The sequence below is a fragment of the Nelumbo lutea genome, chromosome 1, assembly GCF_056320005.1.
Source record: "Nelumbo lutea isolate HS-2025 chromosome 1, American lotus-T2T, whole genome shotgun sequence".
NCBI lineage: Eukaryota > Viridiplantae > Streptophyta > Magnoliopsida > Proteales > Nelumbonaceae > Nelumbo > Nelumbo lutea.
Genome location: NC_142684.1, coordinates 66,487,409 through 66,616,012, shown reverse-complemented (window position 1 = coordinate 66,616,012; position 128,604 = coordinate 66,487,409). Strand labels below are relative to the sequence as shown.

The window sequence follows — 128,604 nt, the reverse complement described above, 5'->3', positions numbered from 1 at the left end:
TATGCAAAAATTTACATATATACATGTGTATGTATGATTGTATATAGTTGGGTCAGGTTCAGGCTACCTAAGGTCTAGGCCAGGGCCTTGCTCGAAAAATAAAAAGCCTGAATTCTTGGGCCCGAGCCCAACACAAGGACCAAAAATCCAAGCCCAACCCGTGTAAAATTTCAGGCTGGGTCGATTTAGGCTCGGAACAGGGCCGCCCAAGTTGCACCCCTATTGATTAGAGACTAGTGAATCGTATATTCAAAAAACAACTCAGTCAAAACGCTAAAGCCATAGGGGTATGAGGGTTGAAGCCAACCCTAAAAAGATCCATGCCATCCTATATAACAGACACACAAATAAGTGCAACACCTCATAGGACGGATTGTTGCACTCAACATGTTTATGTCGAAGTTTGCGGACCTCTACCTCCTATTCTTCAAAGAACTGAAGAAAGTGAAAAACTTCCAATGGTCCAAAGAATGTGAACATGTCGTCTAGGAGCTAAAATTGTACTTGAGTTCACCACCTATGAGGTTGACAATGCCAAACGCAAGAGACTAGTTACTTTTATACCTTCTACTAGCAATGAGGTGGTCAGCTCAATTCTGGTGAAAGAAGAGGATGGAGTTTATAAATTGACCTACTATGCCAGCAAAGTACTTGTTGACGCGAGACCAAATAGCCAAACCTAATGAAGGTCACCCTGGCTCTTGTGACTTCAACCACAAAATCTAACCTTACTTCTAGGCCCACAACATCCATGTCCTCACATATCAGCTCCTTAAACAAGTGTTATAGAAACCGAAAGACCTCAGGCCTCCTGATGAGTTCAATCATAGAGCTCAGCAAATTCGGCCTCGACTATGCTCATCGACCTATCATCAAAGCTCAAGCTGTAGCATACTTCATCGTTGAATGCACCTTTTCAGCCTCCGTTCTAGCCAAAGATCTTTCAACATGGACTCTCTAAATTGATGGTTCCTCCAACTAGAAAGGGAGCAATGTCGGTCTCTTCCTTCTCAAACTAGATGACATCGCCCTTCGAATACACCCTAAGGTTCAACTTCAAGGATTCCAACAATGAATTTGAATATAAAGCCCTCATAGCTAGACTATGCCTCGCTCATTGAAGTCTTCAATGACTCCTATCTCATGGTAAATCAAATTAGTGATAGATTTAAAGCTCGAGAGCCCAGCATGGCCAACTACATTGACAAGGTTCAAGAGCTTGTTGCTCCGTTTGAGTACTTCTCCATACAACAAATACCATGAGCTGAGAAATGTCTGAGCCAACACCTTGTCCACGCTATCCATCTCGTGACAAGTCAACCTTGGCCTCAGGGGAACAACTCGAGTTAACACCTTGGCTCGCTCAAGCATGGCTAATGTGACTCTGGCGGTCTTCCTAGTGCAGTTGCAACCATACTAGATAGATCACATCTTCCAGTATCAACAAGACAATGCTCTTCCGCAAGATCGAGTCGAAGCTAAGAAGCTGATACATAGAGCAACCCGATATTGCATCATTAGAGGAAACCTCTATTGAAAATTGCACACCTTGTCATATTTGATATGTCTCCCCTTATATGAAGTTGAATATATGCTTAAGGAAATCCACGAAGGAATCTAAGATGACCACTTTGACGCCCCAACTATCATGTACAAAGCTCTCTAACAAGGGTATTTTTAGCCAAGCATGAAGCATAATGTTGCACAACTCATACAAAACTGTGATTGCAATCGAAGACACTCCAATATACTCCACCAACTAGTAGTCTCCTTAATGTTGGTCAATAGTCCTTGGCCAATATGGACATCATCGATGCTTTCCCTCCCACATCCAGTTAAAAGAAGTTTCTCCTTGTAGCCATTGACTATGTCGAGCTCATAATCAATCACCACACCACAGTGGTTCATCGTCCACAAAGCAATGAACAGACCAAAGTCATCAACCACACCCTACTACATGGTTTGAAAACATGGTTAAATAGAGCTAATGGCAGGTGGGTATAAGAACTTCCTAGCATCCTTTGGTCTTACTAGACTACACCAAGGACAATGACCGAGGATACCTCATTTAGCCTAACATTCAGAGTGGAAGTGGTGATCCCAACAGAGATTGGGTCCCCTATGCTTCAAATTGAGCTCTATGATGAAATGATTAACAAGGACGATCTCCGAGCTGAACTTGGCCTTCTAGAAGAAGATAGAGACCAAGCCCAAGTTAGAATGGCTAAGTACTATGATGCTCAAATTCACCATAGATAGGTCAAGGCAGGAGACCTCGTGTTTTGCAAAGCTATCATACCAAAGCTTGGTGTGTGTAAGCTCAGACCCAATTGGGAAGGACTATACAAAATGACAAACTATTAGGGACAAGCTCCTACAACCTAGAAGACCTCGATGGAAACCTCATACCACATAGTTGGAACTTCAATAACTTGAGGATGTACTACCAATCGAGGATTTTGAACTGAATGGTGGCCAAATTCTCTTACAATTTCTTGAGTAATGAAGTTATTTTTGTGCAAAGGCCCAATACTTGGATCTGTCTAGGACCAAACCTGTGGTGTCTGAATGACTCTACAGAGCCGATGACTCACAAGGAAACCCTTGGCTTGGGGCCAAAGGGGTAGAGCTAACCAAGTACCTCTATCAATCCCTAAAGAAGCTACCATGGCCAACCCATCGAGGAGCTATGAGTCAGCTCCAAAGTGACCATGCACCACCAAGCTCCCCGGCCATCATGAGAGCTTAGAAATACCTTGGCCAACCTGACTTGGGAAGGGCCCGAACCACTGAACTTTCATTGCGAAGACAAACACCTCGATCACTTGAAGACCAAGGTTGTGGTTTGGACAAACCACTCAATGTAAATTAGGGGTAGAAAGCAAATAACCAAACCAAAATTACAAAAAGTGTTTCACTTCATTATTAAAACAATTTGTATAAGTTTAAAGTCTTAACATCCTCAATCATACAAGATAGAGCAAAAAGAAAGTAAAGAAGTAGTATCATGAAATAGACAAAAGGATGATGAAGAAACCACTCGAGGACTTTGGTAGGTGTTATTGCTCAATTGAAAGACTGTCGGTACATTCCTGGGTGTCCACTTGGTCGGTCACCTCAGTTCCTCGCCTTCCATCCTTCACTCACTTGGTGGGCACCTCCCAGTCCCAAAATCCAAACTCCACCACATGATTGATCTTCAGGAATAGGCATGCAACCCGCCTCTTGCAATGAATAAAGCCCATCTGGTAGGAGTTGGTAGCGAAGTCATACAACTCATCCTTATATTTATCAGATGCCTTGAACTCAGCCATGGCCTCTCACTTTGCATGGCCCACCCTACCTTTGGCTTCTTCCGTGAACTTCTTCATTGTCCCTTTCATCTCATGGAAGTGGCTCTTCAATTTCTTAAAATTGTCCTCATTGACCTCTATTGCTTTCTTTGCCTAAGCTAGCTTAGCCTTTAGCACCACATGGATGGCCAAACTCTCAAACACCCCATTGTATAGATGGAAGTCTCCTTTTGAATCTCAGGAAGTAGTATGACCTAGGTGAGTTGCTTGACTACACCCTTAGTGTGTAGCGTGTCCCAAGGACAAACAATCTAGTTCGGCAAATAGATTTCAGTTTCCTCTTCCTTGGCGGTTCCTTCAAGACTCTTTTAGGGAGTCATTTGCGAGCAGGCGTAGGGGCGGGGGAAGGGGAGTACCTGCTTAGCATCCAGCATGACCACCTTGTCCCTAGTGGTCCTCGCCCTCTTGGATGGTCAAGGGTGGTTTCATTTTCTTAATGTTGAGAAGGAGGCACATCTAGCGTCGAAGCAACAACCCTCTTCTTAACCATTGCAGCCTAAAAGTAGCATATGAGCCTCTTCGTCGGCATCCATTTGTATGTCTACACAACACAGAAAGACAATCAGTACTTGGGAAAAATCAAGATAAAAACGACAACAAACTCTTATGGACTAAGGACTGATCTGTTAGGGGCAACATCAACCTAGCTTGGATCAACATAGCATATGAGGCGTATTGCTTAACGTGCACCTTTGTTATTCGCTTCAAGGCCACCCTCTCCTCCTTCAATTCAGCCTCCTTCGGAGCCTTCACCATGGTCTTCGAGATGACTAGCTCAGGCTCAAATGGCCATCCATCCTTATGCCTCACAAAGAAAAACCCCTCATTCCATGCTTAACCGAAGAGGGGGCTCTAATGAGCACTTTGAAGTTCGGCCAAGTTGAGAAATAATAATAACCCTAATAGTGCTTATTCAGATGGAGAAAATACTTGAACACATACAAAGTGACCAAGATATCATGGATGGTATAGAAATAGGGGAGGCCGACTAGATACTTAAAAGAGTCTAACATTAGTTGGATGGGTAGGACATGGTGCCACCTCAACACGGTCACCAGGCCACTATCTAGGGAAACCTCAGGCCCACTATCAAACTCTCTTCATATATGCAAAGCTCGCCTAGTTGAGGTGAATCCGCCCTCTAGCCTATCCCCATATACCTCAACCAAAACTCGGTTGGGACGAGGACGAAGACCAACTGAACTTCCAAGGGTGTTCTCACTCAAATGGCTGACTTAAATGACTCACCCCTTGCCTTATATAGAGGCAACCAACAGTCAAGATCAAAACCATCCAATGTCCCAGATCTATCCCCATGTTCCGCATGCACGTAAGCTTAGGAATACAAAATGACATGACTTTTGGACCATATAATTAACACTTGAATTTCAGATTTTTCGTTTACTAACTAACGCTATGATCATTGACTTGGTTCGACCACACCTCGGTCGACCCAACTAAAGAGTTCTAAGTTCCTTATTTGAGCACAATAGGAGCTCGTCCATTTCACCTCGACCAAACACCTATCTCGACTTCAGAACTAGGGGACTAGTGTTAGGGTCGTACCTTGGTCGGTTAAGTTGCTATATGGTTGTTGATGTGTCCTGATGTCAATCGCTGTCTTCAACCATGTCAACCAAATAGCTTGTCATGCGCCACAATGGCTCTACGCTAATGATAAGCGTCCACACCAAAGATTGTGGGATTGCCTGAAGTCCTCAATGGCTAGTCTCCTCATTTGAGCATTGGACATCCCTACAAGGAACGTAACCGAGTACACCATGACACTTGACTATTTAAAGGCACTCCCATCAAGGTATCACTCTTCCTTGAATCCTTGGACTCTCTAGCTTCCTTTCTACTTACCTACTCTTCTCAACCTTGCTCGGCTTGACCGATCTCTTCACCCCTTATTGACTTGAGCGTTGGAGTGCTTCCCTAGGGGCCTCCTCCTCAAGACCTCTAATTGTTTGGTTGGAGGTTCTACTTAATGCACCACCTCATCCTTCCACCTCAACTCATCCTAGTTGGTAGCACCTTATATGCTGCTCGTCCACATCAGTTCGGACAACATCAACATGCGTAATATGTTTACATGTTTGATTATACAATGTAAAGCAAGTTTAGTCTACTTTACACCTCCACCTAAGTCTAAATTGAGTTATAGGTTAAGGTGGTGTTTGATAAATCTAAAAAAAGTTAAAAAGATATTAAATGTGTTTGAAATCTGAAAAGAGGCATAGTTGTTTTTCTACTTTTTAGAGGATTAGAATCCATAAGTTTGTTTGTATTGGATCAACCCTTTACCATATGAAATTTATTGATTTTACTATTTTACCCCTAAAACATACAACTTGGAAATGTTGAATTCAATTTACATTATCTAAAAAACAATAATTTTCAACCTCAAAATAATATTGAAACAATACAAATAAAAAATAAAAAAATTAATAATTACTAATTAATAAATGAAATGATTAAAATTAAAAAAAATAATTAATGATTATAAAAATATTAAAATAATTAATAATTTACATAAAAATTAAAATAATTTTTAAAAATTAATGAAATAATTACAAATTTTGAGTTAATAAAAATAATTAATGTTTAATAAAAAATATTAAAATAATTAATAAATGCATTATTATTATTCACCGAAATATCGAACCACCACTACTACTTGTTGTAGTGGCAGCAGTGGTGGTGGGAAGACAAGGGAGGGAGAGAGAGAAGACATCGACGGTGGTGGGAAGACAGGGAGAGAGAGAGAGAGAGCCGTCGCTACAAGTTGGAGTGGTAGTGGTGGGAAGATAGGGCAGAGAGAGAGAGAGAGAGAGAGAGAGCGAGAGCGAGAGCGAGAGAAGACAGGGGGAGAGAGAGAACCGACTCTACAACTTGTAACGACGGTGGTGGGAAGACAGGGCATAGAGAGAGAGAGAGAGAGAGAAGACAAGGGGAGATAGAGACTACAGCAGCGGTGGCAGAAAGATAGGGCGAAGAGAGAGCGAGAGAGAACAACAAAGAGAGAAGATAGGGGAGAGAGAGAACCACAGCGGCGGTGGCAGGAAGATAGGGTGGAGAGAGAGAGCTAGAGAGAAAGAGAGGTCGAATGTTTTCTGGGTATCAGGGGTAACTTAGGTCATTTACGAAAAATTGTAAGGATATCTTGGACATTGGGCGGCTCTGAAACGCATTAAGAGCTGGCCCAAGGTCTATGATTTTCAGATCTAAAAATCAGTTTCAGACCTAATTTAAGAGGTACAACCAAACAAGGAGTGAGGTCTGAAAAATAGCATTTTTAGATTCAGACCTCTAAAAAGTGCAATCAAACGACACCTAAGCCTTTGTTTTCTAATCCAGACATAATGTACAAAAACCCAAATTAGGCTCGCCCAAATAAGAATGGAAATGGGGTGGGTTTGGAGTGGGGGATCATACTCCCCATTCCTACCCTTGACTTTAAGTAAGTCCCCATCTCCGACCCCTGATCCCCATTGGGAGAAAAGTTAACCTCTATTTGTTATCTTCCATTGGAGACATGAATCCCGAGTGTTTTCAATTTTTTTTTTTTTTGAAAAAAATTAATTCAAATAAAAAATTTTAAATTATATTTTAATATATATATATATACATATAATATTAAATATAAATAACATTTAATAATATAATCAGAATTGAGGCCGGGCCGACACTTCACTCACCATTCCGGCCAAGGCACTCTCCACCTCTGACCAGCGGGGATGGGGAGAATCGCCATCCCTACGTCCAAATAACAGCCGTAGGTCTGGTACGCCCTAATTTTCTCTTGCTACTCCCCCTCTTCCTTTCGACCAGAATCCTCACGCACGTTTACACGTGTCCAGCCTATTCCGGTCTTGATCATCTGGCCAAAACAAACAGAACAAAACACATATTAGAACCGACTTTCTACATCCTTGGCCGAAGTAATGTTGTTCTCGCGTCCAAACAACTTAACGACACTAGGCAACCCCACTAATCCACCATTTTCCGGAACGAACTTTCAGTAAATTCCGTTGCCTTACAAGGGTATTATAGAATCTACGAAATTAATTTGGATTTTCCATTCCATACTTTTTTTTTTCTTATTAAAATATTCTCTCTCTTCCCCGGCTCCGTGCTTTTCTTCCTTTATAAACACGATACTCTCAAGCTTCTCTCTCCTATGTAGGATTTCTCACTCCCCGATCGGATCAGCAAATAGAACTGTTCTCCGAAAACCCTAACTTTTTTTTTACTGAAAATTCCTCTGTTTCTCGTTCATCTCAACCTTTCCTCGTGTCTTTCAGTCACTCGCACAAGGATCGTATATTTTTTCCCCGCTGGGAAAGACCTACTTTATTTTGACATCTCGTTACCTCTTTGATCGGAGTTACAATTATTGTTGGTTCACCGTGAGGAATTGACCACCCTTTCATCGCGTCTCCTATTTCGGCAATGATCTCCGCCGGTTAATTCAAGATGAAGCTGAAGAGGAGGAGGGTTTTGGAAGTGGTATGTAGTATTGCCAATACTAGTTATTCTCTCTCTCTCTCTCTCTCTCTCTCTCTCTCTCTCTTTCAAGGTTTTCATTAAAGCAGTATTTAATTGGAACGAAATATTTTGTTAGGGCTTTAGTTGTTGGTATTAATTGCTTGCCTTGTTTTTGTTCCTAGCATCCACATTTTATGGCTTTGCTTGATTACGAAGCGAATTGATTGCCCTTTTTATCTATTTTTTTATAAATTCGGTCTGCTTTTGTAAATAAAAAATTGTTTCGCGTTACTTGGTGTTTTCCTAATGCATGCAATCGTATTTTTTTATACTTTTATTTTTGAGTTGTTGATTGAAAACGGGAATTTATATGCTGCAAAAACTGTTTTGTTACTAATGTCGGGTCTGTTCATGATTGATTTTTTTGAACTTAAATTTTAGATTTGTTTTTTTCTTAAAAAGCGGCAACTTCCAATGTTGATATCTAAGTAGTATTGGTTGCAGTAATTATAAAGATAAATATTTTTGATTGCATGACAATAATGAGAAGGGTTCAATCATTGAATTGTTGAAATTGGAATCGTCTGAAAACTTTGTGTTTACTTATTCTTCCCCAATCACCAATAAAAGGGAAATAAAAAGAAAAAAAAAAAAAGAAAACTGCACTGAATCATTTCTATCTCCTCAGTCGTATATATTGACTACTTGGGACATTTCTAAGGCATACTTCGAACTTTTGAATTCTTGTGAGCACATACCAGGCTTGGTGGGACGCAGGCCTTTTATTTGGAACGGCACATAATGAATTTTATCCTTCATTTTGCAATAACTAAGTCAATTAACGAACATGGTATTGCCCATCATCAATATAAAAAATGAACAGCATGATAACTAATAAAAAGCACGATAAAGATAAAAGGTTCAGTTGCAAACTACAAACTACCATGGATTCCATCTATGTATGTATGTATAAAACACTTATTGGCCGTGGAATTAGTTTATTCTGGTCTAAGCATGGCACTCCTTCCATATTGAATGAATTTTTTTCTTTAAGTAGAAGGTATGTGAATGCCTTAGGCCATTTTATAGCCAAACTATGTTACTTAGTGGGAACTTTTTATTCTTGTTTTGATTGGTAACTGGTAAGTGATCTTTTATCAATTGAAAAGAAATGTGTAGACCGAAATGAACTTCCACTCAAGGGAGAAAGGTTGAGCCAGAAGGTCCATCAAATTATAAAATCATATCAGTACCCATACTCTACGCCAGAGGGGCTTGACTGCTACAAAGAATCCTTATGTACCCCTTCTTATTCTAGATAGGAAACTAGACCATTTGCTGATCTTCTTTCCCATCTGAACAATGTGTTCATCTTAGGGGCAACAGATCTCCCCTCCATAATCAAGTGTTTTTTTTTCCATGGGCTTTCCTTTCTTCTCAACATCCACCTTATCATAATATCATCATTTGATAGTCCTCTTTCATCTAAAGGTTCAGGTATCCCAAGGGAAGCCCAATACTTGGTATTTAGTATACATGTATTTGTGATTTTTTGGCTAAAAAATATATTATGTCCAGTTATTCAAATATACTGAAAAGCTTATGATTGTATTTTTATATGCTTTTATAGTATAAAAATATAATTATATTTGTATATATTGATGTTTTAATAGTTTATAATATATTTACACGTAAAATATGCTGGATTTTTCATTCTGTATATTTCAAAAGATGGTGCATTAAACATGTATTGATTTTTAAACTATTTTTATAACATACTACATATGGTTGACTGTTTTTTTTTTATAATATTTTCATTTTGAAATTGAGTTATATGTGGACTTTTTCATATTGTATTTTTATTGTATATGCATTTTATTATGGCTTAATCTGATTTGTCACAGTGATAATATTCATGCTTGTACTGAACTCCCATATCCCTATAGTGTTGCATGGACTCTTTTAAATGGATGGAATGCCCATGTTGGACATGCATTGAATTTTGACACCATAAATTCTTGAGTGACAGTTCTATGTAACATTTTCCTTTCTCTCCTTGCTTATATGACACAAGTTAACAGCTAGTGTACAGAATGAATGCCATTTTTTCTTATAAAACATTATTAAATAACGAAGGTGAACTTTTAGATATTTATCTTATAAAGCGTTTAAGTAGCAAAGAGAAACTTTTAGACCTATTCTTATAGGTAGGTATTTAATGTTAGAATTGAGAAAAATTTGGGCTGCATTACAATATTTATGTCTCCTTTAATTTGAAATTTGGTATTCTATGATGCCCTTTTACACTCTCTTACTTTATTTATACAATATGATACTACACCTTTTTTTTTTGAAGAGTAAAAATAAAATTTTATTAAAGAAAAAGAAACAACAGTACAGGCTAAGCAAGGTGTTAAGATAACATCCAACCATTAGAAAGAAATGACCAACATTCAACAGCCAGACTCGAAGCAGAAAAAGAAAAACACAGCCTACAAGATTATAGCTTTCTTAATCATCTCCTTCAAACAGTTCTTCATTCCCATCACCTTCGTCGCTCCACGCCTCACTTCCTTCCCCTGCTACAGAATTCTTCGGCCTCTCTTCCCTTTTACTTCCTTTGGGTTCTTCAAAGGCCCTTCTAGCACACCTCTCCACCCCAAAAGAACAATCCCAAGTTCCTGCTGACTTTAACACTCCTGTCCACCAAATCCTCAATCCTCGCTTTGCCTTCCTTCTCCTCGCAAGCTGACTGAGGCTTCTCAAAGTTCTTCTCTAGGTCTTGACTTGAGTACCCTCCTCCTGCTTATCTTCTGATCCAGGCCACCTTTCCAAATTATGAGATTCTTCTCCTTGCTTCTCTAGCACCTTTTTACTTTTATCAATAACAGTAAAACTTTATTAATGATGTGAAAATTTAAGAAGATTTAGATACAACAGGGGAGGTAAAAAGACTTAACTCCCCTACAACAGAATACAAAGACAGAAGTTCAAAAATTAGCCCAGAAAATAGCCTCCCTATTCACCCCCTGCTTGGCCAGCCCATCTGCAAGTGAGTTAGCAGACCTCTTCACCCAGCTATAGTGTATCTCAATGTCTTGCTCCTCTAGCACCTTCTTCTTCAAGACTTTGGTTTTTAATCCCTTTTCTTATAAACTCTCTTGTATTTATTAGTTGGACCAGCCCCTATCAAACCATCCTTTAACCTTAAAAAACTTTTTAAACATGAGCAATATGGGATGAGTCTCTTGCTATCTTAACTGTCTCTGTAACAGCTGCACCTTCCTTACTCGCTACTTTTCTTTTTTGGCCTGGCAGTCTAGATCAACTCCAAGCCGGCCAACTGTGACTTCAAAATTTGAGTATTCCTTGCCTCCTTCAAAGAGATATCCTCCCCTTCTTTTCCAACTTCCTTACACCTAAAATTATTACACCTTACATGTGGAAGCACCACTCCTTATAACCTTGGCGTCATCTACACCCGCCTATGCATTGTCTTGACAACTATGGTTAAGTATCAAGTGGCACAAGTGGTTCCAATTGTATTTCCTATTCTTCCTTTTTCATTCTACTAAATGGTTTAGTTGAAGGTCACTTTTGAGGTGGCAAAGACCTCCATCAAGAGGATCCATTTCTTCTTTCATCTTCATTATTGTTGTGGAAGCTTTGAGTCAGCTAGTTACGAAAGCAGAGGAGGTTGAACTGATTGATGGATTTGATGCTAGTTCTGGAACCCCTGAGATATCTTAATTGCAGTTTGCTGATAACTCCATTTTCTTGTTGGTGCCAAACATGAAAGACTAAGGTTCCTTGGATGCAATTTTCTCTGCTTTGAGGTTTGAAGCAGTTTTTTGGGTTGTGTATCACTATCAACCTATTGAAAAGTAACGTATATGCAATAGGAGGTATGGAGAATTCAGAATAGCTGGCTAGTGCCCTTGGATGTGCTTAACATATATGCAATAGGAGGTATGGAGAATTCAGAATAGCTGGCTAGTGCCCTTGGATGTGCTTTTGGCAACATCATGTGAGAAGCAAGATGTTGAACAATCACTTTGTTCTTTACTCTTCTTTCCTAGAGTCAGTAAACCACTTCCTCATTCATTGTAATTTCTCCTTTCTTTTGTGGTGTCTGTTCATCATTATTTTTGATGACAATAGGTCCTCCTCATGACCTTTTCAAGCTTGGCCAGCTAATGGATATAACAAAGAGGGCTAATGTTATGGAATTTCATTCCTTTTGCTTTATGCTGGTATATTTGGAAAGAAGGGAGCAAAATGACTTCTGTTGGGAATCCTTGTCAAGTTCAGACAATAATTGGGCTCACTGGCTGTCAAATTTGGGGATTTTGAAGGGCCCTCTTTCTCTCATTTTTGTAATAGATGGAATGCCATTATCTCTGACTAGGGGAAGGTGATGCACAGAGTATTATTTCTCCCTTTTTCTATAGTCTATCCTGTGGCTTTCTTTTCCTATTTTAATAAAACCTTTCTTTAATTATTAAAAAAGCGGTAAAAACATACATGCCTAGTATTGCCAACAACTTGCTGTCAGTCCTTTTACAACAACTTGGAACTCCACAGGAAAGTTTTCTTCTCAGTCCTTTTACAACAACTTGCTGTTGTGTGAGGGTACTGACTTCCTTGGGCCCTGATCTGGAATTTTCATGCCCCTTCCAAGGTTTATTTCTTGGTTTGGACTGCAGTTTTGGGTAAATGTCTAACCATTGATTGGCTTATCAGAAGGGGGATGCTTCTTTCAAACATCCTATGCCCCCTGTGCAACGGACCTGAATCCTCCAATCATCTTTTCATCCATTGCAGTTTCTCTTCCCAGTTGTGGGAAATGGCTTTTTCCTGCTTTGGAGTTCAGTCTTGCTTACCTGAATCAGCTCTTCATCTTTTGCAAGGATGGTCTCTTAAGGGTTTGAATACTAGAGGCAAATTGCTTTGGAGGGTCTACCATCCTAAGAGCCCTTTGGAAGGAAAGGAACAGTTGAATCTTTGACAACATTTTTTCCTGATGTAATTTCAGTAAAAAACAAGGTTATAGGCTTTTTGTGTTCTTGGTTAAGTGTATGCAGGGCATTCAGGGTGTCTAGCTTTTCTCCTTTTTGCAAGCTGGACCTTTCTTTTGTTGACACATTTTTGTATATTCCCATTGTACATGGGGTGTTATTTATGTTCTTCCTCGTACTTTAATACAATTCACTACTTTACCTGTTTCAAAAAAAAAGTATTGCCAACAATGGACCATGTGGTGATAATAATTATTGTACTTCAAACAGAGAGAATCCTAGGATATGCTCAACAGTTCTTTTTTGTACTTCAAACAAAACTTACGATGTTTTGTTTAATAAGAACTGAGAGAATATAATATTAGAAGAGAGGGAGATCAAGAAATATAGATCGGTTAGGCTATGATACCATGTTAAAATGCAAAACTTACGATGGGAGACGAAGAAGAGAGAATTATAGAATCAATTCAGCCACACTGCTGGTGGATCTTCCTCTATCTTTTTTGTTAGCAGGTCATAGTACAGGTTTGCCTCTCATTTGTTGTCCCACTAGGTTATAGGTACCTAATAAAATATACAATTAACTGATCTTTCTAGTCTCTTGTTCTCACCCCCCCCTTGACTCCACATGCCTTCTTTTCTTTTTAGTTTGCCTTGTTGAATTGATGACTCCAGTGTCAGCTTAATCTTTAATTATCTTTTTTTTTGGGTAATAATGTTTTACAATATGCCTATTATAAGTGGAATTTGATAAGAGGTCATTTTTTTGAAAGGTAAGGTAAGTGATTGTATTGCAAAAAGAATGAGGAAGCCCTTATGTTTACAAAGATGGCCCCAATGAGAACAGAGGGGGACCTCCAGTGGTTAAATCTTGGGCTGCAATCATGAGAGTGGATTCAAGTTGGAGGGCATCCACTTCATGCAAAAAAGTTGGAGGTTATGAAGTACAACTTTGATAGTTGTCCTTTGGGGTATTCAGGGATAGGTGGTGTTTTCTGAAGTAATGAAGGGTCTGTTCTTTGAATAAGCTTGTTCAAGTGGGTTATCAGATAAGCTAATACCTTGGCTTAGCTAATTCTCTTGCAAGGGGAGGGCTTGGAAGGTCTGATTTGGTATGGCTTCATCATGTCCACTTGTCCAGGGTTGCACCAATAAGTAACTTTCTGTGATATGATTTTTATTTTTGATTCTATGCTCAACTATATTTTGTTTGTACTTGTTATTGTTCCCTTCTGTTAACTTTTAATAGCATTATATTTATGTGAATTGGTGCAATTAGAAGGCTCTGAAAGAGGAAGGAAGACCAAAGAAGACGTAGTCTAAAGTGGTGAAAAATGGTTTAAGGACTTGTAAGTTGTATTGGACCAAAATCATGGTTCTTGATAGAGCAAAATGGCTGGACAAGCTTTGTTAGCCAGTTTGGGCTGAGTATGCATGTATGTGAGGGGATATTGCTTGGTGCAACATTAAAATCCAGGCTTAGAGTTCAAGTTTCTAAGTGGTCACTATGTGCAAAAAATCCTAAGGATGGGTCCATGTCCAGTCCTCCTCCACAAGTAGGGGTGTCAATTGACCAGTTTTGGATTGGATCCAATCTGATCCAAACCTTATCAAATTGGATTTGGATGGACGGTCCATTATATTTATTGGATTGGGCCAATCCAAAATAAATTGGTCCATGTTCTTATTGGTCTGAATTGGACCTAAACCAAAATTTCAATAATCCGATCACGAGGCCAAGCCCTTGTCCAATATGAAATCAACCAAAACTGAAGCTGGCATAAAATCACTTTTATGAAAGTACTTTTAGAAAAACGCTTTTATAAAAGTGTTTTTATGAAAAGTACTTTTATGAAACCACTTTTGTAAAAGTACTTTTACACGAAAGCACTTCTATGAAATCACTTTTACAAAAGAACTTTTACGGAAGTACTTTTATAAAAGCACTTTTACAGAAGTACTTTTATAAAACACTTTTACGAAAGCACTTTTATGGAAGTACTTCTATATAAGCACTTTACTGAAAGCACTTTTATGAAAGAACTTTTACGAAAACACTTTTATGGAAATACTTCTATATAAGCACTCTTATGAAGGAACTTGTACGAAAGCACTTTTACAAAGGCACTTTTATGAAAGTACTTTTATAAAAGCACTTCTATGAAAGTACTTTTATGAAAGTACTTTTAAAAGTATTCTTACGAAAGCACTTTTACAAAAGTGTTCTTTCAATGCCAAAATGGTATATTTTTTTAATTTTCAGATTTTTCTTCATTTTAACATATTTTTTGTATTTTTTTATATGTTCTGTTTTTTTATATAATTTTTGATATTTTCATTTGGTTTGGATTGGATCCAATCCAGTCCATTTACATTTTAAAGGATTGGATTGGCTTTGGACTGGATTGGGTCCAATCCGTTTTAAGTGGACTCACATTGGACTGGATCGGGTTGGACCAATTCCAGTCCAATTGACACCTCTACCCACAAGACCCTGGATAATCAGGACCAACAATGGGTGATGGGCCCACATATATTCCAGTGTACACTGTTATGGACAAGTTTGGATGCACATGCACATGCTGTGTTAAAATGTGCTTCTTTTCCAGTTAGTGTTGCAAGAGCTATTAAATTCATTTGTTTTTTTATGACTGTTTTGTAATTTATGATAAGGTTAGTGTCATTATATAATTTCTAGCGTTGGCTTAATCTTGTGAGCAATTGTATCATGCATGCTAGCAAGCTTGTGAGTTCTTTTTCTTAATACTTAACTAATTGCTATTCAGGGATTTGCAATCATTAGGAGTACAATAACTTTTTTGCTTTTTCTTTGTTGTCAGCCTCCAAAAATTAGATCCTTCATCAACAGTGTTACTGCTGTTCCGCTTGAGAATATAGAAGAAGCTTTAAAGGGTTTTGTTTGGGAGTTTGATAAGGTGTGTTTTGATTGATCTTCACTCAGTGCAATTTTGTGGCTACTGACACACGGTTTGTATGACAATATTTTTTCCTTGATACAGGGAGATTTTCATCACTGGGTTGATCTCTTTAATCATTTTGATTCATTCTTTGAGAAGCACATAAAATCAAGGAAGGATTTGCAATTGGATGATAACTTTTTAGCTTCTGATCCACCTTTCCCAAGAGAGGCTGTTCTTCAGGTTCTTCGTGTCATAAGGATCATCTTGGAGAATTGCACAAACAAGCACTTCTATAGTTCTTATGAGGTATGTCTCATTAGCTAAGGAATTTGTATTCATTTTCTTGCTTAAACGTGTCAATTGCTTCTTTAGATAACCAGATATTTTCTGGATCTTTATAAATTGTACAATTTGCTTAATTTTACAAACCCAGTTGATACGTTTCATTTATTCTCCAATTTGGTCATATTTCTCTATTCTTACTTTTTATTCTTCTGCTAATGCAGCAGCACCTTTCAACCCTTCTTGCTTCCACTGATGCAGACGTGGTTGAGGCCAGCTTACAGACTCTGGCTGCATTCTTGAAGAAAACAATCGGGAAATGCTCGATACGAGATGCTTCTTTGAGCTCAAAGTTATTTGCTTTTTCACAGGGTTGGGGGGGCAAGGAGGAAGGCCTTGGGTTAATTGCATGTTCTGTACAGGATGGGTGTGACCCTGTTGCTTTTCAGTTGGGTTCCACCCTTCATTTTGAGTTTTATGCAGTCAATAATTCACTAAACGAGCCAACAAGTGCAGACCCACAGGGTTTGCAAGTCATTCATTTGTCAAATATTAATGAAGCAAAGAATGATCTTGAGCTTCTTAATGAATTGGTGACAGAGTACAAAGTACCATCTAGTTTAAGATTTTCCCTTCTGACGAGATTGCGATTTGCAAGGGCTTTGAGCTCCTTGACTTCTCGCCAGCAGTATACATGTATTCGTCTGTATGCCTTTGTTGTTCTTGTTCAGGCCAGCAATGATGCTGATGATTTGACTGCTTTTTTTAACAATGAGCCAGAGTTTGTCAATGAACTAGTTTCGTTGTTAAGTTATGAAGATGCTGTACCAGAAAAGATACGTATTCTGGGTATTCTATCATTGGTTGCTTTATGTCAGGATCGATCCCGTCAGCCAACTGTCCTGACTGCTGTGACATCTGGTGGAAACCGTGGAATCCTACCCAGTCTGATGCAGAAGGCCATTGATTCTATTTCCAATGATTCATCAAAGTGGTCTGTTGTTTTTGCGGAGTCTCTCTTGTCTCTTGTTACTGTTTTAGTCTCATCCTCTTCTGGTTGCTCAGCTCTAAGGGAAGCGGGTTTTATACCCACCCTTCTTCCTCTTCTTAAAGATACAGATCCCCAACATCTACACTTGGTCAGCACTGCGGTTCATGTTTTGGAAGCTTTTATGGACTACAGTAATCCGGCTGCTGCACTATTCAGAGATTTGGGAGGTTTAGATGATACTATTGCACGCTTGAAGGTAGAAGTTTCCTATGTAGAGAAGGGTTCAAAAAAGCATGATGAAGATTCTCAATGTGGTAAGAAAGGAAAACAAGTGGTCCTTGATACTTCTAGTGATTTAGATAGCATGCAGCCTCTTTATTCTGAAGCATTGGTTGCTTATCACCGTCGATTGCTTATGAAAGCTTTATTACGTGCTATCTCACTTGGAACATATGCCCCTGGAACCACTGCTCGTGTTTATGGCTCGGAGGAGAGTTTGTTGCCACATTGCTTGTGTATTATTTTCAGAAGAGCAAAAGATTTTGGTGGTGGAGTGTTTTCACTTGCAGCAACCGTTATGAGTGATCTCATTCACAAAGATCCCACTTGTTTTCCTGTTTTAGATGCAGCTGAGCTGCCTTCTGCCTTCCTTGATGCTATAATGGGTGGTGTTCTTTGCTCTGCTGAAGCAGTGACTTGTATTCCACAGTGTTTAGATGCCTTGTGCCTGAACAACAATGGCCTCCAGGCTGTTAAGGATCGTAATGCTTTGAGGTGCTTTGTGAAAATATTTACTTCCCGAACATATCTACGTGCCCTTACTGGTGATACTCCAGGGTCTTTGTCTACTGGATTGGATGAACTAATGCGCCATGCTTCCTCATTGCGTGGACCTGGAGTGGAGATGTTGATTGAGATATTGAATGTAATTTCCAAGATTGGATCTGGGGTGGAAACATCTTGCTCATCCAATGATTCATTGTTCTCTTCTGCTGCTGTTCCCATGGAGACTGATACGGAAGAAAGGATAGTACCATCAGATGATGGTGAACCATCCAAGATGGAAAGTTCTGAACAGATGGCGGAACTGTCTTCTGAGGGTTCACTTGTCAATATCGAATTATTTCTTCCTGAATGTGTTAGCAATGTTGCCCGTCTTCTAGAAACAATACTTCAGAATGCTGACACATGTCGTATATTTATTGAGAAGAAAGGAGTTGAGGCCGTCTTACAGTTGTTCACTCTTCCCCTAATGCCTCTTTCTGTATCAGTTGGTCAGAATATATCTATTGCTTTTAAAAACTTCTCACCTCAGCATTCTGCTGCTCTGGCTCGGGCAGTATGTTCATTCTTGAGAGAACATCTGAAACTAACAAATGAATTATTAACTACAGTTGGAGGGAGTCAGCTCGCTGAGCTGGAAGCTGCAACACAAACAAAGGTCTTGAGATGTCTTTCTAGTCTTGAAGGAATTCTCTTGCTTTCCAATTTTTTATTGAAGTCGACCACTACCATGGTATCTGAATTAGGCTCTGCCGATGCTGATGTATTAAAGGATCTTGGGAGAGTGTACAAGGAAATAGTTTGGCATATATCTTTGTGTAGTGATGTCAAGGTGGATGAGAAGCGGGATGGTGTTCAGGAAATTGGAACCGCAGATGCAGCAATATCTAATGCTGCAGGTAGGGAGAGTGATGATGATGCAAACCTTGTTCCAGCAGTAAGATACATGAATCCCGTCTCAGTAAGGAATGCTTCTCAATCCCACTGGAGTGGAGAGCAGGAGTTCCTGTCAGTGGTCCGCTCTAGTGAGGGTTTACATCGTCATGGTCGACATGGATCGACACGGTTGCGGGGTGGACGGATGGGTCGGCAGCTGGAGGCTTCACAAACTGATTCAGAAGGTTCTGCAAGTTTACAGAATACTTCTGCTACCCAAGATGTTAAAAAGAAAAGTCCTGATGTTCTTGTTTTGGAAAATCTTAATAAGCTTGCTTTTGCTGTGCGTTCTTTCTGTGCAACTCTTGTAAAGGGATTTACATCTCCAAGTCGTCGTAGAGCTGAATCGGGGTTAATGAATTCAGCTTCTAAGAACCTTGCAACTGCCCTGTCCAAAGTCTTTCATGAGGCTCTCAGTTTCCCAGGGCATTCTACATCTGTTGGGCTTGAAATGTCATTGTCTGTGAAATGTCGGTATTTAGGAAAGGTTGTGGATGACATGGTAGCACTTACTTTTGATAGCAGACGTCGTGCATGCAATACGGCATTGGTAAACAATTTCTATGTCCATGGTACTTTCAGAGAACTTCTAACCACGTTTGAGGCTACAAGTCAGTTGCTTTGGACACTCCCATACTCCGCTCCTGCATCTGGTGTTGATCCAGAAAATGCCCTTGAGGGGGGCAAGTTATCTCACAGCTTGTGGTTGCTTGATACATTGCAGAGCTATTGTCGCATGCTTGAATATTTTGTTAATTCTGCATTGCTCTTGTCTCCCAACTCTGCATCCCAAGCACAGCTTCTTGTTCAACCTGTTGCAGCTGGGTTATCTATTGGGCTGTTCCCTGTTCCAAGGGAGCCGGAAGTTTTTGTTCGTATGCTGCAATCTCAGGTTCTGGATGTGATACTTCCTGTATGGAACCATCCCATGTTTCCTAATTGCAGCCCAGCTTTCATCATTTCTATGGTTTCACTTGTCACTCATATATATTCTGGTGTTGGAGATGTGAAGAGGGGTCGCAATGGTATTGCAGTAAGCACAACCCAACGGTTCATCGGCCCTCCTCCTGATGAAGCTACCATTGCTACAATAGTTGAGATGGGTTTTACCAGAGCAAGAGCAGAGGAAGCACTGAGACGGGTGGAAACAAATAGTGTTGAGATGGCCATGGAGTGGTTGTTCAGTCATGTTGAAGATCCTGTCCAGGAAGATGATGAGCTAGCTCGAGCACTTGCATTGTCATTGGGCAATTCATCGGAAACCTCCAAAGAAGACAGCACTGATAAATCTAGAGATCTGTTGACAGAAGAAATGGTGACAGAGACACCTCCTGTTGATGATATCCTTGCTGCATCTATGAAGCTGTTTCAAAGCAGTGATTCAATGACCTTCCCTTTGACAGATTTGCTTGTTGCTCTTTGCAATAGGAATAAAGGAGAAGATCGTCCAAAGGTGGCCTCTTATCTTATTCAACAACTAAAGCTTTATGCATCAGATTATTTGAAGGATACTAGTGCATTGTGTACCATATCACATATTTTGGCATTGCTTCTTTGTGAAGATAGCAGTACAAGGGAAATTGCTGCGGAGAATGGTATTGTATCTGCTGCCTTGGGTATCTTGACAAATTTCACCTTGAGAAATGAGTTGGAAGGGGTTTTTATCCCAAAATGTGTAAGTGCCCTACTGCTTATCCTAGATAACATGTTGCTGTCTAAACCCAGAGTTCCCCCTGAAGGTACTGATGGAATTCTTGCGGGATCTTCAATGGATTCTTCTGGAGAGCATGCTTCCTTCTCAATTCCAGCATCAGCTACAGAGAAGAAATCTGCTAGAGATGCCCAAGAGATAGCATCTGGAAATGCATTTGAGAAGATTTTAGGCAAATCGACTGGTTACCTGAGTCTTGAGGAGTGCCATAGAGCACTGGCAGTTGCTTGCAAGTTTATAAAACAGCAGGTTCCAGCTGTGGTCATGCAAGCTGTTCTACAGTTGTGTGCCCGCTTGACCAAGGCTCATCCTATAGCTATGCAGTTCCTTGAAAGTGGAGGCTTGACTGCACTTTTTAGTCTTCCACGAAGTTGTTTCTTCCCCGGATATGACAGTGTGGCATCTGCTATTATTAGGCATCTTCTTGAAGATCCACAAACCCTACAAACAGCTATGGAGTTGGAGATACGTCAAACCCTAAGTGGCATCCTCAGCAGGCATCCTGGCCGGCTTTCACCTAGGACATTTTTGACATCCATGGCACCCGTTATAACTAGAGATCCTGTAATCTTCATGAGAGCTGCAGCTGCAGTTTGTCAATTGGATTCTTCAAGTGGAAGGACTAATGTTGTGTTATTAAAGGAAAAAGACAAGGAAAAGGAAAAGTCAAAAGCATCTGGTGCTGAAATTGGAATATCCTCTAATGAGTGTGTCCGAATGTCTGAAAATAAGCTACATGATGGATCGGGGAAATATTCCAAAGGCCACAAAAGGATACCTGCAAACCTTACTCAAGTAATTGACCAGCTTCTTGAAATCATAATGAGCTACCCATCCCCCAAAAAACAGGAAGAGTTTACTAGCACTTCTGTGCCTATGGAGGTGGACGAGCCTGTTATGAAGGAAAAGGGTAAGTCAAAGGTTGATGAGATGAAGAAAGTGGACTCTGACTGCCTCTCCGAAAGATCTGCTGTGCTAGCCAAGGTGACCTTTGTACTCAAATTGATGAGTGATATTCTTCTCATGTATGTTCATGCAGTTGGAGTTATTTTGAAACGAGATCTGGAAACTAGTCAACCACGGGTGTCCAGTCAACTAGATGGATGTGGACATGGTGGGATACTAAACCATATTTTGCACCGCCTTCTTCCACTATCTTCAGATAAAACTACTGAAGCAACTGATGAATGGAGAGATAAATTATCTGAAAAGGCTTCATGGTTTCTTATAGTGCTTTGTGGTCGTTCTGCTGAAGGCCGAAGACGAGTGATTGCAGAAATTGTGAGAGCCTTGTCTTCTTTCTCAAACTTGGAGAGTGGTTGTTCTAAGAATATTTTATTGCCAAATAAAGAGGTTGTAGCTTTTGCTGATTTGGTCAATTCCATTTTGTCAAAAAATTCATCTTCCAGTAACTTACCTGGTCCTGGTTGCTCACCAGACATAGCAAAGACCATGATAGATGTGGGGATGGTTCAGTCTCTCACTAGCATTCTTCAGGTGATTGATTTGGATCATCCTGATTCTCCAAAAGTTGTGAATCTTATACTAAAGGCATTGGAGAGCTTAACTAGGGTGGCTAATGCTAGTGAGCAAGTATTCAAGTCGGATGGGACAAACAAGAAAAAATCTACAGGTGCAAATGGTCGAATTGAAGATCAGACAACCACATTTTTGTCTAGCGAAGCTGTGGAGCATGGTAGGAATGGGGACATTGAACAAGAAACTAGAGATGTGGCGGGAACTGAACAGCAGCAGCCCCAGGCTACGTCTAATGAAGGGCATAATGACACAAATCCTAATCAATCTATGGAGCAAGATATGAGGACAGAAGCTGGGGAGACTATGACAAATAACCCATCCATGGAACACAGAGTTGAGTTCACTCATGAAGAAATGGAAGAAGGAAGAGTTTTACGGAACACAGATGGAGTGGAGATGACTTTTCAGGTTGAGCATAGGAATGATGATGATATGGGTGATGAAGATGATGAGGACATGGGGGATGATGGTGAGGATGATGATGAAGATGATGATGAAGACGAGGAGGAAGATGAGGACATAGCAGAAGAGGGTGCTGCTTTGATGTCACTAGCTGATACTGATGTGGAGGACCATGATGATAATGGTCTGGGAGATGAATATAATGATGATATGATTGATGAAGATGATGACGATTTCCATGAGAACCGTGTTATAGAAGTGAGGTGGAGGGAAGGTTTGGATGGTTTGGATCACTTGCAGGTTCTTGGGAGACCTGGAACTGCTAGTGGTCTTATACATGTTGCTGCAGAGCCTTTTCAGGGAGTAAATGTGGATGATATATTTGGACTTCGCAGGCCTTTAGGTGTTGAGCGCCGCCGTCAAACTGGCAATAGGTCTTTCCTTGAGCGACCTGGTTTAGATGGAAGTGGTTTTCAACACCCACTTCTCCTGAGGCCATCTCAGTCAGGGGATCCAGTTTCTTTATGGTCTTCTGCAGGGAACTCATCCAGAGATTTAGAAGCTTTATCGGCTGGAAGTTTTGATGTTGCTCACTTTTATATGTTTGATACTCCTGTTCTTCCATCTGAACATGCACCAACTACTCTGTTTGGTGACCGTTTTGTTGGTGCTGCGCCCCCTCCTTTAATTGATTTTTCACTAGGAATGGACCCTCTGCATTTAGTAGGACGAAGAGGGCCTGGTGATGGTCGGTGGACAGATGATGGCCAGCCCCAACCAGGTGGTCAAGCTGCTGCAATTGCACAGGCAGTAGAAGAATTGTTCATCTCTCAATTTCGTAACGTTGCTCATGCAAGCAGTCCTCCAGCTCAGAGGTCATCAGATAACTCAGGGCTGCAGGAGAAGCAGCAATCAGATGTTCCACCATCAAATTGTGATAGTCAACCAATGATAGCCAGTGACATTGTTGGCAGTCAACAAAATGAAGCTCATCATCAAGAAATTGTGACTGAACCAGATACGGAGGATAATCCAACAAATGAAAGTAATTCTCATCCTTCTGTATCACATGGACAACCCAGGGGAGCACCAGTTGGTATAGAAGCAGGGGAAGGTGTTAGGGAGCAGGAATCCATGTCACAAAATCCAGATAGATCAAATGATATAACAAATAATAATGAAAGCATGGAAATTGGGGATAGCAATGGTTCTTCCTATGAGCAATTAGAAGCAAACCATGAGCTTGTTGTCACACCTGCTGAGTTACATAATGATCCTCAGTGTCAAGGTGGAGTCACAGTGCTAGAAAATTCCCATGATGCAGAACTCCAAAATGCATATTGTGATGGGCCTTCAAGTTCAAATAGCCACTCCAGTAATCATGAACTGGTTGATTCTGCTTCAGACATGCCTGATGCAGGACGGGGTCATACTTCCATTTGTACAAGTGCCGATATTGAGATGAATGGTACATACTGTGAGGGCAGTCAAACCGAGCATGGGCACCCTATGCCTGTTCCTGATGATGGTGCAGGTAGTCCATCAGCTGTTCAAAACACTATAGCTGTGCAAGATGCTAGCCAAGTCAATCAAATCAGCACCAATAATGAGTCTAATAGTGCAAACACTATTGATCCCACATTCTTGGAGGCACTACCTGAAGATCTGCGGGCAGAAGTTCTAGCTTCCCAACAAGCCCAGTCAGTGCAAGCTCCAACTTATGTACCACCTTCTGCAGATGATATTGACCCTGAGTTTTTAGCTGCACTTCCTCCAGATATCCAAGCAGAAGTTTTAGCACAACAGCGTGCACAAAGGACTGTACAGTCTCAGCAAGCAGAAGGACAACCGGTTGACATGGATAATGCTTCAATTATAGCTACATTCCCTGCAGACTTGCGTGAGGAGGTTCATATTTTCTACTTTATCCTTCATTCTGTTCTCATTATTTCACTGATACCATACTGAATTGTAATTACTTTATCGTTGCTTTTTTTGCAGGTACTTTTGACTTCATCAGAAGCAGTTTTGTCAGCATTACCTTCACCATTACTTGCTGAAGCCCAAATGCTTAGGGATAGAGCAATGAGCCATTATCAGGCTCGCAGCCTTTTTGGAAGCAGCCACAGACTTAGTGGTAGGAGGAACAGCTTGGGGTTTGATAGACAGACAGTAATGGACAGGGGAGTTGGAGTTACAATAGGTCGAAGGGCAGTTTCTGCCATTGCAGACAGCTTGAAGGTTAAGGAAGTTGAAGGTGCACCTCTTTTGGATGCCAATGCTTTAAAAGCATTGATTCGTCTTCTAAGGCTAGCACAGGTAATATTCTACTCTATCTAACTACATGGATGTTACTTGTGATTTTTGGAATTTCTTTTTAATTTATTTGGGTGGGTTAGAATATATTGCTGTGGGGTAAGCCCGATTTAAGTGAGTCAATGGTCCACTTAAGTGGCACATCGAAGGTTCTTCATATTGGATATATTTTCTAAAACGTACATTTTCTTTGGACAATTAGAGTAAAACATTGTAGCCTTAAAAATGTATTCACATATAGGTTGTATTTGGTTGCATGTAACATAAAGGATTTACTCTGAAATTGATATTCCATTAGAAAGTGAAATAATTTCCTAGTTCTTCTGGTTTTAGTTGTAACTTGGAAAACAGTTCTGGGTGGTTGAGCAGTTTGAATCAAGAGACCTGACACCCTCTTTTAAAAAAGCTACAAGGAATAACTTACAGAACAGTAGAAGGAATATCAATTGTCCTACAATTACAGAATTACTGCTCGTTTTCTGGAAATCATTTGTTTTCTATGGCTGGTTACATGCAAACAAACACCATTAAAAAGCCTTTTCTGTGAATATCTTTTTTTCCCCTCCATTTTTTTGTGCAATGAATGGAACCATAGCAGAAACTCTATAAATATGGGAATATGAATTGAAAATTGGAGCACTTGATGAAGGTGATACAGAAGGAGAACCTTGTAATAAGATTATGAATTAAAAATGATAATAAGTTAGACAAAAGAAACAAAGCTTTTACAAACTTGTGCTAAGAGAAGATTTGGCTAGGGATGAATTAATGGCTGTACTACATTGGCTAAGATTTAGAAAATCTGTAAACTACAATAACCTAGTGATGGAAGAAAGGTCCAGGATAGTAATGTGGTGGTTCAAGCAAAATAATGCAGGTCCATTGGTGCTTAGACCTGCAATAAAAGGGAGGTGAAAAGAATTGTAGGGAAATTGGGAGTGACCTTTGTATGGGCACAAGGATCAGCCAAGAACATGGCTAACACTGATAAGACAAAAGGCGACCAGGAATCAACTTTATTGGTTGGGGGGATCCTAAGGGGGAACTTGTAAATAAAAAAACAGAATATCGAAACAGCAGTTAGGGTGTACTCTAAGTATCTCCCTAACATGCCTTGATCTGGTGGCTTACATTTTATGTTTGTCTTTTACTTTGGACAGATGATGTCATGATCTGGAATGAGATTAAAATACTTGATTGGAATCTTTCTCTAACTTGGTTACTTTTTTCTTTGTATGGGTAGCCCCTTGGGAAAGGCCTCCTTCAAAGACTCTTGTTAAACCTATGTGCACATAGTGTTACACGAGCGGTTTTACTTCGGCTCCTGCTTGATATGATTAGGCCCGAGGCTGAAGGTTCTGTTAGTGGATCTGCCACCTTTATGTCTCAGAGACTCTATGGTTGTCAATGGAATGTTGTCTATGGCCGGTCACAAATATTGGATGGTACTACTTTTACTTGATGTGATCACTTGTTTCTTTTTCAAATTTCTTAATGTTATATGTTTTGTTTTAAGATGTCCTGTTATTAGGAATTCTATTATTTTTATGCAGGACTTCCACCTCTGGTGTCACGTCGAATTCTTGAGATTTTGACATATTTGGCCACTAATCATTCTGCTGTTGCAAATATCCTGTTTTACTTTGATCCGTCACTGATCCCTGAGTCTCCAACAACAACATATTCAGAAATTAAGAAGGACAAAGGAAAGGAGAAAGTTATGGAAGAGCCAGATTTGTTAAATCCATTGGGAGCCTCTCAAAATGATATACCTGTAATATTATTCCTGAAACTCTTGAATCAACCACTATTTTTACGCAGTAGTGCTCATCTTGAACAGGTATGTATTCATCAGTTGTAAAAGAACAATGTTTCCCTATCCTTATAGCTTGTGGCATATTACAATTCAAATTCTTGTGTTCAGGTAATGGGTCTCCTTCATGTAGTTGTATATACTGCAGCATCAAAGGTGGAGTGTCAACCACAGTCTGGGCAAGTTATGGCCAATTCTCAAAGTTCACCTCCCAGTGAAGCTCCAGTTAATGTTCAGATAGATCCTCCCGTGTCTGAATCTGATCCCAATCAAAAATTGGGTAAAAGTAGGAGTTCTGAGGTAACCACTTCTGATGAGAAAGGGAGGATTAGTCCATATGATGTCTTTTTGCAGCTCCCAGAATCTGACTTGCATAATCTCTGCAGCCTTCTTGCTCATGAGGGGTAATTTTTCTTTTTGGAGTGGTCTCTAATTTTTCGTTAGTGCTGATAATTTGGTTTCTCAACTTCGTTATTGCTCTAGAATTTCATGTTGGCTTTTACCTCCCAGTTGATCATCTACAAGTAAATTATATACATAACTTGTCCTTGTAGTCTTGTTCCCTCATTATCCCTTTCTGCTGCAATATCAGAATTGCTAATTTGAATTATTGATTATTAGGCTGTCAGACAAGGTCTATTTGCTTGCAGCTGAGGTTCTGAAGAAGTTGGCGTTTGTTGCTGCTCCTCATCGGAAATTTTTTACTTCAGAATTAGCTGGTCTAGCACATGGCTTGAGTTGTTCAGCAGTGGGTGAACTTGTTACACTGAGGAACACACATATGCTGGGTTTGAGTGCTGGGTCCATGGCTGGGGCTGCAATCTTACGTGTATTGCAGGCACTTAGTACACTCACCCAACCTATAGATGATGCTCATAAAAGTCAAGAGAATGACGAGGAACAGGAGGAACATACCATCATGTGGAATCTAAATGTTGCATTAGAGCCATTGTGGCAAGAACTGAGTGACTGTATAAGCACAACTGAGACAAAGCTGGGGCAAAGTTCCCACTTCTCTTCTCCCATGCCAAATCTAAATGCTGGGGACCATGTAGCAGGTGCCTCTTCTCTTTCTCCACCACTTCCTCCTGGAACCCAAAGGCTATTGCCATTTATTGAGGCTTTCTTTGTTTTATGTGAGAAATTACAAGCAAACAATTCGATAATGCAACAAGACCATGTTAATGTTACTGCAAGAGAAGTCAAAGAGTTTGCAGGGACTTCAGTGACAATGTCTGCGAAAGGTAGTGGATGTGCCCAGAAGCGGCCTGATGGAGGCCTCACATTTGCGAAGTTTTCTGAGAAGCATCGTCGCCTTTTGAATGCATTCATCAGACAAAATCCAGGATTACTGGAGAAATCTCTTTCCATAATGCTGAAGGCACCAAGGCTTATTGATTTTGACAATAAAAGAGCATATTTCCGCTCAAGGATCAGGCAACAGCATGAACAACACCCTTCTGCTCCGCTGCGCATAAGTGTTCGTCGGGCATATGTCTTGGAGGATTCCTATAATCAGTTGCGAATGCGTCCCAGCCAGGATCTGAAAGGGCGCTTAACTGTGCAGTTTCAAGGTGAAGAGGGGATTGATGCTGGTGGTCTGACAAGAGAATGGTACCAGTTACTTTCTAGGGTCATCTTTGACAAAGGAGCTCTGCTTTTCACTACTGTTGGAAGCAATGCGACATTTCAGCCTAATCCAAATTCGGTTTACCAAACTGAGCATCTATCCTATTTCAAGTTTGTGGGCCGTGTGGTAATTTTACATAGAAACCTAAACCTTCTTTAACTTGGATTTTTTTTTTAATTTTTAATTGCTATCTTTTGATGTTTGACCTCTTTTCAGGTTGCTAAGGCACTGTTTGATGGTCAACTTTTGGATGTCTACTTCACTCGCTCCTTCTACAAGCACATTCTTGGTGTGAAGGTGACTTACCATGATATAGAGGCTGTTGATCCTGATTACTACAAGAATTTGAAATGGATGTTGGAGGTTAGTAGCTTCAATAACTATAAGTAAATTTTGTTATTCTACTTGTCACAATTACATTTGTGCTTAGATGCAATACTGACCATAATTTATATATTTATTTAAATTAGAATGATGTGAGTGACATACCTGATCTGACATTTAGCATGGATGCGGATGAAGAGAAGCACATACTTTATGAAAAGACTGAGGTAAGGAGATTTCTAAAATATTTGTTGCCCAAGAAACCTATGTCCTCATGGTTTGTTTCTTATAATCTTGTATGAATTAGTCGCTTTGTGATACATCTGATAATATCTTAAGCTTCGTTATTACTAAGACTTCATTTTTAAGTTCTCAACTGATTTTGTAACCTTTTCTACTTGTGCTTTTTTTATTTTCTTACATTCTGCAAGGTTACTGATTATGAGCTTATACCTGGAGGAAGAAATATTAGAGTCACAGAAGAAACAAAGCATGAGTATGTAGACCTTGTTGCTGAACACATCTTGACAAATGCCATCCGTCCTCAAATTAACTCATTTCTGGAAGGTTTCAATGAATTAATTCCACGGGAGCTTATTTCGATATTTAATGATAAAGAACTTGAGCTACTAATAAGTGGTCTTCCAGAAATTGATTGTGAGTTGGTTTACCCTTTAACATATTTCATTCTTTTATCAATAATTAACATATTTTATGGACACTTATTTTTTTTTGATCAATAATATTTTATGGACACTTATATGTCATTATATTCTGGCAAATTTTTGATTTCATGCTTTTGTTTTTGCAGTGGATGATCTGAAAGCCAACACTGAATATACTGGTTACACAGCTGCATCTAGTGTTGTTCAATGGTTCTGGGAGATCGCCAAAGCCTTCAACAAGGAGGACATGGCAAGGTTGCTGCAGTTTGTCACTGGAACATCAAAGGTAATTAGAACAGATTGCAAGGAGTTGTATGATTAATTTGTTATACATTTTTCAAAATTTGATGCTTCAGGAGTTTACCAATAAATTATGATTTTTTTTATCTTGCAAAAAATTACAGATCAAAGTTTAAGAGGTCTAATAAAAGTTCGATAGCCCTTAGACAACCTTTAAGTATGTAAATACCTAGTTTATGGGCCAATTGGTAGAAACTGATTTCGAACTGTACTCTAGAAATAGTAGCATTTAAGAGGTCTAATAGAGAAAAAAACCATCTTGATTTGATGCCTCTAACCCTCAAATAAATAGGGGTAGAATCCTTTTTTTTTTACTGTAAAAAATTATCCATCTTGTTTGTCATCCCATATCAAATTTTGTGTGTGTGTGTGCCACACGCGCACACAGCCAGGTAATGTAGGGCCCAAATGCAAGTCCACCCAATTTACTCTTCTTGCAAGTTGATTTGCAAATTCATTGTCTGATCTTCTGACCCAGCTGAATGAGAATTACTCTAGCACATTTCCATGGATTATCAATACCTCCAGTAACATGTAAAATATAATGATATAAAATAATGAGGAGTTATGTTAAAAAGGGACTAATCGGTCTGGGGTTGAAGGAAATAATGCCCAAAACAAACCATTATGATCTCCTTTCCATGGCTATGAACTCCTGTCCTTGACCTCCCTAATGATGTAATCAATGAAGCCCTCGAATTCGTTCCTGGATTGAGCTTTCAAATTGAATGCTTTATTCATAGATTTTAACATCATTCATCTTACTATCAGAAGTATAATGGTAAATGTGAATTTATTGATATTTAGAAAAAATAATGAATATCAGAATATGTACAGAATGCCAAGCATTCCAAAGGCATTTCCTCACCCTACAGTTAGTTCCTTACAACAAGTTGCTCCAGAAAATTTGTGCCCCATTCACCCCTTTCTCTGGCCATTGCATTGACTAGCACATTAGCTGATGTATATGTCCAACTGAAGCTTTCATTATCTTCAGCAGCCAAGGTTCTTAGCTCCTTCAATTGGTACCAGTATTGTCACGTGCCTTGTTTGCTTTGTTGCAGCCATTGCACCACCACCTTTGAGTCCCCCTCTACTGACTACTATAACACTCGTCCAGAGTCCTTGCCATTCTTAATCTTGTGAAAATGTCTTTTCCCTTAAAACTCCCTAGTTCTGCATCTGTGTCTTCTGAGATTAATTTTTCTTTTGTTTCTATTGGACATTCTTATGAGTGACCAATTTTCTTTTCCTTGTTATGAATTTACTCCTACTTGCACATCCAAGGTTCCCCCAGTATGCCACTAAATTCAAGGGAACGGATTTTCTGTTGCTTACATTGGATATACCTGAAAGTGCCCATTTTTCTTTCGTTGTTCTGACATTCTTGGATTTGCTCTTTGAGTATTATGTGGCTGGTGTGTACCTATCGTTCTATTACTTTTTTGATTGTTGCAAATGGATGATTTAATTCTTTTATACCCGTATTTCTTTGTCATAAATATGGTGTTACACATGTTCAAAGTTCAAGAATTAGATGCTATATTTGCAAGCCACTAAATGAATTCTTTCTTTGAATGGGGTTTTTAGGTTCCTTTGGAAGGTTTTAAAGCACTTCAAGGTATATCTGGCCCTCAACGGTTTCAGATCCACAAGGCTTATGGTGCTCCAGAGAGGTTGCCATCAGCTCATACCTGGTCAGTGTTCAAAATAACTTGGAGTACCATATATATAATCTTACTCTTGGTTTTGTGACAACTAATGGTGTTAGCAATGTTGTGTTGCTTGGTCATGCATTTAAACTAAGTTGCAACATCAGTGAGCAAAAGTTATTTTTTGTTTCCCATTTATGCAAAATCCAAATGGAACACAATGCCTTAATTTCTGTGCAGGAAGGTTATTATAAGAAAACCACTGACATTTCTATAATTTCGGCACGTCTATTGTATGTGCTCTTGAAAAATGAAAAAGCAGGACACATTTTTGAGTTGTCACATCCAAATTACAGGAAAATTTTTAATAAAAAAAGTAGGAACAGGTTAAATGCCGTGTTTTGTCTGCACAGTTCCTCGGGTGTGTTGCTGATTTTGGTTAAATGGAACTTTCAAAATAATTTTTTTTTTTTGGTATAATAATGGAACTTCTAAGATAATTCACCAATGTCACACACCATCTAAATTGTTGTTAACGGATGGGGTATTTATATCCTTTTTGTTTTGTTTTGTTTTTGTTTTTTTTTTTTTTCAGCTTCAACCAGCTAGACCTTCCTGAGTATTCCACCAAGGAACAACTTCAAGAGCGCTTATTACTTGCTATTCATGAAGCCAGTGAGGGTTTTGGATTTGGTTGATACAAGCTTCTAAATTGAGTTGTTACCACCAACACCAGCTACGTCTCCTCGAGTTGCCATGTACAGGTTAGGTGCTCATATATTTCCTTGAACTGGGATACCTTTTTTTTAGTTATCTTTATTTCTTGCTTATTTTTTCTCAAAAAGTTTTCCCGTTTGAACTTTTAGCCTGATGTGAAGTTGCACGGCCTGCTATAAATGAGGCTTGGATTGCCGCAATTGCCTGAATGGACCAGAGGCTGTAATGAGCCGATTGTAAGATTGTTTAGCCTTGACACAAAGGGGGTCTTTGACAGCATGGTTGGTTTTGTTTTTGAAAACAAAAACTGCCACATCAGTAAAACCATGATGAGACACCTAAATTAGTTGGCATTGTGTTTCGACATTTTTAATATCCTTGAGCTTGGCCCTACCGAAATTTCCTGGTGCAAATGTTTAGCCCTGGGCGCTCTACTGGACTTGGGATTTGCTCCTTACTGAGTGCTCCTCACACCGACCTTACAGCCACATCCCACCATGTATTGGAAATGTTTCCAATGTACGGCTGGGACATGATGTGAGGAGCGCTCTGTTAAGAGCAGATCTGGACTCGCTCTACTTAGTCTTCCTGGGCTCTTGGCTGGTTGGGCTTGTTGGGTCAATGGTTGTGCTTGGGTGTTGGCTTAAGCTTTGGGCCACAAATTTGTTTTTGTTGCACAAAATTTAGCGATACATGGTTTGTTGAAGGTTGTGACTTGTGAGGAGTCTCAAGTTTTGGTTGGTTTCTAACCAAAAGTCGGTTTCTGCAGATATTGAGCAACTGGTCGAGGCCAATGGAATTGATTGTAGTAATACTGGAATTCAAAGACGATACTGTGAGATGGAGTAAAAAAAGTCTTTGGTCTGGAAGCTTCTTTATGCCATAAATATTAAAATGGGCAGCTTCTACGCTTTCTAAAGACGGATCAATTGCAGCGTCAACGTCAACCACCCTTTTTTTTAGCTTTTTTTTTTCCCATTTCCATAGATTGGGGAAGCACATATTAGTGAGACCCCTGTCAATATTTGTTTATACGCAACTAGTTCTTTTTTCCTTTTATTCATTTAGCAAATTGGCATCCTGATCTGTCCCTGGGTTCTTGTCAGTTACCATTGGTTTTTGAGGTTGGTTACTAAGACTGAATGTTGGCGGCTGGTAAAATCAATAATTGGCGGATTTATATGGTTTTCTCTGTTTTTTTTTTCTTTCTTTTTGGGAAATTATAATATATGTATTTTTTAAAAGAGTCCCATGATCTTATCTTGTGCTCTCTGCTGTTTTAACGTTGGAGATGGGTGGCCTTATTCGAGTGGTGCTTGCCGCCTCGCCCACTGTAATCAAAGTTCAAAATATACGTCCGATATGCCAGTAGGGGTGTAACGGGCAAATTGATACCTTTGCTTTTTTTTTTTTTTTTAAGTTGGTTTTACAACTGGTTCAGGGGACTTGTTTAGGGCTCCACCCCCTGAACCAGTCAGACCCCCCATACACCACACTGTAGGGCGTATCGGAGGGGTTTCGGAATGATTCGATACTTTGAACCTTAGACTGTAACTAATGAGCAATTAACTGACGTAATTGGAATGCCTTTGCGTCAGTGAAATGCCCAGAAAGATCGGATATATGATCATCTCTCTTTACATGGAAAAGCTGAGCATGTGAATCAAACTGATTGCGGATTGTGAGAACCGATGCAAACATCGGCAAGGCTTCCACTTCCCGTATATTGTTACTGAAAATGATTTGGTGCACAAACATGAAACATGGCATTGGTTCTTTGGGCGGATGATCAGTTCCTATTTGCATCTCAAATGTTATGAGAGACTAAGACTGCGAATTGTGTTCAGCAATTGATCCTAATATCGTATTTCTCATCTATTTGATACCCTACTTTGGTATTTTAATGTATTCGGTATTCGAAGTTGATTCTAATGGTTATAGACAAAGCGCTAGGAGATGACCTATTACGGAACCCACCGACTCATGTACAGACGAGTCACGACACATTGGATGATTGGAATTTGGATCCAATAGGCCAAAACCCTGAATGGAGATGTCATATTCACCTATGAATGTGAATCAAACCAAAAACTTGGCAATGCCATTCACTCTGTTTTATGTAGGAAGCAAACCATAAGGCCTTGAGATCACGTAGTGCTTTAACAAACAAGGAAGACCAACACTATTAGAATTTTAGAAGTTCCATATCCACTTGTACTCCATGGCTTGAAGTTCCACCACTAGAGGTCAAGCTCGGGCTGGAATGAGCTCTCGTGCGGCAAGATAAGAACCTCAATCAATCACATCTTGCAATAATATCAAGTGAACCAAATTCATTAACTCATCCCATGGTCTATGGTCTAATCTATGGGCTAAGGCTGTGGGAGGTTTTTGGCATCTTGCCCGGTTTTGGACCTGAAAACAAATCTAAATTTGGGAATTAGTTTGCAATCGCTTTGATGAAGATTATTCATGAGGTAATAAAGACAAGCAGAAATATCCCGAAAACGGAAAAGCTGAGCTTGAATTCGGCTTCCGTCAGGGCAACACCTGTTCGAACAGCCTTTATCGCCTTGTGAAGGGAGTATCAATGGTTGCAGCAGATTTTTGGGACGGTGTGAGAATGGGTTTTCCTAAATGAAGCCAATATCACCCAGAAGTCAGAAATGAATCAAACCATGTGGTTCTAACCAAAGGACAAAATCAAGGTTCAATATCGGCCTGTATAAGTATTTTTTTTTTTTATGTTTTACTTATTTTTTTCAAAATTAACTCAGAGGGTTAGTTTAAGCTGCGAACCATGGTTTGACTCGATACGACTCCTGTAAGGGTGTATCCAAAAGTTACCGGCATGATACATATCGACTGATACAGGCCGATAAGTATTGATAATTTGAACTTAGACAATATAGATCCAAACGGTGAATAGATTTTTAGCCTCAGTTAATGACCCTTTTGGGGAAACCTCGTCCCATCTAGTTCATTTCAATCCAACGGTGCCTCCAAAAACCTCGTCCCATCTCCTTCTTAAAGTTAAAATGCCTCTATGAACATTGAATTTTTAACAGTTAAAATGCCAAATGCAGTCTAAACTCGCAAATGCTGCTGCTAGAGAATTCGAAGGCTTGTCAAATGTCTTGAGCTTATATTTTGTTTGACAAACATAGAAAGTTGAAGAAAAGTTTTGTTTCTCTTTCATGTTCTATCAAAGGGAACATGGCCTTTGGGTCTAAGAAACGGGAGATGTTTGTTTTCTATCTTTCCAAAAGACATTATTTCGTAGAAAACAAAATGCCAAGACAAAAGTTTATTCAGCAACAAGCGTTGTAAGGTGATCAATTTGATATATGATTCAATAATTAGGATATGGATTTGAATCCGGAACTTGAACTGATACAACTACAAATGGATCAACTGAATGAGCAACTGGGTAAACCAGGGTCTTTGGTGCTTTTGTTGGGTAGAACCCCAACCGGTCGAAGACTCTTTAGCAGTCTCCTCCACCCAGGTCACTCGTGGCCATACCAAAAAAGGGAATCCCTTCTGTGGCGTGAGAGGTAGTCGAAAAAGTAGTAGTAGGAGATCGGGACTCGAACTTGCCTGCTCTTTTCCTTTTTGATATACTGCATCTGACACGGGTGAGGGAGAGGTGGGGATACTCGACCAAGGGCTGGCTGCTCTAAACCGCCCTCTTCTCGCTAGAAGAAAAAAAGGTTTTCAGTAGCAGTTGTCTTCTTGGCCTTGGGCTTAGATCCGGAATTAAGGAAGAAAAACCTCTCCTATTGAAGTGTATTTAATATAAGATATGTTGATCCATCGTTCCTTCATCCAGATTGTTTGGTAAACGGATTAGACGCATCGCTCGCCAAAAATAGGAGCATAAGATAGCCTTTCGTAACCTTCGAGATCTTCACTAGTTGGAACTTGGAAGGGAAAAAAAAAACGCTTTCTTCGGGTCATGACTTCCAGAAGGAGTCATATCATTCGATTGATTGTCTCCATTTAATAGAAAAGATCAGATATCGCTCTCAACGCTTTACTCTCTTCTGAGAGCAATCCAGATAAGTTAATAGGAACATCTTGCCCTCCCCTCACCTAGGCTGAGAAGATAGGAACGAATCCGGGCTACCGTGGGTTCTTATAGGAAAGTAGGAAGCTCTGGCTCCCCTATAGATGCACCGGTTAGCAGGAATTACAAGAGAAGAGAAGAGTTAGAGTTGTATAGTAGGGTCATTGTTCGTAGCAGCACTCTCACCAATTGATATCGACCCACCTGGCCGCTTTCCTTTCAAAAATTTCTTAGTATCAACTGGCTCTCTACGGGTCAGAAGAGAAGCATTCATCCCATCCTTCCTCCTTGTGTTCCTCTTTACCTCTTGTTAGCCGCTTCCCTTGATGGGATATCAAGGTCGACTAGATAATATTTAACAGATCACTGAGAGGAAAGAAAGATAGCAGCGATAGGAATGAGTGTTCGATATAGGGGATAGGATCCATATGCTCTTCCTCTCTATTTTTTTAGAGAGAGCAGATATAACGATATAGCAAGAAAATTGGGAGATGATAAAGGTATCTAAAGGGATGTCTATTCTATTCCTATTATTTTTAGAGAGAAAAAAAAAAAGATATCCCGCTCATCTATCTCTTGTCTATCTATCCATTGATTCTATCTATGAATCAAGTCAAAAGAGTTCATTTCTGGGTTCCCTGAAGCCCTAAATAGATGGGATTGTTTCTGATAACGAAATGAATAAGATGGCTCCCTTTGTCTTTTCCCACTTTTCTAATCTTCCCCTCGTGGGCCGGGCAGGCGGGCAGCGGCGGGCATGGAGGAAGAAACCTAGGAGAAGACGCTCTTATCTTAGGTCCTTTTTTTAGTGCAACACAAGAAATCACCCTCTTTTTGGAGGCTTTTTTGGTATTGAACGCATGGCGCCCTTCAAATCATGTTTGAACCTATGTGAAAATACCCATAACCAAAGAATGCCCGCCAAGTGAACTATTATGCTTTTTTCAGAGGATGGATGCTTCCAAGCCCACCACCTGGTTGTCATCACTCGATCACTTCCTTTTTCCATTAAGTGATTGCTTAGGGGCCTTAGCGTATGATCTGTGTTGTTCCCCTCTTGATTTTGGATCTAATCAGTACAACTGATCTGGGCTTGTATTCGGAGTTTCCCTAAGGTTGGTAAAGCGAAATGGGGGCCACCCTAGCCCATTGAGTGCTCTACCCTGGGCCATCGATTTCATGGGCTCTACTCAAATAGATTTCATGGAAAACCAGTTATATCCATTCTTGGTTGGCCTTTCACCCCTAGCCACAAGTCATCCTGGTATTTTGCCACATACGTGGATTCAATCCTCCAAGGCTTGTTAGAGCTCTCCTCAACCTGCCCATGGCTAGATCGATTGGTTTGTGGTCAAATAGGAATAACTAGTTTCTTTTTGAAAAGCACCTAATGTTGCCCTAAGCCTCTCAAGCGGTGCAGATAGATCTTTCGTCCCATCTTCAAGGATAAGATGCAGAACAGCCATACACCAATCATGAGCAGGTCTGAGCAGATCCTGTTTCAACGCCAAGGGTATCACAAAGACTCTCAACAAAACATTCCTTCCTCCTTGAAACCCAAGTGTCCTACATGATACAACTAAAATACAATAGAAAAAAAAGTCTTCTAACCCAATTCAACGGCTAGAAAGAAATTCAATTCAAATACTGTAGATGATGCATTAATGAAGTGGATTGTTTTAGAGTAGTAACATCATCATCATCCCTTTGCATGGCTAGAAGAAAAATAGATAGATTAACTAAATCATGGGTCTTTAAATGTCACACGGCCATTGGATATTCTAAGATCAAAGGAAGGCCTATGGCCATTCTATCATCATTCTTCTTGGAAAGTGATCTAAATTCCAATTAACGCTTTTTCATTTGAATTGGCATCTACACCCAACAGGCACCTCATAGTACATCCCTACTAACATTTCCCAAATGACGATCACACAGGAGATATTCCTAATACATGCTGAAATATGCATGTGGGGCGCCAATCTAAACTCTTCTCATTTGTTTAGCAATGAATTCAGATTTCCTCCTCACAGAATCTTTTCTCACACCCATAAACCCTTCTGGCTAGAGTGATAAGATTTTGTGGGTCGTGATTTAGAGTGATAAAACACTCCCTAAATGTATAATTTTTTGGGAAAATGATGGTTCAGCCCAAGGTCAAAATTCAAAGGTACAAAATGCAGTAACGGGTATGCGCCAGCTCGAAATTAATGCCAATTCACCATTGATGCATACGGTGGGAATAATTGACCTTTTGAATAGATCTACAGAATTTTGCAATGGACCTATCCATACTTCTCCCTAGTTTTTTTGCATTCTTTAACACAACCCATGATACGAATTCTGGACCGTCGGATTCCTGCGTTTGAATCAAATCAATATATTGTATTTATCGAAAAATATCAAATCACTAGATTGTATCAATCCAAAAAACATTTCACAGAAGGTACGAATGTGCCCAGCAATAAAAATGGAAGATTCGTAATCGTAGGCACACAGTCTACCGTCGGATTGGCATCTTCCTCTCTATGATTGGTCGATACAATCATTATCATTCAAGTTTCAGTTGGCCCGCACCGCAGAGGTCAACAATCGTTTTTTCCGTTGGCGCAGCCAACCGGTAACCATGCGTCCATGCGTCTTTGTTCCAAGTTCCCAACATCCATATCAAACCACTTTTGCTAGGGCCAGTGTCATATACATAGAGGTTCATAGCCATTCATGTATTGAAATGGGCCCCACTTTAAATCAGATGAAGTGACTCCATAGCAATCAATCTAAGGTCTTGATTCTTCGTTTTAACTTTTAACCCTGCACTACGAGACTATCGTAGTCAATGATAAGGGATGGACGGTCTAAAATTCAATAGCCTGGGCTGTCAAGAATCAAAGAATTATCCGCATCTTCTTTTCATATAGGGCGCTTCACACCGACTTTTTTCGCACATCCCATCATATGTTGGAAACATTTCTCGTATTTATAAATTATTATTCACAGAAGAAATTTTTAATACACGGTGGATTTGCCTGTGAGGCGCCTATGTGTGAGGAGTAAATCCTATTCCTTTCCATTCCGTCCGCGCCACGTTTGCGTTGGTTCTTGTATTAATTTCATTCTATATAATGTCTTGTGAGATATTATCATTAACGAGACTGGATCTGCTCCACACGCAGGACGTCTCACACCGACTTCACACGCACATGTTAACTGCATTGATAACATTTTCCGTATTTATAAATTATAATTCACGGAAGATGTTCCCAACGCATGTTGGATGTACATGTGAGGCGCCCATGTGTGATAAACAGATCCCGCCTCATTATTAATTGTATTAGCGATCGTCTCATTATTAACTGTATTAACGATCTAACGTGTCACGCAGGGACAGTTGTTTTGACAGTCCAGGCTGACGAATTTCAGACAGCCAAAGTTTTCTGAATCATACCCAGCACACACTGCTGGGCCCAATTCATATAAGCGGCCCACAGCCCCACCTCTCGACTCTCGAGTCTCGGCCTATGTAAAATATAAATACATCTCCTTCTCTGTTCTCACTTTATATTTCTTCTCCTATTTCCAGGCGAAGCGATTTTTGAGGGATCAATATCGGAATTCATGTCGGTAAGGATTGGAATTTCTCCTGAAAACCCTAGGAATCTCTTGACTCTTAGATGGTTTTCCTTTCCTTTTCCATTTTTTCGATTCGATTCGAGATTCGATGGATTGGGAACTATTAATTTCGATTACGGTGCTGTTTTAGGTTTTCTGTGAATGATTGATGGCTTCTATCGAAATTGCTTAGTTTTTGTAGGTCATTTAAATTTGATTTGGTTCTCATCAAGACTTTCATCTGTTTTTGATTGCTACGGTTTTCTTTGTAAATTGATCCATTTGAGGCAGAGTATGATTTTCCTAGTGTCTATTTTGTATTATTTTGGGGGAAATCTGCGTTTCTATGTCACTTTAGTAAGTTAAGTGAAAATTAAAATAGTTAGTTGGAGTTTAGTTCGCGTTTGTTTTTTGTCTTTTTTTCTTGCTCGTGTTTAATTTTATGTCTATAATTTGTTTTTAATGTAGCTTCTTGCTTATGTTCTTCTCTTTCATTTCCTTCCCTTTTATTTCTCATGTTCTCTTTGAAGCTCGAATCCTTTTCCTTTAGTCCTTTGTACCTTTCTTTTTGTTTTCTGGTCGACAAGCCTGCTTCGTTTTTTGCCCGTCTACATATGAAACTCAGGACCCCCCCAGCCCCCAAGAAAGGGAAGGATGGTTCCTTTACCATTCTATGGATTTCAATGTTTGTAACGTGTTTTATTTTGTGGAATTTGAAGGAAACAACATGAGATGTGTGTGTACTTCAGTTTAAGCATGTGTAATGTCCCGTAGGTTCAGTTTGTTTGCAGCGCGAATTTCATTTGCACTGGCATAAATGCATGGGAGTGCAAATAGGCTGAAGTGTAAATTCTTGTTTACTTGTGCTTCATTTTTGACTTATTTGTTTGTGAGAAGTAAAATGAAGTGGTTCCCACTTTATATGAAAAAAACCAAGATAGGAGGAGGGTTATTTGTTTGGGAGTGAGGTAGGAAGCAAGATGATATGGTCCCCACTTTATATGAGAGAGAATTGAGGTATAAGGAAGTTGGTGTGAATTTTGCGTCGGTTTTTTGTTTCAAAATTTGCATGGTCCATGAGACAAAAAAGTGGAAACTTTGTATAAGGTAGGAGCATAAATCATAGTTAGAAACAAATGGATGCAAAATTTGTATCAGCTTATGATTTTCACTGCAAACAAATAGTCTTATTTTATGATCTCAATGAAATTTTTAGGGGCTTTGAGTATTGGAAAAATGGGTGTTCTCCCGATCGCTTGGCACGAAAATGTTTTGAAGGGCTTATGTATTCGACAGTGGTTTGAAAATGCAAAATTTTGGTTAGCACTTAGAGAGTGTGCAAGAGTGTGGACTGTGGAGAGATGTGTGCATGGTATATACATAACTCCCTCAAACTTGATGAACTCTTTATGAGGATACCAGGCAAGAAAGGTCCTGATGGAGAAGTGCATGTTAATGCTCCTTAAGAGAAAAGAATAATCATTACCAAGGATGGTAAGATAAGGTCAAGCTGTAAATGGATGATATAACAACTTCTAGATTTACATGGAAAATTATTGGAACATACAAACATTAATCCACTTCTCTGAATTGGACTTTAGTAAGATGATCATTCTTTGCATTTGTCTTGCTTATCATGGTTCTGTTTGAGTGGTTAACACAGAAGTAAAAAACGGTATAAATAATTTTATATTAAACTTGTTGGTTTGTATGATGATTTTATCCTTCTGGTTGGTTGGATAGGTGGGTATTTGGTAAAGGTTTCTCGATGCAGGAGCTAGTATAATTGATGTCTGAGACCTTACATACCTTTTTTATTGGGTTAGGGGGCACAAAAAAAGAGGATTGCAAATGACTTGGAAGCAAGATTTCTATTTACACATCGTAAAGGGCATAGGTGGAGCTGAGAACATAAATGCAGTAGGATTGCAACTAAGTTTATACACTTCTGCAATTGCTTGATATTTCTCATTGGTGGCCTGGATAGCATAATTTTCCCCAGGCTGTTTCTTGAAGGAGTAGAATTTAGATCCAGTTATATAAGGTGGCAAATTGATAATCAAGATGGAAATGGTGGACGAGGATGTAATTAGTCCTTATTTGTATAATTACATACTGCAATCAAGCAGCAAACTGAGAATGTGAAGAGCATGGAATTGGTGGGAGAAAGACTGCAACTTGCCCTTACTTATGATTAATTACATATTTGTGATTATAAGATATTAAGAATATGTGAAGCAGTGGCTCTTTAGGGTCCGTTCATTCGTCAAGAAAATTGGTTTTATAAAGGATGGGATGGGAAAAGAAAATTTATTTTCTCATTTTGGCATCCCGTGTTTGGGTGTTTGGTTACTCAGAACTTATATATGAGAAACTTTATATTCCAATGTTTGTTTGCTGAGAAAATTAGATTGATAATATAACTTGGTCCATCTTTTACATATTAATTGGTATAATAAATAATTTACACATGGAAATTGCACCCTTTCTAAATTATTAAAAAAAAAAAAATGCACCCTTTCTAGCATCTGGCATTGGAAGAACTGAGGAGACATGTGGTATTTGTTGTGATCACATGCATTGTTTTAAAAACCAACCAAATAACTTAATTGGTTTTCTCTCCGGGTGAATGGATCACTGGTTCAAACATTTGGGGTCAAATAAGGCAATCCATGATGTCAAGGCCAATGTTTTTAATCCATCATTGGCTGGCCGATTCAACTGCTAATCTGTTTAGCTTGGTCAACAGGTCATAAGTTAGAAATTAAATCTCTTTTTCTGTGATTTTTAGATTTTTAGCCAATTCCATTATTATTGACAACACTTTTCATTTATCAACACTCAATTTTGTTTAATATCGATGAATATATAATATTAGAGACATGCCTGTTTTTGCAAATTTTTTACCTTTTATGACTAAAGTGCCAAGTAATATAATAATAAGTCATTAAACAGAACAGTATGGTGAAACAGGATTTGTCTAGCCAACCCCATAGAGTTGGAATAAGGCTTGGATGCTGATGATAAAATACATTTTCTACCTTTTTAATTTTGATTTGATTTATGGCATCACTGGTTGACCCATTTGAATCGGACAGTCAAACCAAATTTGGAGCCATGATCGTCATCAGGTCACCAGTCTGACTGGCTGAGTGAATGAAGGGTTAAAGACATTGGTCATGCAGGCATGTGAGTGAGAAAAGTTCTCAGTTACTGCTCATTTTTAATTTTGATTGGGGTCGCACTGTTTTAGTGAGACCCCATGTCGTTCATTTTGGGATTTGAAATCCCAGAGTTTCCCTTCCCGTTTACAAAACAAACACCAAAAAAATAAATCTAATGGGAATATACCCTTTTCCTCTGCCATTTCTTGATAACCAAATGGATCCTTGGAGACTTTAAATGAAGTGCAAATATGGAAACAAATATCAAGAAAGAGAAAATTTGAAAAGGATCCAATTTTCTCTCTCTTCTTTCTCATACATAAGAGGTGTCAATTGTACTGAACATCTTCTGGATGAAATACCATATGATACATATTTACTACTTGTTCTTCTGTTTCTGTTTGGAGATTTATGTTGGTAGGTCCCAATACTCCGTGACACAATCCAGGGTTGCACTAGTACTATTCTTGTTCAGTTTGAACTTTTATTTGAATGAGTATTAGCAGCATTAGTTGCCTATGATGGTGATCCTGATGTTACAAAAGAAATATTTACTTTTTTATGTGGACATTGGTTTTCTCATTTGCCATGTTATTTTTAGTACTAGGAGAATGTTGCATCATGTATTCTTTTTAAGCTTTGATAACTACAAAGGTAAACTATGTTTGGAATGGTAATTTTTATAACTGTTCAACCGTGGTTCCAGCTACATGCTTTACCTGCTTCCAAGCTCTCTGCTGATTACAAGAAGCTGTACTTGTTGCCATTTAATGCTAGCAATAGACCTTTTCTTTTGATCGGTAGCATGAGTTTTATTTAAATTCCAGATTGGGAATAGTTTATACAATTTGGTGCTGGGATTGATGATCCCATTTAATCACTCTTTTCTGTCCCTCATTACAAAGCAGCCCAAAATGGTTGTTGTCTCAATGCCCCTTGTTTTGCTAGATAACCAGTAAACACTAGACCTATTTTGTGGACATGTAATATATGCCGACTTGTACTGAGTTTTTTTTTTTCTTTATTTATGATAAATTGGGGAGTCACTTTTATTGTGCTCTAGCGTCCATGTTGTGTGTGGGCGACAACTGCATAGTTGATTTCATATCCAAGATCAGATATCCCTTTCCTTGAATGAACATCATAGTTGTCATTCATAAAAAAAAAATGAACACCATAGTTGTCAAGGTGATGCCTAGGCGACAAGGTGCCCTTGGAGGCTTGCCTCACCCAGTCACCAAGCAATTTTCTATACTGTCTTATAAAATACTTTTATATTGTTATTTTTTTGAGATTATAATTATAAAATAGACATTATTAAACAAAAATATTCATTTTTTGTGTTTATGAACTCATTTCTTTTATTATTTTCTTATTTGTTAGGGTTTAATCAACACAAACATTGCTAACTGCTGTATTGAACCCTCAAAGACTTCAAAATCTGAACCAATAAGGGAAGAACTTAAAATTTTGTCTAATCAACATATTCCACCTTTTCTTTTCTTATTTTCCTATAAAAAAAATAGGGGTTCAGCCCCTATATATTTTTTTGAATTTTCTTTTCTTTCTTCTTTTTCTTCTCATAAATATGTTGGTTTTCTAGACTTAAACATGAAGTTTATAATTTTCTTATGAAAATTATGGATAGTTATTAAGGAAAAATGGTTGTGGAACCTAGGGAACTACCCTAGGATATGTGGTTTTTACTTAAAAAAATCCATTGCCTAGGCATTGCGGCTAGGTGACAAGGCATGCCCCTGTCGCCTAGCCTTGCCCTGACACCTTGAAAACTATGATGAACATGATTTGATGATTCTAACCATGGCATCATTTTTTGTTTTTGATTTTCACCATTCTTTGTTCATTCTGAGATAATGCAATTGATCAAGTTGAAGTCTTGAAGATATCATTTGTTTCTTTGTCTACTTGACATTCAGTTGTCTTTTAGATTAGGTTCTGAGTGTTTCTTAGTGAAGTTAAAGGGCCTTATTATTGTTTCTGGATTTTGAACAGGAGAAGGGTCGGCCGTTGCCAAAGTTTGGTGAATGGGATGTCAATGATCCTGCTTCAGCTGAGGGATTCACTGTGATATTCAACAAGGCAAGGGATGAGAAGAAGACAGGTGGCAAGCCTGACTCACCAGCAAAGGATGATTCCACCTTTAAACATGGAACAGATCCTGTCAAGCCTCAGGGTGTAAGTTGCTCTTTTCCTTTCCTCTGCAGTTGCCACTTTGAATTGATTGAAGTGATATTTTACTATTGAGGGAGCATTTAAATTATGCCTTGTCAATATTTTACTTCCACATGATGTATCCTCAGGATAGATAGGCCTCTTTTCCAAAAAAAAAAAAAAAGAAAATAAAACACTGATTGAATGATTTTAAATATCCAGATTATCCTAATAATTGGATTGATGTGGAAATGGCAACATTAGTTGGAAAAGAATCAGTATATCTGGTTCTAAGCATCAGTGTTCAGATATCATAAAAAACAAATCCAGTTGGGTGACCAAGCCATCAAATCCATTGGAGAACTAGGATGATTTGAAACATTTGTTCAGTGACATTAGAAACTTTACTTTGATTACAATATCATCTAATTTGAGTCAATTGTTGTTTTATCTGACATGGAATGCTGTTTCTTGAATCTCTCCTGATTCCAATACTGGTCGGGCTTGCATGCAGTTAAGTATGGATTTGGGTTTCTTCTAGACCATGATACCTGGCTATAGTCCAATAGATGCCTAATATACCAGTGTTAGACATGTATGTACCTTTTATTTTTTGGTAGGAAGACATGTATGCACATATTATTTTTTGGTAGGAAATACATGTATGTACCTTGATAAGGCAACAAATGCTGCATAGACACATCAAGATATAATCTATATACTATATGGCATTAACACTTAAAAATATGTAAAATGATATCTTTTTGACATATTATATACTATAAAAAATCTGTATATATTAAGATTAGTTAGAGGTGGCACATCCAAGTCTTTAGACATGACACTCAGCCACAAAACACCCATACCCTTGCCTGTTTCAATATCTTATGAATTGGAGAGTTGTATCTATATTTCCTCTCCAGGGCTTTGTCACATGGACACCAACACTTCAAAATGGGTACTGTATGCATGCCAGACACACCTGGATGCTGACACTGACATGACACTTGAGGAGATTCTTCTTTTGGAAAATTTGTAATATGTATCTAAAGGACAAAACCTCAAACTGTTAGGGTAAAATTTGGACGTGAATGGTAGATTAGTGTTGTTTGCACTGATTTATGCATCTATATTTATTAATTTTTTTCTTTTCAATAATTATCCCATTGTTGGAAGAAATGTGTATGCTGAGATGGATGAGTGGAAAAACTAGAAAGGATAGGGTCAGAAATGAAGTCATTTGAAGGAACCTAGGAGTAGCTCCATTAGGTGAGGGTGAGAGACAACCCTTACAAAGTGATCTGTGGTAAGTTGAAGCGGAGGCTAGGGGCCAGACCAAAAAGAACATGAGTTTAAGTGGTAAGAAATTATTTATGTGCTCATAATCTAACATGAGTCTGACACCTCATAACCATGTCAGATTCTAACACACTTACCAGTATCCATATTTGGGAACCATATCTACTTTTTTGGGAGGTATATTGTATCTGCTCTATATTTTGTTATTTCATGTCTATCCTTGCACCTTTAATCTGTGCTTGCATCCTCCCTCCCTCCTCCCCCCCCCCCCAAAAAAAAAAAAAAAAAAAAAAAACTAAAAAATAGTTATGAAAGGCAAATTTCTAAAATGGCCTTTACGTAGTCTTTATTGGAGCATCTCATTTATCAGGTATATGCAATTTTTTTAAGGCTGCCATCTTTTGGGTAGCCATAGAATAATATCAAGCTAATCTATTGACCTGAACCACCACCCAGCCTGTTCATTCTTAAGATGGGAGATGTCAAAATGGCTCAGTAATTTTGAAAAGGAATGTTACTTGCTAGATGATTCAAGTCGACCAAAATGCTCCTAAATGCATAGGAAGATAAAATTTGTCTAGTGGCTAATATTTAGCTTTCTTAATTACCCGAACTGTGGACAAAGAAAAATGGACAATGGAAAATTGACCTGCAGCGTGTTTTTATGCTTTTGTGTTTGATGTGGAGAATGCACTATGGTTTTTTTTTTTTGCAGAAAAAATGGTTTTGCTGTGTCCAACCCGCATATGCAGAGTCTTGACAGTTATCTGGTAAGAGCAAAGTAGAAGAACAAGTTCATCTATCTCCGGCTTTTCCCTATATTTTCCAAAATGCTGGAATTGTAGTTAGAACAAAAAAGCTGCAAGGGATCCTGCCGGAAAGTGTTTGGTGTGCTATAGAACTGGGTTGATGAAAGTGATGGACTGGGGAAGGGAAAATGGGAAGTGGACAAAAGCTTTGTTGTATTTTATATATACTGGTTTGCTGGGCATTATTAGAAGTTGAGTTATGTGTCCTTTCTCCTATATTATTTCTCTTTTGTTATTGGAGCTGTTGCTTTTCTTATGTGACATTTCATCTTTATTTGCTGTATTATTGAAGTAGCTTTGTTCCTCCTATATTGTATCGGTTCTGGGCATGCCCTTTTGCTGGTTTAAATTCCTTTCCTTCCCAAAGATATATATGTCCTATATGCTCGGGCCCATCTGGGATTTGGAGGGGTTAAAAAAATCAGAGTAATCCTGGACCATTGCTGGTTCTAAGAGCCAAAGTATGTGGTTTGCGGAATTGTTATAACAGGTACAGAATTTCACCTTTGAACAATGATGAATGTCCTTTCAGTTCAACAAAATCCAAGCCGCAATTTATCCCAGAAATACCGGTTCCTTTCATCCCTAATAATGCCTTTGTTACGGTACCCAGTATAGGGGTTTGCGCCTACGCCTGACTATAACGGTATTACCTGAAATCCACAAGGTCTGAAAGAATGAGATTATCCCAAACGGGGGTTCCGTCGACTTGGCGCTAAAGCTGCAACTGCCAAGCTTGCATTGAAGAGGAGGCATTTCCAAGGTCCAACCCGCACATAGTAACTCGGTTTTTAGTTTTAAAGGTGACTCTAGAAAATACGTATTATATGAAAAAAAAAATGGTACAAGCCAGTGGGTATATCCATTTCTAAATCTCCACTGATCCTTATCAAAATCATCTTAATTCTGATAATATAGGTAGAACCAAATCAGTATACGCCGAGTTTGGACATGACAAAGGGTGGACAACAGTGTAATAGACTTGTTACGCGTCGAATTCAATTTGGATTCTACATGTAAAGATTGGATTTTTTTTAACCTATTTTTTTGGTGAAACAAAGGCCAAGGGCCAAGGGGGCCCGGGGCTCCATGGTGTTTTAATGTTTTAAAGTGGAAGTTGTCAGGATTTGTCTTGCAAGTATAAGTGTTCACAGATAAGAAATAATGCGTAAATGAGGTGGATACAAATCATCAAATTGTAATGTTTAGGCCATATGCATCTACTGGTGGCTCCTATATTTAAAACATTTGGCAAATTCTAACTTCTAATTTTATCTTATGTACTTGCCCCGGATCTAATAGTTTGCTTGGTTTAGTCAAAATTAATCAAAATCTCTTGGAATTGGTCTATTAATTTGCGTTCCCAAAGAAAGGGGAGGGATTGGTAATTGATATGACATTCTACCGAATTTTAATTCCACTTAACCGAACAGTTGGAATTTATTTTCGATTCCAAACCCCTATTTCTGCAAATCAAATGGAACCTGAAATTAAGGGTAAGGATCTACTACCAACAAAACACTCTCAATACTATCACAACAGTCCACTGCAGCCACACATTGAGAACATCTCCCTTGGCATTCATGGAGAAATTTCCCGATGCATGGTAGGAATGGTTGATTGCTATGTTGTAAGCACCATGTGTTGGTAGCTGATCTGACCTCTTAATATCAAAGATACAAGCCACACGATCAGCAACTCACTTCTCGGTGTGGGAATGGGTCCAGGAGCTCTCTCTCTCTCACACACACGCACGCACGCACACACACACAAATCGTACGTGGAGCTTTGGAGGAAATACCGAAGGGAATAAATACAGCATTATGAGAGAGTAGAACATATTTTGTCATTTTGAAAGTAAGGGGAAGGCGTTATTGTGCAGTTTCTTCTAAAACAAAATAACTTTTTTTAAAGCCTTGAAAGAGAATAACTAACAAACCTTGGAAGCAAAATGATGGCCCTACCTAAAAGGGTAGATGTTTGACAACCGTGCCCTATTATATGTATGAATATAATGATGTTTGGCAGAATTAATGTTTTAATAAGGATTCAATGAGATTGTGGTACCACTTCTTGCAACATGACATCTCTGGCAAGTTATTAAAGGCCAAGATCTGGCTACGATCCTGTGTCCCAGATCCAAGGTTCTTGGTCTGCATCTTTATTCCCAGTTTTATTTACTTCAAAAGCATATAGAATGAAGAATAACTCCAAGAACAGAGATCCACAACATCAGAAATTCAAAGGTACAAGCTTTTTATGATTAAATCATTCCAACCAAGTAAAGCCCCATGAGAAATTAGCCATTGTACATGTCTCTTCCTGATGGGAAACTCCATTAAGGAATAAGCTACACAACTTTTTTATATCCATTTTTTCTAGAAAGAGAATAAAATTACCTGAGTGTAGGAAAAACCTTTAAATTTTATAACCAATAAATGGCCTACTTCTGAATCTAAACTCTAGATGTGCCAAGCTTCCGTTCAAATAAGCGACGGAGGAGGTAGACTTGGAGAACGCTGGCTCCTATGAGTGCTGCAGATTCAAACACGGCCTTATGTATTGCCCTCCGACTCATTCCTTCATTTACTGTAGTGCAATTTTTGAACCATAATTACAGTTAAAAAGACTGATGGATGGTAATATCTATTTTGGCAGAGAATATACAAGAAGATTTTCCAGCCTTTTCCTTTTTGAAGTAATAATGAAGATTTTGCTAACTTCCCAAATGTCAAAATCATGCAAGACAATTTCTGAAAGCTGAAGTTCAACCTGATACATCAGTGACTTTTTTTGCTAATTCTTTAGCAGGACATGATTTGTGAACATAGGTTTCCCGTAGTAAATAGCATATATATGTCACCGTACGTGCATTTAACACAAAAATGGAAATAACATGTAAACTCATACACTTAAACCAAACTTAGTAAGCATTCACTAAACTAATATCCATCATAAATATTTAAATTAAAAGGTTTAAGCACAGTAGTTGCAAACCAAATAATTTTTAGAATAATATAAGTAAAATTGACTAGTGGATCCAGAGACTTTTATATGGTTAGCATGCTTTGTGCTTGGTTTGCAAAGTTTTCTTAGCAGGCTCACGACCTCTCGTATTTCAACCACATGGAGGGATAATGCAGCCATTCCAGAGTGTTTATTATACAAAGTATGCTCTGGATTAGACGTATTCAGTGTCCAGTACTTGTCATTTTTTTTGAGAAGGTATGTAAAATTTTATTGATGAGAGAGTAAAAATTACAACAGCAACCTAGTGGAAAATCACCAGGAAGACCACCATCTTACAAAGCCTAAATTGAGTGAGATTCAAGAAGCTGAAAAACATTCTGGTTTTTAAATTCTGAAACAATAGATAACCAGGAAGCAAGTCTGTTGACAGCAGTCTTAAGCAGGTCATCAGGAACTCTAGCTTTGTTGCATAAAACTCGACTATTCCTTTCAGACCACAAAGAGACGAGGATAACTGCAGGAATTGATTTCCTAACCAGCTTCCTTTCTTACTCAGACCAGAAATCTTCCAACTACACAGCACCTCCTTGACATTGAGACATAACCCAGCTAGTGCCAGCCGACTTGATGAAGTGCTCCCACAGCTTAGCAGACACAGGGCAATGAATGCAGAGATGACCACCAGATTCATGAACCAAGCCACAGTTCATATCAGGAATCTGAACTGCACGCCTAATCAGATTAGTTTTTGACAGGCACTTGTCTAAAGCCAGCATCCAGACAGGAACCCAAACCTGCTTAATGGGGAAACCCATAATAGAACCTTGACTTGGCTTATCAGCAACAGATTTAACTGAAAAACGACCATCTCCACTCATCTTCCACTGTTCCACATTTGCAGAAATAGGCTGATTCTTCAACAAATGTAATAACTCCAGCAGCTGCTCCAATTCCCAGTCTTGGAGGTTCCGTCTAAAGAGGGGACACCAAACAGCTGAACCATCCACCCACTCAAAGGAGTCAGAAACTGAGGTATCAGGGAATGAGGCACACTGAGAGACGTTAGGAAAAACCTTGGCCAGATGGGTATTCAAGCACCAAGGGTCCTTCCAGAATTTCAGCCTCTTACCATCTCCATCTTTATACTCCAGACCTTCTGAAAAAGAGGGGAAACCTTTCATGATACCCTTCCACAGGGAACAGCCCCAAGCCTGAAGAGAATCCAAGGATTTCCAGTTACCCCAGTCCACACCAAATTTAGCAACTAAAAGAGACCTCCACCAAGCATCTCTTTCAGAGCCAAACCTCCAAGTCCACTTACTTAAGAGAGAAATAAATGTCTTTAGTTTTCTCACTCCCAGCCCTACTTCTTTTACAGGCAAACAGTCCTGATCCCAGTTAACCAGGTGAATTTTCTTATCCTCTTCCCAACCCCTCCACACACACACACACACAAAAAAAAAAAAAAAAAAACCTTTGAAGATATTCTAACTTCTTGGAAACCTTGGAGGGGATGGGAAAGAGGGAAAAACATATAGGTAGGGAGGTTGGATAGGGTACTTTTTAATAGAGTCAATCTACCCCCTGCAGAGAGGGATTTAGCTTCTAGGAAGCCAGCTTCTTCTCCATTCTCTCAATAACAGGATCCCAGATAGAAGAGGAGGTACATTTAGCCCCAAGAGGGAGGCCCAAAAATCTCGTTGGGAGATGGTTTACCTGACAAGCCAGAATCTCAACTAACTCCCCAGATTCACCACTTGACCAATAGGGAAAATCACACATTTTCCTAGGTTAACTTTAAGCCCAGACAACCTCAAACCAACAAAGGATGTCCAGCATAGATTCAAGGTGCTCTGTTGAAGCATCAATGAAACATAAAGTGTCATCAGCAAACTGGAAAAGATGAACCTTCTCCCCACCTGAGGAGATTTCAAAACCATCCCACATGCCTTTGAACCGAGTAAAACCAACCTTTCATGAGACAGAAAAGCAAAGAGGGAGAGAGGATCCCCTTGCCTAATCCCTCTAGAACTTTCAAAGAAGTCCGACACTTTCCCATTGATTAAAATTGAAAATTTAGGGGAAGATACACACACTTTCATCCAGTTCCTTTATTTGTGGCCAAAATTCATTCTCCCAAGGATAAAATCCAGGCATCTTCAGTTTACATGGTCATAAGCTTTCTCAGTATCCAACTTGCATACCAAGCCAAGCTTGCCATCCCTCTTCCTAGAGTCAATTAGCTCATTTGCAATCAGGACACTGTCTTTTTGCCAAAACTTTTAACAGCCCCGGCTACTTTAGGGATGGAGGCAATAAAGGTGGAGGCTTCTTTGCAACGAAGCGCTACTATGAAAAGTCTGAAACACATTCATAATGTCCTCCTTAATAAAGTCCCAACATTTTATGTAAAACAGAATTGTCCACCCATCTGGACTAGGAGATTTCTCATTTTCCATTTTACTAATCACCTCCTTAACTTCATCCTCAGTGAAAGGCCTTTCAAGATGAGCTTTCTAATCTTAAGTGACTGTGAGTCTTTCGAAGGGGGTATGGAGAGGAAGTGGTCTATTGGCCCAAGGTTCCTCATAAAGCTGCTTGTAGAACGAGTAAGCGATAAATTTGATTTCAGCAACTGACTCTTCCACTCCCCTCCCACTCCAAATTGCTGATTTCTTTAACTCTGTTTTGAGCATTAGCCATCTTATGAAAGAAACTAGTGTTTTTATCCCCTATCTTCAGCCAGGTTGTTTTGGCTCTTTGTCTCCATCTAATTTCATCTCTCACTGCTAATGTATGAAATTATGATTTGGCTTGGCACCTTTTTGATCCTTGTTCTTGAGTTAGGGGACCAATTTCTTCAGCCCTATCAATTTCTTCAATCCCACTCAAACAGGTCCTTTTTTCCGTCTCCATAGACATGTTACTCTCCAACCTCTAGATTTTAGATTTTTCTTTAATTGTCTTCAACTTGTTTGCTAAGATAAAGGAGCTGGAAACAGTCATGACAATCCGGCCACACCTTGGCTATCATAGAGAGAAAACTTTCTTCCTCAAACCAAGCATTCTCACATTTAAAAGGTGTTCTGCTTCTTTCTTAAGAGCCACATAATAACTGAATGGGACAATGATTAGAAACGGGTCTTGGAAAAGCAGTTTGTTTAAAAGAAGGAAAAAACTCGTCCCAGCCTGAGGAAACCAGGAATCTACCTAGTCTTACCAATGTAGGAGAGTCCTGGTCATTTGTCCAGGTAAATTTGGCACCCTACAGTGACAAGTCCAACAACTCATACATGTTAATGAAATCAGCAGAGACTCATTGCTCTAGATCTTCTCCCACCAGTTTTTTTCCTCAGTTGACAAGGTAACATTAAACTTGGATAAAAGAAACCAGAAACTGTTTGTTTCTTTGATATAAGTTCAGTAGAAAAGAAGATCACGGACAGAAGAAGAAAAGAGAGAAGAGAAGAAGAGGAAGAAAAGAGAAGGATGCGGTTGGCTGAAGTGCCGCCCCATCAGATTAGTATTTATATGCTCGTAACTTAACATCAGTGGAGTTACACAAATACCCCTACTGAAACAGAAATAAATATAAAACAAATATGTCTAGCCTAGCTACCATAACTACCATGAAATAAATATAAAGATATTAGTGGGACCACACACATTAACAACTAACAACTATCTCTACATTCCCAACTAGAATAAATGCGTTACCAACTTGGTCTTTGTAACCAGCTTAGTGAAAAGATCAAATAGCTGCATATCTGAGGCAATATAGGGAAGATACACTTCTTGAGATGCAACTCTCTCGGATAAAGTGTTGGTCCACTTAAATGTGTTTAGTTCTGTCATGTTGTATCGAATTGTGAGCAATGTTAATTGTAGCTTGATTATTGCAATACAACATCAAAGGCTTCTCATATTCAACACCTAGCTCATCAAGTAAAGATCACAACCATAACACTTTTGCCACTCCATTAGCCATAGATTTGTATTCAACTTCAGCATTGGAGTGAGCAATAACATTTTGTTTCTTATTCCTCTAGGAAACAAGATTTTCCCCTACAAAAGAACAATACCTGGAGTTAGATCTCTTGTCATCAACACAACCATCCCAATCAACATCTGCGTATTCTTCTATTTTCATGTGACCATTATTCTTGAAGAGTATACCTCCACGGGCATCTCTTCAGATAGGCAAGTATCATTTCCACTACGAGAAGGTGGGTGGTTTTGGGAGAATGCATGTACTAACTAACAACATCAACAACATAAGAAATGTCTGATCGTGTTAGGCAAAGAGAAGTATCCCAACCAATCGCTGCTACATAACTTTGTCTTCAAGAGGCTCTCCACTTTCTACACTTATCTTATGGTTTAGCTCAATGGGTGTGTCGGTTGGTTTAACTCCTAACTTCCTAGTTTCTTCCAACAAATCAAGAACAAACTTTCTTTGGGAGACAAAGATGCCATGCTTAGGTCTAGCTACCTCAATTCCCAAGAAGTAGCGTGGTTCCCCCAAATCTTTTACTTCAAGCCCTTGGTGAAGAAGTTGCTTAAGGGAGTCAATCTCACCAATGTCACTTCTTGTTACTACAATATCATCAATATAGACAGCAAGCAAAGTCAAAGATGAGTTTGTTTTCTTAAAGAAGAGAGTGTGATCTAATTGAGCTTGAACATAGCCAATTTTTTTCTAAAGACGGTCTAAATCTATCAAACCAGGCTCTTGGGGATTGCTTCAGCACATATAAAGCCTTCTTCAGTCGGCAAACCTTCTTTCCAACCTTTGCACTATAAAAACCAAGGGGCAACTCCATGTACACCTCTTGAAGATCTCCATTGAAGAATACATTCTTAACATCCATCTAAACCAGTGGCCATGAGAAATTTACAGCAATAAGACTTCGATGGTATTTATCTTAGCTACTAGTGTAAACGTCTCCAAATAATTTATGCCATAAGTTTGTGTGAATTCCTTTGCAACCAATCTGTCCTTATATCTTTCTACGGAACCATCAACATTATATTTCACTATAAACACCCATTTACATCCAACAGATTTCTTCCCCTCAGGCTGGTCAATCAACTCCCATGTATTGTTTTTAACAAGAGCATTCATTTCTACTTTCATTGCATCTTTCCACTCAGGTACCAATAAAGCTTCCCGCATTGTTCTGGCAATAGGAATAAGAGCAATAAAGGCTAGGAATGATCTATACGATTGTGAAAGTCCATCATAAGAGAGAAATTGAGAGATACAATGAGTAGTGGATAGTACAACGACGCTTCCCTTTACTAACTGCATAGGGGCTGAGGCTCAATAGTGTTAGGTATATCATTTGCAATAGTGGGCTCAATGGGCTTAGTAGTGCAGGTAGTACCTGAATTTGGAGCTGTAAAAGAAACCAGGATTTGCTTGGACTGCTGAGAACCAAAATCAACTTGCCTCCACTGTCTGTGAAACACCCTCAATTCCATACACTTCCGACAACCCTCTTCACCACTCTCCCCTTTAGTGATTGGAATAGGTAACTGAACTTCTGGGGCTGAATTGCCCACCTCACTACTCTCCCCCTGAGGAGAAACCTTATGATAGTAGGGCTCAAAGAATGCCACATCCATAGATACAAACCGTCTATCCCCTAAGTTCAGACTTGGATTGGTTGGCCTCGAGTTTTGTTCCCTACCGATGGAGCTCTCTTCTCCCCTTCGATTTTCTAGTTCAGCTACATATTTTGAAGGAATAGACGTGAGGTTCAATGTTGTAGCATCTTCTTCCTCTAAAAACAGTTGTTTTGTATTAAAGCTCTCTTCATCTTGTTGTAAAGGATATTTCCCCAAAGAAACACTGTTGATACTTGAAGTTTCTATATTGCCAGAATCACATTCCTGCTCACTCGAGAGTGCTTCATTTTCCGACTAATCTTCCACTCTTTCTGGCGCCATTCTTTGGATTCTAGGGTTCCGATGTCTGGAGACAAGTAGTTGGCCCCAGACGTCTTCCACTGCAAGCTGTTCAAACTTCTGTTCTGCCCCTAGTTCTTGGAACAAGAAGGAGCTCTCGATGGGGACGACGATGGATCTAATTTTCCATCTATCACCACCCCTTTTAGAACCCCCACGTGACTTTTAGACAAGTCACCTGATTTTGTCCTCTCTTCTAAAACAGCCAGCCCATTTTTCCGGCCCACTCCACTCTTGTCTACTACTCCAATTCTTGACTTTGATAAAAAAAGACCCACCCTTCTCTAACTTCTTGGACCCTTTTCCTTTTTTCAACCGGCCCAATCAAACCCATCAGCCCAGCCAGGTTCATCCTCTCGTCAAGAAACTCCACTTGGCCATTTAATTGTGCCCCTTCCTCATTGGTGCCCACATGTCCTATCAATTCAAATTTTGAAACTTCATATTCCACCTGTCCTGGCCTGTCAACAATAGGTCTGACTTCCTCCTTTTCCTTATCAATTTTCCTATTTAAGGTAACTGACTGCAACCTCTATCCTGTTCCTTATTTCCATCTCTCAGTGCCTCAGCATAGGACCTACCACCAACCTGTGTATAGCCAGTACCTATTTGCTTAATTTTCAAGGTTTCCTTCTCAAAGATTTCCTTATGCATGTAAGTTTCTGAGGAATCAGAGCTAGCCCCTCTCAGTTTGCCACATAGCCAATCTCTTTCAACCCCTTCCTCTTCTCTCCTTCAGGCTCCAGCCCAGAGGTCTGCTTCAATGGTTGTCATTAGCCAAACTGAGAAGAACACACCACCATTGGCTACACTAATCTTCCTTGGAATTTCTTCAGGGAAAACACAGCTGAGGCTAATAGCTGCAGAACGCAGATCCTTAACAAAGAATCCATCTAAACGTGCCTTGCACAGAACTGCAATTGCTTCAAAAACTTCGGCCTTCCAAAGATGAAAAGGCAGGCCCAACAGCCAGACTATAACTGAATCTTCTACTGACAAATCCTTTGCATTAGCCGAAGGAGACCATCTTGACACTGTAACTGCACCACACTCCATCTGATAGCAGACTGCATCAATCTCTAGCTTAACATCTGACGCCTCCACCTGTGCTTTACAACTCTCAAATGGAGTTAAGATAGTTGTGCTTTTCACTCTCAAGTTTTTTCACCATCTCCTTCGCTACCATTTTCCAGTCCCTTGGTGGGCTACTTGTTTCTACACTAGCCACTTTTCCCATTCCTCCTTCGAAGCATTGACCACCATCCTCCTTTCACATGAAGCTTCACCTACTGCCAGGGCCGCCTCCTTTGAATTCTATATGCCTCTCTTCTGAGTTCAACGGTTCTGGAGCTTGTGAATCAGTTGCCAATGTTAGAAAATCTTTTAAAGTATTGAGATCTCCTTCCATCCCTCACCTTTCCTACCTTCTGGGAAGCACACCAGCTGTTTTCTCCTCAACCCGAAAAACGTAACCAACATCAGGAATCTTCCTTTGGCATTTCTTCTCCTTTCTGCCACATACATCCTGCCTCCATCTTTTATAAAATCTATTTTTTGGATCAATAACAATCAACTCTATTAAAATAGAAGGGAGCAATTACAAAATATAGGGGAGGTAAAATGACTTAACTCCCCATCGACAAATTACACAAAGAGATAAATTAGAAATTAGCCCAAAACAAAGACACCCTATTCACCCCTTGCTTAGCTAACCCATCAGCAAAAGAGTTGGCATTTCTTTTCACCCAGCTATACTTCACCTCAATGTCCCTAGCAAACCATTTGAACTTTTTCCTTTCATTACTGTAAGTCCACATGGTACTGTTGTCTTCCTTTAGCCATCTAACCACCGCCTCCGAATCACCTTCAAGGGGCAAGACCTACAAAGAAACATCAGGTTTACCCAATAAGAGTAAGAATGGCTTTCAACAACTCAAATCTGCATTTATCTCAACTATTTGGCATCAGCCACACAAATCCTATCCCACCATTTTGCTATATCGAGAGATTTTTTTGTCAAATTATAACCTTTTAAATCATTTTTTTACCACATCAGACCATATATTCTTTGATCTTCCCCTTCTCTTTTAGAGGCGTCCATTTGTACCAATTCACTCCTCACTGGTTTGGTCATTGGTCATCTATACACATGAAAAAACCATCTTAGTAGACTTTCCCTCATCTTGTCACTAATTGGAGCTACTCCCAAGTCCTCTTAATGTGCTCATTATGTCATTTCTAGTCTTGCCATTCATCTATCTCAATATCCTTATCTCAGCTATACTTGTTTAATGAACATGTGGTGTTTCTTGTTTGCTCAACGCTCTGTTCCATATAGCAATGCTGGTTTTAATGTCTTATGAATTTTCCTTTGAGTTGCATTGGTTTATACTGGTAACATAGTACACAAGATGCATCACTTTATTTCAATCACCTTGCTCTAATGCCATGGGCAACATTCTCCTTGTTTTCTCAAAACCTTCAGTTCCCTTTAAGAGTCCAAAGATTCATGAAATGGGTTAATCCACTATACTCAATTCATTTTTTCCACCTTTTATTAAGGTAGAAAATATTACTATGACAAGAACGCTATGAAGCATAGAAACGTCGCCAAACCCCTTTGGTGGTGTGAACTTCATTCTAACTGCTTTTCCTACTTGTTTTCCCCTAATCATTACCTTTTCTAAAAAGAAAATCAAATTTTCATTTTTTTCCAGTAAAGAATCAAATCAATCTTCATAAGTTTGAACTTTTAAGGCAATTTATCCCAGATAAGAACTGTAACTGTCAACTGAAATACAAAACCAGCCTCCGTCAGCTGCATGGATGTCTTAAAAATATTTCAGAGATAATGGAATATAGAGTGGTTGGTTAAACAATAAAACCTATATGATTTCAGATAGATAAGATTCCTAATCATAAATCAGTCTTATGGAATAACCAAACAAGGGGTGAACAGATGCAGGATGCCAAATGCGGGTTTCAATCCCCAAGGGGGGTCATTACAAAAGAACATTGATTATGGTGGTTAGCCGAGATAAAAGCTCTTATATTTTACTGATAAAATATCCTAACCATAAAAAGAAAAGAGAAATATAGTTTCTGATTATACCTAGTGCTTGGCGGTCAGTCTGAGCCTCCAGCCAATGCTGCTCGAACTGGATGTTATAAAGAGATTCCTCTAATTTCGCAATCTGTTCCAGTAAGGGGTTGAAGTGCTCTACAGACAAGGACATAGACATCAGAAGTATATTCTTCCAAACTTAAGATGCACAAACATTAAATGACGGAACCTAGAGACACAATGCTCTTACCATCTTTAGCATGCTGATCGAAGTAAGTAAAATGGCCAACATGTATATCAAAGTCTATGGTTTCATGATAAGGAGACTTGTTAGTGAAGCAGAAACTGTGAAGCCCTTTCTTGTGAGCTGTAAACTCAAACTTCTCACTTGTCTGGTCACGAGAGTCACGAATTTGATCACCAGAAGGCCCCTTCACCTGATTATCTCAATATATTCATCTGATCAGGAAGTGAATGTTTGTGGCTACTAAAGAAGCAATGGAATACATAGCAAAAGAAACTTACAAAGAAAACCTAGAGTGAGTTAACTGTCCTAGCATATTGATTTAACAGTTTATACCCAAGGCCTACCTTTTTTCGATGGATGATTCCTGAGACCTACCTTCCCAAATTATAAAGATTTCTACATACAGGATTTTGCACTCTTGAAACTCCACATATTTGAATACTACCATTGTCACACCTTATTTCTTCTTAATAAAAATATAAACTGGCTATGCACCAAAATGGGACAGAGCTGAGAGCTCTAATTCAAACCTTGGGTTGAACTAAGTACACCCGATGGCAATGAGTGTTAATTTCTGATTTTGCTTCCTTGAAATGAGTGTCGTAGATTTCATCTCATTCCCTTTTAAACTGTGAGCTTCAATTAATATCCTGCTTAGATCCCCATTATCATTTTCCCTAAAGCTATTTCTGCAATGACATAATTTTTATGTTCTTTTTCTTTTATGCATTCTGATTTGCAAATAACCTTATTATATGTGCCTGAGGTTATTCACTCTAAAACATCTTTGTTGAGGGTTTCATTAAACCATCTTTTAAATTACATATTTTCCTCTTTCTATCAATCGATTATTTAAACTAACAAGAATTCATGAGAGAGAGATAGAGAGATAGAACCAAGTTTAATGGCATAAAATACATGTCCATTCCTCCCAAGTTTCAAAAAATCTCAAAAAAATGAAAAATCATGAGACATCAGCATAGAATTCTATCCCAGTGACCAAAGGCACCTAGTTTCCAGCCTCCAAATGATCAACCAAGGTACCTGATTAATGTTTTGTGTCTTAAAAAGATATAAGGTGATTTAAGCTTTCCCTCTAATGGGCAACTCTTCTGAGCAAGCTAGAAAATCCAATACCATTTACACCAGCAAATCAATAGAGCACTTTCTAGGTGACTCACTCCCCCAATCTTTCCATAGTGTTCAAAACTAAATCCATAGAATGCCATATTGAAAGAAGAATCACCACACCTTTCATCATCTAGCATCCCATAAAATTATCTTAATTAATGGGTTGCTTTGTTAAAGCTTCATCAGACCTTCAATATTTCATCTGCTTCAGGAATTTTTCTCTGCCATTCCACTCTATTCAGTGCCATATCTGTCATTATGAGACCTTAAACCATTTCTCACTACTTCAGTTGATGTCCTTTCAGTTTGCCCCTAGCTCTTGAGCTTGTAGACCCTTAAACTTGTAACAAACCACTTCTACTCATTGGTGCAATGGTGCTGTAGATGATCTTCTCTGAACGTGACTGTGACCAGACCATCTACCCCTCATTGGTGCAGTGGTCCTTTCAGTTCATTTCTGATCCTGTCATTGCTAGTTTCTCACCTATCCATCTCAACATTCATAATTATGCTATACTCATCTTCTAGACATGTCTCTTAACCCACAAAGCTCTGCCTCTGTACAACGTTTTTCTTTCTGATCCTATCATTTCTGATGACCTATTGTAGGTACATACAGCTTAGTTAGACCCTCAAAGAATACTCAGACACCAAGAACACCACCATAGAAATACTTGCGAAGAATCAACAACCAACCCCGTGCTGCAATTAACTTACATTCTAACCGCAATCACTGTGATAAACCCGTAGCATGCTAAATGGACCTCAGAAAGATCCACCCACAAAGACACGAGCACGCTTGACTATGCAATGAGGTCACACCCACAACAGATCGGGAGGACAACGAACCAAACCCGCGGCGAGACCCGAGCGTGTACCCGAACACACGGAACCGTTACAAAGAAATGCCTCATGAATCGTCACGTGACGCCAATGAACATCGACTTTTAGACGGTGACGTCAGTATCCCCACGTAGGATTAGTGATGGTGCGCGGAAAAGGTAGTAGCCCTCGTGAGTAATGAAGATCTTGGGGATAAGGAAAGCTAATCCCCGAGGATATCTTCATGAAACACGTGGCTACGCCCAATAGCGTATCCAATAATTGCCAGCAAGCAGTATATTTCCTTTCCCGATATAGAGTGAATGTCCTCGTCTCCTACCTTTTGGGGTCCCAGCGCTTCCTCCATAAATACGAGAGTCCTCTTCGTGGTTAGGAGACAGAGAAATCTTAAGCAGCTCACTACAGGCATCTTCAAACATACACACAACTCTCTCATTCCCCTTCGAACCCATTGCTCCCTCATAGACCTTCCTTCGTCCTTCGAAGAGAGAGACCGCTCTCCCCTGTAATGTTTCTATTTTACATTACACCTATCATTTCTTGAGTGAAAAATCCCCTTAAGGAAAAGTAGATAAACAATATCAACTATTTCAGTAGAATAGCTATAATAGCTTTTATGAAAATATATCCCCTTGTACAGTATACCTAATTTATATTTTGTACTTCAAAATCATTTTCATTGATAATCTACAGCCATTGACTGTCCATATGGCCATGCCTGAAGCTGTAAAAACTCCTTTAAAATATAAATCATGACTCTTTCCACTTTTCTAGTCACTTCCTTCTTGCTAATAATTTCCACTCAACATAATGCAAAGTACACTAGATTCCTCTTAGCCTATTTATAAAAAAGAAAAAAAAAATCCTCTTATTATAAGTGGTGTTCAATCACATGGATCACCAGATGCACCCCTCCATTTTGTTCGTCCTTCTCTGATTCTATGTGTAACATCCTCCTCAATCACTCCCTTGTTATAGATTTCCAAACCAAGGAAACAAAAGAGGTCACATTTTGACGTGTCTTGGTCTCCAATCCTAAATGTACAATTTCTGGATCTCTCCCATAAAATAATCCCAACTTTCCAGGCTGGTATGATACTTTATGTCAACAACTTTAGTTTTATATCAACCGAGATCTGTCTTATTTGAGTCCTAAATCAAGTCAAAGTCATAATCCTAGAGTTAATTAGGATTTATCATGTTCCTAGTAAGTGTCTCGGTATATTTCTTAGTTGGTTTTGAGGTAGGAAAACGCTAAAGGTATTGCCTTATTTAACACACAGTCTTTCAATTCCTAACAGTTCATTTCCTTTTCTTGAAAAATTATAATATTCCTTTCTTCCCAAAGAGTCAAAATCAAGGCAGCACGAGCACATCTCTACATAATTCTCCCTATTGTTGTAGGCCAATAAAAGGTAGAATGGTTGAAGAGCATGTGAACTTCTGCTAGTAGACTCCAACTACTCCCAAACAACAAAAGTAGCCAAGCCCAAAGATCTGCAAAAAAGGGACAAGATATTAATAGGTGATTACAATCCTAACCGTGAGCTCTACAGAGGATGCACCAATTAAGAGAATTACAGAGGAAATGTCTTCTCTTTTGTAGGTTATCTAGAGTGTTTACTTTCCCATGGAATACTTCCCAACAAAACGCCATAATTTTTTAGGGAACTGGCTTGTACAAAATTTCTTTTGACTGAAAGGGTTGGTGAGTAGAAAGTTGAGAGATGAACTTGAAGAAAGAAGCACAAGTGAAGGTTCCATTGGGTCTAAGAGTCCCTACCCTCTTATCTGGCTTGGAGGGATCTAAACAAACTTGATTAAGACAACCAAGCAAAACAAAAAGAGATTCAATTTCATCATCCCCAAGTCCTCTACGAAACCCAAAATCCCAAGTAGGATCTAAGGGTGTTCCCAAAGGTGAGACAAATTTTGAGACCACCTCTTTTTTGTACAAAGAAACAGAAAATAGCGAAGGGAAGATCCTTTAAAGGTGTGTCTCCTATCCAAATATCCTCCCAAAAATGAACAATGTTGCCAGAACAAACTTCATACCTGATAAAATTGAGGAATTGAGGAAGGGTGTTGTTAATGGCCTTAAAAGGTGCTGCTAGGTTAGCTTGCCTTGATACACCAACATCCCATCCATTCTCTGACCTCCCATGAATGCTTCCCACCACCTCATGCCACAATCTCTCTCTTTCCAATGGCCATCGCTACAACCATTTCCCTAAGAGAGCTTGATTTTTTCTAGTTACCCTCCCAAGTCCCAAACCCCCCCTCTTCTTTACTTCTGCACACAATTTCCTAATTAACCAAGTGATCATTTTTTTCTTGTTCCGGCTCCCATAAAAAATCTCTCATCAACTTCTCCAGTTTCCTAGCTTCCCTAACTGGTATCCTAAAAACAAACAAAAAATAGGTGGGTAAGTTAGCCAAAGTAGCTCTTATTAGGGTAATTCTCCCTCCTAAAGAGACATAATTCCTCTTCCATGAGGCTAATCTCTTCTCAAACTTTTCTATCACTAGAGTCCAAAATCTACTCTCCCTAGGATTTGCCCCTAAAGGAAGCCCTAAATATGACATTGCCAAGCAGAGGTGGAACACTCAAGACACTCCGCAATAGCCTCGACCTCCCCTACCTCCAAATTTATACCCGCTATGCAGTTCTTTTCCAAATTTATTCTCAAACTAGAAATACTTTCAAATCCTTTGATTAGCTCCTTTAGGTTTGCTACCTTTTCGCTGAAACCTCCTTCACAAAAGATCATTAGGTCATCTGCAAACTGAAGGTGGGTCACGGAGACTTGGTGTCTCCCTATTCTCCAACCCCTAATGGCATCTTCACTATCAGCCTTAGTAATGATCCGACTAATCACATCAGCTACTAAGGTAAAAAGGAAGGGTGAGAGTGGATCCCCTTGCCTGACACTCCTACAAGCTGGAAAAAAGTCCCTCACCATACCATTTACCAGAATAGAGTGGTAATAAGTACTGATACACCCATAAATCCAACTACACCACTTGTCCCCAAATCCACAGTTTCGCATAACCTCTAATTGAAACTTCCAGTCCACCAAATCATAGGCCTTTTCAAGATCCAATTTACAAATGAAACCTCTCTTACTAGACTTTTTCATTTCCTCCACACACTCATTTGCAATTAAGATCTGATCTGTTATTTGCCGCCCTTGAATGAAAGCCCCCTGGGTTTCACTAATGATAGAAGGGAGGACTGTTTTGATCCTCAACGAGAGCACTTTAGCCAGAATTTTATAGATGTTTGTCACTAGACTAATAAGCCTATAATCTTTTGGGTGGTTGGCATCATTCTTTTTAGGTATCAAGACCAAAAAGGTGGCATTAATTCCAGGGCTTATAATGTGATTGTCTGCAGATTCCTTAAAAACTTCAACTAAATCCTCTTTCAACACCTCCCAACAGTCTTGATAAAAAAGCCCATTGTAAAGCCATCTAGACCTAGAGCCTTGGATCTATCCATTAGAAAGGCAGCTTTCTTAATCTTTTCTTCCTCGAAATCCCTTTCCAGCCACCTTGCCACTCCATCATCAATTCTTGGCCATTCCACCCCTTCCACAACTGCTCTCTCACTCAAAGGTCTTCTATAAATCAATTTGAAGTGGTCCACAAATTTTCTAGCTATATCATCCTGGTTGGTAATCACCTCCTCTCCTATCTCTAGCTTGGTCACAAGATTCTTTCTTCGTCTCCCATTTGCCAAATCATGAAAAAATCTAGTGTTCCCATCGCCTTCCTTAATCCACTTGTGTCTAGATTTTTGTCTCCAACTGATTTCTTCCCTCAGTAACACCTCTTTCAAATCCTTTTTCAATTGTCTCCTTAACATTCTGTCATCCTCGGTCAACCCATTTTGAGATTCCTTTACATCCAAGTTTTCTATTCGAGAGATTAGGCACAATTTTTGCTCCTCAATTCTACCAAAAATGATCTCTATTCCACTCTTTTATTTTGGCTCTCAACTTTTTTAATTTCTTATGAAACTTGATCCCCTTCCATCTTACCGCCCTCTCCTCCTCACCCCACCATTCCTTCACTTTTTTCACAAAATCAAGATGGGTAAGCCACATATTTTCGAATCTAAAAGGTTTGGGTCCTATAGAAAAAAAACTCAGTACCTATCTGGATAGGCCAGTGATCGGAGGTGACCCTGGGTAATGCTCTAGCAACCAAGTTTTCCAAACTATTCTCTCAGGCAAGGTTAAATACGAACCTGTCCAACTTCAGTTCACATTCTTGAAGGTTGGACCGAGTGTAACTGGCTTGTAGTAGAGGTATTTTCTTCAGTTCACATTCTTCAATAAAACCATTAAATTTCCTCATGCTTGTTGTAATTACCTGTTGGGGATTACTGGTTTCATCAGAGAATCTAATGACATTTAAATCCCCGCCCAGGCACCAAGGGTCATCCCATAGCCCCTTGATTGCATATAGTGCCATGCTTGTTGTAATTACCTGATTTCTCTTTTCCAACAAAGATATGAAACAATACAACTTTTTTTTTTTTATTTCTTCTACTTCTTTTAAATATAAACCTTGAAATATTAGCAAACACAAATACAATTAAGTAATGGTCAAGTGAACTGAAACAGTATTTAAACTAAATTGGCAAATATGTTTTCAGAAAGATGCAAGGTGGCAAATGACAACAAAATAGAAGCTTGGAAAAATTGATCCCACTTCCTTCAAAATAAGTAAAACTTACCACAAGATCTACTCCATCATCACTATAGTGCCACGGTCCGTCAGCTTTAATCACAACAAAGGAAAAGTGAATCGTATCTCCTTCATATTCAACATTATGAGAAAAGCACTCTTCCCTGTCGATCACAAATCTAAGTCCAACTGCTACTTTCAGGATTGATAAAAGTATCACTAAAACAATGAACATGGATCTTGACGGGCAAACTTCCATCTGTAAAATTTGTCAAGTAACAACAATTCCATATTTAGGCGGTATCTCGTCATACCAACATAAAGCGTTGCACAAAAATAAAAAGGGCTCCCAAGACACAGTGGACATTAAAAAAAAAACGCCTACCCCGGCCAAAGCAATATAACAGAGGTCGTGTTTAAATCGATGAGAAATTTTCAACATTATATTATCAACCAGTGCTTATCAATTAAAATAAAGGTGTTTATATACGAACCTTCACTTTTCTTCCCCCGCACTATCTAGAGGCAGAGAGAGAGAGAGAGAGAGAGGGAGAGGGAGGAATGGAGAGAGATCATGGTAATACGGGTTTTGATGTTAGGGTTTCTTCTCCTTGAAAATTTAAACGAAAGTTCTGAAACACTCAGATTTCAATAATCAGGATGAATTCCAAATTAAAATTTCCCCACCCTCCCAGGAAGAGGGGAATGAACGCAAAATACAAAGAGGTTTTTCGTTGTAAAACTTTAAAATCCAGAGAGAGAGAGAGAGAGAGAGCAGAATAGTATCAGACCTAGGGTTCCCATGAAGAAATGCTCGTCATGTGTCTAACAAAATTCAGCCCGTGAAGTTATAAAATCGTTTTGCTGTTCTTGTAAAAGAAAATAAAAAAATAAAATCGAAATTTACCTTATGATTTGAAGAATATGATAGAATGATACAACAGAAAGAAGACGCGGAAAGAAGAAAACCTTCGTCCTCAAAGTCGCGATGACTGATTAATCCACATAAAATTACAGAGGTTTTAAGTATTTTCGTTGTTTACTCCTGAGAGTCGAGGAGTCTTGAGTCTTTGACTTGTGAAAGGGAGGGACGAGCGTCTCATCAGTCCTTTAATCTTAGCCGTCAATTACTGAAGTACAGGTTCAGGGTGGAAGTCCAAGTCACTTCAGCTCAAACGAGTTCAGATCTGCGTGGGGCGCCCCACACCGTCCCACAGCACATGATCGGGAGATGCTCCCAATAAACGGAGGGGATTTTCTGTGGGACGGTGTGGGGCGCCCCTTTGTGAAGCGCACTAGAACTTCATATCACCGAGACCTCTGACCAACGATCCAGATCGTCTTGCTTGCAGGGTGTCAGACACCCTTGACCCTTCATTAAATCGGATAGACTGCCCACAGGACAGATGGATCGGTTCGGATCCGATCCTAGTTTTTTGAGTTTTGATAAACCGGGCAGGGGTGCAAACGGATCGAACCGGATCTAATCTGATTCATTTCTTGATAATTGGATGACATATAGGGCCGTAGTTCACATCTCCACCCACACCACATCCCTCCCGTGTGTTGAAAACATTTCCCGATGATGACATCATCAATACTATCATTAGGAGATCTTCCTAATACACGGTGGATATATGGTGTGGGGTGTTGTGGGACGACTCTTTGTGAGGCGGAGATGTGAATTTCAATCGGGCTCGGTCGGATTGCCACATTAATGTTATTGTGGCCTAAATTGCTCGATCAAACATGGTTGGCAATGCACGACATCATGTGTCGTGGCCAGCAATTGCACCATCCAGCAAGAACCCCAAATGAAGATGGGGCACATGGTGGCTTACATGCTACCAATAAGGACCCATGTTGAGGAGTGTGGAGTGGCCCAAGGACTTTAGTCATTAGACTCCTTAGTGAAGCACCATGCACCTAGAAAAAAGTTAGGAACGTGATTGTGAGTTTTATGAAGATTATGGTCGGTTCAAAGAAATGGAATCACCAACATTTTTTTAGAAAATTGATTTTATTGCTTCGATATTGACTCCATCCTTCACTAAGAAAGGCACTAAATCAAAAGATTTTAGATCACAGTGATTGGGAGAGGGATGGTGTTAGGCACTCCTCTCTCCAAGTTGTTGTAGCAGCCCCATATGGGAATAATTCAAGTTCAAATTCTAACAAAACACCAATGAACAGGATTGCTCAGAGCTCTTAAAATTTGGTGAAAACATTTCGAACTTCACATAGAATTGATTTGAGATGATGTTAGTGTCTTAGGTACTGATTTCCCTAAAATCTTCGCCTCTCTACCTTTTTTTCTCAATCTGAATGAAACTGGGAATGCAAATTTCCCATGGTTTTAGGACTTTAAGCAACCTAGAACTAAACTGAAAAACAAAGATTACAAATTCAAGCTAAAAAAAAAAAAAACGATAGAATGAGGAGACTTACCTATCATGTGCAACATTGAGAAGAGTTTTCCAATAGCTAGAAAAAGTTCAAATGAAATTTGGATGAACTATTGAGTTGGGGTGAGTGTTTATGGTTTCAAATCTTTAATATAAAAACAAGGGAGACAGATTTGAGGCTTAAGCTTCAAAAGTTTTATGATTTTAGGTAAAATAGAAACATTACAGAGGCTAGGAAAATGTTCTTTCTCCTCTCCCCCTCAAGCTCAAATTGGGCCTCTATTTATAGAGAAAAAGGGAGGGAAATGGGTCTAAAACTCGTTTAGCTATAGTATCTATGATTCAATAAGTTCTTTCACTAAAATAGGCAAAGTTTTTTAGAAGAAAGGGCCTTTAGTTGAACCTTCCTTCTTTGTTTAGCATTTTTGCTGGAGTTTGGATAGTTTTCTATGAACTTTGTATGTCCAATGAGAATTTGGGGGCATGCTAGACGTTGCAGTCCCATATTTGGGTCTGATGGTGGCAAAAAACATAATTTAATTAATATATAAATGTGATTTTATCTTTTCTTAGTTTTAAGTGGATGCACTTTTGGTATTTTAAGCTTTTTAAGCCTATTAGGCTCAATTTTCATTGGTCCAATTGTTCTAATGGGTCAAGTAAGGAACTGACACTAGTCCTTATCCTCTTGAGGTCCTAGGTTGGGACAGTTGATGTGGTGATTCAATTTGGTGCATTATAATGGCACCTTCCTACTTTAACGACCAAATAGGTGAATTAGGACATAAAATTTGACGTGTTGGGTTTTTTGGGTCTTTGAACATGCTGGTGGGGTCCAATCGGTCAAATAAGGCCTTTATGGTACAGATCTACCACTAGTACATTCTTAACCAATAAGATTGTTGAAACGGAATCATGGCTTAATAATAAGTCAAATTGAGGAATTTTGGAATGAAATATGGTGGGTAGGAATTTTAGGATGTCTTTGATTTGGTGGACTTGATGGATCATTGACTAGTGGTGTAGATTGATAGATTTGGTTTAGATCATGGTCTTAGCTTATGATTTATCATTTAATTAGAGGACCTGAAATGGGGTCTTACTTATTTAATGGTTAAATGAAGGAGTTTAAGTCACAAAATTTTACGTGTGGGGGATGTTTGGGTCTTTGAGTGTGATGGTGAGGCCTTATTAGTTGAATGAAGCTTCGATGATGGAGATCTATGGATGGTACACCCTTAATTAATGAAATTTGCTAAAACCGAATCTTGGCCTAATGTGAGGTCAAACAGGGGGAGGGGGTTGATTTGAAATTTGGTATAATGACATGGATTGAGATTACGAGGATGTTCGGAGGGTTTGATTATGTCAATAAGGTATGGATTGCTAGTTTTAGGCTCAAGAAGTGTTTTAATGTCAAACACATTGAAATAGAATCTCTAATGGACGAATGGTTAAACCAAGGAATTTAAGGCTTAAATTTGGTGTGATTGGTTGTTCAAAGATTTTGATTCTTGGGATGGAGTTTGTTTGGGGATCAGGTTTGGTGATGAGGCACAGTTGTGACCATCGGAAGGAAATCATATAGATTTAATGGTGGATTTAAGGGTATTTGGGCTAAGATTTGGTTTCTTAGGGTTTTGATACGTTCAAAAGAGATTTGTGTGGTATAATCAGGCATCTGAAATGCATGAGATGGGCTAAAGAAGGATCAAGCAAAAATCAAGTGTTGATGGTGATCGTATGTCTCACGACACTCAAGTGTTTTAGGGTGGCCCTTTCGAGGTATATCTCTTTCTTTTTTGCCCCCACTCTTGACACTTTAGCCCACTCGCCCTCGTTTTCTTGCTCCCTAGACTTGCTTGACCCGGACCAATTCATCCTTAGTAGCTCGACTTAGCTAACATCTTCACTCTTTATTGACTTGAGTGTTAGAGTTTGGTAAAACATCATCCGTTGCTCGTCCACCTCATTTTGAACAACATCGTCATGATAGAATGGATGGAAATCAAACTAATTGGTTTGATTCATCAAGATTAATGTACATACATATTACTTTAACTTGTTTATATAAACCTAGCTTTATCTATCAAAATGAAAAAAAAAAAAGGCATACTCTTCTTTATGGATTCATGCTAGTTTTGTACAAATTTATGGAGTTCGTTGTACTCAATCAAATTCAAATTGGATGACCAAATATATAAATGAATCGAATTCAAATTTCTATCTCACCATTTATGAGATATCAAATTATATTCAAATATCTCAAAATTTTATCAAATAGAATTTAGATCTATAGAGTTTAATTTGTAGGTACATGTGTTTAAGTAAAGGGTAAAAATATAAAGGGAAAATTGCATATTAGTACCATGCACTTTGGGCCTAGTCTCACTTTAATCCTCGAACTAGAAAACGTTATGGGTGCAAATGGATCGGATCATATGATCTAATCCGATAAAAGATCCAATCCTATTTGGTTGAATTTAGATCACCACTGTTCGGATCGGATCATAGGATCCAATTAGAAATTGGATCAGATTTGGATCACCCCTATCCGATCCGATATATATATTATATATTTATAAATATAAATATATATATATATATATATATATATATATATAATACATATATGTGCTATTTATTTATTTATAAATATGCTTTTATATTATATTTTTATAAATTTGTTATATTATTTATTTTTTTTATAAAAAACATGTATATATATGATGAAAATAGTTAAAAAGTATTTGTATTTTTTGTTTTTACTTTATTTTAATTAGTATATTTTATTTTTCTTTTAATAATTTATTAATTTTTAAAGAAAATAGGTTGGATCGGAAGATCCGACTTACCGATATGATTCGAATTCAAATCGAGTCCTATAAGATCCGATCGGATCGGATCCAACATGAACAGTGTCGGATCAGACTCGAATATACCCTAATTTCGAATCCGATTCGATCCCTTTGCATCGTTACAAAATGTGTCAATCCAATACATAAACTTCCAAAGCATGCCAACTTAGTACCTACCATTAGAAGTTCGACAATTATGTGTATCATGTGACATAATGTGTGACTTAAAATTTTCAAAATGGCAAAACTGCCCTTTGTAACATTTTAAGACCATTTTACCCTTTTCTTTTAAATGTTAGAACAAAGAGCTCTTCCTTGTTCAACGGACAGAACAAGGATGAACAATGAAAAAGGGTTCTTCCCTACTAAGCGAATGAAGAAGAAGGGTTCTCCTTAAACAAACAATATGTGTTTATCATCCAAAAGCTAGAAAACCAAAATTAGTTGGAAGCTCAAAGGAAACTAGAATTTGAAAAAAGAAAGAATTTCAGGTCAACGACTACGAGTAGAGAAATTTAACGGCAAACAACCACACTACGACAGGGGCACAGGAGAGAGAGAGAGAATCAAACAAAAACACGTACAAAGAAGGGATTAGGGGTTTGGAGAAAACAAATACCTTTCATGGATAAATTCGAGAAGATTGAAAAGGTGGGAGAAGGAATGTATGGTGTTATGTACCCTTCTCAAGGAGAGGAAGAAATACGCAACTGCCTTGAGCAATAGTGTAGAGCACCGCTCAAAGAGAGGTAAAAACAAATAGTAAGGGAGTTCATTATGCAAGTGATGCAAATATATAGAGGGTCGCCTTGGACCCTTACAACGGTAAGCAAATAACAGAAAGAAAAGTGAATAACAAAATATAAATGATTTTGAATGATTACATCTAGCAAATATCCAACAACTTTGTAACGACCTTAGATGCTTGCCGATGTGTTCCACCCTTGAATAAGCATTGTAGCTAAAAGGCTAGAGCCTACTCCCTTGATGCTCATCACCCTTGTGAATCTCCCATTATGGTTGTTTACTTGATCTTCTGCCACGTGTCCCTTACCCCCCAATGGTTCGTAACATTATTCCCTCCCCCTTAAAAGCTGCCTTGTCCTCAAGGGTTATTCCAAAAAATATGTAAACGGACTCATCCCACTTCTTCACAGTTCCATCAATGGCAGCCAAACAACATTGTACCCTTGTTTCATAACTAAGGAGTGCCACTCCACTCTCGACCTCGACCAGAACATGCCCCTCCATTTCTACGTCACTGGTGCTAAACCCTAATACCGTGTTACGTATCCTTCCTCCTCTCTTCGAAGCAGCCTTGTATAGCTTCACAACTCTTGTGTAAGAACTATGCTCAAAAGGGGTTGGTGAAACCATTTTCAAACAATCTATGGCACCTTTGTCAAACTTCTTTGCATTGAATTCCATGTCGTCTAAGCAGTTGTCAAGTAACTATTGGCATAGCAATTTTACATGTGCCTCTGCACCACTTCCATCACCTTGTGATTCCACAATTGTTACTTCAGGCTCTACCATTTGGAATTCTGCTTGGTGATATGAATTGTGCAAATGTTCAGCACTAAAAGTTGGTCCAAATGGGTGAACTTTACTGAGAGTAAGTGCACGAGCTAAGAAAATTTTGAGAGTAGTCAAATTTCCATCCTATTGGGAAAGATTAAATTTAAGTTTATGCCTCTCTTCTGGCTTTATAAGACTTCCCTGGGCTTGTGTAAGTTCAAAAACCGTGAAAATAGACATCTACTTCTTGTTTCAGCAAATTTTAGTCATGAGATATTCTCTCCCTTTTTGTCAGGGAGCTTTGTGTAGAAGTTGTCATTTTGATAAATGAGACACCAATCCTTTTGACAAATGAGACACCAACATACCTATTATGTTGCCACTTGCCAACCTTGTCAAATGCATGAGCTTGAGTGATTTTACAAATAATAGTAGTGATGAGAGTAATTCTATGCTCGGTATCTGGAACAATATGAGTGGCAGAAGCATTAACAACGAGAAACCCGAGCTTAGTGGTAACTAACAACTCGATGTTGTTGATGCCAATACCAACATGGCTGATTACCTTGAGACGGTCATAGGTCAATTCAAATACTTCCTCTGTAACTATGATGTTGGTCCTAGGATCAACTAAAAAGTGTTTAACCGCCAAATAGGCTGTGTTTTGTACACTAAATTCCACTCATGTAAAACCCCTTTGAACCTCCTCTTTTCCTTCTTTGCATTGTCATCCAACTTTAACCCCACATCAGTTGCAGGCACTAGCGTCTTCATTTCAAACTTCTTCAATTGACCAACCATCAACAATTCAAAGGTTCTACTACCTGCCCAAACCAGCCTCAACCATCCTTTGTTCCTGACACGGATTTTAATGATATTATTCTCTTGAACAAGGTTAGTGACTGTACCAACAAGATTTGACTTCTACTGGTTGTTCTCATGGACACCCACCTTCTAGCCTTTGAGTAACACCTCCTTGAACTTAGCATAGTCGTCTTTGCTCCCATCAATTTCAGTGAAATATTCAATGCACTTTCTCACCGGTTCTTCTCTGGTTGTTTTTTAAAGAACCCATAAAATAAAGTCCACCTTCACAGTATTGAGAGAATAACCTTACTGTTGCAAGAGTTGAAGGTCTTCCAAGGTTTGTTTAACAATGGAGAAAAAGGAATCTCCAAGTGTTGGCCTATAGAGTTACCGGAGGCAAGAGGAATCTCCAAGACCCTTTCAGTTTTATGGCCATGGATAGCTAAAAAGAAGGGTACTACAATTAATCTGCCACCGCTCATGTTGTTAGATGCACCAAGGTCAACACTATGAATGCCTTCATCTAGGACATGAGTAGTACAAGACACCCCTACAACAACTAATAGTTGAAGGAAACAATAGAGAAAAAGAGTATATGAAAGAGAGAAGATTGAATAATTCTTGTTTCTCTCATTCCTTAACATTATGGCCCAACGTGACCATAGGAACCCATTTCTCTTCTTCATTACGACGACCACTTTGCTTTCCCATCACACTAAACCAGTACTCATAATCGCTGCTAGGTAACCATGGCACTATCTTCGATGGTAGTTTCTCATCAACATTTGAAATCGAGAACAAGGCATTAGGATGCCTTCCCCAACAAAAGCTAGGCCAAGGAGGTGGCTCATTAAGGAAAGTCGATGGAGGCCCATCCCAAGAAGGCCCATCTCACCCCTAGGGGCGGCAGCTCTAGGATAAGGATAATGCAAGAAGTCAAGATAGAGAAGGAGCCAAGAATCCAAGATTATCAAGATTAGTCCAAGAAAGATAAGCAAGAACAACTCAAGACTTCCAAGACTATCAAGATTAGCAAGACTCCAAGCATCATCAAGATTTCCAAAGACTTCCTAGATTCAAGCATAGAGGACTATCAAGGAGATCGGACGGTGGAGGATCAAGTTCAAGGAGGTTCGACCTTATCAAGACAGCCCAAGAGAATCAAGATCAAGATCAAGATTCACGTTCTTTCCTTGTTCTTTTACAATTTCTCAATGTATTATAAATACTATTATTTTCCCAGGATTATTCATCAATTCATACTTCAGATTTTTAGAATTTCTTCAAGTTCTCTTCTTTTAGCTTTCGCCACCTTTTCTCTCTCCTAGAGAATTCGGTGTTCTTCGCTAGAAGCTAGCAATCACCCTGTGCTTGCATAGCCAGGTCCGGATTCCATTGCTTCCACATTGCGTCAGGTGGTATCAGAGCAGGGAGTTCACCCAGTCAGATGGCCAACCAAGACGGTAGTAGTCGCAACCCACCCCGCGATGGAGATCAGGGGTTCCCAGCTGTTTGGAGAGCGATTAAAAAATATCGTACGACTACATGTAACATCGAACGACAATTGGCAGAGGTGACTGAGCAACTGCAAACCTTGTTACGGGATGTTGTCCCACAGAACTAGGAAAATCCACAGCAGATCGAAGGAGACAATCACGATAGACCACCCGTCACTACTGCATCCCGACGTCCTGTTCTTGACGATGACAGTGATGATGATTTCGAATTTGGTGGTGCTCCAGTTCTTCCCAACAATGACAGAAACTGCAAAAACTGGCACAATCAAGGTAATTTCAATCCCCATAGGAATAATGATGAATTTAAACTCAAGGTAGATATTCCTACTTTTAGTGGAGATCTTGGTATAGAGGGACTTTTGGATTGGATCACAGAAGTCAATAGGTTTTTTGATTACATGGAGATACCAAAGGAATGAAGGGTAAAACTAGTAGCTTTCCGATTAAAGGGAGGCACATCTGTTTAGTGGGAACGGTTGAGAGAGACCCGGATGAGAGAAGGAATGGGTCCTATTCGAACTTGGAGGCGCATGAAACAATTAATCAGAGGTAGATTTTTACCTCCTGACTATGAACAATATATTTCGAATCTTATCAGAGGTGTGTGCAGGGTTCTCGTAGTGTTAATGAATATACATATGAATTTTTGAGATTAGCTGAAAGAAATCAATTATCTGAAAGTGATAACTAGCAGGCAGCCCGTTATCTAAGTGGTCTGAGACTGTCCATCAAAGATAAAATTGGTGTACATATGGTTCTCAGTGTGCAGGAAGCAAGGAACCTAACCTTGAAAGCAAAATTAAAGTTCCAAGACAAGGCACGCAGTGATAATTACCGCCGATACAGCGGGAGCGACAACAGACCGACAACTATCGACAGGAACAAATCAGTCCCAGCAAGCACAAGTAACGCCGGTAAGGCTACTACAGGAGGACATACTCAAGGTAATCCTTCCAACCCTCCTAAACCTAGTAACCCTTATGCAAGGCCTACCCCTATTAAATGTTTTAAATGTAATGAGGTGGGACATAGATCCAGTGATTGTCTAGGAGGAAGGCAGTTAATATGGTAGAAAGGGAGGAGGAAGAAGATATTGAGGAGGAGGTATACTATGGACCTGATGGGGAGGATGAAGAGGATCCATATGAGCATGAGGAGTATACTTGTGTGGTAAGAAAATTAATGTTGTCCCAGAAAAATAAGGATACTTCTCAAAGGCACAGATTATTTCGTACCAAATGTACTGTCAAGGGAAAATTATTTAATTTAATTATTGATAGTGGTAGTCAAGAAAATATTATTTGCAGGGATGTCATCCAACAATTATAGCTGATTCCTGAAAAACATCCCAACCCATACACAATTGGGTGGATCAAGGAAGGAGGCGGCGTACGAGTGGAAGAACGCTGCAAGGTACCTTTTTCTATTGGTAAGTACCATGGTGTAGTATATTGTGATATTGTAGATATGGATACTTACCATATTTTGTTAGGGAGGCCTTGGCAGTTTGATACAGATGCAAGGCACATGGGTAGGAAGAATACCTACCAACTTAAAAAAGAGGGTACACGTTATACTTTGTTACCCATAGCAGAAAAAAATATTACAAATGCTCCAAAGGCACATGAGAAGAATTTCCTTACTATCACCCATCATCATGCTGAATTTGTTAAAGAATGTAAGGATATTCATGATATACATTTGTTAGTAGTAAAGGGAGAAGATGTTAATGATGAAAATAAAATTCCATCTGAAGTACAGGGACTACTGGATGAATTCAATGATATAGTTCCAGAGGAGTTACCAAATGAACTCCCTCCCATGAGAGATATACAACACCATATTCATTTTGTTCCAGGTGCCAGTCTACCTAACCTTCCACATTACAAGATGGATCCTAAGGAGAACGAAATCTTATGGGAAAAGGTAGAAGAAGTATTGAAAAAAGGACACATTCAAATCAACATGAGTCCTTGTGCAGTACCTGCCTTACTTACACCTAAGAAGGATGGCAGTTGGAGAATGTGTGTCGACAACAGGGCCATTAACAAGATTACTATTGGGTACAAATTTCCCATTCCTAGGCTAGACGACATGTTGGACCAACTGAGCAGAGCTGTAGTTTTCTCAATAAGAGATCTCAGGAGTGGATATCATCAAATCAAGGTCTGTCCCGGAGATGAATGGAAGACAACTTTCAAGACTAGAGATGGCTTATTCGAGTGGTTAGTCATGCCCTTTGGACTAACCAACGTACCCAACACTTTCATGAGGTTGATGAACCAAGTATTGCGCCCCTTCATTGGTAAATTTGTGGTAGTCTATTTTGATGATATTTTGATATACAGCAAATCTATCACTGAGCATGTGGGATATATTAGGGAGGTCCTGAAAACATTGAGGGAAAATAAATTATATGATAATTTGAATAAATGCATCTTTATGAATGATAATTTATTATTCCTGTGATTTATTATAAGCAAGGATAGTGTGAAAGTAGATGAGGAAAAAGTGAAAGCCATCAGGGAGTGACTGACCCCATCCACTATCACAGATGCAATGCGATTTCATGGGTTGGCAACATTCAATAGACGCTTTATTAAGAATTTTAGTAGTATCATGGCTCCCATTACTGAATGCTTAAAAAATGGTAAATTTCAATGGGGAGAAGAACAAGAGCAAAGTTTTGCTCTCATAAAAGAAAAAAAATTGTGTACTGCTCCTATTCTTGCCTTGCTAGATTTTAATTAATTATTTGAAGTTGAATGTGACGCCAGTGGAGTTGGCATAGGGGCTGTATTGTCCCAAGAAAAGAGGCCCATTGCTTTCTTCAGTGAAAAATTATGTAAAGCTAGAAGAAAGTGGTCCACCTATGACAAAGAATTTTATGTTGTGATTAGAGCCTTGAAGACATGAGAACACTATTTAATTGCAAAAGAATTTGTTCTCTACACTAACCACCAGGCCCTAAAATATCTTAGTGGGCAGAAACAATTAAGAAGTGACTTGCATGTTAGATGGTCTGCCTTCCTAGACAAGTTCCTATATAAAATTGTGTACAAGGCATGACAGCAAAATAAAGTGGCTGATGCACTTAGCAAGCGTGTAGCTCTCATCAAGACCCTCAGTGTTGAGATTGTGGGTTTTGAGTGCCTAAAAGACTTATATGCTCAGGAGAAGACCTCCAACAGGTATGGGAGAAATGCGTGAATAAGCAGCCAACAAAGGATTTCTTTATTTATGATGGGTTCCTTATGAAAGGGGAACAATTGTGTATCCCTTGTACCTCCCTCCGCGAAAAGATCATCAGGGATTTGCATGGGGGTGGATTAACAGGACACTTGGGAAAGGACAAAACAGTAGAAGCAGTTAAGGGGCGATATTACTGGCCGAAATTAAGAAGGGACGTGTCTACCATTGTAAGTAGGTGCTATGTTTGTCAGACAACTAAGGGACAAACCCAGAACACAGGTCTCTACATGCCCCTACCCGTTCCTACTGCTATATGGGAAGACTTGTCCATGGATTTTGTGCTAGGCTTGCCAAAGACCTAGAGGAACATGGACTCCATCTTCGTGGTGGTTGATAGATTCTCAAAAATGGCTCACTTCCTCCCATGCAAGAAAATAACAGATGCATCCACTACAGCCAATATTTTTCAGGGAGATTGTTCGCTTGCATGGGGTACCCAAGACCATCACATCAGATCGTAACACATGGTTCCTCAGTCACTTTTGGATGACCCTGTGGAGGTTGTTTGATTCGTCACTTAATTTCATCAGTACAATCCATCCGTAAACAGATGGACAGACGAAAGTGGTAAACCAGACCTTAGGGAATCTAATTCACAGCATATGTCGGGAGAGGCCAAAACAGTGGGATTTTGCCATAGCCCAGGCCGAGTTTGCCTATAATAATGCAGTGCACAGCTCTATAGGCAGATCCCCATTCTCCATCGTATACATGAAGGTCCCTAACCATGCATTGGACTTAGTGAAGCTACCCAAAGTACCCAGCACCAATATCTCAGCAGAACAGATGGCAAAACATATCCAGTTCGTCCAAGAGGCCGTGAAGCAGAAGCTAGAGCAATCCAACGCCAAATACAAGATGGCCGCAGATAAGCACCGCCGGTCTCAAGTGTTTGATGTAGGTGATGAGGTTATGGTCTTCTTAAGGAAGGAAATAATTCCCGTAGGTACTTACAACAAGTTGAAGCCCCAGAAGTATGGTTCATACAAGATTGTGAAGAAGATCAATGATAATGCCTATGTAGTAGACCTACCAGATCAGATGGGTATATCCAAGACCTTCAACGGTATTTGCCAGAGATCACACTTGCCTATCCTAATCACGACTCGAGGTCGAGTTCTCTCCAAGTGGGGGAGAATGATGGAGGCCCATCCCAAGAAAGCCCATCTCACCCCTAGGGGCGACAGCTCTAGGATAAGGATAAGGCAAGAAGTCAAGATAGAGAAGGAGCCAAGAACCCAAGATTATCAAGATTAGTCCAAAAAAGATAAGCAAGAACAACTCAAGACTCCCAAGACTATCAAGATTAGCAAGACTCCAAGCATCATCAGGATTTCCAAAGACTTCCTAGATTCAAGCATAGAGGACTACCAAGGAGATCGGATAGTGGAGGATCAAGTTCAAGGAAATTTGACCTTATCAAGACAGCCTAAGAGGATCAAGATCAAGATCAAGATCAAGATTCACGTTCTTTCCTAGTTCTTTTACAAATTCTCAATGTATTAAAAATACTGCTATTTTCCCAGGATTATTCATCAATTCATACTTCAGATTTTTAGAATTTCTTCAAGTTCTCTTCTTTGAGCTTTCACCACCTTTTCTCTCTCCTAAAGAATTTGGTGTTCTTCGCTAGAAGCTAACGATCGCCCGGTACTTGCATAGCCAGCTCCGGTTTCCATTGCTTCCACGCTGCATAAAAAATTGAAGGAATAGGGAATGGAAATTTGCAAGGCTAGGTGTGGGTTTTGAACAAGAAAATAAGAAGGGAGCTCTAGTCATAGCTATTGCCTCTTTCGTGGCTTTGGTTGGGTGGGTTAGGAAGAGAGATGGAGAAAATAGAGATTGTGAAGAGGTAGGGGAAGTAGTGACTAGGGTTCAGATTGCCGCGAAAGCCATGATTGGGGTGAAGAAGTGATTGGGGAATGGTAAAGGGGAAAGGAGGTGAAGAGAAATGGTGGTGCTGTTGTGGATATTTCGTTGTCCAAGCTTTAGTTGCTCACCAGGCGTGGCTTCAACTGTTGAACCCTCCAAGTGATTTTTTGTCTAGGATGCAAAGGTCTTCACTTCGCCCATCTAATTATCCACTACTGCTCCTCTAATGAAACTTGCTAAGTTTGACACTAGGTTTGAAGCCTTAACCCACTTCAATAATCTTACAGCAAAGGTCTTCATTCATCAATGGAAAAATCTTATTGAGCTTGTCTTTGATCTCCACTAATTGAGCTCTCATTTGTTGTTGATTCTTCTTAATACGAATGAGGTAAGCTTCAAGACTTGCCTTTCTTGAGTCTATAGGATCGATCGGCTTTGATACCAAATGTTACGTACCCTTCTCGGAGAGAGGAATAAATACGTATCTCCATTGAGCAATAGTGTAGAGCGCACCACTCAAAGAGGGCTGATACCTATACAAGCACTGAGTTTTTAATTACAAAAAGAAGATAACACCTTAAAATAAGAACACTCAGTTTTTAATTCCAAAATGATCCCTACTTTCATTATGCAACTGATGCAAATATATAGAGAGAGGGTCACCTTGGACCCTTATAATAAAAAGAAAATAACATAAAGAAAAGTAAATAACGATCTCGTATGCTTGCCGCTGTGTTCCACCCTTGAATAAGCATTGTACCTAAAAGGCTAGAGCCTACTCCCTTGATACTCATCACCCCTATGAATCTACCATTGTGGTTGTTTATTGGATCTTCTGCCATGTGTCCCTTACTACTAATGGCTCGTAACATATGGAAAGGTTTACATTGCAAAGGGAGAAGACTACAGGAAAGATCGTTGCCCACAAGAAGACCTGTCTTCAGGAGAATGACGAAGGAGTCCCGCCCACAACCATCTGAGAGGTCTCCCTCTTGATGAGAATTCTATCCAGGGATCCACTTGTCATAAGATCGTTGGATGTCAAATAAGGGCAAAAAAAAGGAGGGGAAGACCATTCTTTATTTGGTTTTTGAATACATGGACACCGATACGGAGAAGTGTATTCGAAGTATCTGGCAAACTAGAGAACACATCCTTGCTAAAACCGTGAAGAGCCTCATGTACCAACTGTGAAAGGGTGTTGCTTTTTGCCATGGCCATGGAGTGCTACATCAAGATCTGAATCCACACGATCTTCTGATGAATTGTAAGACAATGATGCTTAAGATAGCAGACCTTGGACTAGCTCAAGCATTTACTCTACCAGTCAAGAAATGCACTCATGAGATCTTAACACTCTAGTACAGAGCTCCCATTAGGGCTACCCATTACTTAACTCTAGTGCATATGTGGTCTGTGGGTTGTATATTCACTCTTTCAAGGAGACTTTGGGTTGCAACAATTGTTTCATATTTTTAAATTACTGGCACTCCCAATGAAGAAGTGTGGTTGAGAGTAAGCAAACTAATGAACAGGCATGAATATCCTCAATGGAGCCCACAAAATTTGTCTTCAATTGATCCCAGCCTGGATATTGATGGGCTAGATCTTCTATTGAAGATGTTGCAGAGGTGGAGGTTTTGAGGTGAGAAAATAGGCTTTAAATCATGAAGCATTTGCAAGGAATCTGAATACCTTTTTTGTAGAAGCATAACCCAAAGAATCTAGAAGAGAGATACTTCAGATTTCTCAGGAGAAGGGTATTTGGATCATTGATAAAGAAAATTAGACAACACCCAAAAGGCATTTGTGTCTTTTCATGTGCCACTTAAAGGATGGTTAATGATAGGTATTAAGTTGGTACGTTTTGAAAGTTTAAGTATTGGATTGGCACGTCTTTGAAATTTGGGGACCAAAGTGAGATTAGGCCCAAAGTACATGGTAGTAATCTACAATTTTCCCAATTATAAAATAACATCATATTACAACATAATTGGACACATTATTATTAAGATAAATTAAAGGTGGATTTAATATTTTATATTATGAACAAAACAACTTTATGAGACTTATAACCTTGTTCAGTAAACATGCAACATTGAGACCAACTTTATTAACAGTACATATATAACCATAAACATGAATATTTAACTATATAAGTTAGGATTGGGATAAATCAATATTCCATCCAATTAGACAGAAATAACAAGCTTAGTTGGTCACATCTCTAGCTAGTTGTAGCAGGGGCTTGGATAAAATTTTATGGGGTTTATGAGTAGGGGAACAATTTACCCCCATTGTATAGTGCAAGAATGAAGTAAGAAAATAAATGAATGAACAAAATTTGAAATTCTTTAGGCAAAATCTATGTAGAGTGCAAAATCTTATATTTTGGAAGGAGTAAAAATGCAAATATGTAGAGTGCAAAATCATATATTTTGTATTATTTGGCATGTATTTGCACTGTACATATTTGTATTTGAATTCTTACCAAATTGACCCTTAAGGCAAAACCTATGGTGCATAAATTGCACGTAGAAGTAAAAAATGTGAATCGTTGATAGAACAACACGACATAATTGACATCTTTAAAATTGTTAAACTCTTTAGTAGTAAGTATATATATCATAAAAAATAAATAAATCATATGCTTCCTTTAATATGATTGGTTGAAATCTTGATATAACGTACAATTAATATTGTAAATGCATAATGGTTGGACTTTCAAGCCCCTTATTGCTATAGCAGCTACACCATCTCATCTATAGCAAGGATATTACACAAGCCAATAGAGCTGAAATTACAGATATGAAAGTGAGAGCTCTGGGCATGCCACCCTTGTCCTTGCGTAAGAAGAGAGCTTGGTAAACAGGTTGGTTGATAACAATAATAAACCCACAAAGGAAAATTTGCATGCCCAACTGTTGAAAAACCTCAGCTTCCATTTGCATGGCCACCCTCTTAATCCCACCAACCAAACTGAATAGGTTGAGCAAAGCAAGCATTGCAATGATGCTGAACATGGGAGAAGATGACCCAAACTCCATGATCTCCTGCTCATATCTCTGAGCGACGTCCTGATCGGACACCTTGGAGGTGATGACAAATGCAGATTTAGTAACCCCAACAACCTTGCTCAGAGTGTCAATGAAGGCAAAGGGGTAGGAAATTGTCCTCTTAAACATCCACATCCTTTGATCGTTCCACCAGCCTTGGAATGTGCCACCAAAGTAGAGGAACTCACCTAGGTTATATGTGTACATGGCAATGATCAAATAGGCAAAGGAAATAGACCATGCATTTGATATCTGAAAGCACCAAATAAGATCTTGGAGTTAATTGTCTACTCATTTGATTTGGAGGAACAGAGAGAGGCAGAGATAGAAGGAAAGTTTTCATACCTGTGGAAACAAGGAAATGCCTTTAAACAGATAAAGTGAAGGGATGGCAACATAATATAAAGTTGCCAAGCAATTGGGAGCCCAGAGGCAGTAGATGCAGTAACCCATTTGGAGTCCAGCCTTGATCTTTCCATGCCCAAACAATAGGGGACTGTACTTTGAGAGTAAAATCTGAAAGTCACCTTCAGACCATCTCTTATGTGCACAAGTGATTGAGGCAATGTTGTAGGAGCAACACCTAAGAATCCCTTCCTGGCCGGATTGAAATACACTGATTTCCATCCTCTACACTGAATTGACAACCCTGTTATCACATCTTCCACTGGACAACCATATTTCAACCCCATCTGTACATGCATCCACATTCACTAATGTGTGTGTGAGAGAGAGAGAGAGAGCTCATTTCCCCATTGAGCGTTTTCCTCGAATATACAACCTGCAAGGACCTTCAATCGCTCTTCCAATTCACTAATACTTTCTTCTACCTTTCTATCATTCTCAGCTTTCTTTTCCTCCATGAGTGTTTTAGTGGGATTATTGCCATTGTATTTCTTCCCACACAATGCATCTCTTCTATGAAAGCACCCAGTGCCAATGTACAGAGGACCCCCATAACCATCCAAACCAGGAAACTCCACTTTCAAAGCCAAACATCCAAGAAAATTAATTAATTCAAAAAATAATAGTAAGAGAACAGAAGTCTTTCAAGTAGGTTGAACACAAAGGTTATTGAACTGAAGAAATTAACAAAGATTCTATCCACCTCATAAATTCGCCTAATGGAACTGCCATAAATATAATTTTTGGGGATGTTATTGAAGCTCTGCGGATATTGTACATAAGCAATCTCGTTTCCCTTCTTTTCATCCATGAAAAAGGAAAGTGCATATCTGGTCGATTGCGAATTGTTTGAGTACATGTCGCAATCGACATTGAGAATAATCTGCCCTTCGCTTATCTTTGATGACACTCTCAGCTATATTTCTCATGATAATGATAGCAAAAGATTAAAATGGTCAGGATGATTATAATTACAATAAAAGTTTTTCTATTCAAACTTCAAAATTGTGATTATAATGACTGATGTGGAGCTTGGATCTCCTACCTACAACAAACTCTTCCCACAACCCTACCCACATGCCACTATAGCCGCACTTCGGGATTCGGGAATATCTCCCATGTCATTCATGAGGAGATCATCCCAATGTACAATTGTAGTGTCTTGTGGGTAGGGGTCGTAGGACCAACCGGAAAACCGATGGCTAAAATGATTCTGTTTCCAGTCCATGAAATGTGGTGAAGAATTCCAATATGAAAACTGATATATCAAACTTGAATCAGGTTTAGATACGACTTGGATCCAAAATCCAATCTGATTACAGCCCTACACTTTACTATTAACCTTGCAAGTCCTCACATGAGGTTTCATGTGTATGTACAAGCATGCCTTTTAAGCATGGATGCATTTTTATATGAAGTTAATTATATAGGTTCAGTTTGGAAGGAGTACAAATACAATTATGTAGAGTGAAAAACCTTGTATTTTATACTATTTTGTATGATTTTGTACTGTACATATTTGTATTTATACTCCTTCCAAACTGAGCCTTAAAGATTAAGGGTACGAAATAAATATACCAATGCATTCATAGCTCCATCCTTGAAGTTATGGTGGTGCTGAAGTCTCTTTTCACGGGCCATATACACCATAGTTGGCAATGGGTTTCCTTCCATATCCACAGAGTTGGAGTCTCTTCCATCAATTAGTATCTAGATTTGAAGTCACAAAATCACTTAGATATAATAAATAATAAAATTAAAAAGAAAAAAAGAAAAAAAAACATTTAAGTTGTGTTTGATTTGAAGAAAAATGTAGGGAAAGGGAAAGGTAGAGAAAACTATACAGGGTTTGTAAAGGTTTCCCTATATTTTCCTTCCTTTTCCTACTTTTTCCTTCAAACCACATAGCCTTAAGGAGATCGATGCGGATTTGAGCCACATATTTCATGAATTATGAGTAAGAAGATGAGCAAGTAACCTGCCTGGAGAAAGGTGTGATGATCATTTGAACCCAAACCCTACTCAGGGAATCCTTTGTGCTGTCTCCGGATAACAACAACAACAACAACAAAAAATAGTGATTCTTTTTCTTGATGAGAAGATAAAAATAGTGATTCATGACATAATATAGAACAAAAAATAATTACCAACAAAAAATACTAAAAAAGTAGAAGAATGTTGCTAGGTATATTATCCGGTGTACTGACTGCATAATTACAAAAAGAAATTAGCTCAGGCTTTCACTTCACTTAACTTAGTTCTTTTTGGATATTTGAGACTAGAGGTGTCAATTGGACCAGATTTGCTCCAATCCAATACCTAGGACCATTAAGTTTGGACTGGTCCAATTTATTGTCTTATTGGTCTGTCTAATCCATCCAAATTGATTTTGATATAGATGGGGTCTATATAAGAAATGAAAATGCATTAATTAGGTAGACCCATTTTCACAAAAAGAGACTTTCATTAATCAAGAAAATAGATACTACCTCATTGAGCAAAGCTTAAGAACAACAACAATTGAAGCTCATCCTTTGCTTAGCAGGTGGCAACTTCGATCTAATTATATAAACCATATATGATAAGGTAACTAGACGAAATTGTTCTGCGCCCAATTAACTCAACTGGGACTTGGTCCAAGCCAACTAAGGCCAAGCCAGCTTGATTTTTTGCAATGCAGGATAAAGCTAGTGTCCCTTTAGCAAGACCGATCCTGATATATTCGCCAATGTTTTTGTACTGTTGTTGATCCGGGCGATTGGACCATTCAGCTCGAGAACCATCATACAATTAGTTATGTTTTACCCCAAACCTGGCCCTTGGTCAAAAACTGTTGAATTGGTCAATGACTTGTTCAACTCGTTCAATGGTTTTTGGTATTTTTTTTTATTTTAATCATTGTTTTTTAATTTTTTTTGTCTAAACAGGCTATCCATTCGAAATGGATGATCAAACTGTCAAACCCAAAAATTGGTGGCTAGAACAGTTCTGGTTCTAGGTCATTCTTTTAAACATTGATATTGGCTATTTGTTACTTGTTTAGGGTCCGTTTGGTTAATAGTTGGAATTAATTGAAATTGGAATCAGAATCAAAATCCTTTGGAATTGGAATCAGAATCAAAATGGTCTATTCTTATGACTGCGTTTGGAATCGATGTACGCCGATGATGTTTTACACTGAACCATGAGGAAGTGACCATTTCATTTTGAAAAGCGTGATGTGAAAAATGTAAAGTTTTATATCGATTTTATCGATGTAGTATTTACATCGATAATTGATTTAAAACTTTATGTTTGATGAGATTTTACATCGATTCATGATGTAAAACTCCACTCCATCCAAACACACGCAAAACTGAAATGGAATGGAGTTTTATGTCGATCATGATTACACACTCCTTCCAAATGCCAACAAAATCGATCTGGTGTAAACTTTTACATCATTCTTGATTTACATCAATTCCTTTGATTGGTTCAAACAGGAATTTGAATCGGAGTTGGAATGAGCTGAAATGGGATTTCATTCCCAAGAGAAGAGGCATTCCCTGAAATGGGGAAATACCATTCCACCGGGAATGGGAATGAGATTCTGATTCCAAACCTCTATTCCTGCAAACCAAACGGGCCTTACATTATTGGTCACTGCCAGTCATAACCTCTGATTGGTAAGGTCTTGGGATCGAATCCCATCTGCACCTGGGTTGGGGGATGGGCTACCTCTATTGTGTAGCCCTTCAAAATTCAAAAGAAAAAAAAAAAGAAAAAAAAAGTAAAGCTTAAAACCTTACCTTCACGGATGACCACTCCTTGGCCCTGATAGGATGAGGATCAAGTGATTCTGAGTTGGTCGAAAAATAAGCCGCAGGCGACCTTGGCTCTACCCTGAATTTCTTGCAAAATGGAAGCCAAAGTTTGGAAAGATGAGAAGCTTCTAAGAGAGCAATCAGCATAGAACGTCAGATCTGGCCCACCGTCGTCTGAGAGATAAACGCTGAGCTTCTCTGGGCGGTAATCGTAGGCCATGAGAGATAAGACAGTGTTCATCACCATCACAGGTGGCTCTACTGTTGGGTCCGCCGTACACACGAAAATGTCGACGCCCGGCAGTGCGTTCTCGTATCTGTGTGGAGCTTGTCTTTGAACGTGCGACGATAGATGCAGTTCCATCGGACGGATTGAGTGAATACCCAATAAAGACTGAACCAGAGTTCAGCACCGACTAGTCCAATCCAAGCCCATCTTCCCTCTTCTCCTTCTCCTGGCAAATAACTCACTCTATACCAAAAAACTAGGCAAATACACAGAAACATCGACAACCTATAAGCCATTCGACCTTTGGCTTCTTGTGTTTCAAACAGAGGAATATAGTCATCTTTTTCCATCTCTCCCTCTATCCGTCTACCTATCTATATCTTGCATATGGTGCATTAATCGCTCTGTCACTTGTTATATATAGCCCAGAATTCAAAACGTTGAAGTTGGTCTAAGCTGTAAGTCTGCAATAGCGTATTTGCATTTTGCTTGCACGTATCGTGCGAATTTTTTAGGGAGAATGACCAATCAGCCCAGATCAGAATTTTATAGTCCCAAACTACAGTGGAAACGAAAACGCATCCTGCCCGTGAGGATGTGGTTTATGAGGGTTAGGGGGGCTGGAATTCAAAATTCTGCATCGTGTAGAGTTTATCAGTATTGGCTATTGAGAGGTCAATTTGGAGCGGCTAAGGCTGCATTTGGCTTTCCTTAATTTCTCTCTTTTTGCTGTTAAAATGTTCCTGTTAACAAATTTTTAACTATAAAAAGTAGGAAAAACCTTAAAACAAGAAATGTCAAATGCAGCCTAAGAAGGATTCTTTGGGAATATGGGTGTAATTTGTGAGCCATGATAATGCATAAGTTTGGCGCTAAATGAGGTAGAGATGACGCCTATCCTAAGTTGCAATGTTGCATCTCTTTTAGAGGTGTCAACTTATTTGAAAATTTAATTTTAAATTCCAGATTCAATATAATTGAATCGAATTTGGATGATTGGAATATCTAATTGGTCTAATTCGGATATGACCTGATTTTATTCGATAAATATTCGAATTTGACCGATTATTTAATTCTTATATATAATATATAAAATACTAAAATGTTTTATATAATTTATATATAATATTTAAATTATATAAATAATTTATATACTTATATGCTTTAATAAATAAAATATTTATTAATTAACTAAAATAATTAATTTGTCGAATTCGAATTGAATCAAATATCCAAATATTTAATCAAATTCGAATTCAAATGTTAATTTTCAATACCCATTGGATATCAAATCGAATATAGATATCAAATTTTCTAGTCCGAATTCAGAAATTGCTTGATTTGATTCGAATTCAATCCATTTACACCCCTAATCTCTTTAGCTCTTGAATAGGCCAAAAAAGGAAGACTTATTGAGATACTCACCTTTAGAGCTTTTAGAGATGGGGAAACAAAATAACGTATGCATCTCTCAAAAAGGAAAATGTCGGCGGAAATCCAAATACATCTTGTATCCCAAGGCTCAAAGTATTTATACGCCCTTGTGTATCATTGGAGATGTATGAGCACCAAGAAAACATTGCATTTATATTTTTTTTGAAAATTGGTTTTTTAGAGGTTTTTAATAATATTTTTTATTAAAAAAAGAAGGTTCCCAAAACACCAAGTGCATCGTTCCATCATCTTTCCTCTTACCATCTCTCGCGGACTCTATCATGCTCATGCATGGCTGCCATAGTCTAGTAGCCTCCATTAGGGGTGAGCAAGAAATCTAAAAAACCAACCGATAATCCGGTTAGCCAAACTAGTCGATTTGGTTTGGTATTTTTAAAAAATCGAAGGTACCAGTTTGGTTTTGGTTAGCCAATATAGAAAATCGATGGCTAACCAAACCAATCGGTATACATACATTTCTATATATTTTACATATATTTAAGTATATTATATATATTTCTGATATATATATATATATATATATATATTATTTTCTATGTATTATAAATTAATCAATATGCATTATATAAATATATATTTATAATATATAATATATTATTTATTATTTAAAATATAATATTATATATATAGTTTTTATTATATATTTAAATATTTTTTATAATATATACTAGAAATATAAAAAACCAAAAAACTGATGGTTAACTAAACCGATCAACTAGTTAATCGATCGGCTTCAATTTGGTTTTAGTTACCGGTTTTTCAAAAACCAATAACCCTGATTCAGTTAAAAAATAGGCCCACGATTCAATTAAGTGAATTGTGAGCACCCCTAGCCTCCATTGACCGCTACCAGCTTTCATTGTTCTACCTCTCTATTTCTCTTGAAAAGTTCACACTTCTACGCAAAGAGGGAAGATAGCTAAGACTCCACATTAAAAAAAAAAAAGCCAGCATTGGGTAATGACCTTGCCAAAGTGTAATTCCTTGGGTTAATTTCGAAATAAAATTAACATTTTGTGGTACCCAACTTAATTTGTTATTTTGAACCAAGGCTAGGTGTGGTCACGAGCCAAGCTCTTCACGAGCTACTCGAGCTCGACTCATGAAAAGCTTGGCTCGGCTTAGTTTCAATCGATCTTTGAGCCGAGCTCGAGCCTAATAGAGCTTGGCTCGTGAGGTTCGTGAGCTGAGCTCAAATATATATATATATATATATATATATATATATATATAATATAATTATAGAAAATAATATATATAATATAATATAATATAATTATAGAAAATAATATATACAATAAAAATATTATAATTCTTAATTTTTTAAATATCAAATAAAAAATATTTTTTATATATAATTTTTATTTTTATAAAACATTTTTCTCAAATCAAGTTCGAGCTCAAGGTTCTAGCTCGAACCAAGCTCGAGCTTGAGCCTTGTACTTCCTAGGCGAGCCAAGCTCGAGCCTCATACTATTATTCAGCTCAGCTCAGCTCGAAGACAACCCTAACTGAGGCTAACCTTTTACGTTGTAATATCAAACTAACACTCGCCACATCCTGATACACAAGACTTTAGGCCAGGCCCAGTTAAGTAAGGATGTAACTCAAGTTAATTCAGTATGTAACTCAAGTTGGCTCCAGTTAAAATTTTACAATGCTTTGGCTCTAAGTCTTTAGGCCAAGCCCATTCAAAAATTTTGACAAAAACTTAATCGATCCGAGCCCTTTCAAGTTACACCCCTAGTAGTATGAATCAGGCTTAACAGAGTTAGATGCTAAAGCTACACTTTTAAAGCTGAAAGGAACCCATAGAAATATCTCATAGAGTGAACAACCACTGTTTGGAAGGTGTACAAATAAATTTGTGTAAAACCTTGTATTTTGTTTTTTTTTCTTTATATTTGTACTACTATACACATTTATATTTGTACTACTATACACAAACTTCAAAGATTTTGCCACTTCAAGCAATAATGAAATCCCCCTTCCCCCTAATACACAAGATCACATATGCACCCCACAGAGGGTGCCCCACAAACACCCCACATGCACATCTCAACGTGCATTGGGAACATTTTTTGAATTTGTCAATGGGAGATGTTCTCAATACAAGATTGGGATATGTTGTGGGGCACTCTCTATGATGCGTAGATGTGAATTTCTAATACACACCTTCAACTACATGGAACCACAATTTAAAATAGGGACATGCAATACGCATATAGCGAAAACAACTCCCTTGGAGGTGACACAAGAAGGCATTCATCCCTTGTGGTCATGATGACAAACAGAGGCTTGAAAAATCCTAATACCTTGGAGGCTTGGATAGGGTATCAATGAAGCCGAAGAAGTAGGAAGCCGTCCATCTAAACACCCACATCCTTTGGTTGTCCCACCACCCTTGGACCGTGCCGGCACACCAAAGGAACTCTAATAAGCTATGTGTGTATTTGGCAATGACCAAGTAGGCGAAAGGAATGAACCACATGCTTGATATCTGAAACAAAAATAAACTCAGGAGATTGGAGGAAATGAATCAATGATCCACTCACTTCCATTTTAAGGAGTGCTCTTAGTTTCATTTCATAGCTTTGGAAACAAGTCCATGCCTTTGATGAGAAGGAAGAGTGATGGGACAATGGTGTAATATAATGTTGGTAAGTTGTTTGGAGCCCAGAGGAAGAAGGAGCAATAGCCCATCTAAAGTCCTACTTCGATCTTTCCTTGTCCATACAATGGGCTGTACTTAGAGAGTAAAATTTGGAAGTCACCTTCAGCCCATCTCTTTATGTTGAACCAGTCTGTAATCCAATGTTGGAGCAACACCTAAGAAGCCCCTCCTTGCTGGATTAAAATAGATTGATTTCCATCATTTGTAGTTTGCATTGAATTGATAACCCAGTAATTACATCCTCCACTAGACAATCATACTTCAAACCTATTTGCAATTCAGCATTCATGCAGCTCAAATGTGAGAGATGGAAAGAGGGAGAGAACAAACTAATTAAAGATATCAGAGAGAAAGAGAGAGAGAGAGAGAGAGAGAGAGAGAGACCTCTTTTCCCCATTCAATGTTCTCTTCATATGTACAACTTGCAAAGCCTTTTCCGATAATCCTCTCTCTTCCATTCTATTTTATATTCCTTATTGTATTTCCTCCGACACAGGGCATCTCTTCTTTGAAAGCACCCACTACCAACATACATAAGCCCTCCATGACCATCCATACCGGGAAGATCCACCTTCATTAGCACCAAGATTTCAAGAAAATGAGCAAAATTGTTGTGCAAAACCTAGAAATACAGATTTGAATGGCACCCAAAAATGAAAGAAAACATAGATAAAGAGAAACAAGCAAAGAGGACATACAGATTTATGTAGTTCATCTTATAGCCTACGTCCATGGTGAAGGAAGGGTAAAATTTCACTATGTAATATATAATGGAAAGGAATACAGAGTTGTGCACTCACAACCTAACTCACATTAAAACCCTAATCCCCAAATACATCCAAAGTCTCTCCACTGTTTTCACAAGACAAAGATCAAGTATATGAGAGAGAAAACCCCCAAAATACATAAATCTTTGTATTTGGTTCAGACCTATAAGCTGAATATGGGTCCTGGCGACCCAAGCCCTATGCTTCCACCACAAACCACTATGAAATTTTGCCTTCAGGTTTTTCTCAACTTAATACGAAGCAAGTTCATGAAGCGGGTCACAACAAAGAATGCAAGGCACAACCATAACAAATCTCCACTTTGGCTTGAATTCTCCCAAGCATCACAAAACAACAATCTCCTTCTAGCTTTTCCAACAAAAGCCCCAATGGAAAAACTTAAATGCTGTAAACACCCATAAAGTCCAAGAAATGCTTGAATTTAGCTACAAGAAGAGACTTTGTTAACATATCAACTAGGTTATCTACAATACCAATCTTCTTCACAATGATATCTTCTTGTTCTACAACATCACAGACAAAATGGTACCTCACACCAATGTGCTTTGTCCTCTCGTGGTATATTTGATCATTGGTCAAATGAATAGCACTTTGACCATCACAATAGACAACAATCACATTTGGACTCAAACTGAGTTCACCAAACAAACCTCTTAACCAAATAGCTTCTTTACCCACCTCAGTCACTGCCATATACTTAGCTTCAATAGTAAATAAAGCAACTATAGATAGTAAAGTAGCTTTCAAACTAACAACATAACCACCAATAGAAAACACATAACCTGTGAGTGACCTTCTTTTGTCAAGATCACCTACATAATCTAAATCAACATAACCCATCAACTTGTCACTACTCCTCCCGAACTCCAAACAAGCATATGATGTTCCTTTTAGGTATCTAAGAATCCACTTCTCTACCTACTAGACCTATTCATGCGCTGGGCTGGGTTGGGCTCAGGCTAGCCTTCACCTATTGTCAGCGTAAAATATTTAGGCCCGAGTCCAAGCCTGGCCCGACCATTAGACTTGGATCTTAGGTCTGAGCCCAACCCTCATAAAAGCCCAAGGCTTGAGTTTGATCCCAAAGCTTAAAACACTTGTATAATCTTAATAGGATTTTTTGGCACCTGTAAGGTTGTATCATGAATTTTTTAACATATGTAACGTGATTTTTTGACACGTAGTTGTAAATTATAATTTGTTTATGATTCAATCAAAGATATCCCCATTTTAAATAGTAAAGCAAAGAAAAAAACGCTAATCCTACGTTCTAAATATATTCTTTCAATTCCAAACAAAGGATAACCTAAATTTTGAAAGCAAAACATAACCATTAACCAATATCAATCTTTGTTCCAAAAAACATATTCTAGGCTTTTAACCATTTCTCCATTCTTGAAACCAACCATCCATTAATAGAAAACCATACTATTCCTCTAAAAATAAAATGTTCCATCACCATTCTCATAAAGCTAACCTAAAAACACACATTGAAACAAGTATAACACATCAAACTAAAACATAACCAATACCGAGTTTGTTCCAAAAGATGTTTTAGGCTTTTAGATATCTAACTATTCTTGAAAACAACCATCCATCAACAGAAAATCATATTGTTCCAACAAAAATAAATATTTCATCCATCCATCATTCTTGAGTTCACTAACAAGCATGAATATGCCACCTTCTTGAGCCATCAAAACCTGAAAAAAAAACAAAAGGAAAAACTCATTGTCATTGTTCATACCATCTAAGTAATTTATTAACATTTTCATGTCAATAAGAAGATCCTGTAGGAGTTCCCAACAATCTTGACCCCTTATATACAATTGGGAAAAAACCCATTAAAATGGATTCAATGAAATAAGTAATAATATATTTGAATAAATAATAAATACGAAATTACCTATTGCAAAGCCTTTGTGTATGAAGCCAATCTTCAAGACAAACCAAAGCTTGATTTGTCTTAAATTTAAGTGAATTTCTCCAGGGATTGATTACCTTCTTTTCATTACTAAATATTGATTTAGATGCAATTTTAGAGATAGGAATAGCTAAAATATCGCAAGCCATTGATGCCAACTCAAAATACCTAAGTGAACTCTTACTCCAATACTCCAAAACATCAACATCTAACTTTATATTAAGGTTTTGCTCCTCCAAGTAAAGATCTAACTGAATTTTCTCATTTTGAGACAGTTCTTTTGCTCCTCCAAGTAAAAATCTAATTAAGTTTTCTCATTTTGAGACATTTTTTTAACTTAAAAACTGCTCATAATCCTCAAATCCATTACCATCATCATTTTCTGCACTTATGTTAATTGGACTATAAGATTCAACCATGGAGGTGGAGGAAAATTTTTCCTTATATTCAGCAAACAAGGCATGAAGAGTATTCAGAATAGAATTAATACACTCCTAAGCACCATTCCCATAAAGCTTATTAAAACAATACTCCTCTAACCTTATCTTGTAACGGGGTCCAACACAACAGCACAAGACAAAATCATATTACATTCAGCCCAATATTTATCAAAAATTATCAAGTTCCCTACTCATTGCCATCAAATGTCTATGAATAAATGTTTGAAGTAGGGTGTTTGGTGGTAGAAAACATCATAAAAAATGTTCAAGAATTTATGAAGCTTATCATCCTTTCCCACTCTTCCTCCGAAAGCACAAACATTTTAAAATTGCTATCCCTCTGCCTCCAGTGTTATAAAACTTTCTTATAAAAAATGATATGCTCAAGCATCAAATAAGTTGAATTCTATCTCATACACATGTCCATCTTCAATCTTTTGGTAGTGTTCAAATGAAAACTTTTTTCAGCATTTTCATAAAATATGTTCTTCCAAGCAACTAATTTCTTTACACCATTATAAATTTTAACAACATCATCGACAAGTCTCAAACCAAGTTGCATAATAAAATTCAAAATATGACTACAACAATGAATTATAAAATAAAAAATCACCACCACACACCAAAGATTTATATATTGAAGATCTGAATTTCAAAGAATTAGTCATTACATCATTATAACTTGCATTATCTAATGTGATACTAAAATTTTATGATCAATAGCCACTTCATCTACCAAAGATAATCCATTAAAAGGAGGTGTTAAAATGAATAATCATTTTCTGTAATTTCCAATAGTTATGAATCCAATGAGTAATTATGCACATGATGAATTCATCACCAATATGCTCAAATCTCCAATTACCAAATGTTAAACAAATCCTACCAAGTGCACGGGACAATTCATGTTTCACATAGTTAGACAAAATATCTCTTTTAGTAGTATGCCTACTCACACTCTTAAACATAGGGCTTATAGATTGTGTAAAGAATCTAAAACCAAGTTCTTCAAATATAGTAAAAGGGTGTTTTCCATACATAATAAAAACAAAAAGTGCCCTACAAGAGTCTTGTTGATCAAATTTATAATTTTTAAAAGATGTAGTTCCATCAATATTTGATTGTGTGGTTACCTTATACTGCCTAATGTCCTACTTCATACGAATACGACAATGTGTTAAATGACACCCTTGATTTATCTTCTAGGATCTTATTATAGTGATTGCACTATGCCTTTTCTGAATGAATTTCTTCCATTTCTTCCCACACCTTGGATGTCAATCTTTTTATAGAAGTTTGGTCATACTCTTGATAGTCATCCTTTGGGTCTGGAACCTCCACTCATACAATTGCACTTTTACTTGCAATTGACATTTAAATTATCAAATAACCTGCATGAAAATTCCAATTTTTTCAAACAAGTCAAGCATATATTATATTAAAAAAACTAGATGATTATTGTTAAAATAAGTTTTGTGAAAAAATTAATTACAAAAACTAAAATAAAGTGATAATTATTGTATGACAAATTGACCCCCCCTATATGTATAGCTTTATAGGCTCTAAGGCACTGAACTGAAATGATTTTAAATATAAAATTAACAAAAAAAATCAACCAAATCAGATATAAAATGAACCGAAAAATCAACTAAATGAAATGATTTTAGATATATAATGAACAAAAAAAAATTGACCAAATGAAATTATTTCATATATAAATTTCAAGCTGAAGTGATTTCAGATATAAAATGGACCATATAATCAACCAAATGAAATGATTTCAGATACAAATTGAAACTAAAATGATTTCAGATATAAAATGAACAAAAAGATCAATCAAATAAAATGATTTTAGTTATAAATTTCAAACTGAAATGATTTTAGATGTAAAATCAACCAAAAAATTAATAAAATAAAATGATTTCATATATAAATTTCAAGCTCAAATGATTTCAGATAAAAAATCAATAAAAAATTATTTTAGATATAAATTTCAAGCTGAAATGATTTCAGATATAAAATCAACCAAAAAATCAATCAAATAAAATAATTTCAGGTATAAACTTCAAGCTAAAATGATTTCAAATATAAAATGAACAAAAAATCATTCAAATAAAATGATTTCAGATACAAATTTCAAGCTGAAATGATTTCATAGATATAAAATAAACAAAAACTAATCAAATAAAATGGTTTCATATATAAATTTCAAGCTGAAATGATTTCAGATATAAAATGAACAAAACCAAATGATTTCAGATATAAATTTGAATTAAAATGATATCAGATGGTGTTCTTGTCACTGGTTGGTGAACTAGAGTGGATGGGGAGAAAGAGAGTAACCTCTATTAGTTACCGCTTGCTGGAGTGCCACTGGCCACTGTTGGGGATGGGGACACTGCCTTTAACTCTATATCAGGTTCAGAGAATGGGAGATGGGGCACTACCTTGGTAGAGAGATGAATCTGCCTTGTCGCAGAAATGAATATGCTTTGCAAGTCGTTGGTTGCTGCTATTGAGGATGGGGTCATTGGCTCGCCACCACTATTCTTGTTAATGTAACTGGCAGGCGCAATATTCAAGTTTAGACTTGCTAGAGAATGGGAGATGGGGCGCCGCCTTGCCAGAGAGATGAATCCACTGCTTCGCCGATCACCCCTCAGTTGCTCACTAGTCTAGTACTCTAGTTCTGGTATGATGCTATCTGCCATAGAATAGAAGGATTGAGGAGGGAGAGTATCAAATGAGAGTATGTAACAGGTTGGGGGGAGAGTATCAAGTGAAAATTAGGGTTGGATTTAGAAAATAAAAAATATTATTATAATTTTAATAATATTTATTTATTTATATATATTAGTATTATTGGACTGGGGTTGGCTCGGTCTAGGCTTTCATGTAAAATCTTGAGCTCAACTTGGAATTAAGTCGGGCTTAGATCATTGGTTCTAATCCTGGGTCCATGGGCCTAATAATATGTCCAAGCCCGTTTGGGGCCGGGCCAGGCTGTTGGGCTACCTGGTCCATGAACAGGTCTATTGCTTGCTAACATGTCTTGTTGGGACATGTTATATATTTTTTCACCACACTAACTACATGTGAAATGTTAGGTTGTGTGCAAACCATAGCATACATAAAACTCCCAGTTGCACTAGAATAAGGGACATGCGATTAGAGTTGTCAATTGGATTGGATTTGGTCCAACCTGGTTCAATCTAATATTGGTCCATTTATAAATGGATTGGACCAAATCCATACAAACTAAGTCCAATCCAGTCCAAATAAAATGCAAATGGAATTAGGTCCAATCCAATCCAAATTGAATCAAACACCAAAATAACATGAGAAATCTAAAAAATCTGTACTACTTTAAAAAGCACGAATAGCCTCAATAATATTTCTGAAATTTTTCGAGGACAAAATTTACCCTTCCATATTTAAATTTATTGAGAAAAAATAAGGGCAAAAAGGTAATCAATTATTAATATTAAATGAGTTCAAAAGATACAATTATAAGATATTCAATGCATTCAATTTCTTCCCATTAAATCCAACTCTTAAGGTATTAATTTGCATTCACCTTCATTGAATTATATATTTAAGGCATTTTTATTTCTTTTCATCATTAAATTCTATTAATTAAATCCATACATAATAAAATAAATCCAATAGCATAAAAACATACTTTTAAAATCTACCTAAAAAAATAGTATTTTCATCTAGGTAGTGTGGTAAGAAATTAAATCATTTTGGGTCAAATAGGCCAATCCATGTTGTCACAATTAAGTAAAAAAAATTCAAAAATAGATAAAATGCAAAAAAAAATATAGAAGTTAAAAAAATTAGGAACATTTTTAAATATAGATATATATATATATATATTTTTGACATATTAAACAATAATAAGTATGATAGATAATAACTGTTTTTATTAATGACGGAAATGGAATGTAAAATTTAAAACCAATTAGAAATAAAACTATTTTCCTATTCTCTCTCATTGAATCTCATATTAAGGTATATTCTCTTATTAAATCCATAAAATTAATTTTAATATTATAAAAATAAATATTTCAAAAAATAATTTGAAAACATAACTATTTTCTTCCCTCCCAATGGTGGGTAAGCAATTCAACCATTTTGGGTCAAATGGGCTAATAAATAATGTTATAATTAAATAATAAAAAACTAAAATATATAATACAAAAAATAAATGAACATATATCTAATATTGAATTTTCATTATACTAAACAAAAATCAGCCTATAAATGAAATGATGTCATAGTCAAATAATAAAATTTTTAAATAATAGAAAACATAAATAATAACAAAAAATAGAAAAAAATTAGGCGCATATCTAATGTTACATATTCCTAAAAATAGATATTGGGAACATCTCTAATATAATACATTCATTATTAATGATGGAAATGTAATATAAAATTTAGTGTGAACCTAGAAAAGAAATTATTTTCCTTTTTGGGTTGTGGGTTAGTTGTTTGGGTCAAATGCATTAATTGATGATATGAGAGTTAAATAATAAATCTTTCAAAAAATAAAAAAGTACAAGTAATCAAAAGAAAATATAAAAAATTATATATTAATTATGTCAAATAGAAAGTATGATAAGTAAAAATTATTTAATAATGTAAATGATATATAATTTAAAACAAATTCGAAATTAAAGTTATTTTCTTATCTAGTTCGAAAAGTTGGGAGCATTTATAATGTTATATATTCATCATAATAAATAAAAATAATTGTTAAAATAAAATTTATTTTTATTTATGGCAAAGATGGAATACAAAATTTAATAATAATAATAATAATAATAGTAATAATAATTGTTATTGTAATTTCAAATTTCCACATGCAATGCATGTGCACATTTACTACAAGCATTTGAGTTTGTTTTTAATAATATTTTTACTTTTATTAATTTTCAATTTTATCTTAATTTTGATATGTCTAAAATTCAAATAATTAATATGAAAAAAAATTCTCACACGCAATGCACGTGCTTAATTACTAGTATAAAAAAAACTACAACACCTTTTGCAATCCAATCTGGTACAATTAAAATGTAAAAGATCAAATCCAATCCAGTGAATGAAAAAAAGTACTTTTGTAAAAGTGCTTTCATAAAACTACTTTTGTAAAAGTGCTTTTGAAGGAAGGGGAAATCCATCATATGGATGGCCGAACCATGCTAGATGGTTGGGCGAAATTTCAAAAATTTTCTTTTACCCTTCCGGGAATCGTATTCCTAGTTTTAGAAAAACTACTTTTTCTAGGATCATTTTTGCACCGAAACTGGACCAAATTTGAAACCAACAAAAAGGGAGAAGTATACCTAATACGGATTCCACTAATGTAGCTCCCAAAGTGGTAGTTCACTCCCAAAGAGAGTTCCAAAACCAACTTCTACTAAAGATGGCACAGCTTGAATTGAAGTTGGTTCAATAACACAATTTTTGGCAAAATTGTAATCCAACACCTTGGATCGAACAAGGGATGTGAGCACTAAGTTTCTCTGCATTTTTCTTGCAAAAGTCAGATAGGGAACTGATCAATATTAGTCCAAGAAGTGGAGGTCAAATTAGGGTTTCTAGGGCGGCAAGAATAGAAAGAGAAATGAAAGTAGTGTGATCTGGACATCGTAAAAGTACTTCTCATAAAATTACTTTATATAAGTTATTTCATAAAAATACTTTTGTAAAATTGCTTTCATAAAAATGCTTTCGTAAAAGTGTTTTAATGCTAGCTTCAATTTTGATCAATTTCAAATTGGACAAGGGTTTGGCCTCATGATCGGATTATTAGGAATTTGATTTAGGTCTAGTTCAAACTAATAAGAATATGGACTAATATATTTTGGACAGTTTGTGTCAACATGTCTCTCATTTGAAAGAAACCATTTATCTATTTTTTTGCATTTTTTACAATTTTTTTTTTATTTTCTTTTGTTTTAAAAATAGGGAAATTGTCTAAAATCCACCATCACTTTTTATGAATTCTCTTAAATTCAAAACTTTTCAAAACTTCAAAAATTCACCATGTCCGTGAGATAACGATAACTTGACTAACGGCATTGCTAATTTACAATTTTACCCTTTATTATGTTCGACCCATTTTGCAATATCCCAAAATTAGCCCGTCATTCTCCAACCCAAAACCCTAACAGTGAGAAAGCATTGGCCGCTGCTTCTCCCATCGGTCTGAGAACGTGAAGATTTGAGATTGACTAATGCTACCAGAGAATTTGCTGCTACATCTTCTACCATTGGCCGCTGCTTCTCCCTTCGTCTAAGAACGTAAAGATTTGAGATTTGATTATTGACTGATGTTAATAGCACCAGAGAATTTGTCGCTACTTCTTCCACCATTGGCCGTTGCTTCTCCCATCGTCTGAGAAGAAGAAGTCGAAATCCCGGATCCGTTGTCCTGGAATGCCCCAGAATGATCAAAAGCAGGGGTTAAAGAAACCGCCTGCTTCGATTTAATGCAACCCATTACTGAGCGAAACTTGAGGACATCGACCGAATTGGAGAAACCCCAGAACGACCCAGATCAGTTGTGTCTATGAAAATGCATGGTGGCAGCCATACGAGTCGTCGCTTCGTCTCGCTGCTCAAAACCATTTGTACTCCTCTCTAAACGCTTTCTTCTTTCACAGATTCCCCGCCACTCCCCGACTTTGTCCGAAATAGTCATCCTTCATCACTACTCTCACATTCAGTCCGAGTTGTCGTGCCATGTGCATTAAGGTTGAACCCTGTTCGATGTGGGTGTAGCGATATGGAGACTCCGCATATTCACCGCTGAACTCGTCTTCCAATTTCAGTGACAGCCTGACATGCTACCAACGGAGATGTCACCACTCTTTCTTGGCTACGACTACGAGCACTGGTTCATCGTTATGGCTAAGCCCGATGGTGAAGGTGCCACGAAGTAGCAAATGATCGAGTATTGCATGCAAACCCTAGTCAAGGTTATCAGGAGGTAAAGACTAAGAGCACGATATAGGCAGGTAGAACGGAATGATGATATTGTAGTTGCTGAAGTCAAGATTTATTTCTCTTTTGGGTTTTAGATAATGAATTTCGCGAACAAAAGAAACCACTTAGTTGCTTTGTTTTTTTATGGGTAATTGGATCAATTGTTTTCTAGTAGCGTGCTCAGTAGGGTCTGCAACTTTTAACCATTTCAACAAGTTAATTATTCCTTTCTCCAACAGGACCCTACCTCCCCGGTAAATCTTCTTATACATGGATTATGTTGTTGTCCTGCAAGTTTATAGCATGGTAGACCTTAAAGAAGGTTCCATGGTCCAGCAATCGATCTAGCTCTTTAGTCTCCTCTGTTCTTGTCCACCATTGAAGTGATTCAAAATACTTCACAAAAACAAAAGCTTCTCTTTTTGGATCTAATTAAACACCGGAGAATACGAAGAGCAGGAGGCGGAGGAGGGGGAGGCTAGAGATAGAAACCTCTGATGATCTTCTTCGCTGGACCTCATAAATTAGGGCAGTGAGTTGGAGCTCCTCTCATCTTTCTACATTCCCCGGGAAACCGGAATCGAGAAAATCTTATATTTGAGCGATTAAGGGCATTTTAGTCATAAAAATATGTTTAATAAGGCTGACTGGTCATTCACACGGGCAATTTGGTCATGAAAATTGTATTTATTCTGTCAATAAACAATAATGTACTTTAACAATGGTGAGTTTTGGAAAACAAAACCGCACTTACATGGGGATTCCCTGGATGCTTTGAAAAGTTATGGTGAGTTTAAGAGAAATACTTAAAAGTAATGGTGAGTTTTTTGATAATTTCACTTAAAAATATAAAACAATAATCATTGCTTATCTTGATTAGATTAATAAAGGTGCACACTATTAGAGAGAGAACTTTGGGTTTTCCAAGGCCTCTTATTTTAATGCATGTTATTATTACATTTAAAAAAGACATTTAAGAGAGAGAGGCCTTTGGATTTTCCAAGACTTCTTATTTTAATGCATGCTATTATTACATTTAAGAGACAGAGAGAGAGAGAGAGAGAGAGAATAGTAATAATATAAATCAAGGTTTTTAAAATTGAACTAGACAACGAATCGGACAAAGGTCCGGTTACTGGGTCGAATGGTTCAACCATTCAAACCAAATGGGTTGCTTGTTCTAACAAAAAAATGAAAAAATAAAAAATGGCCAAAGTCGTTGGACGATTCAAACAGTTTGACCACCCGGGTCAGTGGTTTGCTGACCAAACCAACGGTTTTTGGTGAAATAACAATTTTGGGGTAAAACGGAACTGGTCACCTAGCCTGACCGATTCATGGCTTTTTCGGTCCGGTCCGGTTTTGAAAACCATGATATAAATCAAATAATATAAATAGGTTCAGGTTAAACAATAAAAAGATTATTAATTTAAAAATCCACTAAACTTTCAATAAAAGTAAATATTAACAAAACATAGTAAATATTAAAAATGTGTTTCAATTCCCCTTAAAAATCCAACTTAATAAACTCTGATAAAAATAAGAAATTTAAATATAAAAATATTAATTAATAGTTTTAATAATATTTTTAGATAATTATGAGTTGAGGCTTTAATAAACGCTAATAAAAATTATTAATTGATAGTTTTAAAATACTAACAATTAAATAAAAATCCGAAAAATTCTAAAAAACCTAAACATAATTAAAATACTAAAAATAATTAAAATTTTTAAAAATTAACAATATTTTTTATTAATAAGGGTATTTACTAAAAATAATTAAAAATTACAATTAATAGTATTTTATTATAAAAAATAACAAAATTTATTAAAAAATACCCAAGCCATAAAATTTTGAAAATTAGTTGTATTTTTTATTAACAATGGTATTTATTTAGTTATTTAATTTATTTCTACTGAAAGCAAATGCAAATTAATTTTGTAGTGACTAATATGCAAAAATAAACGATGAAAAGTCTAAAAATATTGAAAAATACTCATATGCAAAAATTACTAAATAATAATGAAAAAACACCAAAAATTAATTACAAATCCGAAAATTATGAAAAGCCTAAAGCTTAATTCAACTACTAAAAATAATTAAAAATTTAAATTAATTGTATTTTATTGCAAAAAAATACTGAATAATAATGAAAAAATAATGTATTTTAAATATTAAAAGTAATATAATTAGCAATGTTTATTTTTAAACTGTAACTAACAATAATTATAATTTAAGCTATAAATAGTAGAAAGTTGGTTAATTACCCAAAAAGCTATATTTAATTACTAGAAAATTACACTTAATTAGTTTTATGCAAGAAATTAGCAATATTTCTAAAAATATGATAATTTCCAGAAATTTTTGTATTTTAAATAAATACGGTAATTTAACAATTACAATATTTTAATAATTAATAATAAAAAGTAAAACATCATTTATAACTTAACCCAACCTGATTAGATCTATAAATTTGCAGGCTCAAGCAACTATTTTTCTTTTGAGTTAGATCTAGCTGAGATGTGCACCATGCCTACACACTATCAAGGATAATCATATCCAAAGTCTAATTGGGTATCAACTTGGAAGTTATATGCATATATGGTAAATATTATTATATAATATTTGAATAAAATTTTTTATATTAATATATATATAATTATTATTTTTTATACTAGACTAAAATTAAATAAAAATTTTAATTTGTAAAAAATCATAGTTTTATAATTAACACGTGCCTCTTTATTAACAGAAAATGTGCAAGCCCAAACCCGAGCCTGACTTGACCATCGGGTCTAGATCTTGAGCCCGTGCCCAGCCCTTATATAAAGCCCGAAGCCCAATTTGTACACAAAATGTCTTATTTTCAATATACTTTTATAAGCTAATATTATATTAATTTAGTAATAATTTAATAAATTAATAAATTAATAAACTAATTTATATTTTCTAATAATAAATTGATATTTATTAATAATTTAAGAATGAAGAAGCATATATATATATATATATATATTATTTATTATATATAACATAAGTTCTTTTTTATATATGTAATAGTATTAGGCCAGGCTTATTTGAGAAAGCCCGAGCTCAAGCCCACGAACCTAAAATTTTGTCAAAGCCTGAAAAATAATAGATCAGGCTGTGTTAGGCCATCGGGCTACTTAGCCCATGAATAGGTCTAATTGTATATATAAATAGTTGTATACATAAAAAATCATATGAAATAAAAATTTAAACATCTTTTTCAAATTTTTAAAAAATGGACCTCTCATAGCTTGGCTCGGTCTGCGGCCTAGCTTGGCCCAAGGCTCAGCCCAGCGCAACCCGATTTACACCTCTACTTGAACCCACCTAATACTGGGGATGGGGAGAGGAAATTCAAGGATAACCCATCCTTGATGAGGAATGGGGTGCCTTGCCCCTGAACTTGCCCGACATTGAGGAGTGGTTGCCTTGCCTTGAACCCGCCTGACACTAGGGATGGGGCAGGGATGGGGTAGAGTGTCTTGACTATGGGCCAGGGACAATGATTGGGTGCCCTGCCCTGAGCCCACCCCATTGTCATTCCTATATAATTGTTAATTATTAGTGAAATTAATAAAAATGTTAGCTTTTAAATTTATTTTTATTTATTTAAAGTTAATCAAAATTTCATTTAAAAATAACAAAAATAATAACAACTATTAAAATTACTATAAATTATTAATAAGACTAAATTTATTAAAAAATATATGTTAATATTAAATTAACAATAATTATTTTCTGTATATCAACATTAAAAGAAAATGCAATTATTAAAATTTTAGGTATTAACAATAACTTTGAATACTTTTAATTAATTAACAACAAATTTTGATTATTAATTAATAATAAATAAAATTATTAAATCTTTTAGATTTTCTTGTGCGATGCACAAGTCCTCGCTAGTAATTATAACGGACCATCCAAATCCGGTTTGATAAGGCTTGAATCGGATTGGATCCAATCCAAAACTGGTCCATTGACACCCTTACATGTGGCATATATCTTTCTTCTTCATCTGTCTCTGTCTCTGGTGATAAATTAGCTAAAAGTCTGAAGTGGGCTATAAGAGGAGTACTTATTGGTTTAGCACCTTTCATGTGAAAACACTCTAGGACCTTTTCAATATACTTTTGTTGTATTAAATACAACTTCCCTACTTTTCAATCCCTCTGAATCTCCATGCCAAGAATTTTCTTTGCTGCACCCAAATCTTTCATTTCAAACTCACCACTCAACTGTGTTTCTAATCTATTGATCTCATATATTTCTCTAATCATAATAAGCATATCATCAACATATAGTAAGTAAACAAAAGAATCAACTATAAATTTCTTGAAATAAACACAACTATCATACTTACATTTGGATTACCCAAGAGCCACCATAAAGTAGTCAAATCTTCTATATCATTGGTGGTGAGGGAAGATTGGCCCTCCAGTGAAATTGCGACATGTGGCACCTCGTGACAACTAGGCAAACACACAGGCAACAACTTACTAAGTTGGTGTCCCACCTGGGCACCGGTCTGGCCGGCCAGGCGCGACATGCTCAAGGCCTACGGGCGGCCTGCACGCGGCCTAGCGCGGCCTGCACGCGACCTGGCGCGGCCTGTGCACGACCTGGCGCGGCCTGCGTGACCTGGCCGACCTGGCACATGATCCATCCTAGCCACCCATAAGACGCCCACCGATAAACCCGGCATGCATACCCCACGAGCTCGGTATCTCACCAAGGAGCTCGCCAAGGAGCTCGGTAGCTCACCAAAGAGCTCGCCAAGGAGCCAGGTAGCTTGATAGAGCTCGCCACAAGCAGTTCGGCATAGCTCCCCCGGGCAGCTCGCCACTTGTAGGGTAGCTCGGTACAGGAGTAGTTTGGCGTATTGCAGGAAGATCTCCTGCCTGACAACCTAGTTTAGACACCAACCCGCCGACTAACACAGGCGCCGACCTGACAACCTGGCCTAGACACCGATTCGCCGACTAACACAGGCGCCGACCTGACAGCCTGGCCCAAACACCGACCCGTTGACTGACGCAAGCACCGCCCTGACAATCTGGCCCAGGAGCCGACCTGGCCGCCTAACACAAGCGCCAGCCTGACGACCTCGAGGAGTTCACCACCGTACCCCGGTTCTGACGGGATGTGACTGGTCTTCTTGTTTGGAGGCTTTTCACCCACCTAACCCACGAGGACTCTAGTATATAAAGACCTCACCCCCCAAAGGGGAGGAGGATGGAAAAAATAAAGGTAATCCCTGCTCTCTAGCTCTCTCATTTCTCCAATATCATCTTCAAGCTCTCTACAATCAGAGTGCTAACTTAAGCGTCGGAGAGTCTCTACCGGGAAAATACCCTCGGGTCCTCTAATTCAGTTATCACAGGTCCCTCAGCTCCCACCGCCTACAAAGAGGAGGAAAAGATGAGTTCTCGTAGGTCCCTCAGCTCCCACTGCCTACAAAGGAAAGATCACCTCATGCAGAGGGGAGTCGGGTTGCGTTGCACCGCCTACAAAGGAAAGATCACCTCATGCAGAGGGCAGTCGGGTTGCGCTGCACCAGGGAGCTCCACCATTCTCTGAGTCACAGGCCGCCTAGGAGTAGGGAGCTCACCGTTAGGGAGCTCGCCACCAAGCAGCTTGCTACTAGGTAGCTCGCCACTAGGGAGTTCGCCACCAGGCAGTTCCCCACCAGGGAGTTCACCACCAAGCAGTTCTCCACTAGGAAGCTCGCCACCATGCAACTCACCACTAGGTAGCTTGCCACTAGGGAGTTCGCCACCAAGCAGCTCTCCACTAGGTAGTTCTCCACCAAGGAGTTCGCCACCAAGTAGCTCTCCACCAGGGAGTTCGCCACCAGGCAGCTCTCCACCAGGCAGTTCTCCACTAGGGAGCTCACCACCAGGCAGCTCACCACTAGGGAGCTCGCCACCAGGCAGCTCACCACTAGGTAGCTCGCCACTAGGGAGTTCGCCACCAAGCAGCTCTCCACCAGGGAGTTTGCCACCAAGCAGTTCTCCACCAGGGAGTTCGCAACCATTCAATTTTCCACCAGGGAGTTCGCCACCAAGCAACTCTCCACCAGGGAGCTTGCCACCAGGCAATTCTCCACCAGGGAGTTCGCCACCAAGTAGCTCATCACCAAGGCACTTCACCACTAGGTCAAATGACGAGGTACTTAGCCAAAAAAAAATGATACATCACAAAAATTGGTACATGACCAGAAACGGTTACATCAATTGGCTAGGGGACTGTTTTAAGACATACAAAGATTTCTTTTATAAGCAAACATGATCTTCTTTCCCTTCAACAACAAAACCCTCATATTGATGCATATAAATTTGTTCATCAAGTTCTCCATGCAAGAAAGTAGTTTTAACATCTAAGTGTTTTAATTCCAAATTATGCATGGCAACCAAAGCCAGAAAAACATGAATGGAGTTATGTCTAACAACTAGTGAGAAAACATCATTAAAATCAACACCTTGTACCTAATTGTAGCCTTTAACAGATAATCGTGCCTTATATCTAACATTCTCTATACCCGAAGTACATTCTTTTATTTTAAAAATCCCTTTGCATTCAACAATCTTCTTTTCTTTAGGTGGTCTCACCAACTCAAGTTTGATTCTTATGCAAGGATCCAATCTCTTCATGCATAGTTGTCAATCACTTAGAATAATTAACAGATGAGATAACTTCTGCGTAAGTGTTAAGTTCAACAATATCAATATTTTCTACAAATGACAATGCATAGGCAACCAGATCAGCATAGCCATATCTTTTGAGGTGGTCTAACCTCTCTCCTTGTTCTACATCTGGCAATGGAATATTGTTCCTCCTCTTTTCCTCTTGTACACGTTCTTCTATCTCAGTAGAAATGAGCACTTAGACTAATGTAAACTGAGGTGCGGAAGAACTTCTAACTTTTAACTCCACATTCTTTCCTAAACTTTTTGTTTTATTTGCATCACAAGAAATGGAAGGCTTTTTCCTTGGGTAAAGTATAGTAAACTCATAAAAAAAATAACATCTTGCTTACTATGAATTTTGGTGATTTGGGATTAGGATACCAAAACCTATATCCTTTCACTCTTGAAACATAACCATGAAATATACACTTCTTGGCCCTAGGCTCAAGCTTGCCTTCATTAACATGTGCATAAGATGGACAACCAAATATTTTCAAATTTGAATAATTAGGAGGGTTACTAGACCATACCTCTTCTGGAGTCTTACACTCAATAGAAATAGAATGAAATCGATTTACCAAGTGACAAGCTATATTAATTGCTTTTGCCAAAAGTCCTTGGAAAGACCAACATTTGACAACATTCACCTTGCTTTCTCTAGGAGAGTTATGTTCATACATTCTATAACTCCATTATGCTATGGTGTTTTGACAATAGTATGATGGCTTTCAATGCCTTCATTTTTGCAAAACTCATTAAATTCATTTTCACAAAAACTCTAACCATTATCTGTTCTCAACCGCTTGACTTACTTTCTTGTTTGCTTTTGAAGCAATGTTTTCCATTGTTTAAAAGTCACAAGTACATCATTCTTATGCTTCAGAAAATAAGCCCATGCCTTTAGAAAATCAACCCATTCTCATGTCCCAGAATGAGAAGAATATGCAAGAGTGTTGGCAGGAGATGAAGGTTCAACCAATGGAGGTAGCAAACTCGACTTTGATGGAGTAGAGAGAGGGTCGATTTTATAATGTGTAGGGGTGAGCACTATTCAGTTAAAACTGAAAATTTTGGTTTTTGTTTTTTTTTTTTCCAATTTTTGGTTAAATCAGTTTGGTTAATTCAATTTTTGGTTTTGGTCTTTAAAATTAGAAATTTGGTTAACTGATTTACCCAAACTTTATATTATTAGATATTATATATAATATGTAAGATATAATATATAGTAATATATAATAAAATGAAATTTGATGTCATAATATATATTTTATAATATATATTATATGTTATATATATATATATATATATATATATATATATATATATATAATAGAGTATATATTATTAAAATTTGGTTTTAACTAAAAATTTTGGTTTCAGTTATTTTAGTTTTCCTATAATTCAGTTTTGGTTTTGATTTTTATTTTTTAGTTTGATTTTTAAAATTTTGGTTTATTTGATTCATTTTTTAACCGAATAAACCGAATTCTCACCCCTAATAATGTGTATATGCTTCTGTTCCACTAAACAATTCTGTTCATGAGTGTGATAACTAGTTACTTGGTGAGTGATATACCCTGCAAGTCGAAATATCTTGACAATTTTCTATATTCACCCCTGTCATATTGGAAGGAGCAAAATTTAGCATTAAACAATACTTCAACATGTCTTTTGAATTTTAAGAATATGTTAAAAGCATCAGATTTTTGAGCCATGGGCTAGAGCCAAGAAAATTTTGAATAATCATCAACAAATGAAATATAATAAACATGTCCACTATTTGAATTAACAGGGGCAGGTCCCCAAACATAAAAAAATCAAGTCCAATTTATGTTTTGATTGTAAATAACTCTTTAATGACACCCTACGACTCTTACCCATTTAGCATGACTCATAAACAAAATTTCTAGACCCAATTAAACTAGATGGAAGACCATATTGTGAAGTAACTTGTCTCATGATGCAAAGAGTTGCATGACCAAACCGCATATGCCATTCTTGAACTGCGGTTCGTTCATCGACTAATGCTTGATGATAGGTAGCAATGTAGATCATTTCTAATGATGCCTCGAAGAAGAATTCTCCCCATATGATTCTTCACAAAAACAACAATCATGATGGAATTCAAAATATAAGTCATTATCCTTGGGTAAATCAACTAACAGAAAGCAAATTCTTGCAAATATTAGGAACATGACAAATATCATTTAAAGTGAAAGTGTGATTCAACAATAAGGATGAAGATCCAGTATGAGAAATTCTTAAACCTTGCTTGTTTCCAACTTTAACTTAATTAGAAGCCGTATATTCAGATTTGCAAATTGTCAATGCCTGGAGTCATATGATGTGAAGCTTCAGAATCCGGGTACCATGTCGGGTCAAACCTTTGGTTCTCGTTGTGTGAATTGAAAAATTGATACCAATGTGTGCTCTCGCCACCATAAAAATAGAGGGCTCATTAGAATTATCATTCTGAAAACCAAAAACGTACCTTGCCTTGCGACACTGTAAGGCACTATGCCCATTCTTATTGTAGATTTGACAAACCACTCCTAGACCGTTTCCTTGACCACCATTAAAGAATGACTGTTATTTATTAAAAAAATTATTTTGTTGAAACTGATGATGATTGAAAGGGAAGGGTCCTCGACCTCTACCCCTACTACAACCACCATTGAAATTTGGAACAAATTGTTGAGGGGATTTTCCCTATTGTTGATAATTTTTGTTCTTGACATCGACAAAGTTAGCATTTATAGAAGTATCATTTAAATAATGGGATTGCTCCTTAAGTTAATTTTCATGATTAAGAAGAGAACCAAAGGATATCTTCAATGTCAAGGCTATCAATATCAGGTTGATTGGTAATAGTAGTAATAACAAATTCATACTCACTACCAAGATTAACCAAAATAAAAAGTACAACATCAATGGTCACCCTCACGCCAAAAGTCAAGGCTGCCCTTCGCAAGCCACGCGGGTGTGCACGAAGTGTGGGCAAGCCTCCATACTCTCCTCTTTATTTCTAAGGAGTGTAAATAAGCTCTTATTTAAAAACTCAAAATAAGTTTTATAATTTTTCAATGTGGGACAAGTTAAAACTGATTTGAGTAAGAAAACAAAACTATTTTTTCAAGACATGTGTGCAAATGTGTTTTTCATGTAATTGATCAATCAAACCCCATTGGATTTAATCCCTAATGAGATTGAAATCCAACAATCCCCACTTTGATTGATCAATTACATAGGTCTCTCTCGATCCAAACTATTATGAGATAGTTATGCATACAAAATGTGTTCTATAACTTAAACTTTTTATTAGTACAGATATGTAAAAGCCTTGTCAAATTTATTGGTGGCAAGGCCTTAAACCAATTACTCTCAAGACAAACCAGATATATCCATACACATAAAAATGTCCAGTTTCTACAAGAGTTTCAAATTTTTTCTCTACACTGTTATGACCATGTGCTTTGAGAGAAACTATTTATCTATGTTCTTCATTTTTGTATATTTTTCTTTTTTTTTTGTTTTAAAAATATAAATCAATAATCATTGCTTATCTTGATTAGATTAATAAATTTGTACACTATTAGAGAGAGACCTTTGGGTTTTGCAAGGCCTCTTATTTTAATTAATATTATTATTACATTTAAAAAAGAAATTTAAGAGAGAGAGAGAGACCATTGGGTTTTCCAAGGCCTCTTATTTTAATGCATGTTATTATTACATTTAAGAGAGTTAGAGAGTATTAATAATATAAATAGGTTGAGGTTAAACAATCAAAAAATTATTAATTTAAAAATACACTAAACTTTCACTAAAAACAAATATTAACATAACTTAGTAAATATAAAAAATGTGTTTCAATTCCACTTAAAAATCAAACTTAATAAACACTAATAAAAATAAGAAATTTAAATATAAAAATATTAATTGATAGTTTTAAACTTTTAATAATATTATTAGATAATATATGAGTTGAGATATTTATTGTGCATAATGAACTCATTAAAAATGATAAAAATTAATGAAAATTTTAAAAATAAAACTCATTTTATTAACAACAATAAATTTAAATATAAAAATATCAATTGATAGTTTTAATAATATTATTAGACAACTTTGTATTAATGCATTTTTAATTAATTAATGATTTTTATGAGTTGAGACCTTTATTGTACATAATGAACTCATTAAAAATGATAAAAATTAATGAAAATTTAAAATGTAGAACATGTTTTATTAATAGTATTTTATTGCAAAATTACTCATATTCAAAAATTACTGAATAATAATGAAAAAATACCAACAATTAATTAAAAATCCAAAAAATTATGAAAAACCTAAACATAATTAAAATAATTAAAATAATTAAAAAATTAAAATTAACAATATTTTATATTAATAAAGGTATTTACTGAAAATAATTAAAAATTACAATTAATAGTATTTTATTATTAGAAAACACCAAAATTTATTAAAAAATATAAGTCAGAAATTATTGAAAAATATTGAACATTAGTCATATTTTTTATTAATTATGGCATTTATTTAGTTATTTAATTTATTTTTACTAAAAGCAAATGCAAATTAATTTTGTAGTGACTAATATGCAAAAATAAATGCTGAAAATACTGAAAATTATTGAAAAATACTCATATGCAAAAATTACTGAATAATTATGAAAAACACAAAAAATTAATTAAAAATCTAAAAATTCTGAAAACCTAAAGCTTAATTCAAATTAAAATCCAAACCCAGCCCGAGCCCAAGCTCAAGAATTAGGATACAAAAGTGCCCATAACAAAATACATGTATTATTAAGTAATTACATGTATAAATACATGTTAGTATAATATTTATACATGGAAATATGAGTTTGGGTCCGATTGGATTAGTTAAGACCTTGACCCTAACCCAACCCTAAGTTAACCTGGATTCATACTTTTCATCCTAACCCAAACTCAAAACTTCAACTCAACCCAATCCTACTTTTTGGGCTGGGTTCGGCCTAAAACCCAATCCAAGTTGCAACAATTATTATGTATATTACATATAAAAGTTATATATATATATATATATATATATATATATATATATATATATATATATATATATATATATATATATATATATATATATATATATATATATATATATATATGATGAAATCACGATTTGGATTGGGTCAACCCAATCGGTTGAACTGGTGAACCATGACTCTATGACCCTATGACCCTATGACCCACCAATCCGGATTTCCTGTCCATACTTACCCACAAGATACTACAGCTGTACATAGGGAACATCTCCCCACAAATATGCAAATATAGAAGATGTTCTCAAAGTACAGGTGTAATGATATGTTGGTCTGAGTAGGTTTCTTGTGGGTAGGAGATCCGAACACATGACAAATTCGAATCACTTGCCAACAAAACATGTTTTAACCCTTTACCAACATAATCTCACACTGTACATCTCATACATGGGAGATCCCACTTTTATGATGGTGGGTCCCAGTCTCATGGTGAGATGTGTAATGTTAGATCAAGTTGCTAAAGGGTTGGAACGTGTTTTGCTAGCAAAGGATCTCAACTCAGTCCGGCTCTCGCTCTATCAATGATCATCGATGCATTAAAAAAAAGAGTACGTATACTGACACACATATTTACTGATGGCCAAAATCTATTGGTATTGAGGGTTTTTATTGACCGATATTTGCATCCGTCCTTATGTCTCATAACCAACGAAAGTAATAGTTCGTCGCTAAAACCCTATGTTTACCGACGATTATCTTTACGGACGATCAATATCCGTTGGTATGCATCCGTCACTATACGTCTTATACAATACTGACGGAAGCCTTGTTCCGTTAGTATAGTTCCACACTATACTCACAGAATTCATAATCCGTCGCTATAGTTCCATACTATACTGATGGAATTTGTAATCAGTTGCTATATAACTATGTCAATTTTAATTATTATTTATTGAATATTAATTATTGCTTTGTTCCTTAATTATCTAATTAATTGGTTATTTTATTTACTTACATTAATAAATAGCTACTTCATTAGTAATTATTAATTATTATTAGTTAATATTTTTATTTATTTTGCTAGTATATTCTTAGTTAATTAATTAAATGTTCTTTCAGTAATGGTAAACTCATATGTTGAATCCTACTTGAGCACGCACCAAAATCCTAATGGTCATATAAGGAGTTTAAGTACAAAAAACCTCAAAACTAGAGACATTGTCCTAATCGTAGGGCTGACAGGGCCGGGTTGCAATTTTCATTGATTGTTAATGGATCGAGTCTAGGTAGAGACACATCGTCATAATCTTAGGGCTGTCAGTAGACTTGTTCATGGGTTCAATCTTTTCAGGCTTTGTCTCTATATTAATAGAATATACTGGGCCCGAGCTTGAGCCTGACCCGATCATCGGACCTAGGTCTTGAGTTCGAACCCTTCCAGAAAATTAGAATTTTTTATTCAATAAACAACTATTTTATTTATATTGAAAGACCTCGAAACATAAAAAATAATGAAAGATCCCACTATTACTTATAGAAAAAGAGAAAAATAATAAAGAAAAAATATTACATACATATTTTTATTATATGATACATTATCAAGTTGATCTCGGGCTCAAGCCGGGCATAGTGTTTTAGGTCCGAGCTCGAGCCTATAGGCTTGAAATCCTATCCAAGCCCTACTTAGATTGGGTCGGCCCATTGGGCTACCTGACCCATTAATAGGTCTAGCTGCCAAGTCAAGTTTTTGTTGGGTTTAGGTAGAATCAATCCCAAAAACCAATTATTAACTAGGACAGTCGGGACAAAACCACTGGCCTAAAACCATATTGATTAATAACCCAAAATTGACCCAATTATTTATACAAATAATAAATTTAAGTTTATTAAAAATGAAAAAAAACTAAAATTAAAACCAATATGTTTTGAATCATCATTGACCTAGATGGTTAGACCATTCGACTCAAGAGCTATCTAGGTATCCAGTTCTGCTTTCCACCCTAACCTGTTTTTTGGCCCAAAACCATTGACTTGGCAACCCTTCACTGACTGGGGCGGTCAAACCATTGACCCATTGGACCCAAACAACATTTTTAGATTTTTTATTTTAATTAATTTACAATTTTTTAATTTAGAATGGGTCATCTATTGGGATGGGGAAGTTGAACCATTGACCCAAAAAATGATGGCCAAAATGGTTTTGATTCAAAGGTTTTTAAAAATGAATCGGACAACAAAAGATTTAATGGTCTAGTTCCTGAGTTGAACGTAAGTCCATTCTAACAACAAAAATTAAAAAATAAAAAAAAAAGACAAAAACTAGTTCAAACGCACGGGTCAGCGGTTTGTCTAACCATCTAGTCTGGTTTTGAAAACCATGTCCGGTTTTATTGTCGGTTTTTAAAACAATCACTAAAAACTTCATTTATCAAAAAAAAAAAAAAAAAAAAAAAACTAGAAACTTCTTCCCATTCAAACCCAAAACTAGATTTACCCGAAACCCTGCCCGCGTCGTTCTTCACTTCTTCCCGCTCCATATCTCGCTCACTCCTATTCTCTCTTTCCCTCTTCCTTTCAGTCCTCTTTCTTGCCTGCTTGCCCCCTCTCTCGGTCACTCCTCCTCTTCTCTCTTTGCTAGAAACATCATTTCACTCTTGCTTGCTTGCCCTTGCTTGCTCCCTCTCTCGCTCACTCCTCTTCTCTTGCTTCATCCACCATTAACCCATTTTATTTGTCGAAAAGTAAGCCCAGTTGGGGCTGTAAAATATTTTGACTAAGGTTCAAGGAGAGGAATCAACATTTTGGGCTGTAAATCATTTTGGCGAAACGAAGAGCTTAGGTATTTCGGGTTGTAATTATGATTTGAGTTTAGGACAGGAATCAACCCATTTGGGGCTGTAATTACGATTTGAGCTTATGTTTTTTTTTTTTTGTTTTTTTAATTTTCCCATTTTTTTTGCAAGAAAATTTTTTATTGTAAATATTCACCAAACGTAACCTATAAATTTCCTCTGATTTATCTAATTCGTTTTCCAGGTTACGTTGAAGTTGGGCTCTTGTTTTCTTGAACTCTTTGGAAGGTAAATCCTATGCTAGATTACTTGCTATAGATTGTTATGTAACTACTCTTGAGAGTATTCAACAATTTTTAATGGTGAATTTGTTAACTATCTTCAGTTCTTCATCAAAGTAAATATTTGTCAGTGGCACCGGTTGCACTTCGAAGTGACTGGGAACATGTACCAGTGGGATCTATTGTCTAAGTCTGAATATTCCATGAAAAATGATTCTTGTGCAAGATATCTATGATTTCAACAACCAATTCCACTGGTTATCTGGAAAATGCTAAGATAGATTATTAATTTGCTGATTATCTTACTGTGAAGAGTGAAACAAATCTATATATTGCTCCATACCTCACTGCTCATGTATCTTTTTTGTTTTACTAAAAATCTTGCTGCTGTACGTGAGCAGTCTTCTAAAGGCTACTTGCTTATTGCAACAAGTGCAAGGTTAAACCAACAAAGAACAGGGGTATCATATATATCTTATCTTTTGTTGGTTATATTGAATTTTCATCTAATTACTAGTTTATTACATATATGTAATCGTATTTTTCTCATACTTATTTAAGATCATGGAACGGATGAATAAACAATATCTCTAAAGAACCCTAGTTGAAATGCTCAAGAATTTTTTATATTTTGTTAGTTTTTTAGTTATGTTTCTATTTTCAGGGTTTTCTCTTTCTCATATCTTTTGATTTCCATACTGTTTTTGTGGTCTAAGGATAATTTTGTAGTAGTAAAACAAAATCTTTTGTGATGGACAACACCTCATTATACCTTCTTACAGATGTACAGGTTCTTGGAGCTTGATCAATTAATACAAATTATTATTCTTGACGGATAGCTTATTTTTACCTTGAAAGCCAAACCCAATATCTTGATCTTGATTCACATCTCTTAACTCTTGTATGAGCTACAAACTGACTGTAGGGAATTAATATTGGGCTTGAATTGTAGGTTTGGGCTACCTAGGCTTTAATAGGATAAATTACAGACTGCCACCTTGTACTTTGGGGGTAGTGACACTTAGCCCAGCAACTTCTACATTGCAGCAATTTGCCCCTCTCCCATTAATGGAATTGATGGTAAAGCCAATAGTATAGTTTCAGTTCCACCCATTACTGGGACAAGTAACGAGGGGATCATAACACTAGTTCCTAGTGTGAGGATGTAATTTTGAAAAGCCAATAGTATAGTTTCAGTTGCAAGAGAAAGCTTTAATCAACAAACAAGAAAAGTGAACAAATAACTCAGTTTACAATTCACATACAAAAATCCTCACCACACAAATAAGAAAGTAAAGCATTAAGAATATAAAAGCATCTAGTAGCAACAAATGCATTATAGTTGGAGTAAAGGCAAACTGATGTAGGAAAACCAAGACGATACAAAAATATCTTATGACATTTGAAATGCTGGACTTCTAGTGTTAAAATAACCAATTCACAAGAGGTGTAGACCATGTAATGAAGAATTAGGGAATGGGATTTCAGGGTTCTCAATTGGCTAATATAAAACCAGTGAAAATATCAAATATTTCAAATTTTAGAATTCAGAAAACAAAGAAATAAAACTCAACACCTAGAAGATATAGAGTTAATGAGTAATTAAGGAAAATGATCAGAGGTGTATCACCTATATATGGATTTTCCCCTCCTAGAACAAGGCCTCATTAAGGTTATAGGCTTATAGCATTTAGGTTAAGCATGGAGTCACACCACAGAGAAAAGCCTGAAAATCTGTACAAAAAAGAAGAAGATTCAAAGCGAGAATTCTGGGTTAATCAGTGTGTTGTCTTGATGTATGTGAGACTTGGGGGCCACATGATAACAACTGTAGTGGCTGAACTGAAAAGTTTATTGTTTTATCTTTTGACAAAATAACCAATTATTAATTCTATAAAACAAGTCTTATATTGATGGAAGAAACCATCACTAAATATATAAAAACCGTCACTATTGCAATATGTACCAATACTTGCCTTTCTTGGTAAAAGCTATTATCGACGGTCCTTCCACCACTAATAAAGATAAAACCGTTAGAAAAAATTGAAAACATATGCCTTTAAAAGATTTTTACTGACGGAAACAATCGTTGGTAAATTTATACCTATGGATGTTCTGTCAGTAATAAAACATTTATGAAATCTTTACCAACGGATATGTGTTAGTAAAACTTATACCAACGGATTATTCATCGCTAAAGGGTGTCCAAAATGCATCAATAAAGATCTTGAATTTTTTATCGATAGGTTAATGCCGCCACTAGCTACGGTGCCTATACCTGCGAATTGATTGGCCGCCAGTATAAATACTTTGACTGTTGGTATAGGCTAAATTGATCTATACTGACGAATTTTTTATCTTTTACCAACATATTTAAGCTATCAGTAAATGTCCCTCATTTTGCAGTGATGGGGGCATCCAGTGAGACACAATACACTTGAACAAGGATAACCACATAAATAACTTAGTCCAAGTAATAATGATGGAGTAGCCATATAAACAATTTTAGTATATAGTTAAAACAAGTAGATAAATCTAAAGCAAGGATACAATACAAGCAAATAAAGCGAAAATAACAGCCTTGAACATGACAGAGGAAGGTATTCGACCCTTGTCCACGCGAAAGAAGAGCCCTTGGTAAACAGGAAGGTTGATGGCGACCACAATCCCACATACAACAAACTGCAGGTTCAATGGTTCCATAACAACAGTTTGCAAGCTCATTAGAGCCACTGCCACCCCTCTCACCAAACTAAATAGGTTTAGCATCGCAATTGTTGCAAGAATGAGAAACATGGGAGAAGAGGTCCCAAACTCCATCTCCGCTCATATCTCTGACACGTCCTGGTCGGCCACCTTGGTCGTGATGACAAATGTAGACTTGGAAAACCCTAATACCTTAAGCAGAGTATCAATGAAGGCGAATAGGTAGGAAGTAGTCCGTTTAAACATCCACTTCCTTTGGTTTTTCCACCAGCCTTGGACTGTGCCACCACACCAGAGGAACTCTAATAAGCTATATGTGTATTTGGCAATGGCCACATAGGCAAAAGGAATCAACCATGGGCTTGATACCTAGAAAAGAGATCATTTGAAAGAGTATTGTTTTTTAGACTGAAAAAGAATAAATCAATACATTTGATATAGATATAATTCATTCAATGAGAAGAGAAGGGGAGGATGTTTACCTTGGGAAACAAGGCCGTGCCTTTGAGAAAACAGAGTGAAGGGATGACAACATAATATAATGTTGCTAAGTAGTTAGGAGCCCAGAGGCAATAGCTACAATACCCCATCTGAAGTCCTACCTTGATCTTTCCATGCCCAACTAAAAAGGGGTTATATTTGGAGAGAAAAATTTGAAAGTTACCTTCAGACCATCTCTTATATTGCACAAGCACCTGATCCAATGTAGTAGGAGCAACACCTATGAATGCCTTTCTTTTTGGACTTAAAAACACTGATTTCCATCCTCTGCATTGAATTGATAACCCCGTAATCACATCTTCCACTGGACAACCATACTTCAAACCCATCTGCATGCAATTCAGCATTCATGCAACTCAAATGTGAGAGAATGAGAAAGTGGTGGAGAGAGAGAGAGAGAGAGAGAGAGAGAGACCTCTTTTCCCCATTCAGTGTTTTCTTCATATGTACAACTTGCAAAGCCCTTTAATCTCTCCTTTAATTCATCTATGCTTTCATCTACTTTCCTGTTATCCTGTGTCTTCCATTCTGTTATATGTTCCTTACTGTATTTCCTCCCACACAAGGTATCCCTTCTGTGAAAGCACCCACTGCCAATGTACATGGGCCCTCCTTCACCGTCTAACCCGGGAAATTCAATCTTCATCACCACCAAGCATTTCAGGAAAATAAATGAAACCAATGAGAAAATGATATCAAATATAGCTAGTTAAGAGGTCTCAACGCAGATTTTTCTTATACAAACCTGAGAAATCTCCCTTAGGAAATTATAGTAGATATCATTCTTGGTGATATTATTGAAGGCCTGTGGAAATTGTACGAAGGCAATTTGGTGGCCATTTTCTTCATCCATGAGAAAACATAATGCATCTCTTACGGAGCCTGAATTGTTTGAGAACATGTCGCAGTCCACATTCATAATTACCTGCCCATTGCTTAACCCTGATGACACCCTTATCTGTATATTCGATCATCAGAAAAAGTGTGGATGATGAAAACAACAAAAGATGATTCCTGTTATCATAAGCTAGCATATCAGAAGTTCTTAATTTCAGAATTACCTGATTTTGATTATACAAAGTAACCTAAGCAATCTTTGAGCCATATAGTTGATAAGTGATGAGAAATATAAGCTCTATGTGAACATGCAAGCATTTATATAGGCTGGGTTTGTTTTCGGTGTAAGCTTCATAAATGTAGTCCAACGCTGATAGGGAACTGTTGGAACTTTTTCAAATGTGATAATTGATGTAAAAATACATTGATAAAACCGTCACATCGATTATCGATGGAAAACTCAACCAATGGGCAAACATTACACTAAAAACAAACACAAATATGGACTGAAAATGGAGTTTTACACTAGTTCATATTTACGCTAAAAAACAAATGTGGGCAAATGCAAACTGATGGTGAAATTTTGTGTCAATTCGCATTTACACTGAAAACAAATGCAACCATATAAGCTAATGAATTGTTTGTGCTCTATATATATTATACCAGTGCGTTCATGGCTCCAGCCTTGAAGTTGTGGTGATGGTGGGGTCTTTTCTCACGGGCCAAATATACTAGGGTTGGCAATCTTTGTCCTTCCATGTCCACAACATTAGGGTCTCTTCCATCAAATAATATCTAATAAGTTTAACACATAAATTAGTCCATCAAAATATGCACTCATCATAAATAAGATAGTTGTGCAAAGACGAAAATCCATTTATTAATCTTGTGAGAATGTTTTATAGACTCCGTTTAGTTTTAGTTATGAATTCCTTTATAGTAGAAGTATCACATGAAAGTTATTCATTCCACGAAAAGCTTTTAACCAACAAGTTCATTTTTAAGAAAATATGAAATGAACGATGATTTATTCTCTAAGGCTGTATTTGGCAGTTTTGATTTTAAGTATTTAAAAATAAATGCTAAAAAACAAGTGCATATTCCAATAAGCACTTATTTGCATTTAGCACCCAACCTTTTCAAGTGTTTATTTAAAAAAAATAAGCACTTATTCTGTATTAGGATTTGATAGTCTTTTTTTTCAATAAGCACTTAAATAAGCATTTGTGACTATTTTGTCTTTCGTTTTCTTTTAAATTTTATAAAAACACTTTTATAAAAGTGCTTTTGTTATAAAAGTACGTTAATGAAAATACTTATATGAAGGTACATTTATAAAAGCACTTTTATAGAAGTACTTTTACGAAAGCACATTTATGAAAGCACTTTAATAAAAACACTTTTACAAATGTACTTTTAGAAAAAACACATGAAAATATTTTTACAAAAACACTTGTACGAAAGTACTTATATAAAATTCAACTAGGGGTAATTTTATAAGTGGTATTTTAAAATTCAATTAAGGATAATTTTGGAAAAAAATTGAATGAATACTTAATTGTATAAGCACTTAAAAAAGCTGAAAATTTGAGCTAAAAAAATAAGCCCTAATTTTTAAAATAAGCATTTATTTTGAGCTTATTTCCCAAGCACCATTTAAGCACTCCCAAACATGGCCTTACCTCCTTTTTACAGTTAAAAGGTCCCTAGGCCGGAACACTGAATTTTTTTATTGCAAAAGGAGGTAAGTTCTGGAATGGAAAATGCAGCGTAAGGTGTGTTGGATATAAAAAACATTTGCCATGGCAATTATATTTGTTTTAAAATAAATTCAAACATATTAGCAAAATCGGGAGTCATTGACAAATGCCCCCTGAAATATTGTAAAGTGTGTGTGGACTCCGAAAAGCTATCTATTAGGATACGTTTGGTTTGAAGGAAAAAGTAGAGAAAGGAAAGATAAAGAAACATTTACAACTTCCCTACCTTTCCTTTTCCTACTTTTTTCCTTCAAACCAAACATAGCTTTATTGAAAATTGTAGGTACCTGCAGAATGGTTGGATGATCACGAGGGTTTGATCCTGAACCCCATTCAAGAAATCCTTGGTGCTCTTTGATGATTTCTTCTGAAACTTTCCCTAGCACACTTGTAGTCTCAATCCGATCCACCATTTCTTTATACAATTTCTTGAACAAAGAAAAAGGAAAGAAAATATATTATCTCAAAGTTTAAAAAACTACAAAAAAAGGGAACAAAATGTTATAAATAAAAGTTAATAATAAATTAAATTATTATGATTCTATAAGAAGAATTTAGAAAAGAAACACACACATTTCCAACTGCTCTATTTTTTTTAATCACACCTAAGAGGCCCAAGTAATAATTCCTAAAAAAGGCCCAATTAATAATAGGTTTAGTTTAAAGTTTAAACTTTTAAGCCCAATTCAGAAGGTCTAGATTACGAAAAAGTCTACCATTCTTCGGCCCAATTGTAAGGTTTACTTATTCATTTTATAACGATAGTTCAGTTCAATTATGCATCCACCAAAAAAGTGTCATGAGCATCTCTACCCATGTTGCAACCATGCATTGGGTTGTCTCACACGGTCCAAACTCCAAATTAAGGACTGTGTCTTGGACCTCTTGGTTCAATGAACCACGGATTGGGTTGTTGGGCTAGTGCACCTCAAAAGAGTCCTGATGCCGTCCTCATAGGGAACAGTCAATGTATCACGTAGTTCCCAAATCCCAATCAATTAATTGGTTCCATAGACTTAGATCCGATCATACTTGCTGAGATTATCTGCTTTAACTTTAAATCTTAGGGGTTGGATTTTGAGAGTGGGAAAGTTGGTTAATGGGATTTTGATTCCTATTGACCAAGAATTTCATGTTCTTTTTTCAAAATCATGTGGGATCACGGAAAGTTTATTTTCCTGTATATCATACCCATCTCCTAAGTGGGTAAATAATTTTCCCACTTGTGGGAGAAAGTTGTCAATACTTGAATGGGATAAGAATGCCCATTTTAATTATAATTTTTTATGGTTAAAATGACCATTACCTTATTTACATGGAAAATAAAAGAACATGGATAAATGCACTTAGTTGGTAAGTCTTTTCCGAGAAATACTTACCGGGATAAGTACATTTACCTGGATAAATAACTTACAAAAAAAAAACGAGGCCAAGAAAGATAGAAAAACCTTTACAAATCTTGCATAGGTTTTTTTACCTTTCAACATGATTCATTGATATTCCTATATTCAATTAGCCACTTTCACTTTAGTTTCAATTTGGATTATGGTCAAAATAATTAAACATAACTCAAACATAAGCCAATTAGAATTAGAAACGTTAGAACTTAGAAGGCTTTTTCTATTCAATTTTAAATAAAAGTCTGATGCATTGCACAAATTCCAACTAATGAACCAAAGAATTTATTTATTTATTATTTATTTCAAATAGAACATTTCATTTTAAATAATATAATTTTAATAAAAAATGACAGTAGGATAGTGAACTAGTTATAGGCGATAGAAAAAAAGAGACTTCCGATCCAATTGACAGCTGTGGCAAGACAGATGAGTTCAAATCTGCCCCCAACAAGATTGCCCCCATAAGATAGATTATAGAATTTATTTTAGGGATTTCCATTGCTGCCGTGTGATTGGAGGTATGGTTTATTGAAAAGCATGTCAGCATTGATTTGAAATTTGACCGTCAAAGCTTAATTTAGATTAGATGAACATCTACCAAAACGACGACGGCCACCGCTGCCGACCGAAAAAGAACGACAGTACCGCCCGGAGAAAAAAACTCAATCAGGATTGTTATTATTATTATTCCTGGAACTGACAGAGCTCACCTTGATGGATAAGAACTCCTTGGCCTGAGAAGCATGGACAAGTGGTTCAGGTGTCGCTGAAAAATAAGCAGCCGGCGACCTCGGTTCCACTTGGAATTTCTTGCAAAATGGAAGCCAATACTTCGAAAAACGGGACGCCTCCAAGAGAGCGTAGAACGTCAAATCTGACCCACCGTCGTCGGACAGATACACGTAGACCTTCTCTGGCGGGTAATCGTAGGCCATGACCGATAACACAGTGTTTATTACCATCGTTGGTGGCTCTATAGTGGGATCCGCCGTACATACGAAAACGTCTATACTTGGCAATTCGTTCTCGTATCTCTGCGAGAGTCTATCCTTGAACGTTTGGCGATAGACGCGGTTCCATCGACAAGATTGAGTGAACACCCAATAAACACTGAACCAGAGTTCGGCTCCAAATCCACGCCCATCTTCCATCCTCTCCTTCTCCTGGCACATGACTCGCTCTGTATACGAAAACCAGAAAAATACCAGCGATCATCGAGAGTAAGTACAATCTATAAGCCGGTCGGCTCTTCTCTTGCTTTGATTCGAACAGAGGCTGTCCCATCTCTCTTCTTTGTCTCTCGGTGAGCATCATTAGTGTGATTTATGAGGAGTGCTAAGTGTTTGTGCAGGATGGATATGGATTGGGCTTCAACCCATCCATCTTACCCATCAACCCGTTTTTTTGTTTTTTGTTTTTTTTTTTCTTGCAATGGGCTGGGTGAAGTACTATACATATCCATCCCAACTCGTATCTTGGGGCTGGCATGTGCATGGGTTGACAGAGAACTAATTTAATACAAAAATAAATAAAAACTCTATCCAACATACTACATTTTTTTCCATCCAAGAGAGAGACCATTTTTTTTTTTTTTCACATCCCCTTAAACTGCTCATCTTTTCACTTTGTCTTCCATTCCCCTGATACGCAAGAGAAAAAGTATTTACATAGTACATGTTTGTATTTGTACTTTTGCCAAATTGAGCCAGAGGAACTTATTCTACAATCGTCAAAGATAGTTTCCATTCGAATTGATTATGGCTGATATGAGATGTCTCGAATCGAGGATGTAATCCGATAATTTTGCTAATTGATGAAGTTGTGCATCAAGGAGATCTGCAACCATAAGACAGATCAGAGGCTTAAAAAGTTGTTTTCAGGATAGGCATTCCGACCATAAGACAGAAAAGGATCGGTTAGGACGAACAGAGTAGAGCAAACTAACCTCTGATTATGTGATAGCAAAAGGGGAGTTGAATTGAGTAGAAAGTCAAAAGTCATTTACCTTATTAGGGAGGTGTCTACTTATAACTGAACATCCGTGTTGTAGTTGACTTAGACCTGTGGGGTTACCTGCCGAGGTGTTCGGAGGGCTCTCCTTTCCCCGTCGGAAATCGTTTTATAGTCTGCATGAAACTCCTCTCCTTGATCTATCCATCTGTGGCACGGCCACGTTGGGCGGTGCTAATGGAATGACGTGGTTTGTGGTATTCGGCCATGGAGATTGACACGTGGTGTCCTAGACCAGCTTAGGCACCATTCGAAGACGAAATTCAACAGAATCCCTCTCTTCAACCCACTATTTTTTGCCTACTGCAATTGAAATCTTTTGATTATAAGAGCTCTCCCTTGCATCACTGTTCAAGTAGAGAATCTATCTTCCGCAATTCTTCAATACTTGCGAGAAGCTCCGAGGCAGTTCTCACAACCCAATTGAACCATTAGAAATGCCAGCACCAGTTCTATATATCCTTGAAAGATGGAACTAATCTTTCTTTTTGTAATTAATTTCTTTTCTCAAAGACGATCATCTCTTGCTTCTCACCAATGACCTTGGAAAAACCTAGCTACTTCAATTTTTTTTTTTTTTCATTTGAATAAGCTGCCATCATGATATCCTGATCAATCTTTTTGGTTATGATTGTTAAAAGAAAAGAAATAGTTGCTAGAAACTCCAAGGATCAAGAACTCAATCATATATAAGGGGAGATGCAAAGAAGATTATTGAATTCTCATCAACTAAACCTTTGTTTGGAATTTGTAAGTTACCCGGGTCATTGTGGTGGAACTTGTAAATCAGCTTGGCCAATCACAATATGCCATCCTAATCGTAGGACCCATGAGTAGAGAGCTGATGCGAACGTTGCTGTTAAAACTAGAGCTAGGTTGAAATCCCTTTTAAAGAATTCTGTTGATAACAAAATTTGAGTAACCTCATACCATGGAAGATTCATCTTCTCCGTGCCAAGCGTGAGAAGTGTTGGGCACGCTAGATACATTAATAGACAAACCTGATTCCAGGAAACATTTTCAACACTGGTGCCTATTATCCAGTGCCATGTTATGTTTCTGTCACTGCCACCTCATGTTTTTGTTGGCAGTAATGAGCTGCAATTCTAAGAAATGTTAAATTTGGCGTTGCTCCAAACCACGCATTCTCGATTTCCAAGGCGTGACTTGGAGCACCATTTTTTGTGGAAAAACGATTCCAAACAAATAGGTGTTTCCTGAAACACCATTTTTTTGGGTTTCTAGTAGATAAAGGCAACTTTTTGCCTTTAATATAAAAAAATATAATAATTTTATATAATAACTAAAATAGGGTAAATTAAAAAAAAATCAAGAAAGGGCACTTCTCGTCTTCCTCCTCTCGCTCTGTATTCGTGAGAGGTTAAGGTCGCTGGTGACAACTTTGCTCGCGGACGAAACAACAAAAAATAGAAACCTAGAAGCAAAGCTCTACGGCCATGGCGGACGAGAAAACAGAAACCCGAAACAACGTCAGGCTGGCCATACTAGAGCTTGTCAACATCATTAGCGTCCTGATGTCCCTCAACGCCATCATTTGCCACAAGGTCACTGACACCATTTGGCAAGGTAGTTCCAACGTCCCTCTCTCTGCCTATGAGATCTTAGCACATGTCCTCCCAACCAGCGATCCCAAAAACCTCCAGCGCATCCTTCGAATGCTCACCAGCTACGACGTCTTCTTGGAGCACATCGCTGATGGCTCCTCGGAGCTAATGCAGAAGGCCATGTCGGGGGTATCCTTTTATGAAGGCGATATTAGAGGGCTACGATGGGTTCAAAGAGGTGGAGCACTGAAATGTTAGAAACATTCACATGAACAAAGAGCAGAGGAAGAAGACGAACAACAGTGCTCTTTTTTGATATTATTTAAAAAATTTGCCCTATTTTAGTTATTATATAAAAATATTACTTTTTATTGATATTAAAGGTAAAAAGTTGCCTTTATCTGCAAGGACATGGCGCTAATGTGTTACCGTTTTTTGGAGCAACGACAATGATGCCAAACAAACGCTTAGTCACCAGATATCCATTATTTTTTATATGGGTAAATTACAAATACCATCTTGTATACTGTGGGATTAGTGACAAATACCTCCAAACCTTTCCATATATTAGAGTTCCATCAATTAACTTTGAAAATGATTCTCATTCAGCTATTTAAACTTTTTTAAATTCCCAAACCTACCATTTTCTTATTTTTATGGATGCTTTATAGTTTGATTAGTTTTCTAAATATACCATTGAAGTCGTCTTGATTACTCTAATAGATCCTTGCATGTTTCTAACTGGACTTGGTATTCAAATGAAATGGTAGAGGTTTTCTTTGATAGACATAAATTCATGGTTTGGTTTTGTTTTGTTTTTCTTGATTTATTACAAAATGGAGTGGATAATTTTTATATTTTTAGATGAAGAGATACATTCATGTCAATGAATTGAACCAAGAATTAAAAGAAAAAAAAACTTTTTTTCTATGCTGTTGAAAAGATTCTTGTTATTTTAGTTGGTTTCATTTGGAGACAATGGAGGTACTTTTGGTCAATTAGGGTTTAAGAGAAAAATGTGAGGAAAAGAAAATAGGGAAAGTTTAGGTGGGGATTTTGGTAATTTAATGCATTCAGTCATTTGACTTATCGGTCAGGAATTTGTGAAT

At 37.5% G+C, this 128,604-nt stretch overlaps 3 protein-coding genes, 1 long non-coding RNA gene and 3 pseudogenes across 9 annotated transcripts; 4 read left to right on the top strand and 3 right to left on the bottom strand.

Moving 5' to 3' along the window:
• The first annotated feature begins 7,490 nt into the window (after positions 1 to 7,490).
• Positions 7,491 to 33,088, top strand: LOC148875038 (E3 ubiquitin-protein ligase UPL1-like). The gene is made up of 16 exons (XM_088964041.1): positions 7,491 to 7,865; positions 15,703 to 15,798; positions 15,883 to 16,089; positions 16,290 to 24,335; positions 24,429 to 24,746; positions 25,987 to 26,188; positions 26,297 to 26,583; positions 26,668 to 26,960; positions 27,178 to 28,312; positions 28,403 to 28,549; positions 28,657 to 28,737; positions 28,942 to 29,167; positions 29,322 to 29,461; positions 31,066 to 31,172; positions 31,723 to 31,891; positions 32,614 to 33,088. Exons 1-15 carry the CDS (start codon positions 7,833 to 7,835, stop codon positions 31,823 to 31,825), a joined length of 11,421 nt encoding a protein of 3,806 aa, XP_088820167.1. The 5' UTR covers positions 7,491 to 7,832; the 3' UTR covers positions 31,826 to 31,891; positions 32,614 to 33,088.
• Positions 33,089 to 39,289: 6,201 nt separating this feature from the next.
• LOC148875037 (protein NOI4-like) lies at positions 39,290 to 47,275 on the top strand. Its single transcript, XM_088964039.1, has 3 exons — positions 39,290 to 39,534; positions 44,700 to 44,882; positions 46,873 to 47,275. The coding sequence occupies exons 1-3, from the start codon at positions 39,529 to 39,531 to the stop codon at positions 46,915 to 46,917; spliced, it is 234 nt and encodes a 77-aa protein (XP_088820165.1). The 5' UTR covers positions 39,290 to 39,528; the 3' UTR covers positions 46,918 to 47,275.
• Positions 47,276 to 49,201: 1,926 nt separating this feature from the next.
• Positions 49,202 to 67,208, bottom strand: LOC148875036 (transmembrane emp24 domain-containing protein p24beta2-like). Of its 4 annotated transcripts, XM_088964036.1 has the most exons (7): positions 66,856 to 66,918; positions 66,678 to 66,750; positions 66,381 to 66,518; positions 65,936 to 66,145; positions 59,221 to 59,407; positions 59,019 to 59,126; positions 49,202 to 49,555 (listed from the first exon to the last, which is right to left on the bottom strand). In XM_088964036.1, the coding sequence occupies exons 4-7, from the start codon at positions 66,143 to 66,145 to the stop codon at positions 49,422 to 49,424; spliced, it is 639 nt and encodes a 212-aa protein (XP_088820162.1). In that variant the 5' UTR covers positions 66,381 to 66,518; positions 66,678 to 66,750; positions 66,856 to 66,918; the 3' UTR covers positions 49,202 to 49,421. The 4 variants fall into 4 exon arrangements, with proteins under 4 accessions (XP_088820162.1, XP_088820164.1, XP_088820161.1 ...); XM_088964038.1 differs by lacking the exons at positions 66,381 to 66,518; positions 66,678 to 66,750; positions 66,856 to 66,918 and adding an exon at positions 67,189 to 67,208 and having other exon boundaries at positions 65,936 to 66,125; XM_088964035.1 differs by lacking the exons at positions 66,381 to 66,518; positions 66,678 to 66,750 and having other exon boundaries at positions 66,794 to 67,044.
• Positions 67,209 to 71,773: 4,565 nt separating this feature from the next.
• Positions 71,774 to 81,759, top strand: LOC148875035 (cyclin-dependent kinase B2-1 pseudogene; annotated as a pseudogene).
• Positions 81,760 to 82,752: 993 nt separating this feature from the next.
• On the bottom strand, positions 82,753 to 88,083 carry LOC148875034 (cellulose synthase-like protein E6; annotated as a pseudogene). Its single transcript, XR_016104858.1, has 7 exons — positions 87,365 to 88,083; positions 86,018 to 86,036; positions 85,559 to 85,665; positions 85,155 to 85,286; positions 84,265 to 84,492; positions 83,517 to 84,148; positions 82,753 to 83,423 (listed from the first exon to the last, which is right to left on the bottom strand). The product of XR_016104858.1 is annotated as a cellulose synthase-like protein E6 (transcript).
• Positions 88,084 to 116,152: 28,069 nt separating this feature from the next.
• On the top strand, positions 116,153 to 117,341 carry LOC148875033 (uncharacterized). Its single transcript, XR_016105559.1, has 2 exons — positions 116,153 to 116,482; positions 116,680 to 117,341. It is a non-coding gene; the product is annotated as an uncharacterized LOC148875033 (long non-coding RNA).
• Positions 117,342 to 119,221: 1,880 nt separating this feature from the next.
• Positions 119,222 to 125,204, bottom strand: LOC148875032 (cellulose synthase-like protein E1; annotated as a pseudogene). Its single transcript, XR_016104737.1, has 7 exons — positions 124,631 to 125,204; positions 122,808 to 122,948; positions 121,424 to 121,555; positions 120,669 to 120,881; positions 120,339 to 120,563; positions 119,905 to 120,252; positions 119,222 to 119,791 (listed from the first exon to the last, which is right to left on the bottom strand). The product of XR_016104737.1 is annotated as a cellulose synthase-like protein E1 (transcript).
• Between the last annotated feature and the right edge of the window lie 3,400 nt (positions 125,205 to 128,604).

What these genes read in the sequence shown, in the direction of transcription:
- LOC148875037 (XM_088964039.1), top strand. An exon ending in ATCCTGTCAAGCCTCAGGGT is followed by an intron (nt 44,883 to 46,872) that starts GTAAGTTGCTCT and finishes TTTTTTTTGCAG; the next exon opens with AAAAAATGGTTTTGCTGTGT.
- LOC148875036 (XM_088964035.1), bottom strand. Translation starts at nt 66,145, where the DNA reads ATGGAAGTTTGCCCGTCAAGATCCATGTTCATTGTTTTAGTGATACTT. An exon ending in ATGATGGAGTAGATCTTGTG is followed by an intron (nt 59,408 to 65,935) that starts GTAAGTTTTACT and finishes TGAGATAATCAG; the next exon opens with GTGAAGGGGCCTTCTGGTGA. An exon ending in CGATCAGCATGCTAAAGATG is followed by an intron (nt 59,127 to 59,220) that starts GTAAGAGCATTG and finishes CCTTGTCTGTAG; the next exon opens with AGCACTTCAACCCCTTACTG.
- LOC148875038 (XM_088964041.1), top strand. Translation starts at nt 7,833, where the DNA reads ATGAAGCTGAAGAGGAGGAGGGTTTTGGAAGTG. An exon ending in CCGGTCACAAATATTGGATG is followed by an intron (nt 26,189 to 26,296) that starts GTACTACTTTTA and finishes ATTTTTATGCAG; the next exon opens with GACTTCCACCTCTGGTGTCA. An exon ending in TTGCCATCAGCTCATACCTG is followed by an intron (nt 31,173 to 31,722) that starts GTCAGTGTTCAA and finishes TTTTTTTTTCAG; the next exon opens with CTTCAACCAGCTAGACCTTC.